Here is a 144179-nt window from a genome sequence, read left to right on the forward strand (position 1 = left end):
CTATATATAAGGTACGAGCTACCATGAGTCGACACCTGTCTATGAGCCTCTAAAGGAACATAAGTTCTACAACATTGCCGGAACAGGGCCCCGACATACCCATAATGTCTATAACAAAAATGCATACCAAGACCACGGCAAGTCCGGAGAAGGGATCTCGCCAATAACCGCTGAACTGGACAGCCTACTGTGGTGGGGGAGCTACGTCTACCTGTCTATCAGGACCTGCAGCACGACATGCAGCGTCCACAAATAAAAGGGACGTCAGTACGAATAAAGTACTGAGTATGTAAGGCAGGAAAGCATAAGTAAGAACAGTAATGTAAACAGGGATAGGGAATATACAACCTGTGACATCTGGGTACCTCTGAGGGCTACTGACATGAAACACATGATACATACATATATATACATAAACTTTTAAAACATACGCCTTTGTGGGCATCACCATCATCATATCGTACCCGGCCGTAATAGGCTCGGTAAAACGTACCCGGCCATCATAGGGCTCGGTAGAATCATACCCGGCCACGTGGAGCTCGGTAAAACCCAACTGATCAGTGGTTGCACAATAGGTGCCATACCCGGCCGACTATAGCGCGGCTCGGTAGAGTAAAATAGATACATATATATGATGCATGCTGGACTCATTGGAATCACATTTTGAACCTTTCGGAGTGACGTAAGGTCGGTATCCTTCGTACACGTTATTAGGATTAACTCTTCATCAAGAATCTTATAAGAATCAGGAACTACCAATAACATTGATAATATAAGAATAAGAGAAGTAACATCAATATCAATCGTTTCATAAGAAAGGGCAGCAATGTAAGTACTGCTAGCTTCTAAGAGTAGAGTATCTTTGGGAGCTCGTCATTACATTATGTACAATCGGAGTCGTGCAAAAGAATGAAGGGGATAGCCTCACATACCTTGTATATACTGCCCAACCTCAAGCTATGCAAATGTCACGACTCCTTAGTCTACAATAAGAGAAATGACACTATCATTATCGTTTAAGCGTCGTAACTATTATGTATCGACCGCAACCTATTTTACGATGAAACGGACAGCACCTACCCTATTTATATGACTTCCCACAAGTCAATACAATCACCAAACAGCCCAAACAACATCATTAATAATCATATTGAGCCTCCAAAACAGTCCACCAACCAACAACATTACTACCAAGCCTTTCGATATATATTTCACAAGTTCAAGCTTCAACGACTTAGCCGCAACTTGGATAATCTTAAATATATATAGAGTAAGAGGTTACTTACCTTTAAACAGAAAGAACAAATCCAATTTGACCTTAATTTTCCACGAAATATCCCTTCAATTCTGCCACGAGAACAAGGAAGCGAAACTAGCAATTAATTCGGGTTTTTTGGCACTAGAATTACTTTAGAAGACTTGAAATCACCTAGGGTTGATATTAAAAACTTGAAGGTGTATTTACAGAACATAAAACACTTAAAACAACCTCCCACACGAGCTGGAACAACGCAAAAATCAGCAACAACAAGAAGAACAAGAAACTTACTAGTGCCACGGGATTCCTGACATTTGATTTGTATTGTTTGCTCTTTGTTTGGGTCTTGGATCATGAGAGAACCTTGAGAGACTGTTTTTAGGGTTATAAGGTCTGAAAATACTGAAAAATAATGACTTAAAACGGGGTTGAGGTATCATATATATATCCATATGTCTTAAACCGCCTATGTGGGCCCCATAGAGAGCAGTTTGGCGCACTTTCGCAAAAATACAAATATCTCTCTATTCCGAGATCGTATCGATGAACGGTTTAATGCGTTAGAAACTAGACTCATAGATCTTCAATTTGATAGGTAGATCACCCCATAATTCCAAGCACATTGGGAGAAAAATGCAGTAACATTTGACCTAAAGTTTAAGTAAAATTATAAACCTAAGTTGTGACAACTTTTATCGACTTTTGTTTCATAACTCGCTTGACTTCAAGACTTATGATACAGCTATTATATGATTCAAATACATTAAAACAAGACCTCTTTGGACAGTTAATCACCTCTAGTGTTACCCGAAAATACGGGTTATAACATCCTTGATTCGTTTAACTTCAAATACTTGTTAACCACTCTTATACACCCTTGTATCGTTTAAGACCAATAGGATTAACTTCTTATCATCTCAAAGATAATCTCTTCTTGGATTTACGTCGACTAACTTACGGCATGATCTATGGTATGCGAATTTGGGTTGTAACATTTGGTGCTCCCGGGATCTAGTAGCCCAGTTCATCCGAACTTTCTTCGCATGATAGTCCCCGAGTAGAGGTAGCCCTTGGGCTCAATAGTCCCCCAGTAGGGGTAGCCCTTGGGTTCGATAGTCCCCAAGTAGGGGTAGCCCTTGGGTTCGATAGTCCCCGAGTAAGGGTAGCCCTTGGGATCTTAGGATCCGGGGTTTTAAGAGGCAAGAAAATGTTTAATTGCAAAGCGAAACTTTCTTTCATTTCAATGGGTAAAGTACATGATAAAAATTTGTATCATGGCTAAGGTGGGCTACGTGGGCACGGTTCTTACGACCGTTTGGCCCTTACAATGTATCCTAACCACCGAGCCTTAGCTACTCAAGTCAAAGTGTCCTCCCTTCCATGCTAAGAACCTTAACATGGGGATGATGGCCCCCAATATTCGAGGTCGAGTTTGAGAAGGCTCGGATACTGTTGATGCGCAATGAACACCCATTGACTCTGATTTAAGACCGTCCTTTGAATCTAAGTTATCACGTTTTACTATTCCCTCTTTAAAAACCTTGCCGAAAAAGCCATTTTGGGGAAAAAAACGATTCAAGGGAAAAAGAATGCAACGCGTGCTTTCAGACCCAATAGCCACATCCATTCTTGAGTGTTGCCTGCAAGTGTTAGTTTGATTCATAACATGATAAAAGAGTAATTGAGATCATACCTTAGCAGTAGTATCATTTTAAGTGTGCCACATTCCAATTATTTAGTAGTTGCACACCGTTTCCCGCTTCAAGTTTGTATGAGCCTTTACCGGTAATTCCGATGATTCGGTACGGTCCTTCCCAATTTGGTGGCAGCTTTCCCTCATTTGGGTTCCGGGTGTGTAATGTTGTTACACCCCATATTTTTGTACATGGAAGTACGCCATAAGTAAGTTGATATAAGCTCGGAAATGAGATGTTACATCCGCATTTTCGTACGTTAAAGTTTTGTCGTAAGTTAATCGACGTAAGTTGGGGAATGAGATTGTTTCGAGATTATAAGTATTACGCTATTTCAAACAAGTGATAAATAAATTCGTAAAGGTAAGAGGGTAAGAGAATCGAAGAAAATGAATTTCGTCGAAGTTTGATATTTTGGGATAAAATATGATCCGAGTTAAAATACCCAGTATTTATAGACTAGTGCCATATAAGGTACCATATGGCTATGATAGTAAGGTTTATAAAGTATATTAAAAGTGAGCAGTATTTTATGTAATTTGAGATAATTCTTAATTATGTGGGTAATTGATTAATTATTGGACTAGTGGGGGAATTAATGAATTAATTAAGAAAAAAAGGGTGGATAATTGGATAAGTAAGGGGGGATTCACGGGGCAGCACCCCTTAAATCATATGTATGACTCTTTAAGTCATTACATTAGGTGGCAACCTAACTTATCAATTTCAAGACACCTAAATTCTAGGATCTTAAATAAAAAGCAACATTTTTCATTCTCAAACACACATCAGACGTGAGGTTTGGAGATTAGCAAAGTGACTTTGTTACAAATTGTTATCAATTTCGTGGAAATTCCTACAAAATATTAGCAACGTGATTTTGATTCTTCAACCAATTCCTACACCAAATAATTCCAACGAGAATTATTAGCACATTAGTAACGTGAGATTTTGCGATTCTAAGGGAGTACGGTGCAACCTTTTCCAGGAATATCATACAGATTTTTTCCTACTCCAGGTATGTTAAGGCTATCCCTTCTTTCTTTTGGCATGATCTATACGACACAAACGAAACGAGCAAATGCACAATTTCCATAAATGACTCTATTCATAAAAATACTAGAGATGTCTATATTCTTGATTCCCCATGTGAATTATTATTATATCTTCTGTTCATGGGTCTCAGAAAAATACGTATTTGATAAAGTTTATCCGAAAGGCATATTGATTTTTATGGTATTCCGAGAAAATATTATTAACGTATTTCTTATGCATTTCATGCATTTATACATGTATATTGACCCATGACCAGATGGCGTTATATACGCGTATATATATATTATATTTAAATAGGATATAGGGAAAAGGTTACGGCGCTATATACACACCACCACCTGATCAGCTGGTATACATTAATAATTTTGCCCACAGTGGCCGAGATGATATGATAGGATGCCCTCAGAGGCCTGATGATGTTATGAAATATGTACCTATGCACGACATGACATTCATACGCATATGCATGACACTATGAGTATTTCATGATTTTACAGAGTAATCCAGACTTACAGGTTGAGTCATTTACTCTATATTTCTTCCAAGTCTGTTATGTACTTATTTATGTATCTTACATACTCGGTACATTATTCGTACTAACGTCCATTTTGCTTGGGGACGCTGCGTTTCATGCTCGCAGGTCCTGATAGACAGGTCGAGAATCCTCCAAGTAGGCTATCAACTCAGCAGAAGGTGTTGGTGCACTCCATTTGCTCTGGAGTTGCTTATGTGGTCGGTATGATTAGGACATGTACTGATTAGTATGGCGGGGCCCTGTCTCGACCTTTATAATATTTATGTACTCTTAGAGGCTTGTAGACATATTTCATGTACATGAAAGATTGTACGGCCTTGTCGGCCTATGTTTTGAGTTTATAAATGATCATGTTGGCCTATTCGGCCCGCATGTCACGTGTATATGATGATGTAATATGAAAGATACATTATGTTGGTACTCGGTTGAGTAAGGTATCGGGTGTCCGTCGCGGCTCATCGGTTTGGGTCGTGACAAAAGTGGTATCAGAGCAGTTCTGTCCTAGGGAGTCTACAAGCTGTGTCTATTAGAGTCTTGTTTATGGGTGTGTCGTGCACCATACTTATAAGAAGGAGGCTACAGGGCATTTAGGATTGTCGCTCATTCTTCTTACTCTAGATCATGTGGCAGAGCTCAGTTGTAAGAACTCAATTTCCTAAACTCTATCTTATTCGTAATACAACGATGCCTATATCTAGAAAGACGGTTGGTAAGAGATATAGCTGTGGAAGAGTTGAGTCAGAGTAACTCAATTTTTGCATAATGCTTATGATGGATAAATATGAGATATTCAGCAGATCATGTGTACATTAAGACGTGTAAGCCTCTTGATAAGGAACCTTAAGGCAAGAATATTTATCCACCTTTATGGTGAAAGACAATGACAGATTCAGAAGATAAATATAAGTTTCAAGAAGTAAAAGAAGCAAGATGAAAAAGGGTACGAGGTATCCAGTTAATAAAGATTATCATTACCTACCATTCAGGAAGGGAGATATAAACATTTTGAGTTACCTTCAATAGTGACAGATGTATGTACAATCAGTCACACCGATCTCAGTTATGCCCTATGGGAGCTAACATACATAGTTTAAGAGAAGGACGAGTTATCAGGATCTGGCTAGGGATAGAGTAACCCAAAATAGTGGATGGATTGGTAGAGTTAGTTGACATTTTCGAAGGATAGAGCAAACGTGGTAATGGATCTCCTTATGAGACACCTCGATGGTGCACTCTAAAATAGTACAGCTAGATATGAGTACTACAAAGATAAGCACTGGAAGCCTGGAAGGGATAAATATTACCTTAGTGTGGCTCCCATCCCTGGTAGAAATAGAATGTTAGGCAATTCGAGGAGCCAGTAGATGGAGCAAGGGGAGCTAAAAGCAAAATAATGTCTTGTTCGAGTTTTCAGAATAAAGTGATAGACATAAATGTTTGCGGGAAATAAGAAGACAGCTAATGAAGCATTATGAGTAAGATGTGATACATGGATGACAACGGTAGATCAAAAAGATGACAGTATTACAAAGTCTATAGTCAGGTGAAGGAAAGGACGAGAGGTGACATGCCTTGAGACAATAAAAGAGTATAGGCCATAAAGTCATATCCTCATTTTGAGAAATAAGTTCGTGACTCCAACGCGATTACCAAAAGGAAAAATTATACCCAAGAGTAATAAGAAATCAATATAGATTGGTGAACAAGATAAACTAAACATGAATTAGGGACTGAATAATTCGATAATGGTCGACATCATGAGAATTTCAGATTTCGTTCCGACAATAATAGAATGGACGACAGAAGAATACCCTTTAAAGGTCATTCAGGAAGACTCTTCCCTAAAGCAATCAAGGTGAGTAAAGTTAAGCTTAAGGGACTATAAGTGTCACCCTCGCGAGTGAGGAATTTTGTTATCCTTGGTACAGAAAGATTACCGCGAGGCGAGTAAGGATCATCGATGATGTGAAAAGGTGCCAAAGATGAGAGGATAAAACATCTATACGTAGATCATCGTAGCACTAAATCTTAGTGCTCCCCTAAAGGGAGGAATATGGAATGATGTGGTATTAAGTCAGAATTAAGTGGTTCTAGTAATTATGGAATAGTAAGGAAAGAATGCGAAGAGAAAAAAAATGAAAAAGGGATGAGATTGCACTTATTCAAAGCCTACAGATATGCTACGATTCCAGAATACTATGCAAATACAACATCAAGGAAAGGAAGTAAGGGTTCCTGCCAGAGATGTTATTGATAAATGAGGAGCCAGTGCGAGACGTAAGTTAATACAAAGGAAATAACCCAAGAAAGATTACGCAGAATATTGATATGAGAATGGGCCAACGAGTAGTTAGTAGTTGATCCAGGAAGAGCCTAGTTATGGATAAACAAGAGGACACAGACAAATCAATAGACTATGCAAGATGAACATAGTGAACCCCAATATGGGGAATTCATTCTCGCAGATACGACATCGTGATCCTTGAGAAATATTCAGATAGGAGTTGGGGTAATAAAGGTACCGTATGAGTGTTACGGAAATAAAATAGCATGCCACTGAGAAGGCAGTCAAAATATCAGTTCACAAGCAACCCTACAAGCACAAGGGTGTGGAGGTAAGTAACTACAGGTAATTATAGGCGAGGAAGGACATCAAAAAAATTCCATCGGGTATACGATGTGATAAGCTCACGGCTTTACAAGAATCAGAGGATCCTCCCTAAATACTACAATGAAAGACTAGCTGAGAAAGTAAGGAAGAAGGCTTCAACCTAAGCTCAGTAACCTAAGGAGGAAATGGTCTTGTAACAACAATCTCACAACAACATTGTATTCTCTCCATATGGAAGTGGTACCTACCATGTCTAAGGAACGGGAAAAAAAAATCAAAAGTAATATTCGAGATCATATGAGTTGCATGAAAATTTCGGCATGCGTGGGAACTAAGATAAGCCAAGTATATATGCAACAAGTGGCAAAACGACCAGAAAAAGTAATTGCTTACATTTTGAAGAAAGTGGAGAAGGAACGAAAGGAATTATTCGATCAGTGATCCAGAGTTAGTTACGTTATGAATGCACATAAGATTTTGGAGTATTATCCATGCAGCACATATATGACAATCATACAGCCGTAGAAGACTCTGGTATAAGTAAAAGAAAGAATTGAGCCCAGGGCATAGACAAAGGATGAAAATGTTAGAAGATTATGTCATGGATAGTCCATAGCGCCCATGAAAGGATAAAGTAATAACTAATCCCAGGAGCCGCATATCGGAAGATAGTTTGCCTACATGAAGGTTGATCAGAAGGAAGTGGAAACTAAAGAGTTACATCAACTCAGTAAATCAGGAGTCTGATTATTGGACCAAGAAAATTTTAGACTTCGTGATTGAGAACATTGCATGATCACTCTTAAATACAAGAGAGATAGTACATTAACCATATTCTATAACGGCTCTATGATAAAGCTAGTCAGAAAAGTACCAGCCTTATAAGAAGTCAGTATGAAGCTTTCGCCGGATTGTGTGTGCACCAGAGGTGCAAGTAATATAATAGAGCTTCAAGTTAGGGATATGAATTATACCTATGTGAAAGGGAGGTCATGAAAGAGATAGAAGACGTGATGCAAGATTTTAAGGTAAGTAAGGTAAAAGTGAACAACGTACGAGATACTTAAATGCAGAAGGTTGGGAATAGTCCGTACTGCGGATAGAAAGCTAGAAGCTTGGAGATTCAGTATCCAGGAATGATAGCGGTGTCGTTAGTGACAAACATGTTATTTCTAGGTATCGAGAGGTCCAGTTACAAAAGTAAAAAAGAGTTAGAAATGATGTGATGTCTTGCTTGATGTTCCAGAATAACGCAAGGGAATTTATGGTACAAGCAAGTTGAAGGAAGGTTGCAAGTAGTATAAATGAATATGTGTAGGTCGCAAGCTAAAGTATGGTAGAGAGACAAGGTTTTGGAAAGACATGAGTAAGAATAAGGAATGGCAAGTGAGAAGGTTACGGGAATGTATAAGTTATCGGGATTAAGCCCATAAAGACAAAAGAGTTGATGGTTTCCCTAAGTTATAGAAAGTTTAACCTGAATGAACTCAAAGGAGTCTAAGACTAATAGCATTTAAAATAGATGGAATGTTGCCCTGGTAGTAAATTGAGGGTATACTTGTGATAAATGAAGGATGACATTTGGACCTTCGATTGAGTGATGATTTGAAGGGATTTCATGAATTGTACAGGATTAAAATACCCACGTAAGTGAGTCACATCGGGATGCTATAAAGTATGGTTATTGAAGTATAGTATTGCCCCTAGGTGGACCAATCTAATTACTCCAGATGTCCCCAATGAGACGTGAGCCCTAGCGGTAGTGTTACATAAGAGATCAAATTAGAAGTGGCAGATTATAGATCAATATTGAGGTGAATCAACAATGGATGGACACAAGTCACAAAGTATGAGGTGATATTAGGCCGTCATTCTTAAGATGAACAAGTAATGAGGAAGCATTAAAGGACTTAGATTTATACATATGGGATAAGTAACCTGGAGTTTGGTAACATACCTCAGTAACAATAAATCAAAATAAGAGTTATGGTATAGTATGACCTACTTAGATACAGTAAAGTCATACGAATTGATAAGCGGATCTATGAAATAAGGTATAACAATATTTGTAAGTTCAACAAAGTACCGAGCGAAGAACTTCAGTATACCTACAGATGCCCAAAGGGATATTTTATCAAGCTCTATATATGTTTGCGAAATGAGGCCTAGAGATTGGCTAAAAGCTGGAGGAAAGAGGAGAGAAGAGTCGCATAGGCGCACATACAAGGAAAAAGTCGTACAGGCTGCATGACAGAAGGTAGCAAGAATTACGAGATTGGAAGAATTCCGACCACAAACTGTGGTGTGAGAAAGAGGCCTAAAGGGGAGTGCCCTGGCCTTTGGATTTATTCAAAAAAGAGTTTCCTAAATGGCAAGAAGAGTATTAAAGTATTCACAAGAGATATGGGGTATGAGAATGATAAGTGCATCAGTCAACATTCGAGGACGAATGTTTCAAAGGGGGGAATGATGTTGCACCCCATATTTTCGTACATGGAAGTATGCCATAAGTAAGTTGATATAAGCTCGGAAATGACATGTTACATCCCTCATTTTCGTACATTAAAGTTCTGTCGTAAGTTAATCGACGTAAGCTGGGGAATGAGATTGTTTCGAGATTATAAGTATTATGCTATTTCAAACAAGTGATAAATAAATTCGTAAAGGTAAGAGGGTAAGAGAATCGAAGAAAATAAATTCCGTCGAAGTTTGACATCTTGGGATAAAATACGGTCCGAGCTAAAATACCCAGTATTTATAGACTAGTGTCATACAAGGTACCATATGGCTATGATAGTAAGGTTTATAAAGTATATTAAAAGTGAGCAGTATTTTATGTAATTTGAGATAATTCTTAATTATATGGGTAATTGATTAATTATTGGACTAGTGGGGGAATTAATGAATTAATTAAGAAAAAAAGGTGGATAATTGGATAAGTAAGGGGGGATTCACGTGGCAGCACCCCTTAAATCATATGTATGACTCTTTAAGTCATTACATTAGGTGGCAACCTAACTTATAAATTTCAAGACACCTAAATTCTAGGATCTTAAATAAAAAGCAACATTTTTCATTCTCAAACACATATCAGACGTGAGGTTTGGAGATTAGCAAAGTGACTTTGTTACTGACTGTTACCAATTTCGTGGAAATTCCTACAAAACATTAGCAACGTGATTTTGATTCTTCAACCAATTCCTACACAAAATAATTCCAACGAGAATTATTAGCACATTAGCAACGTGAGATTTTGCGATTCTAAGGGAGTACGGTGCAACCTTTTCCAGGAATATCATACGAATTTTTTCCTACTCCAGGTATGTTAAGGCTATCCCTTCTTTCTTTTGGCATGATCTATACGACACAAACGAAACGAACAAATGCACAATTTCCATAAATTACTATATTCATAGAAATACTAGAGATGTCTATATTCTTGATTCCCCATATGAATTATTATTATATCTTCTGTTCATGGGTCTCAGAAAAATACGTATTTGATAAAGTTTATCCCTAAGGCATATTGATTTTTATAGTATTCCGAAAAAATCTTATTAACGTATTTCTTATGCATTTCATGTATTTATACATGTACATTGACCCATGACTAGATGGCGTTATATATGCGTATATATGTATATCATATTTAAATAGGATATGGGAAAAAGATTACGGCGTTATATACGCACCACCACCTGATCAGCTGGTATACGTTGATGATTTTGCCCACAGTGGTTGAGATGATATGATGGGATGCCCTCAGAGGCCTGATGATGTTATGAAATATGTACCTATGCACAACATGACATTCATATGCATATGCATGACACTGAGTATTTCATGATTTACAGAGTTATCCAGACTTAGAGGTTGAGTCATTTACTCTATATTTCTTCCAGGTCTGTTATGTACTTATTTATGTGCCTTACATACTCGGTATATTATTCGTACTGACGTCCTTTTTTCCTGGGGATGCTGCGTTTCATGTCCGCAGGTCCTGATAGACAGGTCGAGAATCCTCCAAGTAGGCTATCAGCTCAGCGGAAGGTGTTGGTGCGCTCCATTTGCTCCGGAGTTGCTTATGTGTTCGGTATGATTAGGATATGTACTGATTAGTATGGCGGGGACCTGTCCCGACCTTTATAATATTTATGTACTCTTAGAGGCTTGTAGACATATGTCGTATACGTGAAAGATTGTACGGCCTTGTCGGCCTATCTTTTGAGTTTATAAATGATCATGTTGGACTATTAGGCCCGTATGTCACGTGCATATGATGATGTAATAAGAAAGATACATTACGTTAGTACTCGATTGAGTAAGGTACCGGGTACCCGTCGCGGCCCATAGGTTTTGGTCATGACAGATGTTACTTTCCTCAATACCAAGTCCCCGATCTTGAAGTGTCGGATGTTGGCTCTTCGGTTGTAGTATCTGTCTATACGTTGTTTCTGGGCGGCCATCCCGACTAGGGTGACCTCACGCCTTTCATCCAATAGTTTCAGGCTCGTGATCATGGCCTCGCCATTCGACTTTTTGGCCGCATATTGGAACCTGAGGCTCGGTTCTCCCACTTCGACTGGTATTAAGGCTTCGGCACCATAGACCAGTGAGAACGGGGTATCCCCGGTACTAGATTTTGAAGTCATACGGTACGCCCACAGGACTTCGCAGATTCCCTGTGGCATCGGTCAACCTCTTTTTCAGGTTTTGGAGAATGGTCTTGTTCACAGATTCTGCTTGTCCGTTTCCACTCGAGTGGTAAGGTGTTGATAGTATTTTCTTAATCTTGTGATCTTCGAAGAACTTATTTACCTTGCTGCCAACGAAATGTTTCCCATTATCACATACGATCTCGTTCGGTATCCCGATTCGGCATATTATGTGGTCCTAAATAAAGTCAATGACTTATTTTTCCCAGACTTTCTCGAACGCTTGAACTTCGACCCATTTAGAAAAATAATCGGGCATGAATAATATGAATTGAGCCCTACTAGGTGCCTACGGCAGAGGACCGACAAAGTCCATTCCCCATTTCACGGCCATAGGGATAAGACCGAATGGAGTAGCTCTCTCGGTTGATGGATCATCGGTGCATATCTCTGGCAGCCGTAGCATCTTCGTACAAATCCCTCCGTGTCTTTCTCCATGTCGATATAGTAGTAGCCGACCCTAATTAATTTCCAAACCAAGGATTCCGCTCCCGAATGGTTCCCGCAAGTGCCTTCGTGAACTTCTCTCAAGACATATTCGGTATCTCCCGGCCCCAAACATATGGCCAGTGGGCCATCAAACGTTCTTCTGAATATAGTCCCTTCGGACAAGCTAAACCTGGCAGTCTTTGTACGCAGAGCTCTCGATTCTTTAGGATTCGAGGGCAATTTTCTAATCTTCAAGTAATCTATGTACTTGTTCCTCCAATCCAAAGTTAAACTCGTAGAGTTTGCTTCGGCGTGACCTTCTTCTATTACCGATTTCATAAGTAGTACTATTGTCCCCGAGCTGAACTCATCATCATCAACCGAGGTCCTCAAGTTAGCCAGAGCATCGGCCTTGCTGTTCTGATCTCGGGGCACGTGTTATAAGGTCCACTCCTTGAATTGATGCAGTGTTACCTGTAACTTGTCTAAATACCTTCGCATTCGTTCCTCTTTTACTTCGAACGTCCCATTGACTTGATTTACCACAAGGAGGGAATCACATTTAGCTTAGACCACCTCGGTCCTAAGGCTTTTAGCCAATTCGAGACATGCAATCATGACCTCATACTTGGCCTTATTGTTAGTCAATTTCACATTTCTAATAGACTGCCTAACTACATTCCCCGTAGGAGGCTTCAGTATGATGCCGATCCCGGACCCTTTTGCATTTGAGGCGTCGTCACTCTTTTGACTTCAGGCACTAAGTCCGGCGTAAAGTCGTCCACGAAGTCGGCCAAAATTTGAAATTTTATGATAGTTCAGGGTCGATACTCGATATCGTACCCGCTGATTTCGATGACCCATTCGGCCAATCGACCCGAGAGATCGGGCTTGTGCATGATGTTCCTCAGTGGGTAAGAGATTACGACACATATGGGGTGACATTGAAAGTACTGTTTTAGTTTCCTGGAGGCGCTTAGCAAAGCGAGCGCCAATATTTTCAGGTGCGGATACCTTGTTTCAGCCTCACCTAGTTCTACTGACATAGTAAATAGGAAATTACGCACCTTCCTCTTCTCGGACCAAAACTCCAGTTACTGCCACCTAGGACACCGCCAAGTAGAGGTATAGTTACTCATCCGCCTTCGGAGTGTGGAGCAGCGGTGGACTCGAAAGGTATCGTTTGAGTTCTTTAAAAGCTTGTTGGCATTCCGTAGTCCAGAAAAAATTATTCTCCTTTTTCAACAGTGAGAAGAACCGATGGCTTTTATCCGAGGACCTTGTTATGAACTGGCCTAGGGCGGCTATATGCCCGGTCAGCCTCTGAACGACCTTGACATTGTCCACCACGGTGATGTCTTCTATGGCCTTCATCTTGTCAGGATTAATCTCGATCCCCCAATTGGATACCATGAATCCGAGGAGCTTTCCCGATCTGACCCCGAATGCGTATTTCTCCGGATTTAGCTTTATATTGTATTTTTTTCAATATGTCGAAGGTTTCCTGCAAATGTTTCAAATGGTCCTCTGCTCATATGGACTTAACTAACATGTCGTTAATATAAACTTCTATTGAATTTCCTATCTGTTCTTTGAACATCCGGTTTACTAGGCGTTGATAGGTGGCACAAGTGTTCTTCAATCCGAATGGCATTAAATTATAATAGTAGGTGCCGAATTTAGTGATAAAGGAAGTCTTTTCTTGGTCGCCTGGGTCCATCCGAATTTGGTTTACCCGGAATAATCATCGAGAAAGCTGAGTAGCTCGTCCCTGACCGTCGCGTCGATCATCCGATCGATGTTAGGCAAAGGAAAAGAATTCTTAGTACATGCCTTGTTCGAGTCTTTGTAATCTACACACAGGCATGACTTGTTTGAGTCTTTGTAATATACACACATTCTTAGCTTATTTCACTTTTTAGGTACTACCACTATGTTAGCTAGCCAGTCCGGGTACTTAACTTCCCGGATGGATCCTATTTTAAGGAGTTTAGATACCTCGTCCTTGATGAAGGTGTGCTTGACCTCGAACTGTGGTCTCATTTTCTGCTTAACCGGATGGAACTTCTAGTCCAAACTCAGCTTATGAGTGTTCACCTCCGGTGGGATCCCTGTCGTATCAAGATAGGACCAAGCGAAATAATCTATGTTAGCTATAAGGAATTCAATAAGTTTTTTCTTGAGCTCGGGAGTTAACCTCGTGCCCAGGTATACCTTCTGATCGGGCAAGTGTTCGATCAATATGACTTGATCCAGCTCCTCAACCGTTGATTTTGTGGCATCGGAATCATCAGGGGCGATGAACGACCTAGGGACTCTGTAATCATCATCCTCGCATGCTCCTCGCTCTTCCAGTTTGGTCAGGGCCGGTATCTATGATTGCTATTTAGTTTCTTCTTTCCTAGTCGGCTCCGTTTTCTTTGATGTCAAGAGCTCGGGCACCGGGATCACCTCGTCGACTGCGAATATTTCTTTTGCAGCCGGCTGCTCTCCATAAACCGTCTCCTCCTGGTGTGGGGAACTTCAATGCCTAGTGTAATGTCGAGGGTACTGCCCTCATGTTGTGAACCCGAATAATGTGTTATACCTTATGTCCCCTTTGATCACGTAGAATTTGGTACCCTAAATCATCTCAGCGGTATTTACTGGAAATGTTATTTCTCCTTTGGTAGTTTTGCATGCCATGTTAAATCTATTCAACAACCGGACTGTCGTCACTATTTGATCTTGTATCTCCAACTATTCTATGAACCTCGATCTGATGATATTGCACGAGCTGCCTGCATCAATCAACACAGGCTCAACTCGGGATTTGTTTATAAGTACGGATATTACCAGTGCATCATTATGAGGCTGCACGATGTGTGCATCATTTTGTGCGCTTTATCACGGGCCCTTGAGGGATATCAACCCCTCCAATGATCATGTTGATGACGTGTTGACTTTCTTCTTGGTCGGCCTGGTTGTTGGAGTCCATGTTCCTGAAGTTGGTTTTTAGCTCGATCACTCAGGAATTCCCGAAGATGCCCATTATGAAATAACCATGCATATTCTTCCCTCAGTTGTCGGCAGTCTTCAATCCAGTGGCCATGAGTGTCATGATACTTACACATCAAGTTAGGGTCTCTCTAGGTAGGGTCGGATTACAATGGTCGAGGCCACTTGGTTTTCTTGATGTGTCCAATGGTCGATATAATGATTTCTGTGTCAACGTTAAAGTTATACTCTAACAATATTGGAGCTTCCCTTCCCCCGAGCGGCCTGTCGAAACCACTTTTTCTCATCAGGGCTCGGTTATTGGACCCGTTTCCCCTTCGATCTGCACTGTATGGTTGATACCGATCTCGGACCGGCCTTGATTCATGATCGACGATTTTCTTAGGCCTGTCATTGGTTCTGATGGGATAAACGGACCAAGAAGGGGCTCCAAGTTGGTCATCCTCGACTCTGATTTTTGACTGGTACCTGTTGTGGACGTCAGCTCAAGTTACCGCCTGGTATTCTACCAAGTTTTTTTTCGTCTATTGCAAAGCCAAGGAGCTTCGAGGGTTGAGTCCCTGAGTAAATGCCTGAACGGCCCAATCGTCCGCAACCGGAGGAAGGTCTATCCGTTCTATTTGAAACCTAGACACGAACTCCATAAGTATCTCGTTGTCCATTTGTTAACCTTGAAAAGGTCCAATTTTCTGGTCTCGACCTTGATGGACCCGGCATGAGCCTTCACAAAAGCATCTGCGAGCATAGCAAACGAATCAATGGAATTTGGGGGCAAGTTGTGGTACCATATCATCGCTCATTTTGACAGAGTTTCCCCAAACATCTTTAATAATACTGACTCGATTTCATCGTCTTCCAAGTCGTTGCCTTTGATAGCGCATGTGTAGCAGCTCACGTGATCATTTGGATCCGTGGTTCCGTTATATTTTGGAATATCGGGCATACGAAACCTCTTCGGGATTGGTTTCGGTGCCGCGCTTGGAGGGAAAGGCTTTTGGACAAATATTTTGGAGTCTGGGCCTTTCAATATTAGAGGTGCTCCTGGAATTTAATCAACCCGGGAATTATATGTCTCAACCTTCTTGTCGTTTGCCTCGATTTTTTTTCACCATATTCCACTCGTTTTGTTAATGCCTCTAACATTTTCATTACTTCAGGGTTGACACCGGACTGAGCTTCGCCCGGCCTTTCGATGATCTGCTCATTTCTTCGGGTGTTTTCCCAGGGCAGTTAGCATCGACTGGGTCTACGACTAGGGCCCCAATAGGATCAGTAGGGGCACCTCATTGCTAGGAACCAGATTGTTGTTTTCGCCATGATGGTCAGACTCATCCTAAACGTTCAAGTTTGCGGACTGAGAATTTGACATTTTTGAGCTGACCTGAAATTGAGACCTTAAAGAACAAGTGTAAAATAGAGTGGGTTATAAAAATTTGTATCGAACCGCCACTATTATCATTAGCCCCACGGTGGGCGCCAAACTATTTACCTTAAAATGGATAATAATTAAATTTATACGCGATTTTAAGGATATGTGGATTGATTCAATACAAATAATTGAGGATGTTAGATAAATGAATGAAAGATAAAACGAATAATCAAACTAGTTGTAATTCTATGGCCTAGCTGGAACTTGGGTTGGACAATAGTTTTGCCCTCTATCGGACCCTCGTTTCGGAGCCAATAGAGAATGAACAACAAATAGTAAAGCAACAATTTTGCTATAGCTAAAGAGCAGTAAAAATGAAATTGTATTGCTTTGATATGCGTGTTACAATGTGTCCATTCAATAAAGACTACTCCATTTATATAGTAGGAGAGTTTCACCCCTAATACAATTCTAAGAAAGGTAAAAAAATTTCTTTTTCGTTAATCACTGATCCGCTACCGATATGGGTCGAGATCTGCGCCGTGATATCTAATGGGATGCGGATATCGCGGCTCTCTATTGGTCGTGGGTAACCGTTATCGTATCTTCCGAGGTCTCGGAGCTCGTTTCAGGATCGGAGAAGTAATGTCTTATCAAGCCCGGTGGCGACCACTCCGTTCGGACCTTAGTACGAGGCTTTCTGGCTTTGATTCTGACCCCGTATAATCGTGTCTTTGCTTCATTTGACCCTGTATAGGTTACTCCCGGTTTTACCCATATACATGTATATGGTAAAATTTTAATTGTTATTGATTAAAAAATAGATTTTGAACATCCTTACATATCCCACTAGCAAAGGGCATCAAAATTTGAACACCCATATTGAATTTTCTGACTTCGGCACTCAAAAGCTAATTCAAGAGGTAAGGATTGCTCAAAGTCATATAAGGAGAGATAAATGACCTCCTACCCACCCAACCGATATGGGGCACTAACAACCCCCTCCCTCCCCACGCCGCACAGTCAGAAATTGCGTGGGCGAAAAGAACGAGTTATCAACTCCAAGAGAAGATGGAAAATTTGGAGAAGCCATGGAATTCTTCAATGTTCCATAAGTTTGTGCCAGTCGTAAATCTTGCTGAAGTTGTTGTTGTTGATGTAAGTATAGCGCAGCAGCTGACAGTTCTCACATCCGCATAACCTTTGTCCGTAATCGTACAAATCAAACTACATATTCACAGCAGCAAAGCAAATTCCGCTGTCGTATTTACGTTGTTTTCTTCAATATTCAGTTAATAATTAATTTAACTTATATACACGAAAAATTCAGTTAACTTCTATCTTTTAAAAATTTAGTTTTACAAGGATCGAACTTTGGACATGCAAGTACAATATATTTGTCATATAAGTAACATAATAGTGTAAAAATTCATTTACTGTCAATGTATATTAGTTAAACTTAAACTATATTACTTAATTACGGTTAACTCATGCTATAGTACTTAATTACGGTTAGAGTCGAGTGTATGTATATTGCTCAATTCGTTCTCCTATTATTTGTCTAGGAGAGAAAGTCCAATTAATTAGGATTTAGCTAGATATAAGTATTCGCAAATAATTAAGAGACTCGGAAAGCTCGAGTCTTGATCCTTAACCTTGCCATATATATATGGTTTATGTATTGGAAAGTTCTACGGATTTGCTTAGTGTCTTTTTCTTAGAATAATTTATTCTCTACACACGAACAAGTGTGTTATTGTTAAAGAAAATAGTGTGAAGAATTCTTTTCTCATATTGGTTTTAATTTGAGAATATTGTTCAATAATTTAAATTTGATTTAACGAGAAATTAACATACGTATACATCTTATTTTTAAGGAAAGAGTTTTAGGATGAGTAGAACAATATGTGTTGGAATAACAGGAAATTTTGTTTTTCACCTCTAACTATTCAATTTTGTATTTAATGTAGCATATTACATTTTACAAACTTAAGAAACAACAACAACATACCAGTATATTTTCATATTTGGGTCTGGAGAGGGTAGTGTGTACGCATACCTTACCTCTACCTAGTGAAGGTAGAGAGTCTGTTTCCAATAAACCTTCGGCTCAAAAAAGTAGGGAGGAAGAGAAGAAGAAGGAGAGAGGGAGAGAAAGAAGAAGAAAAAGAAAGAGAGTGAGGAGGGTAGAAGGGGGGAGGACAGAGTAAGTAGCACCAAAATAGATTTTACAAACATAAGAATGGAATAATATTTACTTATTGAAGTCAAGATTGTGGATAAAGTTATAAAGTTTCTCCAGTCATATATATTATTTCGATTTTTCTCTGAAATTCTCCGTAAACTTATGCAAAATCGCAGAAGTAGATGAAGCTGACGTTCAATAAGTTTAAGTTCAATTGAGTCGATACTTCTTTCATTTCAATTTATTTGGTACATTTCGCTTCTCGAAATTTAAATTATGTGACGTAGGGCCAAGATTTTGAAATGTTATTTTTTTAATCATATTGATTTTAGAAGAATTCTAACTTATACTAATATATTTTGTACAGTCTTTGAATATCTAAATTTTAATTTTAAAATACTGAGCTGAACTAATCTAATTTAACTTCAAAATTAGTCAAATTAATTCTCGATAAACGAAATATGTCATATACATTAAACGTAGAGAGTATTTTTTATACGAAACATAGGTATATATATTTGTTAAAATAACTAAATTTTTTATAGATATTAATATTAAATAAACATTATTAAAAGTGCAAATAAGTTTAGTACTAAAAAATCTTAAAATTTAAATTATTTATTAAATCCTGAATATGCTTATAATAATAATAATAATAATTATTATTATTATTATTATTATTATTATTATTATTATTATTATTATTATTATTATTATTATTATTATTATTATTATAATAGTAGTAGCAGCAGCAGCAGCTAGGGGTGTTCATAAAAACCCAAAAAATCGAACCAAACCGACCAAAAAACCGATACTTTTTAGGTTTGGTTTGGCTTTGGTTTTGAATTTTAAAAACCGATTAAATTTGGTTTGGTTTTGGTTTTAATAAAAAAAAGAAAAAAACCGAATCAAACCGACTATAAAAGTAGCTATTTAAATTTATTATTACATATATATATATATATATAAAGTTTATAAAATTTTATGGTACATATTAGTCATTTGTATTTTTAGTCTAGTTCTTTACTATTATAATAATCTAATTCTTTGCCTTTATATTCTAGTTTGATTGATAGTTTTCTTTTGCTAAGTACAAGAATTTATTTCATGTTAAAAATTATCGATTTTTACTTGAGTACTTAAATTATCCATCACTATTTGATTCAATTATCATCAATATATCTTGGTAAATGATATATTTCTCAAAAAATAATTGATTTGATAGTGTTACATTGAAAATGTAGTCGCCGAAATATGCGTTTGGTAGTATACGTCTCATATTTAAAAAAACGATAAATAACCAAAAAACCGACAAAAATCGAATAGATAAAAAACTAACCTAATTAATTTGGTTTGGTTTCAATATTTAAAATATTAATTTACTTGATTTGGTTTTCTTTTAGGGAAAAGTCGACTCAAACCTAAACATGAACACTAGTATCATTAGTAGTAGTCATTTTATTATAAATATAGTTACAAAGAAAAATAGCAGCAAAATTTCCCACCAAAAAGAATAAAATAAAGGATGTGAGTAGGTACTAATGTGTCAAAACAATAAAGAAAGATGCTGTTACAATGCCACAAAGTGGACAGAGTTGTGTTTGTAGAGAAAATACTTGTCAGTTTGAGAGAATGGTGGTGCCAATTCCACCGATACGCCGCCACCGAAGCGGCGCAGAATACTCAACTTACGGCCAACTAATGGTTGTGCCACCTACCACCACCGCCAGTACATACTCAAGCAGCTTTAAGCTACCCCCTGGTTGGGGTGTTCAAGAAGTTCCTCGCTCCGATGGCTGTCGAGTTGACAAGGTCTCTGCATTTCCTTTTAACTTCACTTTAATAATGTAATTCTTTATGCATTGATACTGTACAACTTTCTTACTATAATAAGCAACTGACTAATTAAGTTAAATAACTTGTTGTAATAGGTTATATCATACTTTTAATGTGAAACTTCTTATATAAGTTAAATTCTTTTGCATATCACATGAGTGAGTGACCAGGAGGTCACAGCTTCGAGCCGCGGAAACTTGAGTGAATCTGTTGCGTGCATGCTATTTGTTTCTATTTTTACTTAATTGTTTCTGGTTTGGAACTTTCAACAAGAGAAAAAAGGGATAAATAATACTTCAAATTCAAAGCTATGAGATTTTGAGTTAGGTGGTGCGGTGAAAAGGGCAAGTGGTAAAAGAAAGATACTGTAAATTACTTAATACAGTTTGGATCTAATTGAAGTTGACAGGGTAACATGTTGAATGATTTTTGTCTCTCCAACTATTCAGGAGGGGCAGATGTAGCTCATTAACAACAGGTGCGAGCAAATTAAACTCACTGCTTTTAGTCCGAATTACGTATACATACTCTTCACATAGTTGAAATATTCAAAACGAATATCTACTTATACTAAGTCTACATCTAACATGACGAAGAAAAAGTGGGTGAAATGGTACTGTGTAATCCACTGGTTAATAGGATCGTACCCGCCTCTCTAGCCATTTGTTTATGTTAAAATGTGTAATGGAATTAAATTTTCATGAATGGAGGTAGGCCAACTGCAAATGAGAGAGGATTCTGTTTATTGGAACAGATGTTATCTTTTCTATCATTTGTATTGCTAGTTTTACTGACACTATATTGTTTCAAGGGCTGAGTGTTGCTATAGTATTATACTTGTGTTCTTCCTTTCAAGATTGCATGTTTCAGAGTGCGCTGCGGTTTTTAACTCTTAATTTTGATGCATAGACGATTCATTATATCAGTAACCTGTTTTTGAGTGATTTTGTCGTAGACTTTGAACATTAATGTATTTGCTGGACAACCGGATAATTTGTCCCTCGGGAACTTATACGGTAGGTCCACGGTGTAGCTCTCAAATAAGAGAAGCGTCAAGGATTTTTGAAGAAAGCTGAATTTAATTGAAAACTGGTTAGCGCAAGACCTTTTAGTCTTTAAACTGTATGTATAGCTAACAAGATCTCAAATGATAAGAACTGCTCTGTGGGCTAAATATTACTGGAAGTCCTTAACGTTATAAGCGAGAATAAATATCAAATTTCGATGGATTTTTGACGAGGTACTGAAGTTTTAAGTGACTTATATAGGCTTTAGCACCTTCTTTTTTCCTATGTGATGAAGCTAAACTTTTCATGCAGTTTTCTAAAACAGACATTATGTTTATCATGCAGTACTACTATGAGCCTGGGACTGGGCTAAAGTTCAGATCATTGAGAGAAGTCGAGAGACGATTGAACGGTGAAATATTTGCTCCAAGATCCAGGGCATTGGTAGTGAGACACAATCAGGCAAGTGTAAGAGTTGAATATTTCAAAAAGATTTGTGTAATTTCTTTCATCTTTATGATGTTTAAATATGAGTATTCTCTTTCTTATTTTGGTCTTTTTCTGTTTCCATCATCGACGGAGCATTCATGCTTCGCAGAGTTCTCTATCTCAGAAGATGGTTGTTTATGGTGGAAAGGTACTTCACTTTGGCCCTCAGTTCTTTGACTTAATTACTTTTGATGGATGGGATGTGTGGAATCTATTAGTAATTTCCCTTTGTTAACATTATTTCTTGTTGTTCCTTTTGTCGGTTATGTAAACTATTGAATCCCCTTGACATGGAGAAAAAATTCTGTAGTGATAAGGGGGTTCAAAAGTTGTTGTAGATCATTGGCTTAATTCACGATTGTGACATTCTAAATTTTTTTGAATCCCCTTGCATAAATTCCTGGTTTCGCCACTGGATGCAAAGCCATAATTCTGCTATTTATCAGAAACATTAGGTGAATGAATCCATTGAATTATATTTCTTGACAGATAGTTAAACAACAAACAAGCTCATTTTACTTTGATTAATGCTATGCAAGTAAAGACTGAAACTGATGCGACGAAATTGTAGATAGTGAGAATGGATGAAGAGCAGTTGAATCAATGGGCAATTGTTCCATCAAGAAGTGCAGCCACCTTATCCTATGAACTTCCAGATGGTTGGGTGATAGAAGAGGTACCACGTAGAGACGGAAGCTTCGTGGATAAGGTACACTCTCCTGTCCTTCAAAAATAGTGAATTCATTTATCTTTCTTGATTTCAGCTGCTATCATGTTTGCCCAGATTAGCTCTATCATTTGTGTCTAGGAAACGATGATTCATTACATGATCCAAATTTTAAACTTCTGAAAGTTCTAAATATTGTTTTCGTATCCAAATTAAGAGAGCATTCCCTTAAGAATGGATAGCGGGAGACAAGGCGGGTGGAATGTAATCAACCTGAAAAATGGTAGCCCTGTTCGTATGCTTTTCCTAAGCATCTTACATCATGTTTTATGTAGGAGATCAACTGTCAAAAATAAATGTTTCATGTAGGAGATCATTGATTTAAGTGCTTCAGTTTTGCATGATTTGCAGAGAGCTATTTGAGCGAAACTGTTCGAATGGACAACGGTCAAGTTGTCTCCGTATGACCCATAGGTCACGGGTTCGAGCAGTGGAATCAGGGTAGGTTGCTTACATCACACCCCCTTGGGGTGCGGCCCTTCCTCGGGACCCTGCGTGAATGCGGGACGCTTTGTGCTAAAGCTTCTCTTTACCATGTTGATTTCGTTTTCTGTGTGAAGTTCCATTGATTAACATGATGCTCTTTCTCATTTTGACAACTATGATAAAGACTATCCCTTTTCATGTTTTCCTGGGGAGGAGCCTTCTGCTGAAGTTGCAACTATTTTTTTTTCCTCGTATGCAGTATTACTATGAACCAGGAACCGGACTAAAGTTTAGGTCCAGAATAGCAGCACAGAGATACTTAGCAGAAATGAGAGAAGATGTTCCTTTGTCTGCTACTTTAGAAGAACTAAAAGAGAATAAACCGCTGTCCAAGATGTTTAAGTTGCACCATCAGACAAAGGTAGCTAATATCCTGAAGGTCAAAATAAGCTTGACATTATGTTTTTTTTTATGTCAAGATATGCCTCCTTTTGTGCCTTTGTAGAAATCCGTTCCATGTAAGAGAAACATCTCCGGAGAGGATTTGCAGAAGTCGTCATTTCTTTCTCCACCGGCAAAAGTAAATTGGGTTCTTTCTAGTCCTAAAGGGGATGCTTGGGACCCTTTCCTTGCCGGAACACCAATCCCTGATTCGGTAAAACAGCAATGGACTAAAAGATTCATGTTGTTCATGAATGATGAGACTCTGAACGCAGAAAACTCAGACTAGAAAGGTAAGCCAAAGTGCTAAAGCTTCAACTAATCTATACTCCTTTTCATATGCTATATGAAACTTCTGATAAGGTATTTCGGACATAACTTTACAAACATCTACAGTTGGACTTGGTAATCCTTCTATCTTTAGTAATGCTACCTATGTAGAAGAATGTTACAAGTAGCTGATTAACACCTTCGATTTGCAAGTTAATTGACATTGCTTCACATAAAACTTAATTACTATTTTTGTAGAAAAAACAAAGATTCAACTATAGTAGTTTCAAACTCATAACATCCATTATATGTAGCATGAGTTACCATTTCTTGAAAAACAGATGGAGTAGTACTGTATGACCATAAATGTTTCTAATCGATCAGTTATCTTCCTTGCAGTTAAAGATGAATAGCTGGAAAATCCAGAAAAAAAATGCAGTTGGAAACAGTAGTTTATGTTACAAGCAAAGCTTGAACTGCTTCTGACCTAGAGAATTACATGCTAATCTTGTACATACTGACATTTTCAAACTCCTCGTAATATTACTGTCTAACCATTGTACAGAATCTGTTATCCTGTTAATTCTACGTCCGCTCGTGCTCTCAGTGACCAACTGATGTATCCTATTACAGTTTTGGCAACTTTTTTCTATGGTGCATGTTTACCTTTCATAGATGGATACAATAGCTAGTTTGCTACTATGGGTGATTTGATGTCAGTTCAAGTTTAATCCAGTGTACTACATGTGCTCCATTTGAAAAGCTGGTTGCTGCTTGAATCAACAACAAATCATTGCTAAAATTATTTCTCCCTTTGCTTCATTTTACATGACGGTGTTTGATTGGCATGGAGTTTCAAAATGAAAGGAAAACTTTTGGCATATAGCCAAAGTATCATTTAGAACTTGTAGTCTTAAATATGCCGTGACATTTCATGGCTATAAGAGCATGCCATTTAAGAGTAAACTAAGAAGTCTAAGTGGGCGTTTGAACATAAGAATTGTAAAATTTCGGAAAAAAGTGAAAAAAAAATTCAAGTGAAGATGGTATTTGAAAATTAGAGTTGTGTTTGGGCATAAATATAATTTTGGGCTGTTTTTGAATTTGTGTAAGTGATCTGAAGTGAAAATTTTAAAAAATAACTTTTTGGAGTTTTTCAAATTTTCAAAAATTCTGAAATTCATCTTCAAGTGAAAATTAAAAATTTTATGGCCAAACTGATTTTGAAAAAAAAGTTTAAAATCGAAAAAAAGTGGAAAAAAAAAAAATTATGGCCAAACAGACCCTTAAAAGTTAAAAAGTTTTCAAATACATTATTATTCTTTTAGAACAAAATAAACATAAAATAGTGTCACATAAAATAAAAGAGATAAAGTAAATAAGCTCTATTTACATCATTACAAAGGCAAAATTAAAGACCTCATTTGAGGAATTAGGACCATAAAAATCGACTCAAATTGGGTCATGTCTGCTGTAATGAAACAGAACACTTTGATTTGTGTCCAGCCAAAAGTTTGGCAAATGAAAGGTATCAGGAATTTGGACAATCCTTAGAACCATGCATTCACACGTTAAACAACTAGCAAAATTCCTAGGAGAAGAAAAGAATGTATGATTAAATAAGGAAAAGAGCCCAATAATGTCTTATTTTCCTACACAAGTAATATATCTCAGTATCCACTCTGAAAACAGGAACCACCTAATAAAACTGATAATAAAAATTAAAAATCAAATATAAATGCCTACATATCCTTGAAAATATTCTCTATCTGCCATCAAATGGATAGCTTATGCTATTCCTTCACTAAGAAGCAGTGACATTATTTAAGAATGTCACCTCCCAGATAAGTAAAGAGACAGATTGTCCCTTAAAACTGAAGCAGTCTTATCGACAGATTCACAAACCTCTTGCCCGTATCCTGTATCGTGGTGATGAGATAGAGAAAACTCGTCCAGAACCTCATCTTCCATGTCAATGACAATGTTGTGGAGAATGCAGCAAACAAGGATAAATCTCGGTAGCTTGTGCTTGTCCGGTCTCCACATTAATCCATGAATCATTTTCCAGACTTCCTTTAGCCTAGCCAATGCTCTTTGTGCCACGATACGGGTTGCAAAATGCTTCTTATTGAACTCAGCTTTAGATTCTGAAAGTTCTTTCCCTTGATAAGGAGTTAAAAGCCAAGGTAGCAAAGGAAAACCAGAATCACCAATAATATATTCGCGTACTTCTGCTTCTTCGGATAGCTTTATATTGTTCCCGTTCAATCTATCTCCTTTCTCGCAAAGTTTAAAAAAGATTGAGCTCTGAAGCACTGAATTCTCTTTCATCTTTCCTGGCAATCCCGTGACAATGTCACGGAACCTCATATCGGGATCAACAACTGCTTGTAGGATCATGCTGTGGTTCTTGTTTTGATCAAGCCACACGTCAGCTGTCTGCTCGGACGAGGATAACATCATTGTGATGTGTGTAGTATCGATTGCACCACAACAGTTTGGAAGTCCTTGGATTCTTTCGAATTTAGACTTTATCTGTGACATATCGTGCTCGGTGGAAGGCCACCGTAGGTGGTGAAGCCCCTTTTCCTCAATAGCCTCTATAAAGCGCCAAGTTACTTGAGACACAGTCGAGTGGTGTGCACCAAATGAGTCACCCACTGAAATTAGAGAATTACCCGAGCTCAGCCTCCTTAGAGCTAGCGCTACTTGTTCATGCAAAGACATAGGCTTGCCATTTGAGAACACAAAGTGGGCCGACTTTGGCTGCATGTGCTCCTTTGCAAGGGAACATATGTAGTCGAAAGTGCTTCTGGACATCTTGAAAACAGATTGGAACTTATCCAAACCCTTCGATGGAGAAACATTTCCTGCAGAAAAGATAATTTATCCACAAGGCAAAATAATCAAATTTCATGCTGACCATCCAAAAGGCAGGATTCACCTGTAATCAATCACAATCGAGAAATGAGAGTATGAAACTTGGAAAGAATGAAATTTAAACTCCACCAAATTATGTATTTAAGGTAATCCATGACACTGGACCAAGCAGCCAATTATTTACAACTTACATGCAACTATATACCTGAAAATGAATTTAAAAAGTGAAAATCACACAGTTGAGCACATCTAATAGCAAGAATTTTAATGTTTAAGCAACATTGCACGATACGATAAATCATTTGACGTCAATCACAGACTTCATTTGGTTGAATAGGCTTTCCATTATGGATCAAACAATTCATCATTCATCAGAGTAACCACAACTTTTATCAACAGATGCAGTTCAAATGGCATTTTCCCTCAAATTGGATTATTTCATGCCCTTGTTTATGAATGTGTTCCAAAAAATAACATACATATTCTTTTTCCTTTTGACAAGCAAAACCGACTAAAATGAACAAGGGAATTCCATCTCTACCTTGCTTTGATATTGTCCAGTAAAGCAATATGTGAAAAATCAAGACAATTAAGGATACCACCAATTACCAAGGAACAACAAATATTATTCTTTTGATCATTTTTTAAACTTCTGTTTATTTTTCCAACTCTTACTGTGAATAGGAACACCTTTCCGTAACTATTTCTTTTTCTTTGCACAATCTTTAGCTTAAGAAACAGAGAACGGTCTATTCAATCTTAAATGACTGGAAAAGAACACAACAGCATGATAAACAAGAAATGGCGACTTTCCTATTTATTGAGTAGACAAATCACTGCCTTGTTTAATTACGAACAATTCAAAAAATCTATCTCCTTTCATTTTATAAATTAAACCGCCCTTCCGACTCGCCTCCATTGATAATATAGTAAACAAGGGGTTTTCACAAAGTCTATTACTTCGCCTCAGGTATCCATCTAATCTCAATTTCTGAAGTGCTAACATAAATATCTGTCACAATTTCTGAAGTAATAACTTAAATATCTCATGTTAATCACCATTTTCATTTTCTTTCAACATAGATTGCATCGTCCTACACTGTTAGGCTTGTAAAGTGACTTCATGTTTGTATTTCTCATATAGTTCAGAACAAAATATAATTGTTTCACATGCTGCCAAATATGGGACACCATTCTTATGGCAGTCCTAGCTAAAAATACCAAATAGTTCCTCTAATTGTGCCTCAAGCATAGGAGGCAGCAGCGCACATGCATAAAAAGCACAAAACAACAAGCTGACACCCACCATAAAAATTAATACTGTAATAATAACCTTTTTAAAAAATTATTTAGTAGCATATTCGTGTGGGTTCTGAAACCTTCAAGAGTCTATGGATTACTCGAGAATGTAATAGTTACTGGCACTACTCGTACATATACATATTTTATACACACACATGTATTTATATGCATATAAATTTGGAAAACACCTAAACCTCTCACAAAGGTGCTGCTCAAAATCTTTTTGAGAAAAAGATTATTGCTATTATGAAGGGGAGCCTTGGCGTAACTGGTAAAGTTGTTATCATGTGACCAGGAGGTCATGGGTTCGAGCTGCGGAAACAACCTCTTGCAGAAATGCAGGATAAGGCTGCGTAAAATAGATCCTTGTGGTCCGGCCCTTCCCTGGACCCCGCGCATAGCAGGAGCTTAGTGCACCGGGCTGCCCTTTTTTATTATTGCTATTATCTTTGATGGATAAAAGATTATTCCTAATAAATGGATGTTTGTGTCTAGTGCACTGGTGCTACGTAGGATGTAAGCACCTCAGAAACCTAAGGCGTCCTCTATTGCTCCATCGGTGATCCTATGTAGTAGATGAAGAAGTTATATCAGTAATCGATGCTACCAAAAACTCATTGGTATAGTTGATTCTCTATCAACTTTTGGCACCAAGTAACTTGTGGTATATCTACAACCACTAAATAGCACTAAAATTGATATAGACAAAGATATACCTGATGAAAGAGCTGACAGGCATTTCCTCATTGGCCTTCTCTTTTAATTCTTGCCCATTCAAAGAAACTAAGCTAGAATATCTTATTGGCTACCACTAACTAAACATCTCACTTACAGATTCAACAGCTTTATAACTCTAGATCTACTTGAATATCATCATAATATCCACGCAGATAGCAATGACATAAGCACTGTAATAGATTCTAGTAATATCTTTGTAGGAAGAATGGCAGCAGATAAAAATGGCATTTACTGCAGCAACTCCTTAACCATCATCTATTTCCTAGTAAAATATGTCGCATACATATGCTTCAGCTACATCTCCACAGTGAGAATGGTAGTAGAGAAACCTCTGTGGCCACTGGCCTTTGCTTCAGCTAATCCATGAATTTCTCCTCCTAATTGCAGTTGACAATTCAGTACAAATGCCATAAATTTCATACTTTCCAAGACATTCAATTGTTAATTGATCTTTAGAGAAACTACATATGCTCAACATTTGTGGCAGCCAGGTCTAATGACTTCACCCGAACTGCGGTTTATGTGTAAGACATTCATCCAATTACCATGTACGTAGCAACTGAGAGGAACACAACTAGCCTGCTAGTACAAGAGGACCACCACTGTAATCCACTGAAAGTAAGAAGAGTAACACTATCATTTTCTAAAGTCGGCAATATGCAAACCATTTAATCTGCTAGGTTAACTGGCAGACTGCATCTTCAAAGAAAGAATGCAATGGCAAACCAAAAACGTTCCTTTCTAACTTCAATTATTTTAGCTTATTTGCCAGTATGTTGAATATTTGGGCAACCTTGTCTGACCTTGGTATCTCCTTTGGTCCGAGTACTTCGGCAAAAAGTTGTCATTTGGTCCAAGTACTTCAGCAAAATTTTGTCCCTTAGATACACCCCTAATTGAATTCGATATATACTAACCCCATCTCTATATGACCAAGCCAGTGTTGTCTTGCAGCCAAGAGAGGTTTGGACAGTATTACTCTGGGTTCATTAAGTTCTTGGCTTCAATGTAGAATGAAAACTTTAGATCCATGTGACGACTTAAAAGGTAGATGCCAAACAAGAAACTGCTAGAAGTGAATGAATACGTACTTTGATCATGCTTCAACACTTTTTCTTTTTTAAAAAAAGAGAGAGAACAATTTCCTGTTAAATCTAATGGTTTCTTTTTTGGCGGATAATCAGGAACCTGTTGTGGTATCTAGCATAAATATCCAGTTAATACAAAACATGCTCTCCAAGGAGCATGGGGAAAAAACAGAGAAGTCACCATATTTTTAAGAATGTACTAATCAAGAGGATGTTAAAGAGAAAACCATCACCTATCATCAGTAGATGTTAGCCTAGGATAATAGATGCAAACTTTTACATGCAGATGAATCTCACGTCAAGATCTCAAGCCAGCTAAAAATTGTAAATGGTTCTCTAAGGGCCAAAAGATGAAGTAAAAGCAGAATGGTTATAATTTGGTCGAAGGAACAAGAAACTGCTTTCCTTTGAAGCATTACAGGGATAGAAAGGTAAGGAGTCAAGAAGCTTCATTGGATGTAGTCGTGCATGAGGAACTCGGTCAATATGTAAAATACCACAGGTGGGCTCCCTGAAGAAAAATGCAGGAATTATCCCATCTGTCCAAGCCTTGGTGGACAGAGTTAACCAATACATGTGCTGGTGGGAGGTAGCAGGTATACCGTGGAATTGATCGAGGTGCGTGCAAGCTGGCCAAGACATACCACGGTGACTTGCAAATTTCATTTTTGGCTCTACGAGATGTAATGTTGGATAGCTGGTCCAATTTAAGGCCAGGTCTAATACTGATCTTCACCGTCTAGACTAACAAATGCAATTACTTGAGATAAGCTAATATGTGTTGATCACCGCACTCCAAATGCCAATTTCTAAAATATAGTTTTCTTTTTCTTTCTCTTTCTTATTTTGGTCAGCAACTTGGTTTTGATTCTCAAAATCTTCTAAGTATCTTCTCTAGCTTTTCAGACTTTAAGCTCTAGAATAAAATGGAATACCACATCAACCAAAAGAGCAACACAAATTTTAGCTGTTAAATCAGGAGCCGTAGGTGTAAGGAGAGCCTTAGTTATCAGTATCCTACTTCTGTGAACACAGAAAAAGAAACTATTGTTTACTTGATACCGAAGAACTAAGACTTCATAGTTGATATTCAAAATATGTTAGCGTTTCGCACCAGTCCTCACACGCTAAAAGCAAAAGGATCATGAGTACAATTTTTATGGTAAAACATACCATTCAAGCAAAGCAACCTTAATTGTAGAAAGAACAAACAGTGTATTGTGTATTATGCAGATGAATTTTTTTTTAAAAACTCTCCTCTATATCTTGGAGCTTTTAGCAATGTGCACCCTACATGGATTTGCAAACTGCTAAAATTGCTGATTAAACGCGTGAAAGTTTTCAAATGCTATTGTTATAAGTAGAAACGCCAGTCATATGTAGTTAGCAGTCCAAAGATGGATCATTTGACAAGAGAATTAAGGATAAGACCTATCAAAGCACAAATTCTCAGGTCTAAACTTGTCTCAAATGGCACTCTATCTTTTATCTAATCTCAAATAATTACAGTGCACATACTCCTAATTCATAATAATTCAATCAGAAAAGGAAATATCAGCAAAAAATAGGAAAATCAAGAGGCTAATACCAGTACAAACTTTTAAACTGCTCTAAACTGTGTAAACCATCAACATATTTCCAAATTTAGGTCATTATTATTACATTAGCATAATAATTTAACACATTCTGGTTTTTTGGTCAACAAGAGCATTATACACAGTTGAAACAGGAAAACAAAACTAAATTAGGGATCTTTTGTTCGAATATCGCGACACATTAACAGAACAGAAGCGTGTAACATCAATGAGAGGCAAAGAAAAACACAAATTTAATTATCCACAAATCAAAATTAACTATACGCAGATGATCAAGGGGTAAAAACCAATATTCAATACATAAAAAAAGACAAACTTTTTTTCAACACATACATAAAACCAAAACAGGCAAAGCAAGAAAAACCAAGTTTGCAAAGATTAAATTTTTACCAGCAATTCTTTTGGATAAAATCTCGAACCAATCAGCAGCAGAGCCATTCTGTGAAGACCCAGAAGCTAAATCATCTTTTGCAACTTTCTTCTCTACTTTTCTCTTCTTTTTTTGCCCTCTAACAGGACCCATTACTCAAATTGAATCAAAACCCACAAATCCCACTTAATTCAAACATAACACAAACCCCATTTCATTATAAAAGAAAAAACACAAACAAAGATCATATACAAGTATTTAAGACACAAAAACATGCAAGTTATATATGTATAATAGATATATGTAAAAGATGCTTTAGTTACTTGGTGTCATTGGTGTGTGTTTTTGGTGTGAGTGGTTTTCTTGAAATGTTCCAAAGCATGCAAAGTACATATTGTTAGAGAAAAATAAAAAAGGAAATACATATTGTGGGTTTTGACATAAATAGAATTAGAGAACAGAAAAGGATAGGGAGTATTGTGTTTAGTGTTTGTTTGTTTAAGACAATGTGACAGACATGGGAATTGGTCGAGACTTCAAAAGAGACTCAGTTTATATACAAATGGACTATGGTTATAGATTTCAGAGTGAAAAAGAGACGCAGAAATTTTAGTGTAAATTGGATTTAAAGGGAAAAAATGGGTTGCTACGGTTTAGTCAGGCTATGGAATGTCGATATTACCAATTTGTAATAAGTTTTGCTAGATCTATAATCTAGATTAAGGGGAATTTAGAGAAAGAAAATGGTAAAAATTAACTCGCACGGGCGCTTTTATATCAAGTCAACAATTATTTTTATATATGTTTTTTATACATACATGTGTCATCTTCGGAGGCGGAGCCACCTTAGGCTTCGCTGAAAAATTACACTTATAACTTGATCAAATAATTATTTTTATTTATATATATTATATGTTAAGTTTCCTTAATTTTTTAGTGGGTTTACTCTCTCATATTTTGAGACCTCTTTGTAAAACTTTTGGCTGCACTACCGGTCATCTTACCATGGTTAAGTGTATACTTCAATATCACAACTTTCAAACAGCTAAAGTTAAATTATTTATTATGATGTAAATATTTGGTGGAGATAAATATTGACTAAAGAATAGCGTAGCTTTTTATTTTCTCGTATACTTTTTGTTTTTATTGAAATATAAGTAAATAAATGCAATTTCTCTCAAATACTTCAAACAATTAGGCGGACAAGTTTATATAATTTAAAATAGTATTAGAGTCCATCACATAGGATGCAAGAATCTAACTTGCACATGAGGGGACATATGAAAAACATAAATAAATAAATAAATAAACCTCATAATTTAAGATTTTACAATGAGAAAGTTCACACAGTTCAACAGTTAGGAATTGCTTTTCAAGTAACATAATTATTTGCTTTAAAGCATGTAGGTAGAGTTATAGAATGCCACAACACATTTCACTTCTTACTGACCAAGCCAGTGAACTTAATATAAATTTATATGATAAGTAAAATACATATCATAAAATATTTCAACTATAGATTTACACGTAGTTAGAGTTTAAAATAATGGGTGCAGCCACACCCAGAAGTCTGGCAAGTGTAGGTCAATGTCGTTATAAATTTATTGTAGCTACTATCCAATTGTGCGCACCTCTTATATATATGTTACTTGGCTCTTATCATCAATCAATTTGTTAAATCTTTGTAATATTACTCATTGATTTATATATTGCTTTTTTACCTATTAAACTGTAGACCTTTCTTAATTAGCATTACCATGCCAAATGACTTTACTAATTCGGTTGTAGATTGATGATCACGCCCAACTCTAGTGCTCAAAAGGATAAACGGTCGATGCAAATATAATTTGGTCTAAGAGTCCGGAGTCGAATCCCACAGAGAACAAAGGCTTAGCTACAATTGTTCAATATTGCTAAGAAATACAAGTCCAAACAATTTCTAAATTATAAAGATTGAGATTTATATTTCTAACGAATTAACTAGCAAATACTAGAAAGCGGTAAAATTATCAACTAACGAGACAAAGGGTTGGAGACTAAATTAAGGAGGTCTAGAGTTATGATTTCCCTAATTGTCGGAATCCTTCCAACTATGTTCCCAACAATTTCGCCGATGTATGCTCTACTGATCGTGAGCACTTTAGGTGTCGTAATTCTCTCTCGAGTAACTACAACAATTTACTAGACATATTCTCTCGAACTACGCTAATTGGCTTCATCGAATCGCTCACTATGACCACGTCAAGGCTTTGTTATTTCTAAACTTACCTTTAAACTCACTGTATTGATTTCTCACATACGTTAGGAGTGACGTTGTTCAACAACCACTTAAATATGTATCGTTTCTCAAGCAACACATAATAAATAGGCACAGTCAATCGATGGCCATTCAATCAACTGAAATAAATACGTAGTTGAACAAATAGATAAATTCAAAGGCTAAATTATATTAAAACATAACAAGAATTCATCCTACAAAAGGTTCCATCAAAACCCTAGATAATAAATTAGCTATTCATAATAGTATGCATAATTACAATACTAGAATTCATAACCAATAATAGAAATAGGAAGAAGGAAGTGAGAAACTTGTAGAAGAATTCTCCGCCTTGCTCCTAGTGTATTCTTGCCTCCTTAGGTCGAATCCCCAGTCTCCTTAGCCTCTTTAGGTCTAAATTGTGTCAAAAATATGTCAAAAGTATGTCCAAGGTCCTCAAAATACCGTTTTTCCATGTATATATACCAAGTAGGGTCTGGCCCAAACAATTATACCTTCTCCTACGCGAAAAAGGACACTTTTCCAGGTCAGGACGTCCGCGGCCGCGGATTAAACCGCGGATTTGGCCGTGGATTTTACCCAATGTTCTGCCTCACATCCGCGGCCAGATCCGCAGTCGCGGATTCGACTGCATTTTTCAGGCTTTTCTGTTTGGAATTTGGAAAAACGTAAAACATAAAAGTTGTAGACCTTTGAATTAGATTTCCAACAATATATTGTGAAGCTCAAATGGAGTTTTGAGCGAAAAGTTATGTGCATTTTACTAGACAGTGCGCAATATGCCTACTCGATTTTTCGTTCGTTCTTTACTATCATCTGTTGATCCTCGAACACGATCCCAGATTAATTTCTTGGGCTTTTACTCAGACTTCAAAGCTCCAAATCACTTGAATTCATTTTATAATATCTACATAGCTCGAAATCACTCATACAAGGCATAAAACACACAATGAGTGCAAAATACTAGCGATTAAAGCTCAAACTCAATTAAAGTGCAGTAAATTAGAGTGTAATAAGCGACTAAAATACGTAATTATAGCCTATCATCAACACCCCACACTTAAACCATTGCTCGTCCTCGAGCAATCAAACTTCACTTTATATAGACACGACCTTTTTAAATAATTCTCCTAACTCATCACACCAAGAATACTTAAAATAGACAAAGCACAAAAGCGTAACATCTTCACCTCAAGATTTGACTTACAAGTACCACGCATTATTCACAACTCACTCACTTACTCTAACATAGAGATCATTGACATTACCTTTCCTTCATGAATCAAGTGCCCCCACATAACAAAAGAGAGTAGTTCCACACAATAAAATTTAAGAACACTTAGGAACTCAAGATAGAAAGAATTCGCTCACTCTCAGAAATAACATTCATATGCCACAAAAGATGTACCATAGGCTTGCCCGTAGTATACTACTCTACTAATCGAGCTCATTCAGTCTAGGATCAAGTAGGACTTTATCTGGTTGTAATGTAGGCTGTGGGACGGGTAGGATACATTTAGATATAAGAGTGACTACACCTCCCTAAGCACTTTAATACATATACTTTAACATTCAAACCCCATACTTATGTCAAACCAAACTTTACCTTAACATCAATGAATATTACCCCATACTTTTTTAAGCACAATTACATCAAGAGTCACTACTTATCAAGGAATATTTTTTTTCACATCAATACAACTATTTTTTCCTTTTCTTTCTTTTTTTCAATTCAAGTGGCTTTTACTTTTTCAAAACATTGCACCTTTCTCCTTATTTCATTAGTTCCACCCAAAAGCCAAACCATCCACTCCACACTTTAACTTTTACACAGTTCATAATAATTCAAGTGCTCATGAGAGGTTAGAAGGTTCAAATAGATGGTTAATTCAAACAAATGGGTAAGGCTCGTAATGTGGTTGCCAAAGAAACAGGATTACAGGCTCAAAGGGGTTAACTACGATACATAACAATTAGGCGGGGAAAATATATATATGGCTCAACAAAGAGACGCCTATATCACTTCCAAGACTGAACAAAACTACTATTTCGCTTTGCAAACACACAGGGCAAGTTCTAGGCATCAAATGTAATGCACAGAATAACACCCAAACCTCACACACACATGGCACATAACTCACTCAGGATTGGATTCATCAAGACACTCTAGTCAAAGCAGTTTAGCAAATTTAAAATCATACAATTTAAGGTACTTATACAAGAGTCAAGAACTGAGCATAAGCGTCACAACCAAAGTACTCACTATTCTCAAGGCATAACAAAGGTAAGAGATATTGCTTCAATTCAAAACACAACACAATAGCTCCTATTCCTAAAAAAATAAAACTAGTTGCACCCGGTTCAAATAAAACCCTTGAAAAAGAACTGTGGCACAAAAAAAACTAAGGAGGAATTACTACACTACCTACAAAAAAAATCTTTTTATCTTTTTCCTTTCGACTTAAATCCCTCAAGAAAAATATCTAATAGATCCATCGTCGGGAAAAGTCCAATCTTTTCTATTTTTGTAAAAAAAAATATTATTCAATTAAACTACCACAACTAAAATAGCATGGAAAGTCACCCAAACAATCTCCTCACCCCACACTTAAAATTGTGCATTGTCCCCAATGCACACCTATACATACAATAGGGTAAAAGAAACTATCTGGAAGGCCAAAGGCCGACGCACTAGCATCTCATGGGTACTCAGACTTCTCCCAAGCCTAGTCCTTCGTGCGGATACATCACACTTAGTTCCAACCATCTGGTTTGTTGTTGCATTCTTCTAATGGCTTTGCGTTCCATGCTCTTAAAAAATCAAAAATCGACACTACAAAAATAATACTATAATAAATAAATAAAATAAAATAAAAATAAAAAAATAAAGCTGGGTTGAATCCCAACAAGCGCTTGATTTAACGTCGCGGCATGACGAAAACTACTTTTTGTCTCCACCTTGAACTTATGAATTGGACCCCAAGTTTTGATTCTGCTCTATGATCATGCTCTTGGGGCGATACAAATTGTTGCGAGCCAAAAGTTAAATGAATTTTCATCCACTTTTTGGCTCTCCACCGAGGAGTGTCACCTTGCCTAGGCGGCCTTGAAATTTTCAAAATATAAGGCTCATCTACCTCTTCCATGGACTGCTTTTATGCTCGTAAAAATCCATTACCATTTCACCGTCTGAACATAATATAGAGAAGTGTTTGGAATGAGGTCCAACGCGCTCAAATACATGAACTTCAAGATTTTCGACATCCTCAACACCTATCATACTAGAGTCAACTAAATTTATATCCTCAACTTCCTTGGTTGACTCTAGTATCTCTTCTATAACATCGACATCCTCAAAATCTAGTTCAATTGATTGTTAGTGTTCTACTCTGTCCTCCTCCCTTAGCACCTCAATTTTTGCATCTAATACAAGCTCCTTTTGGCTACTATCCATAATATTAGCTGGTTGAGCATTAAATGCTTCAACTAATTGACGCACTTGTGCCTCCAGGTTGCGAATAGCAGCATCTTACCTTTTTATGTGAAGTTGTTTCTTATTATTTTGCTCCACAAGGCACTTTAGCATATCCTTGATCTCTTTCAGGTCAACATCTCTGGGTTCTTTGTTCCTATACTTCACAAGAAAAAGAAGAATCATCATAGTAAGGGGTTGGGGGAAGATAAGAAGTATAAGTACAACTATGAAAGTGACCATCTTGACCACCATATATATCACACACATTCCACACATAAGATTGAGTTGGTGCACATAACTCGCTCTCGGAAATATTTTGATAATTTTGCAATGGGTGGCTTCCTTTATAATATGCATAAGGAGGATCAAAAGTGAAATTACCAACATCAAAACTCTCATAATTCCAAGATGTCATGTCTCTCAAGTCAAAAATAAAAATTTAAAAAATAATCAGATACAAGAAAACAAAAATAAAAGTTCAAACTTGCAACCTAGAAATATGTACACCTACAGCTACACGTTAGTTCTCCGACAATGGCGCCAAAATTTGATCACGCCCAACTCTAGTGCTCAAAAGGATAAACGGTCGATGCAAATATAATCTGGTCTAAGAGTCCGGAGTCGAATCCCACAGAGAACTAAGGCTTAGCTATAATTGTTTAATATTGCTAAGAAACACAAGTCCAAACAATTTCTAAATTATAAAGATTGAGATTTATATTTTTAACGAATTAACTAGCAAATACTAGAAAGCGATAAAATTATCAACTAACGAGACAAAGGGTTGGAGACTAAATTAAGGAGGTCTAGAGTTATGATTTCCCTTATTGTTGGAATCTTTCCAACTATATTCCTAACAATTTCGCCGATGTATTCTCTACTGATCGTGAGCACTTTAGGTGCCGTAATTCTCTCTCGAGCAACTATAATAATTTACTAGACATATTCTCTCGAACTACGCTAGTTGGCTTCATCGAACCGCTCACTATGACCACATCAAGGCTTTGTTATTTCTAAACCTACCTTTAAACCCACTGTATTGATTTCTCACATACGTTAGGAGTGATGTTGTTCAACAACCACGTAAATATCTATCATTTCTCAAGCAACACATAATAAATAGGCACAGTCAATCGATGGCCATTCAATCAACTGAAATAAATACGTAGTTGAACAAATAGATAAATTCAAAAGCTAAATTATATTAAAACATAACAAGAATTCATCCTACAAAAGGTTCCATCAAAACCCTAGATAACAAATTAGCTATTCATAATAGTATGCATAACTACAATACTAGAATTCATAACCAATAATAGAAATAGGAAGAAGGAAGTGAGAAACTGGTAGAAGAATTCTCCGCCTTGCTCCTAGTGTGTTCTTGCCTCCTTAGGTCGAATCCCCAGTCTCCTTAGCCTCCTTAGGTCTAAATTGTGTCAAAAGTATGTCAAAAGTATGTCCAAGATCCTCAAAATGACGTTTTTCCATGTATATATACCAATTAGGGTCGGGCCCAAATAATTATACCTTCTCCTACGCAAAAATGGATACTTTGCCAGGTCAGGACGTCCGCGGCCGCAGATTTGGCCACGGATTTTACCCAGTGTTCTGCCTCACATCCGCGACTGCAGATTCGACCGCATTTTTCACCCTGTTCTGTTTAGAATTTAAAAAAACGTAAAACATGAAAGTTGTAGTCCTTTGAATTAAATTTCCAACCATATATTGTGGAGCTCAAATGTAGGTCTGAGCGAAAAGTTATGTCCATTTTACTAAATAGTGCGCAGTATGCCTACTCGATTCTTCGTTTGTTCTTAACTATCATCCGTTGATCCCCGAACACGATCCCGACTTAATTTCTTGGGCTTTTACTCAGACTTAAAATTTCCAAATCACTTGAATTCATTCTATAACATCTACATAGCTCGAAATCACTCCTACAAGGCATAAAACACACAATTAGTGCAAAACACTAGCGATTAAAGCTCAAACTCAATTAAAGTGCAGTAAATTAAAGTGTAATAAGCGACTAAAATACGTAATTATAGCCTATCATCAATTGACCTTGTCATTGTAGTATTACCAACTAATTTCACACCAGCAGCAACGACAACAATAACAACAAACTCAGTGTAATCTCACAAGTAAGGTCTGGGGAAAGTAGTATGTACGCAGCATTGCCCCTACCTTATGAAGGTAGAGAGAATATTTTCGGTAGAACCTCCGCTTAGGAAAAACATAGTAACAATATTGTTGAAAAGAAAAATAATAGTGTCTAAACCATGGAAAGGAAACGGTAACACGAAACAGTACCAAAAAATAACAAGATAACAAGAAAATTAAAGCAAAATAAAAAAGAACTAATAATAATACAAATCTAATTAAATATAAGAAAATACAAGAATATTATTGATCCTACATGTAAGAAAAAGATACGCTTGTAACTACCTACTAGTCTTCTACTCTAATTCTTGACCTTCACAGCTTCCTATTAATGGTCTCGATAAGCAGTAGATGTGTCATGTCCTACCTTATCACCTCTCCTAAATACTTTTTAAGTCGACCTCTAGCTCTCCTCAGACTCACCATTGCCAACCTCTCACACCTTCTCATTGGGGCCTCTTTACATGCCTGAACCATCTTAATCTCGCTTCCCATAACTTGTCCACCACGGAGGCCACTCCCACCTTGTCCCGAATATTTCATTCTTAATTTTCTCTCTCTTAATATGCTCACACATCTATCTCAATATCTTTATTTTCGTTATTTGCAACTCCTAGACATAAGAGCTCTACACTGGCCAACACTTCGCTTCATACATCATAGTCGGCCTAATAATTTCACACTAGCATTCCTACTAATTCTGTGGCAATTTCAGATATAGTTTATGCGGCTTCAATAAAGTTCAAGATTTAAAGGTTGAACCACATATTTCTTTGAAGATATGTGCACAAGGAGTATTTAAATCAGCTATAATGTTTTAACAAAACTCAAAATATAATCCACGTCCAAAGATTCATCTCTAACAATGAGAACTTCAAACACTAAGGAAGGTTACTCCCCTTTTAACTACCAAATATTTTACTTGCATTTAATTTGGTAGGAAAAAAATGAAGTAAGCGAGTGATGTAAGTCCTAAGACCAAGAAAAAGTTGCGAAAGGGAATGTAATTATAATATTGTAAACAAATTAATCTTTATCTTCTAGTTGACAAATGGTCCTTTTTTCTCCAACGATTTAATTAAAATGTAACATGGATAGTAGTAAAAGTATATGATTATATAGACCTCGCAAGGCAATTACTTTATAGTATTTAAGTCTTTCTCCAAACGAAGGCAAATTCACTAAAACAGAAAAAGTAATACGTACCATGAAGAAATTTACGTAACAATTCTATATATATTCTGGTCAACGCAAATACTACCAACAATGGGCAAAATTCAAAAATAACCAGATTTACAAGTGGTAATTGAAAAATAACTACAGTTTCAAAAGTAATCGAAATTTAGCCATTTTTCATGTAAAGATAAATTTGAACGAAATACTGTTCAAAATCCGGAAAATATTCCAGTATAATATACTGGAGTTCCAGTAGAATATACTGGTCCAGCATAATATACTGGAAGTTCATACACAGGTGCTCCAATCTCCAGTATAGTATGCTGGAACTTTCCGTGTGTTGGAGTTCCAGTATAATATGCTGGAGATTGGAGCACCTGTGTATGAACTTCTAGTATATTATGTTGGAACTTTTCGTGTTGCAGCAAAATAGTGGCTATTTTTCAATAACTTTGCAAACGCTGGTTACTTTTCAATTATCAGTCCGAAAACTGGTTAGCCCGTGCTATTTTCACTCATCTCTCTCACTAAGCCCAATCTAGATATTGGCCTTCCCAATTCACGGGAACATGATTTCTTATTGGGCCTTAAGTGAGGCCCATATAATTATGTTTAAGGAAAGAAGAATTAACCCAAATAGCCGCTCACCCTACCACTTAAACTAAAAATAGACGGTGAATGTATAATATATGCATAATTTATGTATTATATATGTATAATTATGTATAATCTATATATATGACTAGAAAAAGTAAACAATTAATATGGCCGGCTATATGTGTAAAAATCCCTTAAGGAAAACCCAAGATAAAGCCTATGTTTGCTGAACCAGCTCAGTGTCATGGGCTGAAACCTGTTAACTGTATTTTTGCAAACTTTTCAACCTTATGCAAAGATGCAGTAAAAATGTTTTTACAATTATGTATAAGATGTGTATAAACGTGAGTAATTATTGCATAATTTATATATACTAGCTAGAAAAAAGTAAATAGTGAATTTGAACGGTTATTTGTGTAAAGATCCCAAATGTTAAATACATTTACGTATCTATATTGAACATGATTAGTAACCTCAAAAGGGTGGATAACATACTATTAGAGACTGCGAATATTTTTGCTGCATCAATGCATAAAACTTAAAATCAGACTAATATGCTTCCTTTGATCAAACAGAAACATAATTGTAAATTGGCTAAATACAGAGTTTCAAATCAAATGCCAATGTCTTCCATTGAAGATATGAAAATGTAATAAAGATAAGCTGCAATTCTACTGAGGCAAGTGACACTTTGAAGATTTAACCCAAATAGCCGTCTACCTAATCTCTTAAACTTAAAATAGTCAGCGGATGTATAATATATATATATATATATATATATATATATATACATACATATACTAATTTTAGAGTACGCGCTTTGCGCGTGTACCCCGTCTGAATAAGCATAGATTTTAAGAAAAAACACATAAATATTTATATTACAAGTGTATTTGAGTGGTAAGATAAAAGTTAAGAAAAAATATAAGTTTTTGAAAATAATGATTATTGATCATATATATCTAATTCAATAAAGCAAAAAACTTCTCATAAAAGTATTCAATTCGTCTAAATCTATGTTATCAAACTTAAATTTATTCCAACTTTATTTATTTTAGAATAAATATAGAATATAATCTTTTAGGAATTTATTATATATTCCCTCCAGTCCATAATAAGTGACTTTTCGACCTCTTTATTTTCGTCTAAAATAAGTGTCCTGTCTAATCAAGAAGAAATTAACTTTATTTTTTTCAAAATTGCCCTTATTTACATATCTCAACGCAAATTTTAGTTAAGGGTAATTTAGTCAAAATATATTTTTTCTAGGAGTTAGTATTCTTTTTAAGGAATGTGCCAAAGGTCAAAAAGTCACTTATTATGGATCGGCGGGAGTAATAAATCTTTATTTTCAATTTTTTATATAAAGTTCCATCCAATTTTGTTATTCTTGTTTAAGTTAAGGTGATTATTCACTTTTTGGCCAAATAACATAGCAATGTTAAATTATAAAGAATTAGATTATAATTAAAAATGCAAATACTAAACGAATTAAGGGGCCATCTTGTAGTACTTTGGAAAAAGCATAAGATGAAAAGAAATTACATAAAGATTTCTAAACGTAATGGAACTAAAAATTATCACGGGTTCGGATCCACGGGAATAAGAAATTCTCTTTTGTAATTTGAAAGTGAATAACAAAAGATTATTTTTGTATTTCACGTAAGTCTAATAAGGTAAGAATATATAAGTAGAATCAATTTAAATTTCTAAATATTAGGAAATTCTACCTAATTCAAATGAGGAAAGAATTAATAACCAAAATTTTAGTCGACTTTAAAGTCTTTAATATTAGAAAAATAATTAAATTATAAATTTGCCCAATGTAAAATTTATTTTTAAAGGGTAAAAAAGACAAACGATATTTTGCTAAGGGTCTTCGTGCTTTTAATATAGTACTAGACTTAATGTACGCGTGTTGCGCGTGCCTCTCGTATTAATGAGAATAAACTAAAAAAATATAAGCATTGTTCAAAAATATATTTGCATTACAATATAAAAACTATTAAAAATATTACATGTTCTAAAATGATGATTATGTTAATCATGATTAGGGAGTGGATCCACTCTACTGGTTTTTTCTTAAGTTTGTTCAGTACTTGCTTCATTGTACAAAAGTATCATAGGAGTAGCATTTGATTGAAAGATATATGAAGTTATGAACCCTTGGGTACGTGCGTTGCATGTATATTATTAGTTATTACTTCCCCATTTTAATTTAGATGACACATTTCGCTCATCGAGGGTCAAACTATGTGAACTTTGACCAATATTTTAGAATTTTTTTTATCATATTGACATGAGAAAAATAGCAACTTATAGTACTTTCTGTATTGTTTTTGAATAACTAAATATAATTTTGAAATACTGAGTTGAATTAATTCAATTTAGCTTCAAATTTTAGTCAAATTGACTCTCTATAAGCGAAATGCGTCATCTAAATTGAAATAGAGGGAATATTAAACTTGTGTCTGGTGTATTAACAACAATTAAAAATTTTTTACATACATAGTACTCATTTTATGATAGTGCTAAAATTTTATCATAACTTTCACATTTTATTAACAAAAATAAAAAAGATTGCGAAACCTAAATTGTGTTCTACACTTTCTTAATGTGAATTTGCACTGTATTTTTTAAGCTGGTATAGCTAAGGGTGGCATGTGGCCCGGGCCCGGTCCTAAGTGGGTTTCGTGGGTCTGGTCCTAAGTGGGCCGGCGGGACCACGCGGGCTTCTTGTTGGAATCGGCCCGGGACCGGGACCACAAACTAACGGTCCTGGGTTAAGTGGGTCGGTCCCGGGCCTAAGAGGGCCCAATGGATACTTTATATTTTTTAATTTTTTTTAATAAAAGTTAGAGAAAAAAATGGTAATAACAATATCTAAGGCAATTCCTTGTAAATTATATTATAGAATTGTGACCTAAATTTTTTAATTCAAATTTAAAGACAAAAATATTTTAAAGAGATATTCAAAGCAATGCGTTATAATTTTATTATAGCATTAAAAAAATATGGCAATATCTTTCTTAGTCTTCCTCCCCCCTATGGAACGAGCACAACAAGATATTAATACCACAATTTAGAAGAAAAAGAAACTAATCAAGATGTGCCAAAATACAAGTTACATATTAATTTTTGTTCATATAAGTTACATAGTATCTATTACAAATTTCATAACTCCTTCAAGGTTCGGAGGAATTTTTGTTGGTGGTGGTGAAAAAGAAGCTTGGTCATCATCGCTTCCGGATGAAGCAGCATCCTCCGCAAGTTCAACTAGCATTTCTTCATAAGTTTCATCTACCTCTGGTTGTGATTCAACAAGTCCAAAATTTTTTCTTTCCGAACGGATCCAATCTCTAAAAAGTACTGATTTTTCAAAGCTCTCCCTTATAGACGCTCTATAATCACCGAATTGAAGTCTTGCTTGACTGAAAGCGCTCTCTGATGCTACTGTTGAAGCTTGAATAGTTAAAATGTCCCGGGCCATCCTTGAAAGAATCGGAAAGTATTTTTCTTTGTCCTTCCACCATTCCAAAATATTAAAGGAGTCGTCGTAATTCACTTCCTCATTTTCCTATGACAAATAAACTCCAAGCTCATTTAGTCGTGAAAAATTACTAGTATTAGAACCTTGAGAACCCCTGAACCCCGCCCAAGCACTAAGCGTTCTTACTCCTGCAGTTCTTTTAGATGATTGAGAACTAGAAGAAGAAGGAGTTGGAACATTTGGTCTAGCATGAGCTAATGCAACTTGATAAGCATTATAAATAGTTTGAACATTTATTTTAATTGAGGCTATTGCGTCCGGAAGTTTAGACAACTCCTCATCTTCAAGTGCTAAACTATTATAAACAGTTTCATACCAAAATTGAAGACCTCCTAATTTCATAGTAGGATTTAACAATGTAGCAACACCATAAATAGGGGGAATAGAGAAAAAAATATTTTTAAAATTTTTTTCTCATAGAATCAATAGCAAGTTGATAAATTTTCCCACCCTCTAAAAAATGATCAAACAAATTTGCAAGTTCTGCAATATAAACTAAACAGTTAGAAATAGTAGGATAATATTGCCCAAAAAATTTATTTGTAGCAATATGAATTTTTTCTAAAAAATTTACAAGCATTTTAACATTAGCCCAATCCGTATTTGTAAGGTACTCATCATCATCACTTACATGAGCATTAAACGTTGAGTTTATGGGGTTTCTATATTCATATGCAACAACTAAACTTTCATACATGTAATTCCATCTAGTTGGATAAGGTTTAGGAACCTTTCTTTCTCTTAGGCCAAATTCATCGCATCTTTTAAAATATTCTCTAAGTCTACTTCTACAATTTGAATAAAAAAGCCAATTAAGAGCCATTTTAACCTTTTCAATTTCAACATTTAAAATTCGCATACCATCACCCACAATTAAATGGTAATATGACAAATACATAAAATATGAAAAATATTACTAAATGCAGGATTTAGTGTAGTGGTAAGCAAGGCTACAACATTTATGTTATTAATAGCATTATCCATAGAAACTGACATTATTTTATCACTAATGCAAAAATATCTACAAATATTTGTAACCGTGCTAGAAACAAACAGCCCTGTGTGACGTGAATTAATTATTTTATAAGCAATAATGTGCTTTTGCATTATCCAATCCTTATCAATCCAATGACCGGTAACAGTAAGGTAATCACATTCATTACCACTTCTACTAATATCAGTTGTAATAGCAACACGATAATTTATATGAGTAAATAAATAGCGTAAATATTGTTCATATTCATGTTTATATTTATACATATCGCTCTTTACGGTTATGCGAGGAAAACCTTTATAAGTAGGATTATAAACTTTTCTAATATAATGCACAAAGTGAGGGTTAGAAGGAAAACTATAGGGTAAGCACATAACAGTAACCATTTTTTTCAATTCTTCCCGATCTTTTTTTGGATCATAATATAAAATATTACCTGTAACAGTGTTAATTTCCGGTTGAAATTGATTTGACCTGGTACTAAGGTCAGCTTGACTAGGTGCACTTGTTCCCTTGGCCAAAGCTTTCATACGAAAATATCTAGCTTTATCTTGAGGGTGTAGTAATATGTGTCTAGTCAAACTTTTCGTCCTCTCCCCCCTCCTCCCCCCTCCCGACTTCCAACAGATGTTTCTGCCCGTTTAAAAGGTTGTCTAGAAAAAGTAGGGGCAGTAACAGGAGGGTCAGACAGGGCATCATTTGGATTATTATTAGTTGGGTTAACTTCCGTAGCAGGACTAGTGGGTGTATCATCATCCGGTTGCGTTTCATCAAAATCTATTTCTTCATCATCATTTTCATCAATAGTTGGATTACCATAAAGAGCATTCATATATATTCATAGTTTAATTGTTCACCGAGTGCAATATTATGTCAAAATTGATTTTCGGTAAATTATAATAAACTATTATCGCTATCAAGAATAGGAGGTGTAGGACGGGTAACAGGTTTAGGTCGGGGAGCCGGGGGAAGTGGAGGAGGAACAGATTGGCCACTAGTTTCACCACTCTTGGATTTTTTCTTATTTTTACTAAATATTTTTTTTAAGGAATAAGCCATCTTAATTAATCAAGCAATACAAAGTAAATAAAACAAACAAAACTATACTATTAAAACTTAAGAGTTGGAACGAGTTTACCGAATTGACGAACAACTTGTTGGAAATTAATTATCGTTGAAGACTTGAAAATTTCAATTCACCAACTTCACAATTTTGCACAAATTGTAACAATAAAGTAAGCAATTATAGAAGAAAATTAGAGAGAGATTGAAAGAGATTGATGATTTTGTGAGAAAAATGAAAGAATGAGGGGGTATTTATAGTTGAAAATAGGAAAAAAAATATAATTATAAAAAGTTTGGGGTTAAAATAAAGTTGGGGAGGGGGATTAAATGGCTATTTTATAAATAGCCAATGGCTATTTTGGCAGGTAAAACGGTCATATTTTAAATGTCGTAACGGCTATAATGTGGTAGATTCTTTTTTAAAAAAACAATTAGTCGTTAGGCCCGGATATGCCCGTTTAGGACCGCTTGAACCGGCCCACTTTTCAGCCGGTCCCGGTCTCGCGGGCCTCGCCTATGGGACCGGCCCACTACCCAACCCACCTCCCCACGGTCCCAGTCCTATCCGGTTAGGACCGTTTAGGCCCATCGCCCATTTGAACTTGTGGTCCTGGACCAGGCCCGATCCTAACCGGTCCACATGCCACCCTTAGGTATAGCTATGAGTCATTCCCCTTTTTAATAGTCTAGCATAGTCAAGAATTATCCCCTTTTTTAATCTTCTTTCTTTTTCTTTTTCTTTTTCTTCTTTATAATTTTTTGTTTGTTTCTTTTTCAACTTTGTAATTTTCATTAGGTGAAGACCCCCACTAAACTGGATAAATAAAAGAATTTACGTGGACTTAAAATTCTAATATTTTATTATTTAATAAGAATATACATGTCCTATATGTCTTGGAAGTTCTAAAATTATAACACTTTAAAATAAAAAATAGACTTATAAACCTACAAAATATTTTGAAACGTGATTTTTAATGCCTGATTATGTGAATTTGCAATGGCTTTTTAAGCTTCTGAATCTAGAAACGTGCTCTCTTTTACAAATATGGTATATATTACATAAATCAAATAATAAAAATTAATACACAACATTTAGTAAATTTTTAAGTCCTAATATTAGAAAAATAATTAAAAATCTTAAATATTAGGAAAATAATTAAAGTCTTAAGTATTAGAAAAAAATTAAATGACTATGTTGTCTAATGTGAAATCTATTTTTAAAGGGTAAAAAACGCAAACAACATTTCGTTAAGGGTTTTTATACTTTTAATATAAATATAAACATATTTTATTAAGATAATTGAATTATATAAAATTAATTAGTTTTAATTCGATGACCACCTATAAATCTTCAATTGAGAAGAAGAAAAATCGAAGGAGTGTCGACCAATATTATTGACTTTAGTTATAATTTTCTGCTTGATCTTTCTCTATTTTTATTTTTTAATTTTATTAAGACAATTAAATTATATAAAAAGTTTAGATTATAATTCTATGGAAAAGAATAATTCAACCCAACAATTTTTATTTATTCTCTGTCAATTACGATGAATTTTGAAATCATCCAAAAGACATCAGTACTCCTACCTAGAGTAAAGATGTATAGGACTACGAACTTATTGAAAGAGCTGCACATGAGTTGGTTGTTCATGATTGAATGGATTTTAATTTAATTTTATAGATATTTCGGTCAATGCTTGGTATGCTTAATTGTTCTCTATTTTTTATTTGTTTTTTAAAAATTTATAATATATAATTTAAATAAGGAATGGATTTAATGTTCAAAATTTTAGGAGAAAACTTAAATGACTATCTTGCCTAATGTGAAACCTACTTTTTAAAGGTAAAAAAAGCGAATGATATTTCGCTAAGTGTTTTCGTACTTTTAATATATATATATATATATATATATATATATATATACAATATATATATATAATTATGTATAATTTAAGTATACCGGCTAAAAAAGTAAACATTAAATCTGGACGACTATTTGTGTAACAATCCCCAACACTTTCTCATGATCTTCTTGCAACGGGAGAAATTCAAAAATAGCCAGATTTACAAGTGGTAATTCAAAAATAGTCACAGTTTCAAAAGTAATCGAAATTTAGCCACTTTTCATGTAAAGATAAATCTGAACAAAAACACTATTCAAAATCCGGAAAATATTCCAGCATAATATACTGGAGTTCCAGTATAATATACCGGTCCGGCATAATATGCTGGAAGTTCGTACACAGGTGCTCCACTCTCCAGTATATTATGCTGGAACTTTTCGCATGTTGGAGTTCCAGCATAATATGCTGGAAGTTCATACACAGGTGCACCAATCTCCAGTATATTATGCTGGACAGTTCATACACACTTTGCAAATGCTAGCTATTTTTGAATTATCAGTTCGAAAACTTGCTAGCCCGTGCTATTTTTACTCTTGCAACTGCATAAGGCCCACGTCTCTAAGCCCGTGTTGAGAACTATAAGCCCACAAGTCTAGCCCGGTCCAATTTCCTTCACATATTTCATCTACAAGGAAATCCAGAAAAGAAAAGGAATCTTTACACAGTAAAGCCGTCCTTCAAAATAATAGATGTAAAATATATATTTTTGTATATTAATATACAATATACATATAATATATTATACATATTTTACACAAATTAATGTGTATTTTTTGTAACTAGCGACTGTAATTATTTTTGGCCAACCAAATAAATGCGTGAAAATACCGGTATCTCATCTTATACATTATTGTTATAAGTTAATATTATAAAATATTTTCTGACTAAAATTTTATAAATATGTTTAATAATAAAAAATTGTTTATGGAATTTATGTTTCTGTTATTTCACTTTATAAAATTTAAAAATCCATATCTAAATTCACATAAAAGAAATACTCTAGTAGATATTTGATTTAGGGCATGTTTGGAAAAACAAGATTTTTTTTTTCGAAATCAGTGTTCGGGTATGGAATTTTCGATTTTCACTTAAAGATGAATTTTGAAATTTTTTAAAAATTTGAAAAACTCCCAAAAACTATTTTTTAAAATTTTCACTTCAAATCACTCGTAAAAGTTCAAAAACAACTCTTTCATATTCAAACACAACTCTAATTTTCAAATATTATTTTCAATTAGATTTTTTTTTTTTCCGAAATTTGATGATTCTTATGTCCAAACTCCCACTAAGTCTGCCACTTCTGCGAAGAGTAAAGAATTGGTTGTCCTATTTTAACGTAGTTTGCTGGTGGAGTCAGCAGGTGTGTGTTGGGGGGAGGGGGAAGAATCCTGTTGCTTCGATATAAGACAAGGTTGACAATTTTTCAAAAGTCTGAAAGGTGGAGCTAAAGTATTTAAATTTTTATAATGACCAACGTTAACATTTGTCGCTTTTTACGAATTTTTTATATTTTAAAGAAGCCAATGGTCAACACAACGTATTTCTAGGTTATAAAATTCGTAGGTTTTCTAATCGATGTTGAGCCATGTACAAAGATTTCTAACTTGTTCGAAAGCTAAGGAATTTGACACCGTCATATAATATAGGAGTAATGTTTATCCCAAATTAAAGCTCCCCACTGTCAAAACTCAAAAGTCTAAACCAAAATGATAGGACATTCTTATAGAAGTTAAACACAATCAACCACATGCAAAATGACAAAGCAAACAATCTACTTAAGTTTTTCAAAATAATACCATATCCTTCCCTTTAAATTTGGATAGGAGAAGAGAGATAGGGGGCGTGAGCACGGCGTAATTAGGGGATGTAAGGGGGTAATGCAGGAAAATAACACTATGTATATTTTATCAATTATTTTATGTAAAAATACTTAACTTCTTTTGACTTTTTAGCATATTTATAACTGGTTTGGCCAAGCTTTTCAAGCTCAAAGTTGAAGTGTTTGACCAAATTGTTTGAGGAAAAACAAAGTAATTTTGAGTAGAAGCAGAAATAGAAAAAAATAGCTTCTCTCCAAAAATACTTTTTTGAAAAGTACTTTTGAGAAAAATAACTTATAAACAGTTTTTAAAAGCTTGATCAAACAATAATTACTTCTCATAAGTATTTTTTAAATAAATTAGTCGAACACAAATTAGTTCTTAACGAAAATACTTTCCAAAAACCACTTTTCGGTAAAAGCAATTCTTGATTTTTTAGACTTGGCCGAACAATGTTATTAGTTTTTAATTTTCTCATCGAAAATCATGTCTCAATGGAAGTGAAGAAAGAGAAGAGAGAAGTTGCCCACTTGTCAAATCTTTCTCCTTTGCTTTTTGCTCTTTAGGCGCTGTATATTCATTTTTATTGTCACGTCAGCTTTTAATTAAGGTGATATGAGATTCTCATTGGACAAGATATAAAGTAGGAGCATGCTAGCAAATTTTAATTATGAGGGTTTTTCTTAACAACTTTTAAGGACAAGATATGTATTTCCCAATGTTTAACGTAAATTAGAGTGCTCTCAACGCTCAATGTCTTAACAAAAATGAGTAGAAAAGTTTCACGCGGAAAGTGTAACGATCCGGCCGGTTGTTTTGAGTATTTCAGCCCTGTTCTTCTATTTACTCCTCAATTTGTGCTTCATAGTTGTTGTGTGACTTGCCAGGGTAATTGGTTCGGGTCCGGTGAGGTTTTGGAATGAATTGAAACACTTAGTTCCAAGGTTTAAAGCTTAAGTTAAAATAGTGACTGGATGTCGACTTATGTGTAAATGACCCCGGAATAAAGTTCTGATGATTCCAATAGCTCTGTATGGTGAATTTGGATTTAGAAACGTGTCCGAAAAATTATTTGGAAGCCCGTAGCTAAATTAGGCTTGAAATGGCTAAAAAAAAAATTTAAGTTTGGAAGTTTGACCGGGGAGTTGACTTTTTGATATCGGAGTCGTAATCCAGTTCTGGAAAATTTCATAGCTCCGTTATATCATTTATGACTTGTGTGCAAAATTTGAGGTCAATCGGACTTGATTTGATAGGTTACGGGATCGAATGTAGAAGTTGGAAATTTTTAGTATCATTAAGCTTGAATTGGGGTATGATTCGTGGTTTTAGCGTCGTTTGACGTTATTTGAGTTTTCGACTTAGTTCGTATGATGTGTTAGGACTTGTTGGTATATTTGGTTGGGGCCTCGACTGTGTTTCAGGTGTGTTTCGGATCATTTTGGGCTACTTTGAAAGCTGATTTTCTGATGTCTAGTATTGTTCTTCGCGTTCGCAAGGAGCCTCTCGCGTTCGCGAAGAAGGATTTGGCTTTTGGGATTTTGTTATTCGCGTTCGCGAAGAAGGAAATCTCTATTGCACATGTTTGACTTTGGAGGCTCATATCTCACAATCTATAGAGAATTTGGAGATGATCCAAAAATGAAAGTTGTAACTCTTTGTGTATAGTTTTCAGAAAGGTAAATCATTTGTCATTTGGAGTTGTGTACAAAACGTTATGGTAGATATACTATAGGTTATCTGGGAAGAGTTTGAAAATCTCTGCTGCACAGGACTGACTTTGGAAGCTTCTATCTCGTAATCTATAAGGAATTGGGAGATAAGTAATAAAATAAAAGTTGTAGTTCTTTGTGTCTAGTTTTCAGAAAGAAAAATCATTTATCATTTGGAGTTGTGTAGAAAAAGTTATGGCGGATATACTACAAGTTATCTGGGAAGAGTTTGGAAATCTCTGCTGCACAGGGCTAGAATTTGAAGCTTATATCTCGCAATCTATAAGAAATTGGAAGATGAGCAACAAATGAAAGTTATAGTTCTTGGTGTCTAGTTTTCAGAAAGTTAAACCATTTGTTATTTGGAGTTATGTACAAAAGAATATGACCATTATGCTAGAGACTATTTGGGTAGAGTCTGGAAATCACGGTTGAGGAATTTGTTCATCGCGAACGCGAGGGGTAGATCGCGAACGCAAAGAACAAACCCCTGGGCAGCAGAATAAAGTCCAAATTCGTCTTATTCTTCCATTTTCGAGAGTTTTTCAAGAAAAATATTGGGGCAAGAATTCCTAACTCGATTTTGGTTAAAATACATGAATCTATTGTTGTTTTTATCATGAAATTAGTGAATTGGGTTGAAAATTATAGAAATTTTTTTATACCTTAAATTGAGAATTTGGAGGTTGATTCGTTGTTGGAATTTAGTAAAATTGGTATGTTTAGACTCGTGGTTGAATGGGTTTTCGGATTTTGTAACTTTTATCGGGTTCCGAGACGTAGGCCTCGCAGACGATTTTTGAGTGCAATTTCGAATTTTGTTGGAAAATTAATATTTTCATATGGAATTAATTTCAATAATTTATATTGACTGAATCAAATTAATTGTGGCTAGATACGAGGCTTTCAGAGACCAATTCGCGAGGCAAAGGCATAGCGGAGTAAAATATTACACGATTTGAAGTAAGTAACACTTCTAAACTTGGTTATGAGGGTATGAATCCCTGAAGTACGTGTTGTATGGATTGTTTGGAGATGACGCACATTCTAGGTGACGGGCGTGTGGGCGTGCATCATAGGAATTATGACTTAATTGATTCCGTGGAGTTGCATAATTAAATAAATATCATTATCCGCATATCCTCCACGTGTTAGAGAAATTGAGCTGAGATTCATATTAAAGATCATGTTTAGGCTACACGCCGATATATTTTGGGACCCACATGGGTTGTATTGCTGTTGAACTATTTGTTTAAAATATAATTTTGTACTCAGTCACATCTGTCACTTGCATATCATATCTCAGTCTCTGTTGTCATTTATTGATACATCATATCATTATGTCAGGTTGATTTTCATGTCATTGAGTGCCCGGGAGACTGGAGATTCTGAATGATATTTATCTTTATTTATTTATGCATGAATTTGGCTATTATAGCGCTTGGGCTGAAGGAGTCCCTCCGGAGTTTGCACCCCCCACAGTGAGCGCAGTTGATAAATATATCTGGGATGGATCTTCCTTGGGCATGGATCTTGCTATATATATATATATATATATATATATATATATATAGGGATGGATCTTCCCTGCATGGATCTTGCCCGAAGCATTTATATTGAGGGATAGATTTTTCCTGGGCATAGATCTTGCCTGAAACATTTATATTGAGGGATGGATTTTTCCTAGACATGGATCTTGTCCGAATTATTGATATTTGAGGATGGATCTTCTCCTGGGCTGGATTGGCCTTATACAGTACTGGGCGACTAACTGTCAGTTGATGTGTACATATATATGAGGGATGGATCTTCCCTGGGCTGGATTGGCCATATATAGTACTGAGTGATTGAGTATTTTTAGATTGTGAGTACACGAAGTTTTCACTAAGGTGCATCACATACGGTATGTACATTGGCATGTAGATACAAAGATGTAATATTCCTCGTACTGTTCCGAATTGATCTATTTTTACCTGTGCTGAGTTTAACTGTTGAACTTGAAAGCATACCTATATTTCTGTACCGTTATTGCTATACTGCATTGTACCTGCTAAGCTCGTTACTACTTTCAGCCTAGAGGTTAGTCTTGCTACTTATTGAGTTGGTTGTACTCATACTACACTCTTCACCTCGTGTGTAGATATAGGTGCTCCCGGATTCGACGATTGCTAGACTTGGTGATTTATCTGTTGGAGACTATGAAGGTAGTTGTTTGGCGTCCGCAGACCTTGTCTCTATTCCCTTCAGTTATTGTGTTGTTCTATATTTTTCAGACAGTATTCTTATCAATCCGACTTTATTATTATTTAGATGCTCATGTACTCAGTGACACCGGGTTTTGGGAATGTTTTTTACCTCAGTACGTGAGATTTTACTATTAAATTTATATATTAAGTTTTCAAACTTAAAAGAAATTGTGGCTTATTGAGGTTGTCGGTTGTCTAGTATTGAGATAGGTGCCATCACGACATGCGAATTTTGGATCTTGACACAAAGACAGTGATCCAACATGCAAAGCGACAAGGAAACAATCTCATTCACAAAGTTTCAACCAAAAAAAGTTGTATTGAAATTCTTAATTGAAATTAGCAGCAGTCCTTTCACTTTCTTTTCTCAACCTTGGATCCTACTGCACTAGCCGTGCCGTGATTTGCAAGGCATTTTGTCCTATGTTTCTCGATATCACATCATATTTTCACCAGGACACACAGACTTTTCTTTTCTTTAATTCATTTACTCTTTTCTTAGGGATAGCACAGCAGGCAGGAGGCGGATGCAGCATATCAATATTTGGTTTATTTCAACTCAATACTTTCGATGCGAAGTATAAATTTATGCGCAAAAATTTATTTCAACTCAGTACTTTGGACCCAATTCTGCACCCTCATAGCTTGAACCCAATGCAAAGATCGCATCCATTTAACCATACTTCTTGGTCTCTAGCATGTATCCTTTTATTGAACATTTTAGAGTGCTCTTAAAAAGCTGCATCTTTTGTATCAGTACTTGAGATTGCAAATTGATTCACCACGTCAAAAAGCCTTTCGTATGTTCAAGATCACTCGTAGTTAGCAAGATAATGCAATAAGACGCCACTTAAATTATCGAACATCAGAATCAACTTCTGGTACACATATTTTTTCATACGAGGGAGTTGATCTTGACCTACTCCACCCATTCCTTTATTTGGCCTTTGTGTTTTAAGGATAATTTCAGGCGCGGATCTGGGCCTAAAATATGGGGCACGTGAACCCATGATCTCTTTGTCAAACTAGGTATTTTATGTACATATTCTCTATAATTGGTGTAATATTATCTGTTAGCACTCATGCTCCAAAAAGTCTGAGTGGTGCACTTGATTCAGTTCCTACTTAATACTTCTTTTTTCTTCTTTCTTTAGAAGTGCACTCATGTTCTAGAAATCCTAGATTTGTATAATTTAAAGTAGTCTAATTGACAACTTAACTTTAGGCAACCTAATGGTCAATACAAGGACATTTCTAGATTATAAAACAGCAACAAACAACAACCCTATGTATCCTACAAGTGAAGTTTGCAGAGGGTACGGTGTACGCAACCTTACCCCTACCCTATACAGGCAGAGTGTTTTCAATAGACTCCCGGCTCATTTCTAAATTATAAAGTGACGAGCAAACAATCAAACAATTCTATCCACTTCAAACAAAAGAAGCTATATTGAAATTCTTAAAAGAAAGCAGCAGCATCTCACTTTTTTTCCCAAAGTCAACAGTGCATTTTGTCCTATGTTTCTTGGTATCACATCATGTTTTTACCCAGAATGACCCCTTTTTCTTGTTTGTTACTAGCTGGAATTTGTTTTTTTTTCCAATTTAGCTTACAGAGATACTCCAGTATTTACAACTACCAAGGAGATTAAAAGAGGTTGTTCTGATGAATGTTTCTGACTCTCTAAATTATGGCTTAATTAAAGATTCTAAACTTGGGGTTGAACCACTACCCTTTTGCTACCATGTTGGCTACTGCTACTACTTGAAATACTAGCACTGCTACTGCAAGACAAGTCACTGCTTCCTTCCTTTTTGGTGGATTGATTCTTTGGCTTTCTTGGAATGCATCTTGCTCTCACTTCATCTATCTCTTTCTCCCTCAGTTCCAACTTTGCGCTCCTGCAAACCAAAACAGAAAAAAGAAAAAGATTTGAGTTATATACACTAACATTATAAAGATTTTGTTTTACATATTTATTGTAGTTTTATACTTATCATTGAGATTTACATGTAATTATGTTAAAAAGTAACCTAATTATGTACTGTTTTCTTACATTCATAAAACCATAACTCAAAGAAGATAAGAGGCATTCGTGTATGATTAGAGATAAACAACCCCAGATGAATAGAATAGTAGGAAGAATAATGCTACATAAGTTTTTTTTTTTTTCTGCATCTGCAATTCTGAAAGATTACAGAAAGTTTTTAATTAATGTTGATGTGTACCTTTTCGGAAGACAGTGAGCAATTAATTTTAGTTCTAACTTAGGAGGGCAATGTGATTGAGACATCGTACTAATACCCCTATACTAAGTATACTAAGTTACAAGAGGAAAGATCAGTGGATAAGCCAAAGCGGAAATTGTACTTTTCAATCATGAAAACAGGACAAATTTTGACAGGTTTGAAGTTACCCCAACTCGAATCTTGAAAAAAGTTGAATCAATTTACTCACATACTGCCAATCAGTCATAAGGTTACCCTTTAAGTAATTCACGTGTAGTGATGAATAAACTTTACTTGAAGCTATTTTTTTCTTTAAGTGGAAAATAATAATTGCCCGATACAAATGGCCAGAACCAGAAACTGCAGAACCTCTTTAAGTGCTGTTCCTGAAAATTTACTCTCTTGAATTGCATTTCAGATTGCAGACTGATTGACCAGTGACCACATGAAAAAGCCTTTCATAAACACCAGATAACTCCTAGTTAGCAAGATAAAGCAATAAGGACGCCAAGTAATTTTTCTTAGGATTCTAGTGTTAATAACTATTTTGTGTGACAAAAGTTAAACCAAGTATAGATTTAATGTATTTTTGAATAACTATACATGTAATCGGAAACAACCTCCCTACCTTAAGAAGGTAGGGATAAGGTTGTGTACACACTAACCTCCCAAGATCCCACTTATGAGATTACACTGAATTTGTTGTTGTTGTTGAATAACTATACATATACCATATATTATCTTCAACGTAATGTTAAAGAGGGCTTTGCATTTACGGCTAATTTTTAACAACGGTTATATTCTAGTTAGCTTGTGCATACCTTAACTAAGTGCAACTTCTTATTAGTACAAGTACTTGGATATAAATCTCATTTTTACATCTAGTTCATGTTATAATAATAATAACAATAATATACTTAGTGTATTCTCATTGAGCTTAAAAAAAATAATGTGTACCGTAAGAAAATAAAAAGATTATTTTTGATAGAAATTCGGATAAAGAAAAGCATCTAACTAGTTCTTGTTACATGAGTTGGATAAATTACTTAACTTTAGGCAAAGGGACAAATTTTGAATGAAACAGACATGATACATCGAATCACTCTAAGCAAAGTAAGGTATTTTGGAACTAAGCAAAAGTGTTAGTCATGTACTAGTGATTTTTGACACGAAGCTAAAGAAACAAACAACAAATTCACAAAATAGAAGTTAACTCACCGATCTGCATTAAATGAAGAAGATCTCTTCAGAGCTGGATATTCGTCCTTCTTTGTCTCTATTAAGCTTCCACTAAAGTACTCTTTATCCTCTAGCTTAACTCGTTCTATGATTCCTTGATATTCCACCGTAGTATTCTCTGCATCCTTCTCCACCTGATTCAACCCTGCTCCACGTGGCAGTCTGGATTTGTAGTGTGAAATCAAGGAAAGCCCATGATCTTTCCCATAATAACCGGGCCCACAATCTTTGAAGGACATTGACCCACACGATAATAAGTGCATGAACACGGAAGATGCTCTGCTGCTGCCCTTTCCATTTGATGATTGATTATTGTTAGCCGTTTGATCATCGTTGACTGTTTCTGACCGTACGATTACTCTACCGTCGGCTTTCATCAACGTTTCGAGAGTTTCCGGGCTTGAATCCGACGGCGGTGGAGAAATTTCACCTCGGCTCAGCTCTGTTGACTGGCTTTGACCGGAATCTCTCTCCTGTTCTTCTTCTTCGACGATTCCGATTTCTCTTCGCCGGCGACGGCGGTCGTCGGTTTGAGTTGACGCATCGGCGGCGGCTTTTCCCGTAGAATCCTCGCTAGACTCTGCCTTATACACTCTGTACTCGTGGAAATCAGCCGAACACCACGACTGATTCCGCCGCCGTGAAACCGCAGGGAATTCACGATCTTCGGCGATTTTTCTCACTTCCGGCACCGGAGTTTTCGAACTGGAGAATTCTACTTCTTCCGATTGAGATGTAATTGTAATTGCACCGTCGACAAGTTCTGAGCCTTTGAGAACATACTCTTGACCGTGTGCTGGAAATATAAAATCGTGCTCCGACAAATCGTGCCACACAAATCCATTTCTATAGCTTCTGAATTGCTCAAAATTAGCAACCAAAAAAAAATCAAATTCAGGTCCATAGATGCACGAAACTCGTGACATATTTGAAATTGATTAAAAAAAAAAAAAACTCAAATCATTATAATTCACCTTTTGGCTGACCATGAATACAGCGAAGCCATGCCTTTTCCTCGGAGAAAATTCAAGCGGTTAATCACATCTGAAAAAAATAAGAACTGTACATTCAAACGAAATGCTAAAAACACTTTCAAAACATAAATGTAGCTTATAATTGTAACAACTCAAGCTCAATGTTTTCATGTAGTTGAATTGCACCAAACAAGCCTTGAGATCTACTAATACTGTTTTTTGTTCATTTGGTATATGGAGATAAGTTGGCTAGTGAAAATTCTGCGTACCTCTAAGATAAAGACCATCAGGGGAAGAAAGAGGGACTTCCATGAAATGGGGGTGTTCAAGTTGGCCATTTCTAGTGAGATAATAAACAACAGGGACTTTACGTTCAGATTTGGGCTTATGGTTTGGAGTTTCAGTCCAAACTTTGGTACGTTCAGGGCTAGTTTCTCTATCTTTCCATTTCTTAGGCATTTGAAGTAGCTCCGTTGCTCTAACTGATCTCGACGAAACCGCCATTAATTTCTTAGAGAAAAACCCAAGTTTTAGAAGCAGAGAAGAAAATGGAACTTGGAGTATTTCCCTATATAAGAAGCTGAAAGGAATGTTTTACGAGGCTGAAAGCTAGCTTGGAGTTTTGTGAAATGTAGAGAGTTGAAAATATAGAGTGAATGCCGGGGGTTTTAAGGGATGGGGAGTCTCTGGACGGTGAAACAAAAGGAGGGAGCAGAGATTTCAAAATAGGATGCGGCAGACAACAGCTACATGACAAATTTCATTTGTTTTACATTTTCCCCTCCCTCTTAAATTATCTCAATTATTTCCTCACATCCTAATTATTATTATTATTATTATTATTTATTATTTATGAAGTCTTATATTTGAGACATACTAATCCGATTAATTAAGAAGAGGAAAACATCTTTTACAAGAGATATTTTATATTTTCAAAACTCCAATTTGAAACATCTCATTATAAGTTAAAGACTATACACATTCATAACAACACACTCCTTGCCAATTTCTATTTCTTGTTTTTTATATTATGTTAGCCAACAACTTGATATGTACATATTAACCTTCGAAATTGTGTAAAAGCCAAATAAAAGATAGTACATAAAAAATGATAAATGCAAGTTGACTTGAATTGTAATTTAGTTGTTGTAATCTTAGCTTGTCTAGGTGTAGGGTTCAGGCTAAGACTTTCACTCTCTTCCATATAGAGGTGAGTTATAAGTTAGAAGTATTCTCAAATATTGTACAAAAATGGAGGAATACTCTTTTTATTAGAGATTACATGAATTATATTATTATTAGAAGTATCATCCTAGAGATTTTGAATTCGCAGTTTAATTTTCAATTTAAAATTATTAATATTGAGTTTGAATTCGTCTTGTTTATTATGAGAGTTGAATTGTTCTTGATACTTGTCTGAGTAAATTCAAAATACTTCAACGAACTTGTCTGAGTAAACTCAAAATTCTTCAAAAGGAGTTGACTTACACTTCTGTCATACTTCACCAAACATTGACTAAATCCTACGATGATTATGTTATTAAAAGCATCTTTTCTTCAAAGTAAAATTAAAAATAAAGTTTATTGTTTAGCTACAGAAATTATTCGTTTCTAATATCTGTTTTTGTTTTTTAATAGTGTAGATTATAATAGTGTCCGTGACTGACACTGCCGATCTGTCCATCAAATTTCGAATCAATTTGCCCAACTAAAACAAACATCAAACCAATCAGTTTTGACGATACGATTTGACGAATAAGATCTTTTGTTAAATTGGACAAGAATGTACGAGATTATCTGCAACTTGAAATGACCGTATCTTTAGCGTATTGCAACTTTTGCTACTTCACATGATCTACATATATATTCTTTTGTGGGGAAATCCTCCATCTTATACGAAAACATTTTATTCGGTTTTTTCCTATGATCGAGAAATTGGGTGACGAATTCAGAATTTAAATTTACGGGTTCAACTTTCAAGGATATAGTATTGAACAAATTATATTTTTAAAATTATGTATTCATATCTATTATTTTTATAATTTTATTAAATTTTTATATGTAGATTTTTACTCCGCGTCGAAAGTTATGAGTTCAATTGTACTCGTTACTTCAACATTACATTCGCCCCTTCTGTGATGCATAGTCGAAATTCTATAAATAATAAACTATTTCTTATATTTTTTATTTAATGTCAGGTTTTTCTTTGCGGCAGATATTTTTTTTCTTCTCTTTCTTTTTTCTTTCAGCTAGTGTGAAAACTTAAAATTATTATACTGTTATTCAATCTGTATTACTGTAATAAATAATAAAAACAGTAAACTTTCTGAAATAGAAACAGAAAGTTAGTAGCAACAGAATAGCGAAATAATGTCTGAAAATAATTTCGGAATAAATCGAACCCACTGAATGCACAGTGTGTCCTTAAAGAAATTATTCCCCTCAAGTACCCGAGGTGCTAGAATATTATCCTCCCATGATAGAACGATTTTTACTCACCAATGTATTGTTACCAAAAACTCTAATGAACTTCGAACCACTCAATGGTTGTAAAACACACTGAAAAATTTTGTGCAGAAGAAGAAAATCAGAAAATCAGAAAAATTTCGTAAGGAAAGATTCTAGGATTCAAAGTATATTTATAGACTTTCTGGCACTATTTTTGAAAAGGTTGTAACCTTTCAGAAGCAGCCATGGCTGTTGGAACAGGTGGGAATATTTCTATTTGAAATATTGCAGGAAAACATATTTAAAATAATTCGGGAAAGAAAACAGACCGGACCGGGTCGCGTCGCAGGTCCTGGGTTATTCCGGGTTGAATTTCCATTAATTAATTAAATAATTAAAATAAATTTTGTCCAAAAAGATTAATCAATCAATCGATCTTTGACCAAATCCTAATCCGAAGCCGAAGCCGAGAGAGCGACGACGACGAGGACGACGACGCGAGGCTTACTTTCTTTCCAATCCATTTAACACCAAGAGAAGTGCTTTCTCAATATAAGCATATTCATTTTTCTTTCCACTACTGATGATGAACACTTTGCTCTTTCTAAAGTAAAAGGGAGCTCACTTTCCCTCCACTTTCTTCCCTCTATTTCCCATTCACCAATCTTTAATCCCAACAATCCCCCCACATGAATGAGGAATGGCTATAAGACAAAGGAATGCACGGACGAGTGTGTGATTTACATGCAAGGATTAATTGCATCTGGATAAGTAGGTTTCCCTTTGAACTTTCCGTAGTGAACTTATATCGGATATACTCGGTCAATCGGTAGATTTGATATCTTTGAACTGTCGAGCTTTGTTGTATACCTAGACAACATAAGTCACACAATCAACCCTTAACTATTTATGGTTCTCACGGTTGTGTTCGTTGCAGCCATGAACACCACCCGGTTTCATAAGTACTTAGAGAATGGGCCTTTACTTTCATTCCCCTTGAAGCGGCTTACACTTCACACTCACATAGGTGATTTCTAAACGTGTGATCATGTAGACACATTATCTGGTCATATCCTACCAGACTTAGCAAATCATTAAAAAGCTTTAAGCTTTATTGACTCATCAAAAAGCCTTAATGCTTTACCTTTATTTATGAACATTGTACTCATCACGAGAATGGGTTGAGTTATTTGACAATGTTAAACCGTCATTCATAACTTTGTTTGATCTTTTTGAACCTAACTCTTGGGATCTCCACTCTGCTAGGTAGAGTTACCACCATGATGACCTGTACTAGGCTTTAACCTCATTCTCTTCGATGATCTTTCAACTGCCTCTCTAGATAGGCCTTTTGTAAGTGGATTTGACACGTTATCTATTGACTTTACGTAGTCAATCTTGATAATACCACTAGAGAGTAGTTGTCTAATGGTATTGTGTGTCCGTTGTATATGATGAGATTTTTCGTTATACATAACGCTCCCTGCTCTTCCTATTGTCGCTTGACTATCACAATGTATACATATAGGTGCCAAAGATTTGGGCCAAAATGGAATATCTTTCAAGAAATTGCGGAGCCATTCAGCTTCTTCACTGACCTTATCTAAAGCTATGAATTCAGATTCCATTGTAGAACGGGTGATGCATGTTTGTTTGGATGATTTCCAAGACACTGCTCCACCCCCCTCCCCCCTCCCCCTCCAATTGTGAAAACATATCCACTCGTGGATTTAACTTCAGATGGTCTGGTGATCCAATTTGCATCACTATATCCCTCGATCACGGAGGGATATTTATTATAATGCAAAGTGTAATTTTGGGTATATTTCAGATATCCCAAAACTCGTTTCATTGCCATCCAATGTATTTGATTGGGATTACTTGTAAATCGACTTAGTTTGCTAATAGCATATACTATATCTGGTCACGTATAATTCATGATATACATCCAACTTCTCAATACTCATACATAGTCCAGTTGTGAGTCACTTTCACCTTCATTCTTTTGAAGTGCATAACTCACGTCAATTGGAGTCTTGGCAATTTTGAAATCTAAATACTTGAACTTGTCAAGTACCTTTTCAATGTAGTGAGACTGTGATAATGCTAGACCTTGTGGAGTCATGTGAATTCTGATTCCTAAGATCACGTCAGCAACTCCTAAGTCTTTTATGTCGAATTTGCTAGCCAACATGCGCTTAGTAGCATTTATATCTGTCATATTTTTGCTCATTATCAACATGTCATCAACATATAAACAAACAATGACTTCATGTCCTGGAGGGTTTTTAATGTAAACACATTTGTCACACTCGTTGATTTTAAACCCACTTGCCAATGTTGTTTAGTCAAATTTGGCATGCTATTATTTGGGTACTTGTTTAAGTCCATAAAGCGACTTAACAAGTTTGCACACTTTCTTTCCTTTACCCGGAACCACAAAACCCTTAGGTTGTTCCATGTAAATCTCTTCCTCTAATTCTCCATTTAATAAAGCTGTTTTAACATCCATTTGATAGATTTCAAGACTATATATGGCCGTCAGTGCCACTAACACCCTAATAGATGTTATCCTCGTTACTGGCGAGTAAGTGTCAAAGTAATCAAGCCTTCCTTTTGTCTATAACCTTTGACAACAAGTCTTGCCTTATATTTGTCAATAGTGCCATCAGCTTTTATTTTTCGTTTAAAGTTCCATTTCGAACCTAAAGGCTTATTTACTAGAGGAAGATCAACAAATTTTCATGTATGGTTATCCAAAATTGATTGAATCTCGCTATTGACTCCCTCTTTCCAAAATGTTGAATCAGAAGATGACATAGCTGCTTTCAACTTTTGAGGCTCATTTTCAAGCAAGAATGTCACAAAATTGGGTTCAAAGGAAGTAGATATTCTTTGACGTTTACTACGCCTTAGATCTTCATTACTTGGGGGATTTTCCTTTGGTTCTTCCCGTGATCGTTTAGGTCTTTCACTTAACGACTCGCATTCAATTTTATACGGATAGATGCTTTCAAAGAATTCAACATTATCTGATTCAATTACCGTATTAACATGAATTTCGGGATTATCAGATTTATGAACCAAAAACTGGCATGATTTACTGTTTGTAGCATATCCAATGAAAACGCAATCCACGGTTTTTGATCCGATTTTTACCCTTTTGGGTTAAGGTACTTGTATCTTTGCTAAACACCCCCACACTTTGAAATATTTCAAGTTGGGTTTTCTTCCTTTCCATCTTTCATATGGAATAGATCGCATTTTTCTGTGGGGTACTCTGTTGAGTATTCGGTTAGCTGTAAGGATAGCTTTCCCCCACAAAATTTGCGGTAATCCGAAACTTATTAATAAAGAATTCATCATTTCCTTTAATGTCTGATTTTTCCTTTCCGCAATTTCATTGGATTGAGTTGTGTAGGGGCAGTAGTTTGATGGATAATTCCATATTCCGAACATATTTCTGCAAACGGAGATTCATATTCTCCCCCCTATCACTTCTAATCATTTTGATCTTTTTATTCAATTGATTCTCTACTTCGTTCTTGTAATGATTAAATGCTTCAATTGCTTCATCCTTACTATTAAGAAAATAAATATAACAATATCGAGTGAAATCGTCAATAAAAGTAATAAAATACTTTTTTTTACCTCGAGATGGTGTCGACTTCATATCACAAATGTCAGTATGAATTAAGTCTAAAGGATTTGAATTCCTTTCAACAGATTTATAAGGATATTTTACAAACCTAGATTCAACACATATTAGACATTTTGATTTATTACATTCGAATTTAGGTAATACTTCTAAATTAATTAACTTCTGCAAGGTTTTGTAATTGATATGTCCTAAACGAATATGCCATAAATCATTTGACTCCAATAAATAAGAAGAAGCTGAAATTTTATTCATACTGTCAACAACCGTTATATTCAGTTTGAAAAGGCCTTCTTTGAGGTAGCCCTTTCCAACATACATTGTATTCTTGCTTACAACCACTTTGTCAGATACAAATACACATTTGAATCCATTCTTAACAAGTAAAGAAGTAGAAACTAAATTATTTCTAATAGTAGGAACATGAAGAACGTTGTTGAGCGTTACCACCTTGCCGGAAGTCATCTTTAGAAATATCTTCCCATAACCTTCAATCTTGGATGTTGCAGTATTTCCCATGGAAAACTCTTCTTCGGGACCAGCAGTAGAGTAAGTCGCAAATGCTTCTTTGATAGCACAAACATGTCGAGTAGCTCAAGAGTCAATCCACCACTCATTCGGATTTCTAACTAGGTTGCATTCCGAAAGCATTGCACACAGATCATCAATGTCATCATTATTCTCCACCATGTTGGCATGTCCCTTGTTCTTATCCTTTTTCGGGAGGCGACAATAAGGGGCTTTGTGACCAGCTTTTTCACAATTATAGCAGTTGCTCTTGAATTTCTTTTTGTTCTGCTCCTTAGTCTGTCCATAAGACCTCTTCCTCTTCTTACTTTTTGGAGCAGTCTCCTCAACGATATTAGCTTCCATAATCGTTGAATTTCTACGAGACTTGTTCTCGGTTGTTTTGTCGTCTTCCTCAATCTTGAGACGAATTATAAGATCTTCCAACGTCATCTCTTTGCGCTTGTGCTTAAGATATTTTTTGAAATCTCTCCACGAAGGAGGCAATATTTCAATCATTGCAGCCACTTGAAATGCTTCATTCACGACCATAAGTTGAAGCTCTTGAACTTGGGTTCCAATGGTTTTGTTGTCTATCATTTTATAGTCTAGAAACTTGGCAACTACAAACTTCTCCAAGCATGCATCTTCAGTCTTGTACTTCTTCTCAAGTGCGTCCCATAATTCTTTCGAAGTATTCATAGCACTGTAGACGTTGTACAAGTCATCCTCCAAAACTCTTAGGATATAGCCTTTGCAAAGAAAATCTGTATGTTTCCATGCCTCAACAATCATAAATTTCTCGTTGTCCGGCATGTTCACGGCAGGTACTAGAGGTTCTTCACTGGTAAAGTTCTACATATCAAGTGTGGTAAGCCAGAAGAATACCCTTTGCTGCTATCCTTTGAAGTTGGCTCGAGAAAATTTTTCCGATTTTTCGGCCGGTGGAACAGGAGTTCGGCTTGACGAGGCTATCATCGTTTCCACAACAGTCGCAGAAGAATTTCCATTATCAATTGCCATTTCTCACTGTCAACAACAGAAGAGTTCAATTAATGGCAAAAAATAGAATAGTAAACAATACTGTAATGAACGACGAACAATACGTTTAATAAGTAAACGATGAAGTTTTTATGTTTTTCAAATCGTTTCTGAATTTTAATATTCTGATGAAGTTTTTATATCTTCAAATCAGAATAGAGAAATTCAGAAGGAGTACAAAATCACACAGATTTTTATCTCTAAAAAATAGAATATAGAATACAATAAAATAATTTTCTTAAGATTGTTATTCAATCTGTATTACTATAATAAATAATAAAAAGCAGTAAACTTTCTGAAACAGAAACAGAAACAGAAAATTAGTAGTAACAGAATGTCGAAATAATGTCTGAAAATATTTTCGGAATAAATCGAGCCCACTGAATGCACAGTGTATCCTTAAAAAAATTATTCCCCTCAAGTACCTGAGATGCTGGAATATTATCCTCCCAGGATAGAACGATTTTTACTCACCGGTGTATTGGTACTAAAAATTCTGATGAACTTCGAACCACTCAATGGTTGTAAAATAATTTTTTGTGCAGAAGAAGAAGAAGAAAATCAGAAAATTTCGTAAGGAAAGATTCTAGGATTGAAAACATATTTATAGACTTTCTGGCATTGTTTCTAAAAAGGGTTGTAGCCTTTTAGAAAAAGGCCATGCCTGTTGGAACTGGGAATTTCCGGTTTGAATTTTCGTTAATTAATTAAATAATTGACAGAAATTTTGTCCATAAAGATTAATCAATCAATCTTTGACCGAAGCCGAGCGACGACGGCGCGAGACTTACTTTCTTTCCAACCCATTTAACACCAAAAGAAGTGCTTTCTCAATATAAGCACATTCATTTTTCTTTCCACTACCAATGAGGGATACTTTGCTCTTTCTAAAGTAAAAGGGAGCTCACTTTCCCTCCATTTTCTTCCCTCCATTTCCCATTCACCAATCTTTAATCCCAACATATACTATACGGGTCTGCTTTGGGAGCATTTGCCTCCTCTCGACCCAGAGGCCGTATCAAAGATGATGCAAGAGATCCGGAACCACGTTCCAAAAGTTTTTTTTTGCTTTCAACTAGTGTGAAAATTTAAGAATATTATACTATACCCAAAAGTTTTTTAAGATGAGGTAGTTTATCGGATTGAGTTTATGTAATGTAATTTGATTGAGATAGAATTTAAGATAGAAAGAGAAACTTTTAGGAACTTTGAACTTTTCGTGAGATATCTATGGCTATAAAAGAATGATATAAAGCGTAAAATAAGATGTTTAAATTTTTTTTATTTAATATTAAAAAGTATCATTCTTTTTTAAACAAATTGATAAGAAAAGAGTATCATATAAAATGTAACATAGGAAAAATTAGTTATACAAAACCTGCAATCAAAGAAAATGATCGAATCATTTGAAAGAAAAATGAGCTTATGTGGGTTGTCATTTGGTTTTGCACTTCTGCTTATAAATTTTGAAGCTTAAACCATAACATGACAACATTAGAAGCTTATACCGTAACATGGCTGTTTGACCAAAAAAATAACTTTCGATTAAAATAGTTGTATTTATATAATAAGGGGTTAAAATTAGTTAATAATAATATCTCTAGATACGAGTTCCGATGATGTGGCTAACATTAAATAGATCTGGTGGTGGATTGATAACATGCATTAAATATTCCGAAAAATATGAGCAATAATGAAGGAATAATTAGCAATAAATAACAATAAATGATATTTAAGTAAATAGGAGAAGTGATTCACCCAATAAAGGATGAATTAGATGATTGTTCCTCTTGACAATGATGAGCGACATACAAATCTTAGAATGTTCAAATTATTCTCGGATCTGATGGAAAAGTATGGAATAATATGAACAAGAATCTTGATGAAAAGATGATGTTTTTGTCTTTACAAGAGAGAGAATCTTTTATCAAAAGTATGCTCTTATCAAATGAATGTCACTTGTCCTACATCACTGTCTTTTTTTCTATATATATATGAGACATACCCTAACAAACCATAATAGTACAAGTGCATAAAATACCCACTAGAATATTCTCTTTAATATCTCATTTTGAAAACTAGCCGTTAAGGCTCCGCTAATGGTATTCGATCTCGTCCCTTGTTGACATCTCGACAACAAACCTTGCTTCTTTTTGGTTGACCTCGACTAACCCATTTCTTAGCGCTTTATTGCCCTAAAATATTTTAGGGCAGATTTCTACATATAGAATGACAACATTAGTTACCTTAATTTTATCTTAGTAAGTTGGCATATGGTCTCCCGCCTGATTTTCATGATTTTCGTCTTTTCCAAGAGTCAATTAGTTAGAGCATCTAACAATGTAGATATTTAGTACTATTTTTTTTAAAGCTTTTGCTAATCTTACTTCTTATAAATTAGGCATGAAAAATGTTCAAGCTCAGTAAAAGGGTTTCAGCAGTTTCATTATTGGACCGAGACTTTTGACTATCTCGTACTATAATAGTAAAAAAATGAACCTCACGTTATTGTAAACAGGAGTTTGACATAAAAAAAATTCCCAAAAATTTAGGTATGGGTCTTACGAAGAATCGTTGTTATTTTAAATCTTTTATTTTTCTAAAAACATAAATTAATGCCAATCATCATCATTATAACGAGGAGGTGTATGTTTGTTAGTGTACAAAAATGGGCAAAAAAGTCCAAAGTTGAGAGTAATTCAAGGCCCAATATTCACATGGGGTTGTTTACACAAGAATATGTATCTTCCAGATGTTCTATTTCCCATTTCCCTAGTACACGCCAACGTGCTCTCTTGTTTCTTCCACTTCAGTGTTTCTCTGCCCAAATATCAAAGGACACATCCAACTAGGGGTGGCATGTGGGCCAGGCCAGTGCTAAGTGGGCTTCGCGGATCCGGTTTTAAGTAATCCGGTCTTAGACGGGCCCAGACTTCGCGGGCTTCTCGTTGGAACCGGTCCGGAACCGGGACCACGAACTAGCGGTCCCGTGTTAAGTGGGCCGGTCCCGAGCCTAAGTGGGCCCAATGGAAACTTTCTATTTTTTAAATTATTTTTATACAAGTTAGAGAAAAAAATGGTAATAAAAATATCTAAGGCAATTCCTAGTAAATTATATTATAGAATTGTTACCTAAATTTTTTAATTCAAATTTAAAGACAAAAATATTGTAAAGAGATATTCAAAGCAATGCGTTATAATATATATACTATACTATACTATATATACATCTTAAGATATATAAGCTATATTCGATTTACTATATATGCATCTTAAGATTTATACATTAATATTCGATTTATATATTATATATACATCTTAAGATATATATATATATATATACTATCGAATATGGCTTAAGATCTCTCTCTCTCTCTCTCTCTCTCTATATATATATATATATATATCTCTCTCTCTCTCTCTCTCTCTCTCTCTCTCTCTCTCTCTCTCTCTCTCTCTCTCTCTATATATATATATATATATATATATATATATATATATATATATATATATATATATATATATATATATATATACTAAATATACATCTTATTATATTAAGATGTATATATAGTATATCGTAAGATGTATACTATCGAATATGGCTTATATACTATGTATATAGTAAGATGTATATATATATATATATATATATATATATATATATATATATATATATATATATATATATATATATATATATATATATATATATATATATATAGAGAGAGAGAGAGAGAGAGAGAGAGAGAGAGAGAGAGAGAGAGAGAGAGAGAGAGAGAGAGAGTATAGTATATACTATATTATACCATGTGTATAGCTTAAGGTATATAAAAAGACAAAAATATTGTAAAGAGATATTCAAAGCAATGCGTTATATTTTTATTATAGCATTAAAAAATTATGGCAATATCTTTCTTAGTCTTCCTCCCCCCTATGGAATGAGCACAACAAGGTGCTAATACCACCATTGAGAAGAAAAAGAAACTAATCAAGATGTATCAAAATACAAGTTACATATTAATTTACATGGTATCTCTTACAAATTTCATAAATCCTTCAAGGTCCGGAGGAATTTCTGTTGGTGGTGGCGAAAATGAAGCTTGGTCATCACCGCTTCCAGGCGAAGCATCATCCTCCGCAAGTTCAGCTAGCATTTCTTCATAAGTTTCGTCTACCTCTGGTTGTGATTCAGCAAGTCCAAAATTTCTTCTTTCCAAACGGATCCAATCTCTGAAAAGTACTGATTTTTCCAAGCTCTCCCTCATAGACACTCTATAATCACCGAGTTGAAGTCTTGCTTGACTGAAAGCGCTCTCTGATGCCACTGTTGAAGCTTGAATAGTTAAAATGTCTCGGGCCATCCTTGAAAGAATCGGAAAGTATTTTTCTTTATCCTTCCACCATTCCAAAATATTAAAGGAGCCGTGGGGATTCACTTCCTCAATTTCCTGTGACAAATAAACTTCAATCTCATTTAGTTGTGAAAAATCACTAGTACTAGAACCTTGAGAACCCCTGAACCTTGTCCAAGCACTAAGTGCTCTTACTCCCGCAGTTCTTTTAGATGATTGAGAACTAGAAGAATAAGGAGTTGGAACATTTGGTCTAGCATGGTCTAATGCAACTTAATAAGCATTATAAATAGTTTGAACATTTATTTTAATTGAGGCTATTGCGTCCGCAAGTGTAGACAACTCCTCATCTTCAAGTGCTAAACCATTATAAACAGTTTCATACCAAAATTGAAGATCTCCTAATTTCATAGTAGGATTTAACAATGAAGCAACACCATAAATAGGGGGAATAGGGAAAAAATATTTTTAAATTTTTTTTCTCATGGAATCAATAGCAAATTGATAAATTTCCCCACCCTGTGAAAAATGATCAAACAAATTTGCAAGTTTTGCAATATAAACTAAACAATTAGAAATAGTAGGATAATATTGCCTAGAAAATTTATTTATAGCAATATAAAATTTTTCTAAAAAATCTACAAGTATTTTAACATTAGCCCAATCCGCATTTGTAAGGTGCTCATCATCATCACTTACATGAGCATTAAACGTTGAGTTTATGGGGTTTCTATATTCATATGCAACAACTAAACTTTCATACATGTAATTCCATCTGGTTGGACAAGGTTTAGGAACCTTTCTTTCTCTTAGGCCAAATTCATCGCATCTTTTAAAATATTCTCTAAGTCCACTTCTACGGTTTGAATAAAAAAGCCAATTGAGATCCATTTTAACCTTTTCAATTTCAACTTTTAAATTCACATACCATCACCCACAATTAAATGGTAAATATGACAAATACATCTAACATGAAAAATGTTACTAAATGCAGGACTTAGTGAAGTGGTAAGCAAGGCTACAACATTTGTGTTACTAGTAGCATTATCCATTGAAACTGACATTATTATATCACTAATGCAAATATATCTATAAATATCCGTAATCGTGCTAGAAATAAACTGCCATGTGTGACGTGAATTAATTATTCTATAAGCAATAATACGCTTTTGCATTATCCAATCCTCATCAATCCAATGACTGGTAACAGTAAGGTAATCACAATCATTACCACTTCTACCAATATCAGTTGTAATAGCAACACGATAATTTATATGAGTAAATAAATAGCGAAAATATTGTTCAAATTCATGTTTATATTTATAAATATCAATCTTTACGGTTGTGCGAGGAAAACTTTTATAAGTAGGATTATAAACTTTACTAATATAATGCACAAAGTGAGGGTTAGAAGGAAAACTATAGGGTAAGCACATAGCAGTAACCATTTTTGCCAATTCTTTTCGATCTTTTTTTAGATCATAATATAAAATACCACCGGTAATAATGTTAATTTCCGGTTAAAATTGATTTGACCCGGTACTAAGGTCAGCCATACTAGGTGCACTTGTCCCCTCGGCCAAAGCTTTCATACGAAAATATCTAGCTTTATCTTGAGGGTGTAGCAATATGTGTCTAGTCAAACTTCCCGTCCCTCCCCCCGACTTCCAACATATTTAAAAACTAACTCTTTGCCACAAGTTTTACACTTAGCCCTATTTTTTTCTCTTAGTTTAGTAAAAGATGGCCAAACAAGAGATGTTTCTGCCAGTTTAGAAGGTTGTCTAGAAAAAGTAGGGGCAGTAACAGGAGGATCAGACGGGGGATCATTTGGATTATTATTAGTTGGATTAACTTCAGGAGCAGGACTAGTGGGTGAATCGTCATCCGATTGCGTTTCATCAAAATCTATTTCCTCATCATCATTTTCATCAATAATTGGATTACCATAAAGAGCATTCATATATTCATGGTTTAATTATTCACCGGGTGCAATATTATGGCAAAATTGACTCTCGGTAAATTGTAATAACCTATTATCGCTATCAAGAATAGCAGGTGTAGGACGGGTAACATGTTTCGGCCGGGGAGCCGGGAAAAGTGGAGGAGGAACAGATTGGCCACTAGATTCACCACTCTTGGATTTTTTCTTATTTTTACTAAATATTTTTTTAGGGAATAAGCCATCTTAATTAATCAAGCAAAGTAAATAAAACAAATAAAACTATAATATTAAAACTTAAGAGTTGGAACGAGTTTACCGAATTGACGAACAACTTGTTGAAAAATAATTATCGTTGAAGACTTGAAGATTCAATTCACCAACTTCATAATTTTGCACAAATTGTAACAATTAAGTAAGCAATTATAGAAGAATATTAGAGAGAGATTGAGAGAAATTGATGATTTTGTGAGAAAAATAAAAGAATGAGGGGGTATTTATAGTTGAAAATAGGAAAAAAGTGTAATTATAAAAAGTTTGGGGTTAAAATAAAATTTGGGGGGTTAAATGGCTATTTTGTAAATAGCCAACGGCTATTTTGGCAGACCAAACAACTAGTTTTTAAATGGCCAAACGGTCATTTTTTTTTTAAAAAGAAATTATCCGTTGGGCCCGTTTAGGACCGGCCCACTTCTGAGCCGGTCCCGGTCCTAAACGGTCCCGGTCTCGCGGGCCTCCCTATGAGACCGGCCCACTACCCGGCCCACCACCCCACGGTCCCGGTCCTATCCGATTAGGACCGTTTAGGCCCACCGCCCATGTGGGCTTGCGGTCCTGGGCCAGTCCCGGTCCTAATCGGCCCACTAGCCACCCCTACATCCAACACCTCTCCACCCCCAAACCAAACCTCTCTAACGTTAACTTATTTTGAAAAATATTTTTTAAAAAAAGACAAAATACATAATTTATCCCTTGAACTATAAATCAAATTTCTGTTACATATTTTTTACGGACGAAAATCATCTTAGACACCCAATCTTTTCAGAGTGTGTCTAAGACACACTACTTTTACTACGTGACAGACGCGTGCATAACCAAAATAATAAAAAGCGTGAACACTTAAAACAAAAATTTCAATCCTTGTTTAAGTGCCGCGTGTCAAAATTTTAATTATTTTCTTTATTTCTTAAATTATTTGGCCCTCAGAACCCCACCCCCTCGCTTCTCTTCTTCTTCCTCATACATTGTCCCCCCTTTCCAACTTCTTTTACACATAAATTTTACTCCTACTTTCTACAATTGCTCCACCAGCTTGTCACCAAATATGATCCCGCTGGGACATCACAGAATAACCTCTTAGCATCTCATCTCTATTTCAACATCAAATTAAGTTTCATATTCGACTAACATAATACCTATATTTTTTTAACTTTAACTAAGATTTGAGTTTTACTTCAATAATAAATTAACTACTGCTCTTGGAAGTAATCTACAATAGAGTTTAAACTTGTAATGTATCTGAAATTTGGTGGTTTGCTAGTCGGAGAAGTTGACGGCGAATTGGGCAGCCATATATCTTTTCTAATTTAGAGTTTTGGGTCATGAGTTTCTTGTGTTAGATCTGAAATTAAAGTCAAAAATTTGGAACTAAATCTATTTGGGCTACTAAGTTTTGGTTTGAAATCGGAAGGTGGTGGTTCCGGTATTGTCAACGACAATGGAGAGCGAGTGAGAACAGAAAGAAATAGAAAGAAGGGTGTAATTATAATTTTCTTATCGGATATAAAAAATAGATGAATGTGGAGAAGGGTGACAATGAAGATATCTAATTTCATGGTTATGGGGTGTTTGGCGATATGAGATGAAAGAGGGTAATTTGCAGAGGAGAGAAAGAGATGAAATGGTAAATATGGTTAAGGGGTGTAATTGTAATTTTATGTGGTTTATTTTTTTAATAAAAATAATGACACGTATCATAATTTTATTGGTACGTGACATTGCACATGTTTGAAAAAACTGGTTAAATAAAAGGTGGTGTGTCTTACGCACACACCGTAAAGGTTGAGTGTGTAAGGTAATTTTTGTCCGCAAAAAGTGTGTAACGGGGATTTGGTCTATAGTTCAAGGGGTAACTTATGTATTTTGCCTTTTTAAAAAGTACTTCTGGTGAGAAGAAGTTTGTGTTTGGTTAATAAATTTAAAAAATACTTTTGAACAGTAATTAGTATTTGACCAAACTTTTAAAAAATGCTTCTAAGTATTATTTTTTAAAAGTTTTTTCCGAAAAAAGTGCTTTTGATAAGATTTTTTTTTTCTGCTTCTCAAAAATTACTTTTGTTTCTATTCAAAAATATTGTTTTCCTTTTAAAAGCATGACCAAACAACTTAAGTTTGAAAAAATCACTTTTGACTAAAAAGAAACTTGGCTAAACAGACTATTACTTCCAAAATTATACCCCTTCTCTTATATGAGAATTAATCAAGTCTTATAACTTTCAGATTTTCTCCACTCCTATATAAACACACTTTCGGTCCGATGAGATACACACCAAAATAGTTTTTAAAAAAAATTCTATTTTGATTTGTTGTGGTTTTTACTTTAATTTTTTTTGTTTCTGCTTCTGGTTTATACCAGGAAAGCTTATTAATCCTGGAAAATACACTTATTCAGAGAAATACTTTTAAGGATAATATTTTCGACATGCCTCAAGCTTTAAAGAATTTCAGTGAAATTTCGTGATATCTGTTAGACAATATGGCACAAGTAAGACATTAGGTCATGTAACCTAGGACTCTACCTCATGAAGTGTTTGTGTGTAAGTTAAAGTCTCTGTAGATACATATCTTATAAGAAAATATTAGTTGTAGTTGATATGAATACAACTATGTAAAGATTAGGTGTGAGGAGACGTGAAGGGAAACACAAGCAGTGTATAAATAAGGCATCTATAAACCATGTACAAGTATAAAGGAAAATTCTTGACTTCTAGTCTCTTAAATTTCTTCATGGTATCAGAGCTCATTGAGTAATGCCGATTGACTTCCTGTGAGAATTATTTCATCAACGTAAAGAAGAAGTAAGATGGTACCTCTGTCGGAATGCCATACAAAAAGAGATGAATCAGATTTGCTGCACATGAAGCCAAGATGAAGAAGATAAGAACTGAATTTATGGAACCACGCTTTAGGAGCCTGTTTGAGATCGTACAACGCTTTCTTGAGCAAACACACATGATCAATAAAGATAGGATCCTTGAAGCCCGATGGTTGCTCCATGAAAATAGTTTCTTTGAGATCTCCATGTAAGAAGTCATTTTTAATATCAAATTGTTTGAGTGGCCAGTGGAGAGTAGTTGCAATAGAGAGGACAATGCGAATGTTGGTTGCTTTCACTACAGGGCTAAAGGTGTCCTCAAAGTCGACTCCCTCGATTTGATTATATTCCTTTACAGCTAGTCGTGCCTTGAAGCGTTCTACAGTACCATCCGCTTTAAGTTTGGTCTTGAAGACCCATTTCGAACCAACAACATTCATGTAAGGTTGACGAGGAACCAACTTCCACGTTTCATTGGATTTTAATGTGTGCATCTCTTCTGCCATAGCAGTTTGCCAGTGTGGTTTTGATAGTGCCTCCTTGATGGTCCGAGGTTCTTTGGTGTCATGTTGAGCCGTTAATGCAATGGACTGAAAGGAGGGATTAGTTTGGGATTGTGTTTTGGTACGGGTTAGTATGTGATGGGTATTATCTTGGCTTGGTAGGCGAGAATAATTGTGGGCTTTGTGAGAATAATTACTCGACACATTATGTTGTGTTGGAATGTTGGTCGTCACAGATTGTATGGCAGAGGCTTCTGGAGAATTTTGTATGCATGGTAAAGGTCAGTACCTTGTATGTTGGAGAGGCCATCAGGATGTTAGGAGTTATTTGATTGAGTGGGTGAGGCTTCAGGTTCTTGTAATGTAGTGGAGGCATCTGTTTGTGTAGGACTTGGGTTTGCTTCATCTGTTAAGTGAAGCTGCGGTGAATCTGCTACAGGTAATTGAGAATTAATCTCAATAATTTTGTCCAGTTGCTGCATTGGTTCGGCTGACGACTCCTCCAATATTTGTGGAGAGTTATTACAACAACAACAATAACAACTCAGTATAATCCTACTAATGGAGTTTAGGGAGGGTAGTGCGTACGCAGATCTTACCCCTACCTTGGGGTAGAGAGGTTATTTCCGATAGACGCTCAGCTCCCTCCCTCCAAGAACTCCCCATCTTGCTCTTGGGGTGACTCGAACTCACAACCTCTTACTTATTGTGATGCAAAAACTCCTTGAATATGGTGAAATGAGGAGATTGTGAATATGCACTCAAACCAGAACTAGAAGACACATATGGTAAGTTAGAATTCATCAAAAATAACATGTCTCGAGATGAAAACTTTTCTTGACTCAGGGTGATAACATCTGTAGCCTTTATGAAGTAGGCTATAACCAATAAACACACATGGAAATATTTTTGACTGAAATTTATCTTTGTTCTGCCCTTAAAGATGAGGAAAACATCTACAATCAAAAATTTTCAAAGAATTATAGTCAGGCTCTTCTCCATATAGTTTAGCAAAGGGAGATTCCATACTCAGAGTTGAAATAGGCATTTTGTTGATTAGAAAAACAACAGTCATAAAGGTTTCAACGCAAAGAAACAATGGTAGATTTGCATTAAAGAGCAATGTCAAATCAGTTTCAATAATATGTCGATATTTTCTTTCTGCTACTCCGTTTTGTTCAGGTGTATGTGGATAAGAAATTTGTTGTTTGATACCATTTTGAGCCAAGTGATTGATAAATTCTAAACTATTGAATTCTCCTCCACCATCAAATTGAAACACCTAAAGTTTTCTCGAAAACTGATTTTCTACTTGTTTCTGAAAGACTAAAAATGTAGATAGAAAATCAGATTTTCTCTTTAGAGGATAAAACCAAGTAAATCTTGTGCAATCATCAACGAATATTATATAGTATTTAATTCCTTGAGATGATGGGGCAGGTCCCCACAAATCACTGTGCACTTTTGCTAATGGTTCAATCTTTCTTTTATTTGACACTTGAAAGGGTAACTTACAACTTTTACCTGTTTGAAAACTAGTACAAACAAAAAAAATCTTTATTCCATCTTATGACATCAATCTTGTTATTTCTATGTAGAAAACTAATAATTCTTGAATATGAATGTCCTAATCTTTGATGCCATATTATATCTGAGTTCTTCTCCGCTTTTGTAGTTGTCAATGCCTCATGTAAATTTCTTTCCAAGGCGTACAAGTCATGCCTTTTATCCTCCTTTGCCAGAGTTGTTCCCGTTCTCTTGTCCTTAATAACAAAACCCTCGTCAGTAAACTCAAGAGAGCAAGGATTATCCTTAACAAGCTTACTAACAGAAATAAGGTTCTTCTTGAGTTTAGGCACAACAAAAACATCTTTTAAATGTAGGTTCTTCCCAATATTTTTATCTCCTATATGTGTAATCGGTAATTTATCACCATTACCTACCATAACAAGGTCAGTTCCCTTAAATGGAGATGAATTCACAAGAATACTTGAAGATTGGACCATGTGATTGGTAGCACCTGAGTCCATGTAGAGATAATTATCATGTTGATCGCCAAGAGACATAGCTGTTAGAGGATGAGGTACTTCTTGTTGTGCCTGATAGGAATAATCCCATCTATAGAAACAAGAGAGTGATGTATGGTTGCTTCTCCCACAAATTTGACATGGATTATTTTTTGAGTTCTCCTTCGGTTGAACTATTCCTGGTTCTGCTACTAGTTTATACCATAAAAGCTTATTAATCCTGGGAAATACACTTATTTAGTAAAATACTTTTAAGGATAATATCTTCGACATGCCTCAAGCTTTAAAAATTCAGTGAAATTTCGTGATATCTACAACACTTTTTTCATTCCGTTTTATGTGACATTCTCCTCGTAGTAGTTTATTATAAGAAAATAATACTTTTTTTTTATATTTGAAAGTAATTTAATTATAAACTCTTTGTTACCTTTAATAATATATCTTTATAGTTATAGAAATCTAATGATATGTATAGGACCACATATTTAAAAAAAAATCTTTTTCTTTTTAAACTTCAAATTCAGTCAAATAACGTCACATGAATTGAACGGAATAATACTTTTTTTCCGGGGTTGGGGTTTGGAATCAATTCGAGTAAGTCATGGTGGAGGATGGATCTGTTCAATATTGGGTTGGAAGCAAATGGTTAAAATTTGAGAAAACTAGCCTCTATAGCCCTTCAAAATTTTATTAGCCCATGTTTTATCCCTTGAATCCGAAATAGCCTTTAAGCCCAATTTATTGACAAATTATAGCAACTATTCCCAATATACTTCTACTCTCTTTCAACCGTAAGCTTCTCTCTCTCTCTCTCTCTCTCTCTCTCTCTCTCTCTCTCTCTCTCTCTCTCTCTCTCATCTTCTCCAATCTTCAATCTTCCATCTTTCCCTTCCTTCTTATTTTTTCCCTTCTTCACTCCCTCTTTTTTTTCCTTTTTTTTTCCTTCTCCTATAGCGACACCAACACACGTTTTTTTTTTAATTTGTTCTTTTTTCTTTTCGATCTCCTCCTCTTTTACTTAGATACAGAAATATCTATCTTCTTTGAGTAATTTCTGGCAAAAGTCTGGCGGTGGTTGCCGCTTTCTTCGCTTTCTGTCCACTTTCAGATATAGTATTGCATGATAATTTTTCGGATGACTTTTGCAAGAAGATAAGAAATAGAAAAAATAAAATAGCCGCTGTCGGAGAAAAGCTTTTTCCGGCCAAGTTCGATGTCCTCCATTATCGTCAGTGCTCCTTTATTTATACACTGTATAATCAGTGTATAATAATTGTATAATATAGTGTATAATCGATGTGTATACATTATATACTAATGATACAATTATTATACATTTATTATACACATATTATATAAAATTGGACGAGAAAGATTACGGTGACTATGGTGAGTGTTGAAAATATTGTATATAATATGTATATATTATGTATGCATATTTATATGAAAGGTATATCTACACTGATATGACGCATATACACTTTTTATACAAATTCAATGTTCATATAGTTTTGTATATATTTTGTGTATAAAGTGTATAATAGTATATTTATTGTTCGACGATGTATAAAAAGTGTATATGCACTTTATACTAGTGTATAATGTGTATAGTACGTATAAAACTTATACATCACCTTCTTCCTCTTCTTATATCATGGGTATTTTGCTTATGCAATATTATATTTTTCTAGATTGGATCACTAAAAAGTTAATTTTTTTTTATAAAAGATAAAAAAGGGGATTTTGGTGGTTATGGAGAAGACGGTTGGGTTTAATGGAATTTTTGGACTGAAGGGGTGGATTTTGATGGGGATTTCACTAGGTTTGAAGGATTATTGGGGTGATTTGGCGGGATTTGAAATATTTTGACTACTAATATTAAGTGTAAAAGAAGATTGCATTGAGGAGCCAGAGTGTCCGCTGGTTTTCTGGATTTCACTTGCTAGCTCTTATAATTGGTTTTGGGTTATAAATTGTATGCCTTATTTTATGGCTACCGGATGTCATTAGTTTTCATTGAGCGGCTACAATTGAAGTTCTTTGTTAAAATTTAGGCCTACAAAAATTAAAATAGTAATGGGCCTATGTGTTCCATTCTAGACCAAATTCTCGTTACAATTTTTTTCATCTTTTTCATCAACCCTTATACAGGTTCATATATTTGATATTTCTCATTTGTTCCATATTCACCCTTTCAAACATTTCATATAAAGAAAATAAGAGAGGATTTTCACTGAACAAAAAAATGATTTATGCCAAGGTTTGATCTCTATCATACATACAACATATGCTCAATTTTCAGTGTCTACTTTGCCAAATAATCGATAAAATCAATAAAAATAAAATAAAATAAACATGGTGTAACTTAATTAGTAGAAAGAAGATTGAAGCAAAATGACACAAAACAATAGCTATAATGCTTCAAGATAAGCATAGAATACGTGGAGAAGACATCTACATGTGTAGATTCATGAATGGTAGACCATTAAATTAAAGAGTAACACCCAAGTATGGCTATTTTGATAAAGACGGCGATTATCCTAATTAATTATGAAAATAAAAGATTATCCTAATTCATAAATCTAAAGAAGAACAAAAAGGAAGAATTGATATCATGTTTATCTTCTCACACTGATGCTATGCATATAAATTGCTATCCCAAAAGGGAATTTATAAAGAATTAAATGGCTGCAGCTAAGATAAGATTGAGTTCAATTTGGTGTTTACCGGACGGGCTGGACTGGGCTGGACATGGAAAAAAATAACCCGTCCGGTTAGTGGGACGGGCTGGGATTCCGGGTTTTGGGAGCCCGTCCGGGTTCGGGCTTATCGAGTCTGGACCAGGCCGGTTTAATTTTTTTTTGTTGTTGTGTGTATTATGTTTTCTTTTTCAATATAATTGTTACTTAAATATTTGCAAACTTTTAAATAATAAAATAAGTATTTTAAGGCATAAAATTAAACTTTTAAAGTTTAAAGTTTTAAATTTAAAAATTAAAATTAAGTGGCTATATAAAATTATTTAATACGACTAATATGTAAGGATCAAACTTCAAAGGCTTTCATTTCATATTTTCATTGCATAATAATACTTTAAATTAATTTGTCTTATAAACTAACACATTAAACTTAAATAAGTCTAACAAATTCAAAATAACCCAAATTGTCTCGAATCAACTTAAATACGAATCCCTGGAGGACGCACAAGACAACCCTTGATATTCCTCCTTAACTAGTTGTGCCCTTCCACTTTCGATGAACATTAAAGACTCGACCACAGTTCTTACACTTTACTTTGCGAACTTTTCATTTTCTTCTACCACCTCAAAGTGTTCCCAAATATGTGAATGCACTTTAGAAGCACGGGGAATGATTTAACTTGAACCTAACAAAAATGGTAACTACACTTCACTTGATAATTGTAATTTTGTAGTGGCTACCATAAATAATTGATAAAACTTAAATATTAATTAATTGAGAACTTGAGAGCAATAAGCAATTCAATAATCAAAAGGGAATTGAGAGAGAATTAGAATAGAAGAAGAGACCAAGTTGTGAAAAAAATGAAGAAAAGGAGAGCTATTTATAGTTATTAAAATGCTAAGAATGTAATTTATCAATTAATGGTGGGTGGAGGGGCTATTTTATTAGGGGATAGGCCGAAATGGCTAAAAGTATAAAAAATGGTCGTTGCCCAATAATCATTTTTTATTTTGACCGGTCAGAATTTTTTTTAAAAAATTACAACATAAATCGGGCTGGACCGGGCTGAAAGGGTTAACGGGCTAGCCGGATTCCGGTGCACCGATAGTCAAAAAAGGCCCGACCCCATCCTGCACAATCCCCTACCCTAGCCAACTCGTCCCACCCCTTACCGAACCGGACTAACCCGGACTAAATCGGGTCGAACCAGGTTGTTAGTGGGCCGGCCCAACCCGATTAACACCCTTATTTCAGTAACATTTAAGGCATATCAGGACCTGGAATAATGCTCTTTCTTTGTGTCTCCTTTAAGTTGCAGCTAAAAGTTTCTTTCTATAGGTAGAAATTAATCAACGAATGTCATGATAAGATGTTGAATAATTGGAGTTTATTTCTCAAATAATCACTCAATTATTTAATTTAAAATTGATTAGTAAAAGTTATGTATCTTTTGTTTGTAACAGTAAAATCACTTGACTATTTCTACAGCACTCAGAAGGTCGCACAACTAGATTTATCAAACTTTCGGAGGCTAAATACCTATTTTACACTCTAAGATATTAACCTTTATTTTTTAAATTTCTTTTTTAATATTATAATTTTTTTCTCTGTTTACTCTATATTATAAACTTATAGAATAAATAAATTTTATTTATAAAGTAAAAAGAAAAAGAATAGTTTTCAAGCATATATGATATTGGAACAAAATAATTGCGCAAAGTTTTCAAGTATATATAATGTATATTATAAATATACTTTTATTTTAAAAAATGATCTTTTTATATTATATGCATGAAATATATCCTTTAAAAATTTTATTCTCATTCTTTCTCAGTTGTGAAAATAATTTTTTTGAGTTTTTGTTATTATTATCAAAATTATTGATATGAATAAATTATTCTAATTAAATTATTTATTGTGCTTAGTTATTTTATTCATCAATTTCAGGTGCTTAAACTCTTATTTTATAACTCAACCATACTTTTTAATATAACTTTTTTGTGATTTTAAAAAAAGTATTCATCGAAATTAGTTGCATGCTCAACACGCATATGTTAAGACTAGTTAGTAGTGAAGAGACTCTGTTAGTTTTAGTAGCATTTGATAGATTCGGCCAAATTCATCATAAAATCAGTAGTCTAATTATATAGGTAAGTTCATAACACAGAATAAAAAGAAAAAAAATTATAATATTTAAAAAGTATTAAAAAGATAAAAATTAATAATTTAGAGAGTAAAATTAGTATTTGGCCACCGAAAGTTTAAGAAATCTAGTTTAGTAACCTTTTGAGTGCTTTAGGAATAATTAAATGACTTTACTGTTACAAACAAAAGAAACATGACCTTATTAGATAATTTCAAATAGTTAAGTTACTATTTAAGTAGTAAACTTTAGAAAATTATGGTAGTGGACTTTAGAAAATTAGGGTGACTAAGGGATATAATAGGCAGATAAATGTGCAAAATTAATTATTCCAATAGCCATCATTAAACGCATTTGGCTTACTCTTACTAAAATTTCAATAAAATGACTATAACTTTGTGTGCTGATCGCTCAAAATAATTATATCATGTGTTATCTGTGTCAACGTACAACTAAATGTATGTATTACAGTCAAAACCTCTCAATAATAGTCTCGTTTGTTCCGATATTTTTTTGTCGCTATAATGAAGTGCTGTTATAAATGACATATATTATAACATAATATAAAACTCGGTTCCGAAAAAACTTGGCTTTTATAGTAAATAGTTTTCATATAGAGATACTCTTATAGAGAGGTCTGACGGTATATATCACCTGCTCACCTATAGGGTTGTAATAGGAAATTAAACCGAGGTTAAGGGGCTTGCTCCGCAAAACGTTATAAGTTAGAGGTGTCATTTTGGGTATTAAGTGAGCCTCTGGACAAAAAGATATTGTATTTTAAAAAAATTAATATATGAAATTAAATTGGAAAAATATTTAATAATTAAGCCAACTTTTAAGCCCAAACTATTGGAACGTTCATAAAAATCCATTTTGACAACTCTTAGATTCCTTTTTAAAAAAAAATTGGTTAGAAAACAAGTTTGTAAAAAAAAGATATTTGAATTATTGTAGCTTAGTTAATGATCTGTGAGCGTTTTGTGGGGTTGAAGAAGAAATTGTCCTTGAGAAATTCCCTCAATACTAGCTCAAAGCTCATCTTCTTTAAAAAAAACTAAAAGAAGCACATTTTGTAACTTGATAAATTTTATTGGACTGCGCTATTCACAATCTGATGATTCATTTGAGCAAATTTAAGATGTTATCAACCCAACTTGCCACTTGCCTCTTCCTACTTTTCCCTCTTTTCGCACCTTTTAAATATTTCATTTTTCCGAAAATAAATAATATCCATTGCGAAATTTTACTGGTCTTGTCTAATCTTGAGGATTATATTACTATATGCCGACCATAAATAAGTAAATGTGGCAAACATGGATTCAATACTCAACAGAGGCAGATGTACGTAGCTTTGCGTTATCAAATTCATCTTATCTAGTACGTTTAATGCTAAACATAATTTTTTATATAAAAATTCATTAAAATTATAATAAATAGTATATATAATTTTAGAGTCCAACGATAAGAATATTGAAGGTTGAACCTATATAGGTTAATTCATGAATCAGTCTTTGAATATTATGGTATTTTTTATTTGATTAAGCTGCTATTGCTTGACAAAATGCACATCAAAACATCCTTCCAACAAAATAGTGAGCCAGCCCTTGGAAATCCCCAATGGATTGTAGAAGTTAATACACTACTATATAAAGTTGTAGTTATGGTCCTAATTAAGCAATAATAGTCATATTGATTCCGATAGCGATACGCTTTCTTAATTTCTATTTATTTTTTTGGAATATTTTTAGGGAAACCCGTAGCGGCTATTTTTCGGATGCGCATTGGGTAACTTGCTCACTGTGCAATAACTCACAAACCACACACGAGAAGTAAACCGCACTTGACAAACCTGATGCGACGATATCTGACTAAAGAAGCTGTTGGTGAGGAAAATCGATCTCAGATCTTCCATGTGAAAAATCACTCGCACAACCAACTCAGTCAATCCCCTACCAACGCTTAATTGTTAAAGAGGAAAATGAATGAAACATAAAGGGAAAATATTCATATAATTAGTAGTAACACAAATCACTTGTGACCTTAATAATCATTAGAAATTCTCGAAATTATACCCCATAAACCAAGGAATTTGGATCTTTCATATTACTGCTTAGATAAGACAACTCTCTTGCCCACTAGACCACTACCATATAATATATGCTTAGTGCATAGACGTGACATCACCTTGAAAATGTAACATCAACATTGAAATAAGTCACTTCTTTCTATAACATTCCTAGCCACTTAATTCTCTAGGGAAAGTTCTAAATGATAATTTTGTTCATGATATTTAAAGAATTTAATATCTTATCATCTTTTATCACGTTCATAGATATCATACCTCCCCCTTTAAATTTTAGTGTCCAAACTATGAGTTCGGAATAAGTGTGATATTTTTGGACTCAAAGCACAAAAATAGGTAAATAAAATAATATGTGACTAATTTGTGTATAGCGTATGGGTTGCATGCGCTATATCTTCATTAAGGTATAGCGCATGCAATCAATACATTATACCTGATTTTTAAATGTCGGTCAAAGTACAGCTATATCGCATATATATGGGATGCGCTATATTTGAAGTTGAAAAAGCAATTAGGTATAGCGCATCGCATATATGCGCTATACCTATATTAAAAAGGGCACAATCTTCTTCCTCGCGACAGAACGTTAAAAAATGATTCCCCTCCCCACCCCCCACCCCCCACCCCCACCCATTTTTAAAGCTTAAACCTCCATTGGAACCCCCCGCCCCCTTCCCTCCCCAAAAAAATCGTATCCCCTCATTATTTTAGCGAGCTAGCACCCGATTCAAGGCGTTGTCGTGTAGTGGATATCTTCTATTGCTCATTTCGGTGGTCAAATCATCCTCTCAATTCAAAAAACTCTCAAACAAGGTATTCTGACTCACTTTTGTAGTAAAACTCATGTATATAATTTATTAATTAGTTATTTTTACTGTGTTGTATGCTTTTTATGATCGTTTTTTGATATGGTTGTTTTTTTATTTTTTTTATCCAGATTAGTTTATTTATGTGCAAAAAATTATGAAAATTGTATATTGTTCTTTTGTTGAATAATTAGTGTTATATGTGACTTTAGTGTTGTACATATAATAATATGTGACTTTATTATTGTTTAGTGCTCTTTAGTGTTATGTTATACCTTTTATTGTTATGTAGTGCCCTTTAGCCTAATAAAACTGGTAATAAATTTTTGTTTATGTTAGTTGATGTTGTTTATGGCCATTTAGAGTAGTGTGACTTTAGTGCTGTTTAGGATTATTTAGTTTAGAATAAAAACTATGTGCCCACATTAACTAACCCGGTTAGAGTACTCAATTATGGATTAAATGTATTACTAGATAATTATCAAATATTATATATGAATCACAAAATAATTAGTTGACATTACAAAAGACACACTGCCTGATTTTTGGGCAAAATATAAAAGTTAACAAATAAATCGTTATGAATGAAATAAATTAAATATTATTTAGTATTAAATATACCTTGATTAGTTATGAAAATTAAATATTTAATTCTCTTATAACCCAAAAAATCTGAAAAGAAGGTGACAGTTCAAACAAAACCCTGCCGAATTTTAGTAAAAAAATGTAAGAAACTAACATATAAAATAATATAGAAAATTTATCAACCTAAGTATTTTTTATATGAATAATTATTAAATGTATATTGATTAGTTATGAAAATTAAATATTTAATTCTCTTATAACCCAAAAAATCTGAGAAAAAAATGACAGTTCAAACAAAACCCAGCCGAGTTTTAGTCAAAAGATGTAAGAAACTAACATATAAAATAATAATATAGAAAATTTATGAAAATAAAATATTTAATTCTCTTATAACCCAAAAGTATCTGAAAAAAGATGTCAGTTCAAACAAAACTCTGTCGAATTTTAGTCAACAAATGTAAGAAACTAACATATAAAATAATAATATAGAAAATTTATCAAACTAAGTAATAATATAGAAAATTTATCGATTAAATATTAATTAAAAAATATCGCAATATATTCAATGTGTGGAATCAAGACAAGAGAAATCAAGTCAACATTCAAGTTAAAATGATTCCCACTGAATATGTCCATAGCACAAGTGTGGGTGCCAATATATTTTCCCACAATCCACATATTTGTTTTCAACTTTCTCGCACGCAGCATCTATCTACAATCTTGAAACCATCTATGACAAATAACCTTATATACTTCCGAAGATGACTCATGAACCTCGATCTCACGACACTCTTTTATGTTGTACATTCGCACCGCCCTGCTAAGGCGAGCTTTATCAGCAAAAAGCATATTCTTTGATAGAACCGTTGGTCTAGATTCATCCCACATTGTTGTCCGAATGTCATCAAGATCCATTGTGAGGGCATCCACATCCGGCATACTACGTAAGTGATCAAGGTAGGGAATCACTCTTGAATGAAAGGGCACATGGGACTCGTACACTCTAGGTCTAACGGGAGGTGGAGTCTGCATATATGGAGCATGCTCATTGGTGGCATCATGGTCCCTCGTCAAATCAGGTTGCTCATTCTCATTCTCATCAGCAAAGCGCGTTTCCTCATCATTGTCGCCCTCATTAGGGAAGCGTGTGTGATGACTCGATAGGTCATCTTATGTTTTAGAATCTAATTCTGTACTATGAAGCCTTAAATACCTCATTCTAGCCTTCCTCGATTTGCATGCGTAGTCCGAGTATTTTTTTCGCAAAGCTTTTATGTTAAAAATTGAGAAAATATGAATTTTTTGCCTTAAAATTTATTTGAGTTGACTTCGATTAATGTTTTGAGAAAACAGACCCGAATTCGAATTTTGACAGTCCCGATGGGTCCGTATCGTAATTTGGGACTTGGGCATATGCCCGGAATCGAATTCGGAAGTCCCTAACCCGAGTTATCGCGCTTTGTTGAAATTTGAAAGTTAAAGGCTTAATGATCTTAAAATATTTGACCAATGTTTGACTTTTTAGATATCGGGTCCGTATTTTAGTTTCGGAACCCGGTATAGGTACAATACTATATTTATGACATGTCTGTCAAATTTGGTGAGAAACGGAGTTGGTCTGACGTGATTCGGATGTCCGATTGTGAAATTAGAAGTTCATGAGTTTTCTTAAAAATTTCCTTTGATTTGATGCTAAATTCGTAGTTCTAGGTATTATTTTGGCGATTTGATAATGCGAAAAAGTTCGTATGATGTTTTTAGACTTATGTGCATAATTGGTTTAGAGTCCCGAGGACTCGGATGAGTTTCGGATAGGCAACAAAGTGAAATTTGACTTAGAACATTGCTGGTGTGCTTCAGTTTTTGGTGCAGGCCTCAGACCTCGCAATTGCGAGGTCAGGCTTAGCATTTGCGACCTCTGATGGGTTTGTATTTGCGAGCAACTCATCGCATTTGCGAAGAGTAGCTGGGGCACCTCAAGTTCGCATTTGCGAACAAAACTTCGCATTTGCGAAATGGTGCAATTTCGGAAGGTCAAAGCTCGCATTTGAGAACAAACCATCGCAAATGCAATGTTAACAGAGATGGAGGGGTCGCAAATGCGACATCTGCAACTGATCAAAATGGGACTTAGACGGGATTTTGGTTCATTCTCTTAAATTTTCAAAACAAGAAACCCTAGAGGCGATTTTTCAAAGAACCTTTCTTCCCCAAATCTTTGGTAAGTGATTCTAAACTAGTTTCTTTCAATCTTTCACTACATTTCCTAAGATTTCAACTAAAAATCTTGTATTTTCATGGTGAAAATTGGGGTTTTTGTGTAGAATTAGGGATTTTTGAAAAAATGGGGATTTAGACCTCAAATCGAGGTCGGATTCCAAAACAAATTACATAACAGGGCTCGAGGGTGAATGAGTAATCGGGTTTTAATCCGAATTTTAGGTTTGGACCAAGCGGCCCCGGGGGTTGACTTTTGTTGACTTTTTCAATAATGACCTAATTGAATCCTTTGCAATTGTGGGTAGTTCCTAAGGCTTAATTTGAATCGTTTGGTTGGTAATTTGCTAGATTCTATTGGTTCGGAGGCTTGTTTGAAAGGCAAAGTTGTGATTGAGCTTTGAGTGAATCTTTGGAGCAAGGTAAGTGTCGTGGTTAACCTTGATTTGAGGGATTAGGGCATGTCTTTCTATTTTCTACATATTTAGATGATGGTACAATATATATGTGAGGTGATGAGTATTTATGCGTTGTTGTTGGGTTAAAGTATGCGGGTGGGGACTTGTTCCTTGTAGTTTATTGCTTACTTTGATCTAGTTATCCATGTTTAGACTAATTACTTACTAAATTGATCGTTCTTATCGTGTTTACGGGATTTTGTGATAATTGAGTATTGATTCCAAAGTTGATATTGGTATTGTGGAACCATTGTTGAAGTAAGTCTTGCTCTTGTTGATTCTATCTCCGTGCTATTACTTGTTCATTGTTATGTGGTAAGGGAGAGTGTTAATGCACGAAGGGTGATGTCATGCCATATTGTGAGTATTAATGTACGAAGGGTGATGCCGTGTCATATTGTGAGTGTTAAAGCACGAAGGGTGATGCCGTGCCGTATTATGAGTGTTAATGCACGTAGGGTGATGTCGTGCCATGTTATGAGAGTTAATGCACGAGGGGTGATGCCATGCCATATCTGTTGATTTATATTGTGAAGCTGAGAGTAAAAGCACGAAGGGTGATGCCGTGCAATATTATTGTTTCATTGTGAGGTTGAGAGTAAAAGCACGAAGGGTGATGCCATGTAATTTTCTTCATTGTGTTTAGTTATTTTCACTGGTTAAAAGCATGTTGACTATTTTGGTTATCATTTCCGCTGTATCTTTTATATCTTGTGCCCCTTTAGCATGTCCCCCTCCCAATAGTACATGTTTAGCTGTTATTGTTGTTTTCTTGTACATATATTATTATTTGCACAGGTTTATTGTGTAGGTGTCTTGTCATAGCCTCGTCACTACTTCGTCGAGGTTAGGCTCGACACTTACGAGTACATGGGGTCGGTTGTACTCATACTATATTTTGCACTTCTTATGCAGATTTTTGTACCGGCCCTAGTTGATCGTGAGACTCGGCAGTCCGGACTTGCTTATCGGAGACTGAAGGTAGATCTGCTGGCGTACACAGACCTTGGAGTCCCTTTTTAGTTTCCTTATTTTACTATTTCTTTTCATTCAGAACAATTGTATTTCGTTCAGACTCTATTTTTAGCAAATCTTAGAAGCTCGGGAGTTGTGACTCCAGATCCGTATTGTATCAAATATTGTGGGCTTTATGTTATTCCGTATTTCAGTTTTAGCATCTATTTAGCTTAATTGATTCTGCTATTGAAATTGACTAAAAATTGGTTTAATGAATCCTCTAACGTTGGCTTGCCTAGCCAGTGAAATATTAGGTGCCATCACGGTCCCGAAGATGGGTATTTCGGATCGTGACAAGTTGGTATCAGAGCACTAGGTTGCCTAGGTCTCACAAGTCACGAGCAGCCTTAGTAGAGTCTGGAAGATCGGTACGGAGACGTATGTACTTATCTTCCAAAGGCTATGAAGTTTAGGAACAAATTTCACTTCTATTCTCTCCGTCGTGCGATTTTTTTCTTTCATTGCTAATTGAACTCTTTTACTCTTATTCTCTCGCAGATGGCGAGAACACGTACTGCATTGTCAGCTGAGCAGCAACCAGAGCCCCTAGTGGCAGCTCCTACGAGGGGTAGAGGTCGAGGCCGAGGCTATGCTAAAGGCCGAGGTAGGGGTAGAACTCAGCCCAAAGCTCGAGCAGCAACACCATCAGTGGAGCCTCGGGTAGAGTTTGACGAGGAAGTTCCAGCCCATACTGTTCCTATCGGACCAGCTCAGGTCTCGGAGGGGTTTATCGCCACCCAGTACTTCATGACGCTTTGGTCCGTTTGGTGGGCCTTATAGAGAGTGTGGCCCGGGTCGGTACATTTCCCGTGGCACCACCCATATCTCAGGCTGGGGGAGGAGCATAGACTCCCGTTACTCTCACTCAGGAGCAGATGGCTCCCTAGTATCAGACTCTAGCAGCTCAGCCAGACGGAGTATTTTAGCCGGTTGTTATGGCACAGGCCGGTGATTTACCAACTATGTCTTCTAAGGGCTTATTGAGGTTGGACAAGTTCACCAAGCTCTTTCTAGTTCACTTCAGTGGTGCACCTTCTGAGGACCCACATAATTATCTTGGCCGCATCCATGAGGTTCTGCGGAACATGGGAATAGTTGAGACCAATGGTGTCGATTTTGCTGTGTTTTAGATGACGGGTTCCGCCAAGAGATGGTGGAAGGATTTTGTATCGCCCAAACCAGATGGGTCGCCTGCTCTTACTTGGGACCAGTGCTCTCAGATATTTCTTGAGAAGTTCCTTCATGTCACACCGAGAGAGGATTATTGCAGGCAGTTCGAGCGTCTCCAGCAGGGCAGTATGTCCGTCACTCAGTATGAGACCCATTTTGTCGATCTGGCCAGTCATGCTATTCTTTTGTTTCCTACCAAGAAAGAGAGAGGGTAAGGAGGTTTATTGAGGGACTTGCTCAACCTATTAAGTTGCATATGGCCAAGGAGACCGGGTGTGTGATTTCTTTTCAGATGGTTGCCGATGTTGCCAGGCGAGTCGAGATGGTTCTTGCACAAGGGGGAGGTTAGGTGTCTGACAAGAGGCCTCATCATTTTGGTGGGTTTAGCGGTGCTTCATCTGGAGGCAGGGGTACTTTTGGTAGAGGCCATCCTCCCAGGCCATTTCATTCAACACTCCAGGCATCCCATGGTGCTTCAGGTGGTCGTGGCCCTCATATGCCTTATTCCGACCAGCTAGCCTATAGTGCACCACCAACTCCTATTAGTGCACCCCCGCTCCATATTTTCAGGGTGGTTACTTAAGTCGACATGGTCAGTTTCAGGGTCAGCAGTCACATCAACCAAGGTCCTGTTATATTTATGGTGATACAAGGCACATTGCTAGGTTTTGCCCTCGGACATCGAGTATCTCACAGCATCATGGTTCTCGTGCCATAATCCTGGCACCGGGTGCTTCACCGCTCGCCCAGCCAGCTAGAGGTAGGAGTCAGACAGCTAGAGGTGGAGGTCAGGCCATTAGAGGTGGAGGTTAGGCTGCTAGAGGTGGAGGCCAGCCAACTAGGACCCGTCCTAGGGATGTAGTTCAGAGTGGTGGGCCCCAGCCCCGATGCTATGCTTTTCTAGCCAGGCCTGAGGCAGAATCATCTAACGCTGTTATCACAGGTACTGTTTCAATTTGCAGTAGAGATGCTTCAGTTCTATTTGATCCGGGTTCTGCTTATTCCTACGTGTCATCCTATTTTGCTTTATATTTGGTTGTGCCTCGTGATTCTTTGAGTGCTCTTGTGTATGTGACTATGTGTCCACACCTGTGGGAGATGCTATTGTTGTAGATCGTGTTTATTGCTCGTATGTGGTTACCACTGGTAGTCTTGAGACTAGTGTAGATCTTCTACTTCTCGATATGGTAGATTTTGATGTTACCTTGGGTATGGATTGGCTGTTACCTTATCACGCTATATTGGATTGTCATGCCAAGATAGTGACCTTAGCCTTGATGGACTTGCCTCGATTAGAGTGGAGAGGGAATCCTGGCCATTCTACCAGTAGGGTTATCTCTTATATGAAGGCTTGGTGTATGGTTGAGAAGGGGTGTCTAGCTTATTTTGCTTATATCCGCGATTCTAGTGCGGAGGTTCCTTCCATGGATTCAGTACCGGTTATACGTGAGTTTCCAGAGGTGTTTCCTGCAGACCTGCCAGGGATGCCACCCGACAGGGATATCGACTTCTGTATTGACTTGGTCCCGGGCACTCAGCCTATTTCTATTCCGCCATACCATATGGCCCCGCCAAAGTTGAAAGAATTGAAAGAGAAGTTGCAGGATTTGCTTGATAAGGGCTTCATTAGACCTAGTGTCTCACCCTGGGGTGCGCCTGTGTTGTTCGTGAAGAAGAAAGATGGATCGATGAGGATGTGCATAGATTATCGGCAGTTGAACAAAGTCACCATCAAGAACAAGTATCCCTTGCCGAGGATTGATGACGTATTTGATCAGCTTCAGGGTGCCAAAGTATTTTCGAAGATTGATGTGCGGTCTGGCTACCATCAGTTGAGGATTAGGGCATCCGATGTCCCTAAGACAGCTTTTCGGACTCAGTACGGGCATCATGAGTTTCTAGTGATGTCCTTTTGGTTGACAAATGCCCCAACAACATTTATGGATTTGATGAACCGAGTGTTCAAGACCTACTTGGACTCCTTTGTGATTGTGTTTATTGATGATATCTTGATCTACTTCCTTAGTCGAGGGGAGCACGAGCAACATCTTCAGATTGTACTTCAGACTCTAAGAGACAACCAATTATATGCTAAGTTTTCAAAGTGCAAGTTTTGGTTAGATTTGGTCGCTTTCTTAGGGCACGTTGTATCAACAGAGGGCATTCAGGTAAACCCTAAGATGATTAAGATAGTTCAAAACTGGCCCAGACCTACTTCAGCCACGGAGATCCGGAATTTTATGTGTTTGGCGGGCTATTACCGTCGGTTTGTGGAGGGGTTCTCATCTATAGCATCCCCATTAACCAGGTTGACCCAGAAGGGTGCCCCGTTCAGATAGTCAGACGAGTGTGAGGCGAGTTTTCAGAAGCTCAAGACTGCTTTGACTACGGTGCCGGTGTTGGTGTTGCCCACAGGTTCAAGATCTTATACGGTATATTATGACGCATCCCGTGTTGGGCTCGGTGAAGTATTGATGCAAGATGGCAGGATGATTGCATATGCGTCACGGCAGTTGAAGGTTCATGCGAAGAATTACCCTGTCCATGACTTAGAGTTAGCAGCCATTATTCATGCGCTGAAGATTTGGAGGCACTATCTTTACGGCGTGTCATGTGAGGTTTTCACGGATCATCATAGCCTACAGTATTTGTTCAAGCAAAAGGATCTCAATTTGAGACAGAGGAGGTGGTTAGAGCTATTGAAAGACTATAATATCACCATCTTATATCATCCCGGGAAGGCCAATGTGGTGGCCGACGCCTTGAATAGAAAGGTAGCGAGTATGGGTAGCCTTGCGTACATTCCAGTTGGTGAGAGACCGCTTGCATTAGATGTTCAGACTTTGGCCCATCAGTTTGTGAGGTTGGATATTTTGGATCCCAGTCGTGTCCTAGCTTGTACAGTCCCTCGGTTTTCCTTGTTTGAGCGCATCAGGGAGCGGCAGTATGACGACCCTCATTTGCTGGTCCTTAGGGACACAGTGTGGCACAATGGTGCCAAGTAGGTTACTGTTGGAGATGATGGAGTTTTGAGGATGCAGGGTCATGTTTGTGTGCCTATTGTGGATGGACTTCGTGAGTTGATTCTTGAAGAGGCCCACAGTTCTCGGTATTCTATTCATCCCGGCGCCGCCAAGATGTATCAGGACTTGCAGCAATATTATTGGTGGAGGAAAATAAAGAAGGACATAGTTGCATATGTAGCTCAGTATTTAAATTGTTAGCAGGTAAAGTGTCAGCATCAAAGACCTGTTGGTTTGCTTCAGAAGTTAGAGATTCATGAGTAAAAGTGGGAGCGTATCACTATGGATTTCGTTGTTGGACTCCCACAGACTCAGAGGAAGTTCGATGCAGTTTGGGTCATTGTGGACAGGCTGACCAAGTCAGCACACTTCATTCCCGTGACAGTTACCTATTCTTCAGATCGGTTGACAGAGATTTACATCCGCGAGATCATCCGTCTTCAGACTTGACGTACATTTCCATCATTTTTATCACAAGAAGTTCACAGTGTTCATCCGGAGTCCCCAAAAAATCTTTTAGAGTTTCATCGTCTTGGATGTTAAACTCAGCATAATAAGCAACCTGTTGCGGAGTAAGAGAATATGGATATCTTCCAGTTACTTTAATATTAACCGAACGTGTTCTCACACTCATTCTTTTACATATCAACGATACCAATCTATCGTATTTCAATGTAAGTGACAACTTAACAATACACTGTGGAGAATAACTATAGCGTATTGAGTTACTCTCCACGACAATCTCACCCCCCCCCCCCCCTAATATAATGCAACCCTAATTTTTCGCTCTTCAGACATTATGACAAAATACAGAAAAAGTTAAGTAAACAAATATTTCGGAATGAGTAAAGGAAAATAAAAAGGATGCAAAAGACTGACTTTTTCGGAATGGATTTTTGAAGAAAGAATAAAACTCCTTAAATAAGCAAAAAAGCTGTGCGGGGGTACAATAATTAGAGGGCATATCGCATTAATTAAATGCGCTACACATATAGCGTAGTAAAGCTATGCACTATACTCACCAATTATTGTGGGTCAGTCAATTAAGAAGTACAGCGCATGCACTGCATGCGCTATACCTTAATGGACAAACGTGTCGTTAAGATATACCATATGCAGTCCATGCGCTATACATAAAATGGTTATCGATTATTTTTTTACTTATTTTTGTGCTTTGAGTCCAAAAAAGCCGTAATTTGATTCGGAATTCTCCATACTATATACCCCAATTTTTGTACCATATTTGATGAATCATATATAAGCTTACGGTTGTTGCCTAACAATTCTTTATTCAAAGGTCGGATTTTGCCTTGTTATATTGGTGTATTCTTAATCCTGTTACATACCATCAGTGAGGGGCCTATGTTAGTAGAGAGGTCACCGGCACCCTGAAGTTTAGCCAAAATTTCACGTATATATTATATATGTCTTTAGAAAATATTGATATACTAAAAGTGGCATTCTATATACAAAACAAATTTTGGTTGAATGGAAAAGTACACCCCCGGCCTTCAACTCCTAGGCCTGCCTTTGCATACCATCATTAAATTATGTATAATAGGTCGAGGATTAAGATTGTGGGTTAGTAGGTAGTGACACGTTTTCCTTCTCTATACCGGTAGTATTAATATAGGTGACACACGTTTTCTCTTATTCTTAGATTTTTATTACAAGTTGTCGTTGCTTGTTTCGATTATCTTATTTTTCTTGTTATTACTGCTCCTTTTATGGGTTTTCTATTATCGTTTTTTTTCATAACTGTTGGATTATGCTTTTCTTTAATCGAGGGTCTATCAAAAATAGTTTTTCTACCTTTACAAGGTAGGGGTATGATTTACGTACATACTACCCTAACTCTCCAGACCCACTTATGAGATTTCACTGAGTATGTTGTTGTTGTTGTTACGACATCGTAAGCCATATATATCTCATTATTGCAGTCTACAAGATTGAAAAGCTAAAATTCAGAGACGCTAATTAATCATGACAAAGTTTTTGCAAAATCCAAACCTTTAATATCTTGCAAGGAATTGGCTTAAAATATTATTATGACTTTATAATATCTGTTTTTTTTTTTTTTTTTTTTTTTTACATATATGCGAATATCTTAAAAAAGGACACGGCCCTTTCATACAGATATGAAAATTTATAAAAAATGGAAAGGATAAATTATAAGTGGAGTGGCCATAAAATTAATGGTGACATCCACGTCATTATATGATTTATCCTCCCCCCCCTCCCCCCTCTCTTTTGGCTCAAGTCTCTGAAAGAAAGACTCAGTCCCCACCAAAAAGAGAACATCTAAAGCAAAGAGCCACCATCTTAATAGTGCGACCTAGCCACTTTTTAGCCCTTATATTTAAAAAATAGCCGTTGTAAGTTTCAAATTTCACAATTGAAATTCCAAAACATTGTCGCTTATAAATCTACTCCTTCATATTATTTTATGTGGGCTCTTTGTAATTTTTTTTCTTTCTTTGGTTGGGTATGATGTTCGGGATTTTGCTGGATATAGTACTAACATTAGCCCCCCCCCCCCCCCCCCCCAACACAACAAGGAAAAAGAAAAAAGAATGAAGAAAAACTTCAAATTAGAAAGTGGAATATGAAAAAGAGATTACAAGCATGATGCCATAATCCACTTTTAAATATCTCTCATCATATTGTTTCTTAGGATTTTGTTTTAATGTGTGTAACGTAACCAAGTTTGGTATCTCATTTAACATGTATATAACACGTCGAGGCGTACAAAAAATATTAAAATAATATGAGAAGATGAAATATTAAAATTTAACCAACTTCGTTTGAAGTAATTTATGAGGGGAGTCAGAATTTAAAGTTTACGGTTTTAGGATTCAAAACTTGTGAGTTCAGAATTTTAGTTCTTTTAAAGTACTGGATTCAAAATTAATTTGTATATACCTAATAAATTTCTTAAAATAAATAGTAAAAAATTTGAACTAAAACTAGTGAGTTGAACCAAAAACGTTAACTCAAACTTTAGCTATGTTTCGGAGTCATGGTTCTAAAGTTCTATTTGACCGTGTTTTTCATGATATATTTAGAAATATTTGTTAGTAGGGCGGCTATTCTAAATTAAGGAACTTAAAAACCAAGTTGGCTATCTAATTCTAGAAGTAATATATCCACTCCTAAGCTTCATTTATTATTCGTAATATTAAAATGACTAAATTTAAATATACATCTCATTATTAAGTTGTTGATTCTAAATTTGAACTCTATATAACTAACATTATTAGTTTTATTAGAATTAAAATGTGTTATCTTGTTTAAAAATTAGTACCATATACATACGAATTATATTACGGCCACAAAAAAAATCTTAATTTACATAGTGTTGTAAAAATTGGTCGTGGCTGGTGGTGATGGTGGTTGGTAGAGGTAATTGGCGGTGGTAATCAAGGGCGGATCCACGGTGTAAATCGTGATTCACGTGAACCCGTGGCCCTCCGACGATATCAAATATATTAGGTACATAATTTGCGAAAAATAACTTATTATTACTTGATCAAAAGAGGCAAAGTGGTTCATCGGTTTTGGCCCCTTATTTCTTACTAACTTAAGGTCATGATCGAATCCCTTCAAAATTACTAATTCTTATTCTTAAGCCTTACTTTTCCTTTTTGTTTTTACAGCAACACATCCTTTTATTTTAGTTTTCCTGAAGTATCAATAGTACACCTATGTTCTCGAAATCCTGGATCCACCTCTAGTGGTAATTTTGGAGGGGCTGTTTGGTGGCAAATCTTTAAGTTGAAGAGATTTCTGAAAGGCTCACTGATTGTAGAGCTCTATATTCATATTTATAGAGCGTGTGAACAATTTTAAGACGGAAATATCTGAGATTTTAAATTAAATGAACCAAACATTCATATCAAATAAGCAATTAATTGGTAATAAATAAATAAACACGCTTAATAAACTGAGATATGAACAATTTAGATTTAGAGCCATAAAATAGCTAGAAACAAATGGTAACCCAGACCTTCTACATCTGCGACCACTTCAATATAATATCTTACTTTAATCTAATTTATCTTCTGGTTTCCACTTAAATAAACAATCTCCAATAAGCCTTGGCATTATTTTTTTTATTTTTTTTACTATTTCCTACTTTTGAATTTTTTATTTCCTTTGTTTTGACCTTTCCTTTATCTTTTAATTTTATACATCCTATTCATCAGTTAAGTAAATGTTAATGGCCTTCGCTGAAAGTCAAGGGACACTTATAAACCAGCAAGTCTAGCAACTTCTTTCGCACTCCTTTATTCGCCAAATAATCAATAAATCTTATTTTTCAAGTGTTATTTTTTTTTTTCTGTGACTAACTCGAGAAATCACTAAACACAGTAATTCTCTACCAATCTACCTCCACTATCATCAATTGGATATGTGATAAACAAAATTACTTGATTTTACACATATAATTAGGACTTAGGACAAATAAGAGTGCCCTTTATAAAATGCTAAAACTTACTACTATGTGTTATATATCAAGCTGTATATATCAAGATTCTCTTTATTACCTAAAATAGAAAGAGTTAAAGTTTTGTACTGTACCATATTTTGCTACACCATCAAGTAATATAAAAAAAGTAATATATATATATATATATATATATATATATATATATATATATATATATATATATATATATATATATATATATATATATATATATATATAAGTTACCATATATAATTGGCATTGTGGTTAAGCCAAGTGGCAAGTTAATAAATGTCAATATTATATGGTAACTTTATTCTATATTTTACTATGTTAGTCGAATATATATATATATATATATATTTGAATTCAAAGATAATTTTAAATTTATAGATAAAGTTTTTAAAATTTGAATTAAAAAAAAAATTATCTTTTGTTATCATGTTATCATACTTAATTCGAATGGTCATATGCAACCATGTTAGGAATTTTTGTTATCTTTTTTAATTATTTAAATGCTACTTCGCCTCTAGCAAAATAAAAATAACAACTACATATAACTATAAAATCCTTTCAAATTTAAAACACTATAGCTAGATTTGAATAAAGCGAATTACTTTTTAAATAAATGTAATATATAGGCTACACATCTATATTTTGCAGATAAAAAAAGAGTTTAAAAATCGAATAAAAGTTTACTTACATATATAATAAAGTAAAACTACATGCTGGAGAAAGAAACATCACAAAAATCAGTCAATATTATATTAAAAGAATAAAGTTACCATATATAATTGGCATTGTGCTTAAGCCAAGTGGCAAGCTAATAAATGTCAAATATTATATGGTAACTTTATTCTATATTTTACTATGTTAGTTGAATATATATATAGTATTTGAATTAAAAGATAATTTTAAATTTATAGATAGAGTTTTTAAAATTTGAAACAAAATAAAAAAAATTATCTTTTGTTATCATATTATCATACTTAATTCGAATGGTCATATGCAACCATGTTAGGAATTTTTGTTATCTTTTTTAATTATTTAAATGCTACTTCGCCTCTGGCAAAAAAAAAAAAAAACTGCATATAACTATAAAATCCTTTCACATTTAAAATACTATATCTAAATTTGAATAAAGTGAATTTTTTTTAAAATAAATATAATATATAGGCTACACGTCTATGTTTTGGAGATAAAAAAAAGAGTTTAAAAATCGAATAAAAGTTTACTTACATATATAATAAAGTAAAACTACATCCTGGAGAAAGAAACATCACAAAAATCAGTCAATATTCATAATTTTTTTTTTTTCTTTTTGAAGAATGTTTGTTTGAAGAGTCAATGTGTATAAATGGACATCAAACAAAAAACAAAATGTTGGCTATACAATTGCTATCATATATTTTAATTTAGTACCTTCAAGAAATTGAAGGGTATAAGTTGAAATATCTTCATTTAGCTGCAGTCAAGCCAACATTACAAGGGTATAATATTTGTTTTACTCTTTCTTAACTGATATTTTCTTCTCTGGACTGAGTTTCCCCCGGTGTCGTTGAAGAATTTAGATTATGTGAAAGATTTTTTTTTCTCGAATTCAACAAGAGGAATATTGATTTTCTGATTGATAGTTTCTATAGTGATTTTCAAGTGTAACATAAAGTATATTTTAAAAGAAATTGGTATGACGTGATTTTTTTTAAAAAATGTAAACAAATTATTTCGAAATGGCATTATTTTTTAAAATATAATGTAATTTTATAAATAAAAAGATAAGATATTTTTCAATTTTAGTAGAGAGTTTTTACAATTATTATAATAGAAGTCATATCATGGATAAAATCAAATAACCAAAATCTTATGGAATATTTACATAAATATCCGGCTAGATTAATTATTTACTTAGCTAATATATATAGATGATATACTGACAACACACGATTATACACATATTATATATGGATTATATATAAATTACACATCCTTCGATTTTTTAAGTGGTTGGGCGAACACCCATTCAGGTTAATTAGATAAAGCCAAAAGAAAAATATGAAAGAATTTTAACCAAAGACTAAAATATAAATAAAGTACTTATGTAAATAATTTCAATTAAAACTCATCCTTTTATAGTGAAATAAATTAATTTTTTTGTAACAAAAGAAAGAAAGATGGCAAAAATTAGATAAAAGAAAATAAATATGGAAAATCTTTTATGAAAAATCTAAAATCCAGAAATAAGAGATGACAACACATTTCTTCCTCTGTTTCATCTTTATTGAGTAAAAAAATTTAGAAGTTGATCTCATCGATTTCAAATATTTTTTTCAACTCAAATACATAGATTATAAGATAAGGATATTCTAAAATATTTTTTTTAATTTACATTGTGTGTCATTTTTAAAAAATCACTATTACTAACAAACTGCTATGATATTCGAATTTGAATTTAAATATAATTTGAGTAGTTTGCAATGAGGTTAAACCAAATATGGTGTCGAGAAAAAATTACTTGATAATTTTAAGACAATACATGCAATGTTATATAATAACAATCAACTAATTTAACATTTAATGAATCAAAGAACAAAAAAATATGTATATATAGGGTATTCAAAATTCAAAATATGTGGCTAGAGATATCGATAAACTCAAAATGGAGTCATACTGAAATAAAGTTTCACCGGCTAAAGAATTATTTAAATTTTTAGATAGTCGATTAAAGTGAATTTTAAATTAAGGATTATATCTTCACTTGCATCATTATAAAGATAATTATCATTGAAATATATATAAAGTTTAGAAATTGAAATTTCAAAATAGAAACACTTTTTAAAAAAAATAAATAATAACATACCAAATAAAAGTTCAAGTCGTAGTAAAAGAGTCGCGTCGTAACCAAAGAATCGTTCATATTGTGTCAACCTTTGTGCTTTGCCATAAATACTTATTATTTTGCTTTGTGGCTATTTTTATGTTCCAATGAAACCAATGAGAATGGTACAAAAATAAAATTATCACTACGAGATTTGAGAAAAAGTTAGTTTTGAACTAAAGCATAATTTTTAATTTATAGATAAAGTTTTTGAATTTGAATTAAAATTTTAAAAAATATTTTGTTATAATGTTATCATAATTAATTTGGTTAATGATCATGTGCAATCATGTTAGAAACTTTTGTTATCTTTTCTAATTATTTAAATACTACTTTGCCTTTGGCATAAAAAAAAGTTGCATATAACTACAAAATCCTTTCACATTTAAAACCCTATAATTGTAGTTCTTTAAAACACTATAGCTAGATTTAAATAAAGCGAATTTCTTTTAAAATAAATGTAATATATAGGGTACACATCTATGTTTATCCAAATAAAAAAAAGAGTTTAAAAATCGGAATAAAAGTTTACTTACATGTATAATGAAGTAAACCTACATGCTGGAGAAAGAAACATCACAAAAATCAGTCAATATTCAAATAATTTTTTTTTTTTTTGAAGAATATTTGTTTAAAGAGTCAATTTGCATAAATGAACACCAAACAAATAACAAAACTTTGGCTATACAATTGCTATCATTAATTTCAATTTAGCACCTTCAAGGAATTGAAGTGTCACGATCAGAAATTCTCACCTTCGGACTGTGATGGCGCCTAACATTTCACTTGCTAGGCAAGCCAACGTTAGAATAATATTAACCAATTTTTAAATAATTTTTAAATTTATTAATAACAAAGAACGAATGCGGAAGTAAAGTATGAAATGTAGTGAATAATCTATAAAAATAATGGTGTCTAAATACTATCCCAGAATTGGTGTCACAAGTGCACGAGCTTCTAGAATAATACAAATAAGGGTCTGAATAAAATAAAGTTGTCTGAAAATAAACACACAGCTAAAGTAAAGTAGATGGGGACTTCAGAAACTGCGGACGCCGTGCAGTTATACCTCAAGTCTCCTCTAGTAGCTGAAATCCGAGCAAGTCTATGGTACGCCGCTGAGACCAACTCCGAAATCTGCATAAGAAGTGCAGAGTGTAGTATCAGTACAACCGACCTCATGTACTGGTAAGTTCTGAGCATAACCTCGACGAAGTAGTGACGAGGCTAAGGCGGGTCACTTACATTAACCTGTACGCAATATTAGTAACAACAACAAATAATAAAAATAAATCAGATAACTCATTTATAATAATTGAAGCCAACCCAGCAGTCATAACCAATTATCATTTCCATCAATTTCCGTTGCAGCGTGCAACTCGCTCTCACAATATATTCCTATTCAATTTTGTTGCGGCGTGTAACCCGCTCCTCCAATATATTCATTTTAATCAAGTCTGTTGCGGCGTGCAACCCGATCCCCCAATATATATATATATATATATATATATATATATATATATATATATATATATATACATATATATATATATATGTATGTCGACTTTGAAATAAGTCTGTTGCGGCATGCAACCCGATCCTCCAATATGGACTTTTAATAAGTCTGTTGCGGCGTGCAACCCGATCCTCCAATATGGACTTTTAATAAGTCTGTTGCGGCATGCAACCCGACCCTCCAATATGGACTTTTTAATAAGTTTGTTGCGGCGTGCAACCTGATCCTCCAATATATTTATTATAATTAATTCTGTTGCAATTGTGCAACCCGATCTTCCAATATATTCATTATAATCAATTTTGTTGCGGCGTGCAACCCGCTCCTCCAACATATTCATTTACCAATTCTTATAGAAGAAATTTTTCCAATAAATGTAACAATTATTTTAAAATTATAAGACAACAAGCATGCAATAATTATGATTTAATTATGAAACAAATAAAGGCAAATAGAAAATTATTATGGAAATCAAAGAAAAAATAGGCAGTTTAATATTTAATATGCTAAATGTCAAATAACAATTAAGACACATAATTCAAATAGCATATAACAATTAATGCAGGAATTCAAGAATTAATATTTGACAAAGAATATGAGAGAAATAATTATTATAATAATTAATTCATAATTTAAAATGATTTATGATTTTTCAAGTAATATGCAAACAATTAATTTGACGACGTATAGGCACTCGTCACCTCGCCTATACGTCGTTCACATGCATTTCACATAACAAATAGTTTAAGGGTTCTATTCTCTCAAGTCAAGGTTAACCACGACACTTACCTCGCTTTGCAAATTCCAATCAATTACTCGACAACAATTTTTTCTTTTAAATTTGTCTCCAAAAGCTTCAAATCTATTCACAAATAATTCGATATACTCAATACGAATCATAAGAATTAATTCCATATGAATTTACTAATTTTCTGGATAAAAATTCGAAATTCCTTAAAATATTCGGCAGTGGGATCCACGTCTCAAATCTCGAAAAAGCTTACGAAATCCGAACACCCATTCCGAGACGAGTCTAACCATACAAAAATTATCCAATTCCGATGCAGATGGACCTTCAAATCTAATTTTTTCGTTTTTGAAAGATTTTATAAAAATTGATTTTTCTTCCCTTAATCACGGATTCATGATGTAAATGAGTATGGATTCATGAAATATAATCAATATAGGATAAGGAACACTTACCCCAATGTTTTCTCGTGAAAATCGCCCAAAAATCGCCTTACCCGAGCTCAAAAATGGAAAAGAGTTGAAAATGGGTCGAAACTCCATTTTCAGAACTTAAGTTCTATTTCTAGGATTTTTACCCTTCACGAACGCGGTCAGTGCCTCGCGTTCGCAAACCACAAATTCTTACTGACCAATTTTATTCTTCGCGAACGCGAGGTCTACTTCGCGAACGCGAAGCTTGCCGGGCTTGGCCTCCCCGAACGCGAGATGCCCTTCGCGAACGCGAAGGCAATTGTCCTGGCTAGCCCCTTTCCCTTCGCGGACGCGAGACTTCGATCGCGAACGCAAAGCTTCGCACCTCAAGCCTTCGCGAACACGTTCACTCTGTCGCGAACGCAAAGAACAAAATGTGCCAGACCCAATTTGCTCTTCGCGAACGCGAGACTCCCCTCGCGAACGCGAAGAAGGAAACCAGAAGCAGGTTTCGGCAGTTTCCTCAAGTCCAAAAATGATCCGTTAACAACCCGAAACCAACCCGAGCCCTCGGGGCTCCAAACCAAACATGTACCCAAGTCTTAAAATATCATACGAACTTGCTCGCACGATCAAATCGCCAAAATAATACTAATAACTACGAATCGGACACCAACTCAAAGAAACTTTTCAAGAAAACTTTAAAACTTATATTTTTATGACCGGACGTCCGAATCACGTCAAATCAACTCCGATTCTCACCAAATTTGGCAGACAAGTCATAAATATTATAGTGGACCTATACCGGGCTCCGAAACCAAAATACGGACCCGAGGTCAATAAATCCAACATCAGTAATTTCTTAAAAATTATTAAGCTTTCAAGATTTTAAGTTTTCATCAAAATTTTATATCTCGGGCTAGGGGACCTCGGAATTCGATTTCGGGTATACGCCCAAGTCCCAAATTATGATACGGACCTATCAAAATTTTTAAAATACTGATCCGGGTCCGTTTGCTCAAAATGTTGACCAAAGTCAACTCAATTGAGTTTTAAAGCTCTATTTCACATTTTAATCCATTTTTCACATAAAAACTTTTTGAAAAATTATACGGACTGCGCACGCAAGTCGAGAAATTATCAATGGTGCTTTTCGAGGTCTTAGAACACAGAATTATTTATTAAATTTAAAGATGATATTTTGGGTCATCACATTCTCCACCTCTAAAACAAACGTTCGTCCTCGAACGGAGTTAGAAAAAGTACCTGAGCTGGTGAATAAGTGTGGATATTTACTTCGCATGTCCAACTCGGACTCCCAGGTATATGCCTCTGCCGGCTGACCTCTCCATTACACCCGAACTGAAGAATAACTCTTAGACCTCAACTGTCGGACCTGCCGGGCTAGAATAGCCACCGACTCCTCCTCGTAAGTCAAATCTTTGTCCAATTGGACTGAGCTGAAATCTAACACATGGGACGGATCACCATGATATTTTCGGAGCATAGACACATGGAATACCGGATGAACCGCTGATAAACTAGGTGGTAATGCAAGCCTGTAGGCTACTTCACCCACCCTTTCAAGAAGTTCAAAGGGTCTGATATACCTAGGGCTCAACTTGCCCTTCTTTCCGAATCTCATTACACCTTTCATAGGTGAAACCCGGAGCAATATTCTTTCTCCAACCATGAATGCAATATCACGAACTTTACGGTCGGCATAACTCTTTTGCCTAGACTGAGCTGTGCGAAGTCGATCCTGAATAATCTTGACCTTATCCAAGGCATCCTGTACCAAATCGGTACCCAACAACCGAGCCTCTCCCGGTTCAAACCAACCAACTGGCGATCGGCATCGCCTTCCGTATAAGGCCTCATATGGAGCCATCTGAATGCTCGACTGGTAGCTATTATTATAAGCAAACTCCGCAAGTGGCAAGAAATGATCCCAAGAACCTCCAAAGTCTATAACACAAGCGCAAAGCATATCTTCCATTATCTGAATAGTGCGCTCTGACTGTCCGTCTGTCTATGGATAAAATGCTGTACTCAATTCCACCCACGTGCCTAAATCACGCTGTACAGCCCTCCAGAAATGTGAGGTAAACTGCGTACCTCGATCTGAAATAATAGACACGGGCACACCGTGATGGCGGACAATCTCACAAATGTAAATTTCAGCTAACCTCTCTGAAGAATAGGTAACTGCCACTGGAATGAAATATGCAGACTTGGTCAACCTGTCCACAATGACCCAAACTGCGTCAAATTTTCTCTGAGTCTGTGTGAGCCCAACAACAAAATCCATAGTGATATGCTCCCACTTCCACTCAGGAATTTCTAACTTCTGAAGCAAACCACCAGGTCTCTGATGCTCGTACTTAACTTGCTGACAATTCAGACACCGAGCTACATATGTAACTATATCCTTTTTCATTCTCCTCCACCAATAATGTTGCCGCAAATCTTGATACATTTTGGCAGTACCTGGATGAATAGAATACCTGGAACTGTGTGCCTCGTCAAGAATTAATTCACGAAGCTCATCCACATTAGGCACACAAATAGGACCCTGCATTCGCAGAACTTCATCTTTCCCCACAGCAACCTGTTTGGCATCACCATGCCGTACCGTGTCCTTAAGGATAAGTAAATGAGGATCATCATACTGCCTCTCTCTGATGCACTCATATAAAGAAGACCGAGCGACTGTGCAAGCTAGACCGACTGGGTTCTAAAATATCTAACCTCACGAAATGATTAGCCAAAGTCTGAACATCTGCAGCTAATGGCCTCTCACAAACCAGAATGTACGCAAGACTGCCCATACTCACAGCCTTTCTACTCAAAGCATCGGCCACCACATTGGCCTTTCCGGGGTGATACAAAATGGTGATATCATAGTCTTTCAACAACTCCAACCATCTTCTCTGCCTCAAATTAAGATCCTTTTATTTGAACAGACACTGAAGGCTACGTTGATCAGTAAATACCTCACACGAGACACCGTAGAGGTAATGCCTCCAAATCTTCAGCGCATGAACAATGGATGCCAATTCTAAGTCATGAACATGATAATTCTTCTCGTGAACTTTCAACTGCCGCGACGCATATACAATTACCTTGCCATCTTGCATTAATATTGCACCAAGCCTAATGTGAGATGTGTCACAATATACCGTATACGATCCTGAACCTGTGGGTAACACCAATATTAGCGCCGTAGTCAAAGCGGTCTTGAGCTTCTGAAAGCTCAACTCACACTCATCCAACCATCTGAATGGGACACCTTTCTGGGTCAGTCTGGTCAATGGGCTTGCTATAGATGAAAACCCTTCCACGAACCGACGATAATAACCTACTAAACCCAGGAAACTCCGGATCTCTGTAACTGAAGTAGGTCTAGGCCAATTCTGAACAGCCTCAATCTTCTTAGGATCCACCTTTATGCCTTCTGCTGATACAACATGCCCCAAAAAGGCAACCGAGTCTAACCAAAACTCACATTTTAAAAACTTGGCATATATCTGATTATTCTTCAAAGTGTGAAGCACACTTCGAAGATGGTGCTCATGCTCTTCTCGACTACTGGAGTAAATCAAGATATCATCAATGAATACAACCACAAAAGAATCCAAATAAGGCTTGAACACCCGATTCATCAAATCCATAAATGCTGCTGTGGCATTTGTCAACCCAAATGACATCACTAGGAATTCGTAATGCCCATACCGAGTCCGAAAAACTGTCTTAGGGACATCAGATGCCCTAATCTTCAACTGATGGTAACCAAACATCAAATCAATCTTTAAAAATACTTTGGCACCTTGAAGGTGATCAAATAAGTCATCAATTCTTGGAAGCGGATATTTGTTTTTGATAGTGGCCTTGTTCAACTGCCGATAGTCTATACACATCCGCATAGAGCCATCTTTCTTCTTTACAAATAATACTGGTGCACCCTAGGGCGAGACACTGGGTCTAATGAATCCCTGATCAAGCAAGTCTTGTAACTGCTCTTTCAATTCTTTCAACTCTAGCTCAGGTTGGACATGTTCAGCACTCTGGCTCAGGCTGGACTATTTCCAATAGCTCCTGCTACATCTCAGGCCGGGGGAGGTGTACAGACTCCTGCAGCCCGCACTCCTGAGCAGAGGGTCTAGGTTTATCAAGCCCCAGAGTATATTCCTATGCCCCTAGTGGCTACGGTTCAGTATGAGACCAAGGTAACTGCTTCTGAGGTAGAGCAGCTCAGACTTGGGAGGTACAAGAAGTACCACCCACCTACTTTCATCGGACTAGCTTCAGATGATGCTTTGGGTTTTCTTGAGGAGTGTCATCGTATTATCCGCACTATGGGCATTGTGGAGATGAGTGGGGTTTCTTTCACTGCTTTCCAGCTGAGGGGATCAGCATATCAGTGATGGCGTGCCTATGAGCTGAGTAGTCCAGACGAGGCAGCCTCTTTCACTTGGACTCAGTTTTCAGAGATGTTCTTGAGTGAGTATGTTCCTCAGAGCCTCAGGGATGCTTGGCGCGCAGAGTTTGAGCAGCTGCGTTAGGGTGCTATGACTGTGTCGGAGTATGCAGTCCATTTCAGTAAGTTAGCTCGCCATGCACCGACTCTGGTTGCTACTATCAGAGAGAGGGTTCGTCGTTTCATTGAGGGACTCCACCTCAGTATTCGGACCAGTATGTCCAGGGAGTTGGAGATGGAAATCACTTATCAGCAGGCAGTGAGCATTGCCAGGAGAGTGGAGGGCATGTTTGCCCGGGACAGAGAGGAGAGAGAGGCCAAGAGGTCTCGAGAGACTGTTCATAATTCAGGAGCTCGTGCACTAGCAGCACGCTATGGTAGGGGTTTTGTGAGTCGCCCTGTTCATTCAGCTCTTCCAGTAGCTAACGGTGTTCCAGCTCCTCCTAGACCTCAGGAACCCTATTATGCACCGCCAGTATCCTGTATGCCTCCTACTCGAGGTGCTCTTACCGGCCAGTCCAATAGGCCAAGTTCGAGTCTGTCTTAGCCATCGCGTCCTCCGATTGGTTGTTTTGAGTGTGGTGACACTCGTCACATGGTTAGAGATTGCCCCAGAGCCAGGAGGAGTGCACCTTCACAGACTTATCAATCTCCACGTGCTCCACCGTGTCCTCCGGCCATTCTTCCAGCCCCAGCTGCCACCCCACCTCCTCAGCCAGCTCAAGGTGGAGGTCGGGGAGGTCGAGGTCACCTTAGAGGGGGAGGCCAGGCCAGGTACTATGCCCTTCCAGACCGTTCAGAGGCCGTTGCTTCAGATTCAGTCATCACAAGTATCGTCCCTGTCTGTCATAAGGATGCATCAATATTCTTTGACCTAGGCTCTACGTATTCATATGTGTCTTCTTATTTTGCTCCACATTTGGGGATACTCGGGATTCTTTGAGTTCCCTTGTTTATGTATCTACTCCCATGGGAGATTCTCTCGTTGTGGACCGTGTATATTGATCGTGTTTGATTTCTCTTAGTGGTTTTGAGACCAGAGCTGATTTGTTATTACTCAGTATGGTAGATTTTGATGTTATCTTGGGCATGGACTGGTTATCGCCCCATTATGCTATTCTTGATTGTCACGCTAAGACCATGACGCTGGCTATACCAGGCTTGCCGAGATTAGAGTGGAGAGGTACCTTAGAGTATACTCCCCGCAGGGTCAATTCATTTCTTAAGGCTCAGCGAATGGTTGAGAAGGGGTGTGATGCGTATTTGGCCTATGTGAGAGATGTCAGTATTGATACCCCTTTAGTTGAGTCAGTTCCAGTAGTGAGGGATTTACCTGATGTGCTTCCAGCTGATCTTCCGGGTATGCCGCCCAATACGGATATTGATTTCGGTATTGATTTGTTACCGGGCACTCAACCCATATCTATTCCTCCTTACCGTATGTCTCCTCCTGAGCTGAAAGAGTTGAAGGAGCAGTTGTAGGAGTTGCTTGATAAGGGTTTCATCAGGCCCAGTGTATCACCTTGGGGTGCTCCGGTCATATTTGTGAAGAAGAAGGATGGTTCTATGCGTATGTGTATTGATTATCGGCAGTTGAACAAGGTTATAGTGAAGAACAGGTATCCTTTGCCTCGCATCAATGATTTATTTGATCATTTACAAGGTGTCAGTGTGTTTTCCAAGATTGACTTGCGTTCTGGCTATTATCAGTTGAAGATTCGGGAGCCGGACATCCCGAAGACTGCTTTCAGGACCAGATATGGTCACTATGAGTTTCTTGTTATGTCATTTGGGCTGACCAATGCCCCAGCAGCCTTTATGCATTTGATGCACAGTGTGTTCCGGCCTTATCTTGATTCCTTCATCGGAAAGATCATGAACAGAACCTGAGGACCATGCTTCAGACTTTGAGAGAGAAGAAATTGTATGCAAAATTTTCTAAGTGTGAATTCTGGCTTGATTCAGTGGCATTCTTGGGCCACATAGTGTCTTGTGATGGGATCAAGGTAGATCCGAAGAAGGTGAAGACAGTGTAGATTTGGCCTAGACCGTCATCAGCTACGAAGATCCGCAGTTTTCTTGGTTTGGCAGGGTATTACCGTCGCTTTGTGGAGGGATTTTCTTCCATTGCAGCACCTATGACCAGGCTGACCCAGAAGGGTGCTTCGTTTAGGTGGACCGAGGAGTATGAGGAGAGCTTCCAGAAGCTCAAGATAACTTTGACTACAGCCCCAATATTAGTATTGCCTATAGGTTCAGGGTCCTATACTGTCTATTGTGATGCCTCGAGGATTGGCCTTGGAGCGGTATTGATGCAGAACGGTAGGGTGATTGCCTACGCGTCTAGACAGTTGAAGGTGCATGAGAAGAATTATCCGGTTCATGATCTCGAGTTAGCAGCTACTGTTCACGCCCTGAAGATCTGGCATCATTATTTGTACAGTGTTCCTTGTGAGATCTACACTGATCACCGGATTTGCAACACTTATTCAGGCAGAGGGACCTAAATTTGCGTCAGCGGAGGTGGTTGAAGCTACTTAAAGACTATGATATCACTATATTGTACCACCCGGGGAAGGCCAATGTAGTGGCCGATGCCTTGAGTCGTCGGGTAGAGAGTTTGGGGAGTTTGGCATACCTTTCGACAGCTGAGAGGCCCTTAGCCTTGGATGTTCAGGCCTTATCCACCCAGTTCGTGAGATTGGATATTTCAGAGCCTAGCCGGGTATTAGCTTGTGTGGTTGCTCGGTCTTCTCTTTATGACCGTATCAGGGAGCACCAGTATGATGATCCTCATCTTCTAGTTCTTCAGGACAGGGTTCAGCGAGGTGATGCCAGAGATGTGACTATTGGTGATGACGGTGTGATGAGGATGCAGGGACGGATCTGTGTGTCCAATGTAGATGGGCTTCGGTAGTTGATTCTCAAGGAGCCCACAGCTCACGGTACTCCATTCATCCCGGTGCCGCAAAGATGTACCAGGATTTGAGACAACACTACTGGTGGAGAAGGATGAAGAAGGATATAGTTGGGTTTGTGGTCAAGTGTCTCAACTATCAGCAGGTCAAATATGAGCACCAGAGGCCGGGTGGATTACTTCAGAGGTTAGAGATCCCAGAGTGGAAGTGGGAGCGGATCACCATGGACTTTGTAGTTGGACTTCCATGGACTTTGAGAAAGTTCGATGCTATTTGGGTGATCGTGGATCGGCTGACCAAGTCAGCTCATTTTATTCCAGTGTTCACCACTTATTCTTCTGAGAGGTTGGCTGAGATTTATATCAGAGAGATTGTCAGCCTTCATGGTATCCCAGTATCCATCATTTTAGACAGAGGTACACAGTTCACATCACGATTTTGGAGAGCTGTATAGCAGGAGTTAGGTACTAGGGTGGAGCTGAGCACAGCCTTTCACCCTCAGATGGACGGGCAGTCCAAGCGTACGATTCAGATTCTTAAGGATATGCTCCGTGCCTGTGTGATGGAGTTCGGGGGGTCATGGGACCAATAATTACCACTTGCAGAGTTTGCCTACAACAACAGTTACCAGTCCAACATTCAGATGGCACCGTATGAGGCCGGTCCTCAATGGGATGGTTTGAGTCGGGCAAATGCCCGATTGTTAGGTACTTATTTGGTCCAGGATGCCCTGGATAAAGTGAAGGTGATTCAGGAGAGACTTCGCACAACCCAGTATAGGCAGAAGAGTTATGCAGACCGTAAGGTTCGTGATTTGGCATTTATGGTTGGTGAGCAGGTCTTGCTTCGGGTATCGCCTATGAAGGGCGTCATGAGGTTCAGGAAGAAGGGCAAGCTGAGCCCGAGGTTCATTGGTCCTTTTGAGATATTGAGGCAAGTTAGGGAGGTTACTTATGAGCTTGCCTTGCCTCCCGGCCTAGCAGGAGTTCACCCGGTATTCCACGTGTCTATGATCCAGAAGTATCACGATGATCCGACTCATGTGTTGGATTTCAGCTCAGTCCAGTTGGACAAGGATCTATCTTATGTTAAGGAGCTAGTAGCCATTTTGGACAGACAGGTCAGAAAGCTCAGGTCAAAGAATATTGCTTCAGTAAAGGTCCAGTGGAGGGGTCAACCGGTCGAGGAGGTGACTTGGGAGACCGAGCAGGATATGCACAGTCAGTACCCTCATCTTTTCACAGTTTCAGGTATATCTTTATACTCATTTGAGGACGAACGATTGTTTTAAGAGGGGGAGGATGTAACGACCCGGCCAGTTGTTTTGAGAATTTGAGCCCTGATCCCCTAATAACTGTTTTGCCCACGTTTGTTTCCGCTATTGGGACTTGCCGGAGTGATTGGTTATGGAATTCAGAGAGTTTTGGGACATTTAGTCCCTAGTTGTGAGTTTAAGCCTTAGAGTTTGGACCGTAGTCAGAACTGTGTGAAGACGTATCCGGAATAGAATTCCATCAACTCCGTTAGCTCTGTTGAGTGATTTTGGGATTAGGAGCGCATCCGGAATGTGTTTTGGAGGTCTGTAGTAGATTTAGGCTTGAATTGGCGAAAGTTAGTTTTTCGGCGATTTCGGCCGATAGTGGAAATTTTTATATCGAGCTCAGAATGGAATTCCGAAAGTGGTTATAGGTTCATAGTGTCATTTGTGACCTGTGTGTAAAATTTGAGGTCATTCGGACTAGATTTGATGTGGTTCGGCGTCGTTTGTATAATTTGGAAAATTCTAAATTCTTAGGCTTGAATCCGTGGTTAATTCATGATTTTGTTATTGTTCGATGTGGTTTGAAGGATCGGCTAAGTTCGTATGGTATTTTAGGATTGGTTGGTATGTTTGGTTGAGGTCCCTGGGGCCTTGGGTGTGTTTTGGATGCTTAACGGAATGAATTTGGACTTAGGAAAAATCTGGTGCCTTTGCTGGTTCTGGTGTTTCGCATCTACGGAAAGGAGACCGCAGGTGCGAGAGCCGCAGGTACGGAGGGAGTGCGCATATGCGGAACTGGTGGGGCTGGTGATGGAGTGCAGGTGCGCAAGTTTGACCGCATCTGCGAGCCCGCAGGTGCGAAGCCTGGCTGCTTTAATGAAATGCGTAGATGCGCCATTTGGACCGCATGTGCGGTATCCGCAGGTGCGAGAAATGCCCGCAGATGCAGCCCCAGCCCTGATTAGTGACCTTAAGCACAGATGCCGATATCGCTGGGCAGAAAAGGGAATTTCGAGGGTTTGAAATTTCATAACACAAAATTCGATTTAGAGCTCGGTGGGAGACGATTTCTCGAGGGTTTTTGAAGGAGAACTATTGGGTAACTAATTCTAACTCTATTTTGATCATAATACATTAATCTATTGTTGTTTTCCTCATCTAATTAAGGAATTTGAGGGTAGAAGTTTGTAAATGGGGGAAAAGGTTCCCCAATTGAAAACCTGAGATTTGGATGGGAATTTGACGTCGGATTTAGATAATTTTTGTTCGAGTGAACTCGTGAGTGAATGGGTGTTCATAATTTATAATTTTTACCTGATTCGGAGATGTGGGCCCGGGGAGACGTTTTGGGCATTTTTCCTAATTTCACACTTTAGCTTCGAATTAATTAGTTAAATTAGTTACTTGTAGTTATATTTACATTATGCAATTAATTTGAATAGATTCGGGCCATCTGGAGTTGAATACTCGTGGCAAGAACGTGATATCGAGTTGATTTGAGCGGTTCGAGGTAAGTGGCTTGCCTAACCTTGTGTTGGGGACTCCCCCCTTAGGATGTTTGATATTAATTGATGTGTGGCTCCGTGTACGTGAGGTGAGGAGTACGTACACGGGCTATTATTGCAAAAAATCCTGCTTTTCCTTTCTAAATCATAAACTGTTTTCCCTTATTAAATTGCACTAATACGTTTAATTGTTTAGCTTAGATTAGGAAAGCATGCTTACGTGTTTTAACTGCCTATTTAATATTTTGTGCGCCATGCTTAGTTAAGTCCCTACTTTTTCTTATCTGTGTTCAGTATAAATTGTATAACTCGATGTTATACCTGCCATTTCATCTTGCGTTGCATATTTAAATTGGGACTACGGACGTATTCCGGGAGATCACCCTGTCTTGCATATTTACTTTGGGACTACGGACGTATTCTGGGAGATCCTCCAGCACTGCATATTTACTTTGGGACTACGGACGTATTTCGGGAGATCCCCCTGTACTGCATATTCATTCGGAACTACGGGACGGTATCCCGGGAGATTTTCCATTGTGTTTACCTTGTTCTGAGCCAAGGGCTCCCTTAACTGTTAAATTTTCAAGAATTTCTTTAACTGTATTACCGTAAATTTTACTTATATCTTTTATTGTTTAATTTATTGTATTACCTGACCTCGTCACTACTCGCCCGAGGTTAGGCTTGGCACTTACTGGGTACCATTGTGGTGTACTCATGCCCTTTCCTACACATGTTTTCGTGTGCAGATCTAGGTGCGAGCTATCAGCCTCGGGGTTAGTGCATGCTGCTGATTCTAGGAGACTTCAAGGTACTTCTACTTACGTCCGCAGATCTTCTGAGTCCCTTCTACTCCCTCGCCTAAAGACTTTCTTTATTATCTTCAGACTTTTGTATAGAGCTTCATAGATTATAGCAGTTTGTGACTTAGTAATATTTCGGGTCTTGAGAAATTATTTTGTATATGCCGAGTGGTACTTCTCTCGGCTATTCACAATATGCTGTTTATCTTTAAAATGTTGTGTTTTATTTACATTTTTCGTAATATTAGACTTACTTAGTCGTAAAGACTAGGTGCCATCACGACACCTTACGGAGGGTTAATTTGGGTCGTGACATTTGACAAAGGGACATTGTCTCATATTGGAGGAGGAAAAGACTTTTTATGGGTATATATACAATTGCTCTTCTTCTAGCTCTTAAAGAGTTAAGAAGAAGGCAAGCCTCGCGTCGTTGTCGTCGTCGCTCACTCGGCTCGGCTTCGGATTCTTCCTCCGCGTTTTGATTTCCCGTTTTATTTTGCGTAAATAGCTATTTACGTAATGGCCATTTTACATGAACAGTCATAACAGACATTCTGAAGAGTTGCACCTCTTCGTTTAAACTCAACATATTGGCTATAAATAGCAGACTATTCCCTCAGATTTTCCTTACAAAAATTCTGATTTCTCCTTCTTCTTTCTGCATTGTTTAACAGAAAAGAAAGCAGTAAGTGTGATGTACTATTGTTCTTTGCGTTCGTTGTCAAAGAAAGCAGTAAGTGTGATTTACTATTGTTCTTTGCGTTCGTTGTCACTGGGGTTTAAAGTACCGCTACACCTACATTGTTTAATTTTTGAATATATTTTCGAATACAGAATACTAACAAGCTTGAGGAACTTAATTATTTTTTTTGTATTCATCTTATATTCTGTTTGTGTGAGACTAAATCCTAGTGATTTCTACTCTCAATTTGGAAACTCAAATCCTTGGTTTTTTTTACTCCTTGGTTGACATTACGAGATTAAAATCTTTGTGATTTTCTATTCGTTCTGTATTCGGTTTGAAGAAACAAAATCTTCACCGTGGTATTTAATCTGTTTCTATTAAAGTTATTCAGTTTGAAGATTTTAAATACTTCACCGTTAATTAATTTTATTTCTGTTTGGTTGTTAACAAAAATTTACAGAAACAGTAACCCCCGTGGTTGGCTCTACGAGCAATGTTGCTACTTCTAGTCGTTTTGTGCCACCACCGGCTCCAGCGGATAAGTCCAGAAAATTTTTCGGGATTGATTTCAAACGTTGGCAACAGAAGATGTTCTTCTATTTGACTACTTTGAGTCTACAGAAGTTCATCAAGGAGGACGTTCCGGTTATGCCGGAATCTACTCCTGGTAATGAACATTTTATTGTGACTGAGGCATGGAAGCACTCAGATTTTGTGTGCAAGAATTACATTCTTAGCGGACTGGAGGATGATCTTTACAACGTCTATAGCAATGTAGAAACTTCTAAAGAACTATGGGATACGTTGGAAAAGAAGTATAAAATCGAGGATGCCAGTTTGAAGAAGTTTGTTGCAGCCAAGTTTTTGGACTATAAGATGGTAGAGAACAAGCCTGTCATTACCCAAGTTCAAGAGCTGCAAGTTATAATTCATGATCTCCTTACTGAAGGTATAATCTGAATTAATGCTTTTGTTGAAAGTATTAATTTTGTTACTAATTACGAATTTTTCATTAAAGGTTTGATCATCAATGAGGCATTTCAAGTTTCAGCAATGATTGAGAAGTTGCCTCCTTTATGGAGGGACTTTATGAACTACTTGAAACACAAGCGCAAGGAGATAAAACTCGAATATCTCATCGTTCGATTGAGGATCGAAGAGGACAATAAAGCTGAAGAAAAGAAGACACATGGGAACTCAACAATTATGGGAGCAAATATTGTTGAAACTGCTCCAACTAATCCGAAGAAGCGGAAGAAGTCTTCTGGACCAAATAACTATCTCTGCAAGAAGAAATCAAGGGAAACTACTACATTGTGGAAAGGTTGGACAAGCTGCAGAATGTCGTGCTCCAAAGAAAGAGAAGAAAAAGGGTCAAACAAATATGGTTGAAACAAATAATGATATTGATGACTTATGCGCTATGTTGTCTGAATGCAACTTAGTGGAAAATCCTAAGGAGTGGTGGATTGATTCTGGTGCCACCCGCCATGTTTGTGCTGTTAGAGAAGCATTTGCTTCATATGCTCCCGCTGGACCCGGCGAGACCATTTTTATGGAAAGTTCTGCAACGGCCAAAATTGAAGGTTATGGAAAGATATTCCTAAAGATGACCTCTGGCAAGGTGGTGACTCTGAACAACGTTTGTCATGTTCCTGAAATACGGAAGAACTTGGTTTCTATTTCACTTCTCGTCAAGAACGGGTTTAAGTGTGTTTTTATTTCAGACAAAGTTGTAATAAATAAGAACGAGATGAACTTATTAAAAGGTTACTTTATCGAGGGCCTTTTTAAGCTGAATGTAATGGTTGTTGGCAATAATAAAATTTATGCTTCTTCTTACTTACTTGAGTCAAATAATTTATGGCATATACTTTTGGGACATGTCAATTATAAAACCTTGCGAAAAATGATTAATTTGGAAGTATTGCCTAAGTTTGAACGCGACAAATCAAAATGTCAAATATGTGTGGAATCTAAGAATGTTAGATATCCTTATAAGTCAGTTGAAAGGAATTCAAATCCTTTAGACTTAATTCACACAGATATTTGCGACATGAAGTCAATATCATCTCGCGGTGGAAAGAAGTATTTCATAACTTTTATTGACAACAATACTCGATATTGCTATGTTTACTTACTTAATAGTAAAGATGAAGCAATATATGCATTCAACCAAAACAAAAATAAAGTCGAAACACAACTTAACAAGAAAATCAAAATGATAAGAAGTGATAGAGGTAGTGAATATGAATCTCCTTTTGAATTTAGAATATGGAATTATTCATCAAACAACGGCCCCTTACACGCCCAATCCAATGGGATTGGGGAAAGAAAGATTCGATTATTAAAGGAAATGATGAACGCCCTATTAATAAGTTCTGGTTTGCCATAGAACTTGTGGGGGGAAGCCATTCTTACAGCTAACCGGATATTAAATCGAGTACCCCATATCAAAATGCAGTCCATTCCATATGAAAAATGAAAAGGAAGGAAGCCCAACTTGAATTATTTTAAAGTGTGGGGGTGTTTGGCAAAAGTGCAAGTTCCTAAATCCAAAAGGGTAAAGATAGGACTAAAAATCGTTGATTGTGTTTTCTTAGGATATGCAACAAATAGTAAAGCATATCGATTTCTGGTTCACAAATCAGAAAATCCCGACATTCATAATAATACGGTTATAGAATCAGATAATGCTGATTTTTTTGAAAATATATATTCGTATAAAAAGGAATGTGAGTCAATGAGTGAATGATCTAAACGACCTCGGGAAAAAACAAAAGAAAGTACGTATAATCAAGAGGATCCAAGACGTAGTAAACGTCAAAGAACGTCTACTTCATTTGGACCACATTTAGTGACTTTCTTATTAGAAAATGAGCCTCGAACATTTAAAGAAACTATATCTTCTTCCGAATCATTATTTTGGAAAGAGCCAGTCAATAGTGAAATAGAATTCATACTGAATAACCATATATGGGAATTAGTTGATCTTCCTCCATGCAATAAACCATTAGGTTCTAAATGGATTTTTTTAGAGGAAAATGAAAGATGATGGTACTATTAACAAATATAAGGCAAGACTTGTGGTCAAAGGGTATAGACAACGAGAGGGTCTTGACTATTTTGACATCAAATGAACGTTAAAATGGCCTTCTTAAATGAAGATTTGGAGGAAGAAATTTACATGGAACAATCTAAAGGGTTTGTGGTTCGAGGTAAGGAAAAGAAGGTATGTGGACTTGTTAAGTCGCTTTACGGATTAAAACAAACACCCAAATAATGGCATGCGAAATTTATCCAAACAATGTTATCAAATGACTTTAAGATAAATGTATGTGATAAATGTGAGTACATTAAAAATGTTACAAATAATATAGTCATTGTTTGCTTATATGTGGATGATATGCTGATAATGAGTAATGACATTGCCAACATAAATGCGACTAAGCATATGCTAACTAGCAAGTTTGGTATGAAGGACTTGAGAGTTGCCGATTTAATTCTGGGTATTAAGATCCATAAGACTCCTCAAGGTCTGGCATTGTCGCAGTCTCATTACATTAAAACATTACTTGAAAAATTCAAGTACTTACATTTTAAAATTGCAAAGACTCCAATTGACGTAAATCTTGCACTTGCAAAGAACAAAGGTCAAAGCATATCTCAATTAGATTATGCTCGTGTGCTGGGATGGTTAATGTATATCATGAATTGTACTCGAGCAAATATATCTTGTGCTATAAGTAAATTGAGTCGATACACGAGTAATCCAGGTCAATCTCATTAGATGGGGTTAAAACGAGTTTTGGGATATTTAAAACATACCCAAGACTTTGTTTTGCACAACAGTAATTATCATGTGGTGATTGAGGGATACTGTGATGCAAATTAGATCTCCGGTTCAACTGATTCTAAGTCCACAAGTGAATATGTATTCACTATTGGTGGAGGAGCGGTATCTTGGAAGTCGTCCAAACAAACGTGTATTGCTCGCTTTACAATGGAGGCTAAATTTATAGCCTTAGATAAAGCCGGTGAAGAAGCTGAATGGCTCCGAAATTTCTTGGAAGATATTCCATTTTGGCCCAAACCGTTGGCACCAATATGCATATATTGCGATAGTCAAGCAGCAATTAGAAGGGCTGGGAGCGTTATGTATAACGGTAAATCTCGTCATATACGACGAAGACATAAAATCGTTAGGCAGCTACTCTCTAGGGGGATTATCACAATTGACTACGTAAAGTCAAGCGACAATGTGTTGGATCCACTTACAAAAGGCCTAACTAGAGAGGTAGTTGAAAGATCATCGAGGGGAATGGGACTATTGCCGAGGACAAGTCATTATGGCAGTAACTTGTAATGACCCAGCCGGTCGTTTTGAGAGATTTAGCCCCGAACCCCTAATTTCTGCTTCCTCTAGTTCATTTGGTGGTTACGTGTGGAGACATTTAATTTTTGACCCTCCTCGAAATTATTTACCTTTTAGTGCTTAGATGTTAGATATAATATTGTTATTTTGACTATTTTTAACTTTTTACTTTATTTTATCTTAAAAATAAAAATTACATGAATATTTTCTTTTGTTTTAGCTAATTAATATTTAGTCTAGCAATTTTTAGTTTATCTTACTTTGGATAAAATTAAAAATCACAAAATAATAGCTAATGTAGTTGTTTCACCCTTTTTATTTCATGTATTCAGTTATGGATTAGTATTTTGGATTATACTAAAAATAAAAAGATCAAAAAGAAAAAAATAGCAATTCAAAGATGGCCACAATTCTGAAGAATCCTTTATATCCAATTTAACTAATTCACATGCTTACAATCAGTTCACGTGATCACCCCATTCTCCCATTTCAATTTTTGTCCTTATTTGTAGTACATACTCAAAATTAATTGACAAGAGCACAAACACACGTCATTTTTTATTAGTGGGGGACCACACTCATTTCTTTTTGCCCACGAATTCATCCATTTTAGAGAGGCACATAGATAAAGAACAGAGAGCAGAACAATACAGGGGCTAGAAATTAGGGAAGGATCTGGAATTCTTAGGGCGGGAGATGACACAGAGCATTAGCTTCTGGACGGAGACAACACCCATTTTAGGATTTGGCTCTCTGTTATTGCTCTCATAGAAAATCAGTCTAAAATACCATCTATACAACACCAAACACCACCAGTAGAACCATCGTAGATCTGTCCCCAAAACTGCCATGGTTCCTCTATAACAAGCCATTTTCATGGTTGTTTCGCCATTAATTGTTGAGTAACACTGAGTATCGTTCGGGTGCTCCGGTCGGCACTTTTCTGTTCAAGGTCCGGTCAGAGGCGTGAATTGATTTTCAATTTAGTGCAAGTTTGGTGTCAACTTTTTGCTTTTCGGTGTGGTACTCAGAAGCATTCATAAATCAAATTCTGAAAGAACTTTTGGTTTCAACAAAGATACGAGGCTGTCGAAGGCCAATTCACGAGACAAAGGCATAGCGGAGTAAAGAATTATACGGTTCAAGGTAAGTGACTTGTCTAACCTTATGTGGAAAAAATTCCCCTGGGATTGGTACTGTCATAAAAATTATGATGTGTTAAAAGTCGTGTATGCGAGGTGACGAGTGTGTACACGAGTTAAATGTGGAAAAACTTTGGTCTTATGTTGTGTAGATCTCTGTAACATATTAATTAAATTATTTTATCTGGTAATATTCAGCATCATTGGTCTATTTATATATTTTAAAATTTGTCTTACCTTTTTCCTTCTAATTGCTTTACCTGTTTAGTTGAAACTTTATTTCTTTTATTCTGTACTCATTATTTGAGAATTGAATTTCTTAATTGAATTATTATTAATATGAAGTATTTGACATTGAAATTTGGTATTTGAGGTAAAGTGTTTTATTGTGAAATATTGCTTTGTTGAGTTATTCACTCCCGAATATTTTGTTGAGATTTGTATTCATTGTGATTGAGTCGTGAGCTCCTTATTGTGGAAATTTATGTTGTTGTTGATTTATTTTGTCAAGTTGAGATATTTGGGCACTTGAGATGCAAATTGTGATATATTGTGATATTGATACGCATGAGGTGGTATAATGTATAAGATCTGGGTGTTGAAACGCATACGGTGAGATAAGAGTGGCTTGATATGCGTGACTAGTAGGGGAACTACTAGTAGTCATGTGGTGTGATAAGGATGGCTAAAATGCGGGATGCCATTTTGGAAAAAATGATTTCTTTAAAATTAAATGTGAAGGATCTCGCGGTGATATAAGAAAATGAGATATTGTGAATTTATTTATGATTTAGGACTACTAGGCGGTACCTCGTGTCACAACCCAAAATTCCCACCTTCTGACCGTGATGGCGCCTAACATTTCACTTGCTAGGCAAGCCAACGTTAGAATAATATTAACTAATTTTTAAATTTATTAATAACAAAGAACGATTGCGGAAGTAATGTCTGAAATATAGTGAATAATCTATAAAAATAACGGTGTCTAAATATCATCCCGGAATTTGGTGTCACAAATGCACGAGCTTCTAGAATAATACAAATAAGGGCATGAATAAAATAAAGCTGTCTGAAAATAAACACACAACTAAAGTAAAGTAGACAGAGACTTCAGAACTGCGGACGTCGTAAGCCTACTCCGGCACCACGAAACCTTGAATTCATTGTGAAAATTACGGGGCTTTACATTGAAATACTTCAAAAATTTTTGGGGTGTTACACAAATCAACGCAGAAGTCAATATCTCTGTCGGGTGGCATCCCCGGCAAATCTGCAGGAAATACTTCTGGAAATTCACGAACAACTGGTACTGAGTCCATAGAAGAAACATCAGCACTGGGATCGCGAATATAAGCCAAATAGGCTAGACACCCTTTCTCTACCATACGTCGAGCTTTCATATAAGAAATAACCCTGCTCGCAGAATGATCAGGAGTTCCTTTCCACTCTAACCGAGGTAACCCCGGCATAGCTAGGGTCACTGTCTTGGCATGACAATCCAATATAGCATGATAAGGGGACAGCCAATCCATACCCAAGATGACATCAAAATCTACCATATCAAAAAGTAAAAGATCCACACTAGTCTCAAGATTACCAATAGTAACCACACACGAACAATAGACATGATCTACTACAACATAGTCTCCCACCGGTGTAGATACACACACAGAAGCACTCAGAGAATCACAAGGCACAACCAAATATGAAGCAAAATAGGAGGACATATAGGAGTAAGTAGATCCTCGATCAAATAGAACTGAAGCATCTCTATGGAAAACTGGAATAATACCTGTGATCATAGTATCAGATGACTCGGCCTCAGGCCTAGCTGGAAAAGCATAAAATCAGGGCTGGGACCCACCACTCTAAACTGCGTCCCTGGGATGGCCTCTAACTGGCTGGCCTCCATCTCTAACAGTCTGACCTCCACCTCTAATGGCCTGATCTCCACCTCTAACTGCCTGACCTCTACCTCTAGCTGGCTGAACAGGCAGTGAAGCAACCGGTGCCAGTATGATGGCACGAGAATCTTGCCGAGATCTGTTACTCACCAATCTAGGGCAATACCTCTTGATGTGACCAATGTTCCCACACTCATAACACCCATCCTGATGTCGTGGCTGCTGAAGCTGAAGCTAACCCAAATGGGCCGGATAACCGTTGTAGTAACTCTGGAGTGGCGGTGCACTGATAGAAGATGAATGTGCACTAAATGCTGGCTGTCCATAGTAAGTCATAATAGGACCGTGACTCCCTGAAGCACCGGGAGATGCATGAAGTGCTGAATGAAACGGTCTGGGAGGATGACCCCTACCAAAATTACCCCTGCCTCCAGACGAGGCACCACCGAAACCACTGAACTGACGATGCCTCTTATCAGACCTCTGCCCTCTCTCCTGTGCAAGAACCATCTCGATCCTCCTTGTGACATTAACAGCCGCCTGAAAATAAATCTCACTTTCGGTCTCCTTGGCCATCTGAAGTCTGATAGGGTGAGTGAGTCCCTCAATAAACCTCCTCACTCTCTCTCCCTCCGTAGGTAGTAAAAGGAGAGAATGACGGGCCAAATCCACAAAACGGGACTCATACTGAGTAACAGTCATACTACCCTGCTGTAGACGCTCAAATTGCTTGCGGAATTTCTATCTCAATGTGATAGGGAGGAACTTCTCCAAAAATAGCTGAGAGAACTGCTCCGAGGTAAGTGCAGGCGATCCGACTGGTCGGGTCAATGCATAATCTCTCAACCACCTCCTGGCGGAACCCATCATCTGAAATACAACTAAACCAACCACATTGGTCTCAACTATACCCATGTTCCGCAGCACCTCATGGCAGCGGTCAAGATAATACTATGGGTCCTCAGAAGGTGTACCACTGAAGTGAACTGGAAAGAGCTTAGTAAACTTATCCAGTCTCAATAAGGCCTCAAAAGACATGGCGAGCCTATCACCGGTCTGTGCCGTAACAATTGGCAGAACTACCCTAACTGGCGGGGCTGTTGGAGCCTGATTCTAGGGAGCCATCTGCTCCGAAGCGGGAGTAGTGGGAGTTTGTGCTCCTCCCCCAGCCTGTGAGACGACTGGTGCCACTGGAAATGTACCATTCTGGGCCACGCCCTCCATAAGACTTACCAAATGGACTAGAGCATCCTGAGGTACTAGAGTGGCTATGAATCCTTCCGGGACCTGAACTGGTCCACCTGGTACATTCTGAACTGGAACTTCCTCCTGAAGATCCACCTGAGGTTCTATAACAGGTGCAGTTGCTCGAGCTCTGGACTTAGCTCTACTTCTGCCTCTGCCTCGGCCTCTAGCACGACTTCGGCCTCGACCTCTACCCCTGGCCATAGTTGCCACCGGGGGATCTGGTCCCTGTCCATCGGTAGAGATATTACGTGTTCTCACCACCTGTGAGAGAATAAGAGTAGAATGATTCAATCATCGATGATAGAATAAATTCGCACGACATAATAAGAAAGAAGTGATATTACTCCTAAACTTTATAGCCTCTCAGATATAAGTACAGACGTCTCCGTACCGATCCTTCAGACTCTACTAAGATTGCTAGTGACTCGTGAAACCTATGTAACCTAGTGCTTTGATACCAACTGTCACGACCTAAAATTCCCACCTTCGAACTGTGATGGCGCCTAACATTTCACTTGCTAGGCAAGCCAACGTTAGAATAATATTAACCAATTTTTAAATAATTTTTAAATTTATTAATAACAAAGAACGATTGCGGAAGTAAATCTGAAATATAGTGAATAATCCATAAAAACAACGGTGTCTAAATACCATCCCGAAATTTGGTGTCACAAGTGCACGAGCTTCTGAATAATACAAATAAGGGCCTGAATAAAATAAAGCTGTCAGAAAATAAACACACAACTAAAGTAAAGTAGACGGGGACTTCAGAACTGCGGACGTCGTGCAGTTATACCTCAAGTCTCCTCTGAGTAGATAAAATCCGAGCAAGTCTATGGTACGCTACTGGGACCAACTCCAAAATCTGCACAAGAAGTGCAGAGTGTAGTATCAGTACAACCGATCCCATGTACTGGTAAGTGTTGAGCCTAACCTCGATGAAATAGTGACAAGGCTAAGGCGGGTCACTTACATTACCTGTACGCAATATTAGTAACAACAACAATAATAGAAATAAATCAGGTAACTCATTTATAATAATTGAAGCCAATTTAGCAGCCATAACCAATTATCATTTCCATCAATTCTGTTGCAGCGTGCAATCCGCTCTCACAATATATTCATTTTCAATCCTCTCATATAATTATTTATAATCAAGTATATATATTGACTTTTAAATAAGTCTATTACGGCGTGCAATCCGATACCCCAAATATTGACTTTTAATAAGTGTGTTGCGGCGTGCAACCCGATCCCCCAATATATCCATTTCAATCAATTCTGTTGCGGCGTGCAACCCGATCCTCCAATATATCCATTTACCAATTCTTATAGAAGAAATTTCCCCAATAAATACAATAATTAATATAAAATTATAAGACAACAAGCATACAATAATTATGATTTAATTATGAAAAAAACAATGACAAATAGCAAATTATTATGGAAGTCAGGGAGAAAATAGGCAGTTTAATATTTAATATGCTAAATGTCAAATAACAATTAAGACACATAATTCAAATAGCATGTAACAATTAATGTAGGAATTCAAGAATTAATATTTGACAAAGAATAGGAGAGAAACAATTATTATAATAATTAATTCATGATTTAAAACGATTCATGATTTTTCAATTAATTATGCAAATAATTAATTTGACGACGCATAGATACTCGTCACCTCACCTATACGTCGTTCACATGCATTTCACATAACAAATAGATTAAGGGTTTTATTCCCTCAAGTCAAGGTTAACCACGACTCTTACCTCGCTTTGCAAATTCCAATAAATTACTTGACCACAACTTTTCCTTTTAAATTTGTCTCCAAAAGCTTCAAATCTATTCATAAATAATTCAATATACTCAATACGAATCATAGGAATTAATTTCATATGAATTTACTAATTTTTCGAATAAAAATCTGAAATTTATTAAAATATTCGACAGTTTGACCCACGTCTCAAATCTCGAAAAAACTTACGAAATTTGAACACCCGTTCCGATACGAGTCCAACCATACAAAATTTATCAAATTCCGATATCAAATGGACCTTCAAATCTTAAATTTTCGTTTTTGGAAGATTTTAGAAAAATCTGATTTTTCTTCCATAAATTCATGGATTCATGATATAAATGAGTATGAAATCATGAAATATAATCAATATAGGATAAGGAATACTTACCCCAATGTTTTCCCGTAAAAATTGCCTTACCCGAGCTCAAAAATTGGAAATGGTTGAAAATGGGTCGAAACCCCATTTCCAGAACTTAAGTTCTGTTTTTCAGATTTTTATTCATTGCGATCGCGGAAATTCATTCGCTATCGCGTAGAACAAAATTTGCCCAGGTTTGTTTAACACTACGCGATCGCGTAAAAGGCCATGCGATCGCAGAGAACAATTTCTCAGCCTTACGCGATCGCGTAGCACAATTTCGGTGCTTCAGCTTCTACCTCATTCCTTCTTTGCGATCGCAACTTTGAGCTCGCGTTCGCAGTGCACTGGGAGCTAGCCTTTCGCGTTCGCATGCCTATCTTCACGAACGCGAAGAGTAAAACTCACGGCTTAAAATTTTCTCTTCGCGATCGCGAAGCACAATGCACCAGATGACAGCAGAAGCTCAAAAACCAGATTTTCTAAGTTCAAAATCACCCCGTAGCCTATCCGAAACTCACCCGATCCCTCGGGGCTCCAACCCAAATATGCACCAAAGTTCTAAAACATCATACGAACTTGCTCGCGTGATCAAATTTCCAAAATAATACCTAGAACTATGAATCGAATATCAAATCAAAGGAAATTTTCAAGAAAACTTTGAAACTTATATTTTCACAACCGGACGTCCGAATCACGTCAAATCAACTCCGATTCTCACCAAATTCAGCAGACAAATCATAAATATTATAGTGGACCTATACCAGACTCCGAAACCAAAATACAGACCCGGGATCAATAAATCCAACATCAGTAATTTCTTAAAAATCATTAAGCTTTCAAGCTTTTAATTTTTCATCAAAATTCCATATCTCGGGCTAGGGACCTCGGAATTCGATTCCGGGCATACGCCCAACTCCCAAATCACGATACGGACCTACCAAAATTGTCAAAATACTGATCTGGGTCAGTTTGCTCAAAATATTGACCAAAGTCAACTCAGTTGAGTTTTAAAGCTCTATTTCGTATTTTAATCCATTTTTCACATAAACACTTTTCGAAAAATTGTACGGACTGCGCATGCAAGTCGAGGAATGATAAATGGTGCTTTTCGAGGTCTTAGAATACAGAATTACTTATTAAATTTAAAGATGATATTTTGGGCCATCACACCTCGGGAGTGCTCTTGTTGATATTTCTTTGTGGCTGCATTTGCCTTTGGTTATTTTTTGTGTTTTTCTTAAAGTTGTAAATTTATGTTTTCCTTCCTCGAGGTATTATTTGCCCTTATTCTTTGTAGTTAAATTGTGACATACTACTTACTTGATTCAATCCCATTGTCATTTTTATTATTATATTGTTAAACTTTTTACCTTGTCTTTTATTATTTCCAGTAGGGCCTGACCTAACCTCGTCATTACTCTTCCGAGGTTAGGCTTGGCACTTACCGGGTACCGCTGTGGTGTACTCATACTACGCTTCTGTATATCGTTTTGTGCAGATCCAGGTACTTCTTATCAGACCAGACATCAGTGAACTAGCCGTACGCGGAGACCCGTGGCAGAATGAGACAAATCTTTCAATTCCTCGGGCAGTGCTAGTTGCTTCTATCATGGCCGGGTATCCAATCAATATGGGTGTCGTGATGTCGGCCAGTATGTCTTTGTTCGCCAAGCAAGGTGACACCTCCTACCCATATCCCAACACTATCACTGAGTACCTTACGGATGCGGGGGTAGAGCCGAGGGGTTTTGATACCAAGGTGCGGGCGAAGAAGCCCTTCTCATGGTATTCTTTGACGAGTGGTGGAAACCTAAAGAAAAAGGGTCAGTTGACTACTACCGTAGGCCAGTCTGATGAGCCTTTGATGGTAGTTGCAGAGTCAGCCGACATGCCTTCTACTTTAGCAGTGCCTTCTACCAGTGCAGCTGCCATGCCTCCACCTCCTTCTTTAGTGCCTTCAACATCAGTTCCCCTACCTCGACTTTAAGGCTGGTGCCTACGCCCACTCATCCACTATCTGCGCTGCGAGTCTCCCAGACACTGGCGAGCCTCAACAACTGGATGCAGACAGCTACTGCATAGCTGTCTGACTTATCCAATGCTGTTGCAGCACAATCATCCACCCCGGCACCCCTGATTTCTCTGACACTGGAGAATACATTGAAGAAGATTTTGGAGAATCAACAGACAATCATGTACACTTTAGTAGCACATGGAGCAGTGATTGAGGAGCTTGGGAAGCAGGAAAAGCAGATGAAGAAATCCCAGGCATCCAAAAAATCATTAGACAGACTAAGGAGAGAGGTCACCAAGATAGTAGCCGCTGGTGACCTCCCAATTGATATGCTGATAGAGATAGATCCAACAGCACCAATAGTTATAGCAGCACCATCAGCACCAGTGGCACCAGCTGGCCAGTATGAGGAGCCAGATCTGGCTGCCGACACTGCTGAGGTGGTGCGCCATACGTTCACCCACCCAGTTACTCCTAGAGCCGAGGATAATGAGATCCAGTTAAAGGAGACTGAGGGCGGTGACACTGCTATGGACACAACCACATAGGGAGTCCTTTTCACTCTTACTCTTCTTTATTCTTATTTTGTTAAGTATTGGGGACAATGCTGGATTTTTTTCGGGGGGTGGAGTTTATTTGATATTTGGATGATTTGACATTTGGTTTGTAATAACTGATAACATTTTCCTTTTTCTTTTTATCATGTATAAATTCTCCTCTTTCTCTCTCTATTGATGTATATATTTTCTCTTTTCCTCCCTCATTATGTATATTCATTATGCTTGCAGTAGCTTGCTTTTTAGCTTCTTTATTTTATTTTTTTATTCGTCAATGTTTAATTCAGTAGCTTCTTTTTAATTTAGTAGCTTCTTTTTATGTTTGAGTGGACAATAAGCCTTTGGTTTTCTTAATTCTACGGTTCTTTCCAAAGGTAGTTTTTTAGTGAATCGGGTGACTCTTCCCAACGATGAATGTCGTGACAACCTTCTTAAGGGATTGAGTCCGTTTTTGGTGTTTAGGTAAGAATAGTAGTAATAAGGAATAAAAAGACCTAATTGAGTCAGGATCAAAGAGTCAAACATGCTTCACTTGGTACCAACACACTTAACTACGTGCTTATGATTAAAAACAAGTTTTTTGGAAAGAAATAACTCAAGTTAGTAACCTTCTGACTCTTGTGTTGACTTAAGCAACTATCGAGTGGTTTAGTCGAACCATAGTAATTTTTAATCTTGAATATGGTCGTTGTGGGCCCTCGATTTTATCCTCTTTAACAATCCAGCTGTGTGAGAGGTGATATATTTTTGTTCCAAGTCCAAGTACTCGTGCGAATGGTCTAGAACTTGCACCGAATGTGTTTCGAGGCGAAATATTAAGTTTTTCTTAACTTGAGAAGTGATTGTAGGCTCTCCTTGATCCGCTTGATATTTTCCATGGCCCACCAATGTTCTTATCCCTAGTCAACCCATTTGAGCCTAAAACCTTTCTCATTTGATCACCATGTTACAAGCCTTTACCCGTTCTGTCGTGACCCTCTCTTGGCACCCGAGCTTTCCTTAACACTCTTGTGAAATAATTGGCTAAAAAAAAAACTTAAGTTTGGGGGAGAGACGAGGAGTTTGAAAAAGTTACCAATGCATAAAAAGAGAAAAGAAATGAAGAGAAGGAAAGGCAAGGAAAAGAAAGTAGAACAAAAAAAAGTGAATAAGTTGAAGAGTTGAAGGGATTTCAAAGAATAGCAATGATGCAAAGCATGGGGAAAACAAAGAAGGAGAAAATGAATATCATGACTAACAAAGAGTGATGTTAAGTCTCTCTAGTTCTCCTAAGGAAAAGAAAATGCCTCAAAGAGTTGGCAAAACATGAGCCGATTAGAGGAAGTAGAGTGTTTAAGGAAAGATGAACCCATTCTATTACAACATATCCAACCTTAGTCCAAAAGCCTTCATTGCATCCGAAAAAGTCCTACATGATTTCAAGCCGAGTGAACTTATATTAGTGGTGAACTACATGAGGGGAAAGCATATGGTACTTAGAGCCGTACTTGTGACATTCCTTAGAGAGAGATGATCGAACCTTTCACAAAGTTTTGAATTGAGTGCTACATTCTTTAGTGAGTTATGCTAACGGAGAGTAGAGGGGGATGCGTTTGGGATCCACAATGACTTACATGAAAGAGCGAGCTTCCTTGATGAATAAAGTCAACTCTTGATGCTCAAGTATCACATTAAACTATTTGCACTTAAAAGTTCAACTCATCACCTTATTGATAATTCATAAGTGTTGTGGGTAATTGTTGGTCCCAATTGATGTGTGATTGATGCATCTTTGATTAGCTAGAATAGCTCTTAACTTTTGGAGGTAGGAATTACTTTATTTGCTTGAGGACAAGCAAAAGCTAAGTTTGGGGGAGTTGACAAGTGGGGATTTTGACTACTTATTAGCGCCTTTTAGCTTTCGTTTTAGTCCAAAAGCATTTAATTATGTTCCCAAAAAACTGATGAAATATGCTTAATTGCAGGAACATTGGAAAATGAGCCTCCAAGATGAAATCCTACTAAAAAAGGAGTGATCTGAATTCAAGGACAAAAACAGACATAGAAGCTTAAAGTGCGGACCACAGAATATCATATGCGGCCGCAGATTGTGCAAAAGAACTTATCTGAGACCTGTGAGAAGTGCGGCCGCAGAAGCTAGGCAAGATCAAAAGTTCAGAGAACCTGTCAACGGAAATGCGGACCGCACAATTATTGTGCGGACGCTGAAGATCAGCTACGCGGCCACAGTTACATTTGTGCAGTCCGCAAAAGAGCCATGTGCGGCCGCATTCAGAAATGTGCGGACTACAGAAAGAGAGAGATGCGACCGCAGTTCAGAATTGTGCGGCCGCAAGATTCCAATCTTGTCAGGTTGAAGCAAAAGTGCGGATCGCACATGGAATTGTGCGGTCACAGAACCTCCAAAAGGGTATTTTTGTCCGAAAATTCCAGCTCTGTATAAATAGAAGAGTTTTCCTTTTTTAGGTCAAGTTTTGACATCAGCAGCTATAGTAGACGTTTCCTTTTACTCTTTTGAGTAGTTTTTGCCATTTTGAGCTTTTGAACATTGATTTCATCATTTTAATTATCAATATGGGTTTAATTATCACTTCTTCTTCTTTCTCTTCCAATTTAAGCATGAGTAGCTAGATTTTTACTAGGGTTGTGACCCAACCCTAGAGTGTAAACTTAATGGGTGTTTGAATTATGGCTTATTTATGGTTGGGTGTTTATTATTTAGCCTTGTTCTTGCTTTTAATTGTAGAATTAATGGTTGTAAACATTAGTTCATAACTATTTGACTTGGTCTCTACTGAGAAAGAGAGACTTAGTCTAGGAACACTTGGCTAACAAGAAATTGGGGTGAATCAAGATATTGATAGTCCCAATTAAACGGTTGAATCTAGAGATAGTAAAACTCGACTTGAGATTGTTATCAACCCTTTTGTTCAACACCCATTTGGACTTGAGAAAGCTAAATTGGGCAAAGTCACTCTCTGACCGAGAGGTATTGAGTGTGTACTCAAGTGTTGATGGCTATAATATACCCCGACTAATAAAACAAGCTTTAAAGTTTACAACTCGTAAGGCAAACACCTAAGTGAAGGTCATAGCCCTAGGTCTTTTTATCATTTAAAAAATAACAAAAATAATTTCTTAGTTTCATTACTTAATCTTGCAATCTTAAATTGGAATAGACATAGAACAAGCATCAATTTGTGGAAGTGTAATTTGAGATAGTTCATACTCATACACTACAATTTATACTCCTACATCCCACATATCGCTCCCTCTGGAATTCGACCCCGACTCCTTGTTGGGTATTACTATTGTAATCGACCGTTTCATAACCTTCAATTGAGGTATGAACTTGGACGAGACCACTCGCCATCGCTGGAATTGCGAAAAATTAATAGGTGTGACGGCGGGGCGGTGCACTCTCCCCCACTTAAAATGGAGATGACCCCGGTGCCGCATAACTGAAGATAATTGTGGTTATCTGAACTGCCACAAATCTTCGTATTTCTCCCATGATGCCTCCTCTGGCGAAGTTCCTTTCCAGTGAACAAGGAACTGTGCGCTCGAATTGCCCCATCCTTTCCCACTGACCAATTAATAGTCTATGATGGCCTCTACTTGTTTGCCCATTGCCGTTGGAGTAATAAAAATTTTATTGCGGTTGGACTGCGCCCGATCCTTGTCTTCCATGTCTTCAAAATATGGTTTCAAATGACTAGCGTAGAAGACAGGATAGATTTTTAGATGACAAGGCAGGTCCAGTCAGTAAGAGGTTATACCCACCTTGGCAACAATCTCGAATGGGCCTTCGTATCGGCGAATCAGGCTATGACTAATATCTCGCAGTGATTTGAACTGTCGTGGAATCAATTTCACCATGAACTTGTCTCCAATCCTATAGTTGACTGGACGCCATTTCTTCATTTTGCAGGCGGCTTTGTTAAGATACGACCTTGCTAGGTTGGCTTGTTCCTCCCAAGTTTTGGCCATGTGATAAGCGCGCGGATTCTTTAATCCAACATTTAGGGGCAATGATTGTGGGGTGTTGGGCTGTTGCCCAGTTGCAAGCTCAAAGGGACTCCTCCCGGTCGCTTCGCTCCGTTGCAAATTGTAAGAGAATTTAGCTATATCAAGTAGCTTAGCCCAATTCCTTTGGTTGGGGCTGACGTGGTGCTGTAAGTAGCATTCTAGGAGAGCGTTAATCCACTCTGTCTGTCCATCCGTTTGAGGATGGAAACTTGTTGAGAAGGGTAATTCGGATCCCAACAAGCTGAATAGCTCCTTCCAAAATGCGCCAGTAAATCGAGGGTCTCGATCGCTAATGATGTGCTTCGGCACACCCCAATGTTTTATGATGTCCCTCAAGAATAGACGCATTGCCTCTTTAGCCATGCAACTGGCTGTGGTGGTCAAAAAGGTTGCATACTTGGTGAATCTGTCAACAACCACCATAATGGTGCTGAACCTTTCTGAATTTGGTAGACATGTAATGAAGTCCATGGTGATGCTATCCCATGGCTTCTCCACAACTGGCAGCGGCTCAAGTAAACCCCCAGGGAGTTTAGATTCCACCTTGTCTTGTTGACAAACTAGACAGGTACCCACGTATACCTCGATGTCGTCCCGTATCCGAGGCCAGTAGTAAGACGACTCGGTCAGGGCCAAAGTGCGGTTTTGCCCTGGATAACCTGCCCAGGCAGTGTCATGAACCTCTTTCAGCAGCGTACGCCTGAGATGCCTACTTGGGCACGTACACTCTTTTGCCAATGGTGTATAGGAGACCGCCTTCTTCCCAAAATCTTTGAGTCTTGCCTTGACTGGCCAAGGCAAGAAGTTGCTTTGCTATGGGGTCATGCCGCATGCCCTCTTTGATGGTCTCGAAAATGCCACTGATTGCTGAGCTAACAATGGTTACCAGCACTGTTTTGCGACTTAAAGCATCGATTACCACGTTAGCTTTCCCTGGTTTGTATTCTAGGGTGTAGGCGAACTCGGCCAGGAAATCTTGCCAACGGGCCTGCTTGGCGGATAGCTTCTTCTGGGACTGGAAGTATCTAGTTGCGACGTTGTCCGTCTTGACAACAAAATAAGCCCCCAACAAGTAGTGACGCCATGTCCTTAGGCAGTGGACTACGACCTTCCTTCTCCTGGACAGTGTAACGCCTCTCGGCGTTGTTCAACTTTTGACTCTCAAATGTTATAGGATGGCCCTCTTGCATCAGTACGCCTCCTATAGCAAAGTCAAACACATCGGTCTGAACTTCAAAAACTTTAGAGAAATCAGGCAGGGCCAATACGGGTTTCTTCGTGATTGCTGCCTTAAGTTTCTCAAATGCCTCCTCGCATTTCCAGTCGCGCTCCTTCTTCAGCAAGTCGGTGGGTGGTGTTGCAATAGCCGAATAACCGAAGATAAATCTCCGATAATAGTTTGCTAAGCCTAGGACGGACCGAAGTTCCGGTACCTTTGTCGTAGCTTCCCAGTTCTGGATAGCTTCCACTTTGTCTCTATCCATTCGGATTTCCCCAAGGCTGATGGTATGCCCGAGGAAGTGTACTATGGGCTAGGCGAAGCTGCACTTTTCACGCTTCATGCACAGGTCATTCTCCCTTAGTACCTTAAAGACCTTGCGTAGATGTTCCGCATGGTCGTCCACGTTATTGTTATAAACCACAATGTCATCTAAATAGATGACAATAAACTGATCCAAAAAGGGATGGAACAATTTGTTCATCAACGTACAGAATGTTGTAGGAGTGTTGGTCAACCCAAATGGCATTACCAACCATTCAAAAGCCCCATAGCGTGTAACACAAGTTGTTTTGGGCTCATCTTCATCGGCGATCCGCACTTGATAGTAGCCTTTCCTCAGGTCCATCTTGGTGAATACACTGGCCTTCCCCAAGCGGTCAAATAAATCACCAATCAGAGGAATGGGGTACTTGTTCGTCACGGTGACCTTGTTAAGGGCCCGATAATCAATACATAAGCGCATGGTACCCTCCTCCTTCTTCTGAAATAAGATAGGAGCTCCGTAAGGTGCCTTGGATGGAGGGATGTGGCCAACCTCTAGCAACTCCTTGAGTTGCTTCCTCAATTCCTCTAATTCCGAGGGCGCCATGCGATACGGCGACATGGCAGGTGGCTTTGCCCTTGGAACAAGCTCGATCTGATGATCAACTTCCCTTTGTGGTGGAAATTGTTTGGGAAGCTCTTCCGGCATCACGTCCTTATTATTTTTAAGGACTTACTCAATACAGGGAGGCAATGCTACTGCCTCAAGGGAGTTCTCGACGATTCCCATCAAGGTCGCAAGAAATGTTGGTTCCCCTTTCTTGAAACCTTTCACAAGCTGCATCGCGGATAGATGCATTCCATTTTATGGCACCCGAACAAGGGGCACATGGGCCTCCGGGATCGCTTATATGAAGCTGGTTAAGACGCCGCGAGATAAGTGCGTTGATCTCATACCAGAAATCCAATCCCAATATGATATCAAAGACGTCCATGGGGGCAACAATGAAGTCCGTCAATCCTTGCCAGCCTTCTAAAGAAATGTGCACGTTAGGAGCAAAGCCATGAACGGTAGTGAGGAGGGCATTGACGGTCTTCAACAGCGCATCGCTGGATACAAAGACAAGTCCAAGATCCCTATCTCATTCCTCTGTCATGAAATTATGTGTCGCTCCTGTGTCCACCATGATACGCACGTCTTTGCCATTCAACTTGGCATCGGCAAATAATGATTCATGCAGCCTCACACAAGGCGGCTGGGAAGCAATAGCGGCAAGGGTCATGTGGTTGATTAAGTCCATATGATTGAACAAGCCCACAACTTTGTTCTTCCCTTGTCCTGCACCATCAGCTGGTGCTCCACACTCCTCGGGTTGCTTGCCGGTTGGCGCAGCTGTTTGTCCTTATTGCTGGTGGGCTGCAACTATTGCTCCTAATTTTCTCAGTGTAGGGCAAAATCGAGTAGCATGAGAAGAGTCTCTGCAAAGGTAGCTAACATCCCGTTGAGCACCTCCTTTCTTCTTCTCCTCATAATTCTTGCGGAAGTGGGAAGAGTGGTTGCGGTTTTCTCTATTTTCATTGTTCCGATTGGGAACATATTTGCCTTTACCTCGGTGGGTGTCCGTCTTGGGAGCAGCAGCAGCTTGGCTTCGGTTGTTATTTCCCTTAGACGCTCCGGTCCGAAAATCTGACAATGATTCGGCTATTACAATAGCCTCATCGACGGTGTCGACCTGCCGCCTTTGCAACTCTTGTTTGGGCCAATTCTGTAGGCCATCCAAGAAACTGAATAATAGATCCTCACTGGTCAAGTTGGGGATCTGAAGGGTGAGTCTGGTGAACTTCTTCACGTACTCACGTATGGAGGATGTTTGCTTGAGCTCCTTGAATTGTCGGCGAGCCTCGTGCACTACATTTTAAGGGTAAAACTGCCATTTTAGCTTCTCTTTGAACTACTTCCACATATCAATGGAGCATGTTCCATTCTCCATATCTGCCTTTTTCCTCCGCCATCACAGCATGGCGGTGCCAGCCAGGTACATGGCTGTTGTTCGGATCTTAGAAGCATCGCTGGCTATGCTCATATGTTCAAAATAAGCATCTAATTGCCACAAGAATTTTTCCACGTCTTGAGCACTTCTTTTGCCCGAAATTCTTTGGGATTAGGAGCGCCAATACGAGTTTCTCGGACTGTGATGGGACCATGCCCGCTGGCTCCTGAGGTCTCCTCTAGACACAGTTTTAAAGCCTCAACTTCTGCCTGCATGGCAGACAAAGCCTCAGTGAGCTTGAGTTCAAGGTTAGTCAGCCCTTCATCTTACTCCTGAATGTTCCCTTTGACTTCACCAAGTCCATGAAGGGCAACTAACTCAAGGGAAGAGAAATTGCTTTCGGCAGTGGTAATACGACAGTGTAAGGCCGTCAGACCAGTTTCTACCATAACCATCCTCTCATCGAGAGTTCTGGTTTCGAAAGATTCGGGTTCTATGTAGGGTAGCATCTCGCTATCAGGCGGTGGAGATGCATCTCTGGCCCTACTTTTGTCGCGCTTCCTGGCCATACCTCTCTGTACTTCTGGGTTCTCTTCAACGTGGGTTTCTTCTATGTTGTAATGTGAGTTCTTAGCCATGGAAGAACCTAAGCTCTGATACCAATTGTCACCGGGACAATTTTTTAAAGGCAGCGTGGGATAACCCTTTGAGCAAAGTCGCTCTTAAGGCTTCAGTCCTAAAACAATGAACAACACAATCGTTCTAAAGTAATGGCAAACACACGAAACAAGCAAGAAAGCACTGAAAGAAAGAGACCAAGATGTGGGAGGCAAGTGTCCTTTTCTGTTGTATTTATCAATTATGAGTTGCTTACAAAGAATGAGCATAATGACTATATATAGAAATCAAAAAGGCTGTACAAGAGGAGTAGTTGGCAAGGCTGGCAAGCAGCCTGGTGCATTCCAGCCTGGCAAAGCTGGCACACTGCCTGGTGCATTCCAGTATGGCAAAGCTGGAAAGGCAGCCTAGAGGGATCCTGCTGTCAACCATGGCCTAGAATGTCAAATATGCTCTTCCACTTTCGGCTGCTTGTCCCTTGGTCTGCTGACTTTCGGCCAAAGGTGCCTTTTGATGGCATACAATGATTTTCGTTTGGCCCCAAGTGTTTTCCCACTGATGGTTGTCCAAGATTTGAGCTCGGGTAAGCCTCGCCGTCGCTGAAATTGCGAAAAATTAATAGGTGTGACGGCGAGGCGGTGCAATTGTCCCATATTGGAGGAGAAAAAGACTTTTAATGGGTATATATACAATTGCTATTCTTCTAACTCTTAAAGAGTTAAGAAGAAGGCAAGCCTCGCGCCGTCGTCGTTCGCTCGGCTCGGCTTCAGATTCAGATTCGGTCAAATGATTGATTGATTAATTTTTTGGACCAAATTTATTTGTTAATATTAACATTAACGTAAAATTATTTTAATCCAAATTAGCCGTTCTTTTTCCTTCGAGTTTTGATTTTCCGTTTTATTTTGCGTAAATAGCCATTTACGTAATGGTCGTTTTACGTGAACAGTCATAACAGACATTCTGAAGAGTTGCACCTCTTCATTTAAACTCAACATGTTGGATATAAATAGCAGATTATTCCCTTAGATTTTTCTTATGAAAATTCTGATTTCTCCTTCTTCTTTCTGTATTGTTTTAACAGAAAAGAAAGCAGTAAATGTGATTTATTACTGTTCTTTGCGTTCGTTGTCACAGGAGTTTGAAATACCACTACACCTACATTGTTTCAAGTTTTTGAATATATTTTCGAATATAGAATACTAACAAAGATTTTATCTAAAAAGTCGTTTGTTTCATTTATTGTATATGCATATTGACTTATTAAATAAACAAATTAAAAAATCCATTCATTTGGTTAAAACTCGCCGTCAGATAGGAGAAATATCATAGTAGTAAATAAAGCGCATAAACTCATTCGTTCGCAAATGACGCCATAGCCAATTAAAAAGTTTTTTGATGAGATGGACCCCTAAGAGATGAGCGAGAACCCCCAATTGCTTAGGGATCACACTCTGTCCCGCTTGGTGGACAAAAATCTTCTCTCCTATTAGAATTCTTTCTCCCATACACCTTTTTTGTTATGTTTCACCTTATTCTTATCATATTAAAGGAGTGCGGCTCTATATGAGACTTGTACTACAGAGCAAGCGGAAAAAATGTAACATCGCGCGTTAGCACCTTATCTTGCGAGCTCAACATCTAATTTATAAGTGGCTCACAGTATAATGCAGTGGCGGACGCACGTGGTGGCAAGCGGGTTCAACTGAACCCGCTTCATCAAAAAATAATACTGTGTATATGTATAAATTAGGATTAAAGCTGCATAAATTTTGTATAAATATTTTATTTGAACCCACTTGACAACTACTATTTTAAGACTAAAGTTATGTACTTCTAAGATTGAACCCGCCGACGTAAAATTCTGAATCTGCCACTGGTATAATGCACTTGGTCTTGTACACGTTAGTAATATTTAGATGTTCAACTTTTTCCCTTATGATGAATGGATAGTTGAAATAAGAGAAAATTCCAAAAGAAGAATGCAAAGTGTGAAATGGACAGCAAGTTTTATGAAAGTTATGTCCACATATCACCACTCTTATCTTCCTCTACCACTTTTGCACCTTCCCTGCTAATGGCTTTCATCATATGCAACATTAATCTGCCAACAATTGAGCCACTTGTTCGGTCATAATCGACTCAAAAATTCTCTTCCACCTCAAATTTTATTGTAATTGTTTTAATAAATTGAATCTATTTAAAAATATTTAATGTTGTAGAAAAATAATAAATCATGTATTATTTTAATTAATAGAATATTAAGTAAGTGAAACGTTTAAAAGATAGATATAAAATAATCTAAACAAATATTCTTATAATTAATGTTTTTTCCTAAAGCCATTCACCCAGGCTATATTATTAGCCTGAGGTGATGAGAGGTTTTGTATTATCCCCTACCTCATATATCAGTTAGATAACCAGACCAATATGCTTTACATGTTTAAGTAATAAAAGAGTTTTAGATGCGAAAGACAAATAGGGATGTAGGATTCTTAAAATATGAGTGCACCGCTAAATAAAAAGAAAAAAAAAATATATTTAGGGAGAATTGATCCCTCTTTCTTTAAGTAAATTTCGATATTTAACCACATATAGCATTTGTAGAATATGGGGACCAACAAATCGTATTAGATAAATTCTAGCAAATATGTACATAAAATACCTAGTTTGACGAAAAGATCATGAGTTCAGATATTCCATAATTTAGGTCTAAATCCGTCTCTCGAAAAACATATATAATTAATTTAGTGTAAACATCAAGTGCAGATAAATTACATAGACCATGACGGAATTCTAATTCACCATTTTCTAAGAAATTAAAAGCAAAAACCCTCACTCAAGGAAAAACCCCCTTACTCCAAACACACCTTTCTCATATTGTCCCCACCACCACCCAAAGAGCAGCAGCCCTCAATTCAAGCCATAGAAAGCCAATTATTCTCAGTATAAATATGAGTCGTACACACTATACCACGTATCAACCACTATAGGTGACTCACAAAAAAGGAAAACTAGTGATAAAAATATTCTAGCTAAAAGTCCAAAAATGGTGCAAGAGGAAATCAGAAGAGGTCCATGGACAGAACAAGAAGATCTTCAGCTTGTATTTTATGTAAAATTATTTGGAGATCGAAGATGGGATTTTCTAGCCAAAGTTTCAGGTTTGATGAAGGTTAAGGAGGGAGAACAAAAAATAGAATAGGTATATTAGGCTAGTTTTGGATCATATCCTTATGTCCAAAGAGTTAAGTCTCTAACCCTATTCTTCTCCATATTCTTTCTTTGTAATGTTCTTTTGGTTTAGGTTTGAAAAGAACAGGAAAGAGTTGCAGGTTACGTTGGGTTAATTACTTGAATCCTGATCTCAAACGTGGCAAGATGACTCCTCAAGAAGAACGACTTGTTCTTGAACTTCACTCCAAATGGGGAAATAGGTGTGTTATTTATTTAGATTTTTTTTCAATTTCTCATATTAAGAACCATGCTTAACTATTCTCCTTTACTTTAACATTTAAAAAAAGGTTTAAATTTACCTTTCTATTATATACGAAATATCTTAATTTTACTCTCGATTATACTTAGTTATATATGCATGTATCGTTAGCTAACATTCTCGTATTTGCACTTAATTTTAATTCCATATGTCGGAATACTAGGAAAAATAATTTAAATTTACCCCTCAACTTTAGATATATTATATAGTCAATGGCAAATATGAGATGATTTATAGATTAATAACCCCGAAAAAAATATTTTTTTATATAGTACATGGATAGTTTTGACTCCTTTTTTCCATTTAAATTTCCGTATATATCTGATGTTGATTTTTTTTTTGTTGGTATTTAGATGGTCAAGAATTGCACGAAAAATACCAGGGCGAACTGATAACGAAATCAAGAATTACTGGAGAACACACATGAGGAAGAAAGCTCAAGAACAAAGGAAAAAAGCTACTTCTATTTCTCCATCTTCATCTTTTTCAAACTGTTCATCTTCTTCTTCCATAACTAATGAAGAAAATGAGAGAAATTTCTACGATACCGGTGGAATCGAGCTCTTGCAAATTGAAGAACAAAAGAAAGCTAATGATCAAGAACAAGCTGGGGAGAGTACGAAAGTTTATTCTATGGATGAAATTTGGAAAGATATTGAATTATTAGAAGAAAATGAAACAATTAATAAACCAATTATGGGGTCAATTTCACCCTTATGGGATTATTGTCCAGACCCCATGTGGAAAGATTTTGACTGGAGTAACTTTCGGTAAGAGAGTGACTTTGAATTAGTCGGGTAAGCAGACTTCAAATATCGAATGGTTAAACTGGAAAAAGAAAAAACGGGGCTAATAGGAGGATAATTTAATTGAAAAAAAGAAACAAATTTCTTATATTAGTTGGTTTAGGTTTTATATACGAGTAAGTTCTAACTTGTATATTACTAGCATTATAGTAGTAATAATAAGTATAAAAATCCCAAGATCAGAAGGTACTAGGTGATCTGTTAAGATAATCAGTAGTAGTGCTTTTGAAGTCTGCTGTTGTAGCCATGTGATGATATGCTTTAATTTAATTACTAGAGTATTAAGTCTGTTTCTATGTGATTATTAGCATCGGCAATCTTTCGTATGAAATTTAAATGTTCTTGAATTCCTTGTAATATTTCTTAGCTTCCTATGTGTAAAAGTTTTAATCTTTTCTTGCAGTTGCATCAATTCCATCCATTAAATTTGATATTTCAAACTGTGGCGGAGCTAAATATTTTACTAAGTGTTAATATATATAAAAAAGTAAATACAGAAAATAAAATAAAGGGGGTCAATATATAATATATTTACATAAAATAAAATTTTAATTTAGTTAAAATAATGTAATTTTCCGGCAAATGGGTGTCAATTGATTGGATGCAAAAGTTTAAGAAATAAATAAAGAATTAAAATTTATTATCTAAAACAAATCATAAATACATGTGTGACAGTAAATTATTAAGGGTAAAATTAATATTTTAAAGTTAATTTGTTATTAAAATATGGAAAGATTATTTTTTGGGTCGGATTAGAAAAAAAGAGTGTTATATAAATTGGGAGGAAAGGACTAATATGATAAGAAGCTGATCAAATCAAACTTCCAAGGATTGGGGATCTGATTGGGAATGCAATTAGAGTTGGTGCACATTTTCTAATTCTGTAATCCACTATTAGATTTAGCACAACTTTAATTTTGATACGGCAAACAAATGATTGGATGATTAAAAGGTGCATAGAAAATGTTCTCCCAATCATCTAAATGTTATCTTTTGCCAAAGAAAACAAATAAAACTCTGTGCATTAATTAGACTATGTTTTTTTACCAATAGTCCAAAAGAGGAATTGTTCCCACAACAACACGTAACTACTACCATTATCACACAAATATAGTATTCATTAAAAATGGTACTAATCCAATAATAAAGATACGTAGTAGTAGCGGAGGCGGAACTATGCTATACCAAGAGAAGTCATCGGTACTTGTAAAGTTCGATAAAAATTTTATGTATACATGTATATATTTTTAAAAAATATTGATATATTAGCAGTGACATTATATACAAAGCAGATTTTGATTAAATTCAAAAGTGTACTCGCGATCTTCAAATTCTGGATCCGTCTCATAGTAGTAGTAGTAGTAGAATAAAAATTACTTATTTAGTCGATAGAGAAAGGTTAAAGGTATTCGATATTAACTTTTTAAAGTGATAAGCTTGAGTTGGTTAGTGATTTCTA

At 36.6% G+C, this 144179-nt stretch overlaps 4 protein-coding genes across 6 annotated transcripts; 2 read left to right on the forward strand and 2 right to left on the reverse strand.

Annotated features, from left to right (window-relative positions):
• Window positions 1-20406: 20406 nt before the first annotated feature.
• LOC104118352 (methyl-CpG-binding domain-containing protein 7) lies at window positions 20407-24719 on the forward strand. Of its 2 annotated transcripts, none has more exons than XM_009629577.4 (7): window positions 20407-20661; window positions 22038-22160; window positions 22291-22329; window positions 22753-22890; window positions 23594-23755; window positions 23840-24068; window positions 24445-24659. In XM_009629577.4, exons 1-6 carry the CDS (start codon window positions 20425-20427, stop codon window positions 24062-24064), a joined length of 924 nt encoding a protein of 307 aa, XP_009627872.1. In that variant the 5' UTR covers window positions 20407-20424; the 3' UTR covers window positions 24065-24068; window positions 24445-24659. The 2 variants fall into 2 exon arrangements, with proteins under 2 accessions (XP_009627872.1, XP_009627873.1); XM_009629578.4 differs by having other exon boundaries at window positions 20408-20661; window positions 22038-22154; window positions 24445-24719.
• Window positions 24720-25633: 914 nt separating this feature from the next.
• Window positions 25634-32609, reverse strand: LOC104118351 (protein ALP1-like). Of its 2 annotated transcripts, none has more exons than XM_009629576.4 (2): window positions 32039-32609; window positions 25634-26915 (listed from the first exon to the last, which is right to left on the reverse strand). In XM_009629576.4, exons 1-2 carry the CDS (start codon window positions 32169-32171, stop codon window positions 25879-25881), a joined length of 1170 nt encoding a protein of 389 aa, XP_009627871.1. In that variant the 5' UTR covers window positions 32172-32609; the 3' UTR covers window positions 25634-25878. The 2 variants fall into 2 exon arrangements, with proteins under 2 accessions (XP_009627871.1, XP_070044494.1); XM_070188393.1 differs by having other exon boundaries at window positions 25634-26989; window positions 32039-32177.
• Window positions 32610-56418: 23809 nt separating this feature from the next.
• Window positions 56419-60079, reverse strand: LOC104111968 (protein SOSEKI 5). The gene is made up of 4 exons (XM_009621789.4): window positions 59710-60079; window positions 59441-59510; window positions 58446-59321; window positions 56419-56900 (listed from the first exon to the last, which is right to left on the reverse strand). The coding sequence occupies exons 1-4, from the start codon at window positions 59942-59944 to the stop codon at window positions 56708-56710; spliced, it is 1374 nt and encodes a 457-aa protein (XP_009620084.1). The 5' UTR covers window positions 59945-60079; the 3' UTR covers window positions 56419-56707.
• An 81298-nt stretch (window positions 60080-141377) lies between these two features.
• On the forward strand, window positions 141378-143067 carry LOC104087330 (transcription factor MYB48). Its single transcript, XM_009591754.4, has 3 exons — window positions 141378-141582; window positions 141726-141855; window positions 142268-143067. Exons 1-3 carry the CDS (start codon window positions 141468-141470, stop codon window positions 142686-142688), a joined length of 666 nt encoding a protein of 221 aa, XP_009590049.1. The 5' UTR covers window positions 141378-141467; the 3' UTR covers window positions 142689-143067.
• Window positions 143068-144179: the final 1112 nt, after the last annotated feature.

This window comes from Nicotiana tomentosiformis, chromosome 11 (genome assembly GCF_000390325.3).
Source record: "Nicotiana tomentosiformis chromosome 11, ASM39032v3, whole genome shotgun sequence".
Lineage (NCBI taxonomy): Eukaryota > Viridiplantae > Streptophyta > Magnoliopsida > Solanales > Solanaceae > Nicotiana > Nicotiana tomentosiformis.

Excerpts from the sequence above, each read along its gene's own strand:
- LOC104118352 (XM_009629577.4), top strand. The coding sequence starts at position 20,425 with ATGCCACAAAGTGGACAGAGTTGTGTTTGTAGAGAAAATACTTGTCAG. Across the intron at positions 20,662-22,037 it reads ATGGCTGTCGAGTTGACAAG|TACTACTATGAGCCTGGGAC; the intron begins GTCTCTGCATTT and ends TTTATCATGCAG. Across the intron at positions 23,756-23,839 it reads AGTTGCACCATCAGACAAAG|AAATCCGTTCCATGTAAGAG; the intron begins GTAGCTAATATC and ends GTGCCTTTGTAG.
- LOC104118351 (XM_009629576.4), bottom strand. The coding sequence starts at position 32,171 with ATGGGTCCTGTTAGAGGGCAAAAAAAGAAGAGAAAAGTAGAGAAGAAA. Across the intron at positions 26,916-32,038 it reads TTTATCCAAAAGAATTGCTG|GAAATGTTTCTCCATCGAAG; the intron begins GTAAAAATTTAA and ends TCTTTTCTGCAG.
- LOC104111968 (XM_009621789.4), bottom strand. The coding sequence starts at position 59,944 with ATGGCGGTTTCGTCGAGATCAGTTAGAGCAACGGAGCTACTTCAAATG. Across the intron at positions 59,511-59,709 it reads TGATGGTCTTTATCTTAGAG|ATGTGATTAACCGCTTGAAT; the intron begins GTACGCAGAATT and ends TATTTTTTTCAG. Across the intron at positions 59,322-59,440 it reads TATTCATGGTCAGCCAAAAG|AAGCTATAGAAATGGATTTG; the intron begins GTGAATTATAAT and ends TGAGCAATTCAG.
- LOC104087330 (XM_009591754.4), top strand. The coding sequence starts at position 141,468 with ATGGTGCAAGAGGAAATCAGAAGAGGTCCATGGACAGAACAAGAAGAT. Across the intron at positions 141,583-141,725 it reads TTTTCTAGCCAAAGTTTCAG|GTTTGAAAAGAACAGGAAAG; the intron begins GTTTGATGAAGG and ends CTTTTGGTTTAG. Across the intron at positions 141,856-142,267 it reads CACTCCAAATGGGGAAATAG|ATGGTCAAGAATTGCACGAA; the intron begins GTGTGTTATTTA and ends GTTGGTATTTAG.